Source organism: Lampetra planeri, chromosome 77 (assembly GCF_965212315.1).
Source record: "Lampetra planeri chromosome 77, kcLamPlan1.2.h2, whole genome shotgun sequence".
Classification (NCBI taxonomy): domain Eukaryota; kingdom Metazoa; phylum Chordata; class Hyperoartia; order Petromyzontiformes; family Petromyzontidae; genus Lampetra; species Lampetra planeri.
In genome coordinates this window covers 3,421,279-3,562,364 of record NC_136182.1, presented here as the reverse complement: position 1 = coordinate 3,562,364, position 141,086 = coordinate 3,421,279, and the positions used below count along the sequence as shown (strand labels likewise).

The following is a 141,086-nucleotide window of genomic DNA, read 5'->3' as shown; positions in this document are numbered from 1 at the left end:
CAAGTTCGACCGAGCCTTTTGTTTCGGGAGGTTGGTGGTGTGGACGGCCATCTCTGGCATGGCAGGAGGTCGCGAACGCCACTGTTGAAAACATTGCACAAGTATTTGTAATGTACAGCACGACAACAAGTATCTTTCCCTCTCTTTAGTTCAGCCTTGACTAACAGCTGGATTCTCGGCAATAAACAAAAGTCATTGGTCACGTGCCATGGCCCTGCGTAGTTTGATCCTCTGGTTTTCCCTCCACATTTAGAAACATTTATTTTGATAATTTAGATTATTTTGCTGCTATGAATGTCCAAATGATGTCACTTTGTTGATCTATCATTTGTGACCAGGTTCCGTCTGAAAAATAAGTTAGTACCTCAGTGGGCTTTGTATGATGGGCGTGGTTTAGTTTTATTTGTTTGTGTTTGGGTGATTTGTTAACATTTCATGTACTTTGCACTATTATCATGTTTTTGTAGTATTTGTTGTTGTAATGTTCTTACCAGCCCCTACTGGACATCTGTGAAAAAGAACTTCATAGCTCATCGGATTCCTCAACCATAAATAAATAGTATTATTCTGACTCTACTGGCTGGGGAAATAGTTGTCCGCACCAGGGCAACTCACCAACGCCGCACATGGACAGCTGAGTCCAGCACATGTCCCAAATGCCACGCTGCCAGTAACAAAAACACCCTTAAAGTTGCAGTGGATAATATTTAAGCATAATTGAGCAAGGTGTTTGCGACTTTGTCTAGGATGTGTGTGTGGATGTCATATATACTTGTGTGTGTGGTGTATGTGTAGGGGTGTTACGGGAGGGTGAACAAACACACGAGGGGTGGTTATGCCCGCACGCGGAAGGATGCTTACATTCACGTCCACATCGGTTAGCCCTGGGGGGCTGTAACGGCGCTGTGATCTCCCACGGCCCCACCCCTCGTGGGGGAGTTGCTATATAAGGCGGTGAGCCGGTGGGCACGGGGTTCAGTATTCAGCTTAACTAGTGAAGAGTGAAGACCGGCTAGATAGGCCCTGGGACTCCCCTGGATCGCTGTCCTTCTAAGGACCGACCAGGGCAAGCCAGTGGCGTGGCCCCGAGAGCCCAGAGCCGATGCTCTTGTAAGAGCCGGTCTGGTGGCTAAGGGTGCCGTGATCCTAGCTTGGCCAGAGCTGGATCAGCTAGCCTCCCCTAGCTCTCGAGTGGAGGACCTGGGAGTAGGCTAGCCGGGCTAGAGTTAATGGGGTCTCCCTGTTAGACGGGTGAAGGGGCCGTTACCCCTTCGAGTGTTGTATACATTGGCCTGTGCCGAGTGAAACGTTTAATACGTAAGTGTGCCTCCAACTACGTCGTCTACGTCTCATTGAACCTACTACATATGCGAGTGAGATTCTTAATTCTACGCAAGTGATCTGTACGCGTGATAAGTCTCTGCGTGTGGTGGCTCTGCGTGTGGTGTCTGTTGCGGTGCCACACTATGGTCTGTGTAATCGTGAAACTGGCACTCACCACTGCATTCTTCAGCCACACTCCGAGGCTGAGGAGGGCGATCCCCGCACTCGCCACCTCGTAGGCAATGGCCACCAGCCCGCTGTGCAGCATCTCCATGAAGGTCTTCCACCCTAAGGGAGCTGGGTCGTTATCTTCTCCTCCTCCTCCTTGGGGAACCTCCACGCCATGGCTGGGAGAGGAAGCAACTCGAGGCTCGCTCTTGGCTTCGTGATCTGCGAGCCGGTCGCTGATGTGGACAGCCACGGTCGCTTTGGTGAGAGGTAGAGGCTGCCCAGCCTGTGGCGGTTGGACCTCCCAGGTCCCCCCCAGGTTAACCAGCCAGTTCGGGGAGAAATTCTTCTCCTCCGTGGGCCCAGACGTCAGGAACGCGTAGCTCGTCACGAGCAGCGCCACGAGGGTGCGTGAGGTACTGCGCAGCCCATGAGCCTCCATGGTGACTGCTCCAGGAGAGACTCCAGGAGGCTTCGTGCAGAGAGGCGCTCCTCAGCACGCAGCTCGCAGCGTGGCTCCAGAGGCACACTGGGCGGAAGCGGATATGACGTCAAGGCCCGAGGACGGATGTGTGTTGTGTCTCATCTGTGTGTCTGCATGTCTGTGTGTGTGTGTGTGCGGTACCGGTCCAGCTCCCGACAAAGGAGTGGCAGCCTCTCCTCCGCAGTGAGCGTTCGAACATTCCACGTGGCCATCCGTAGTGGCTTTTCATTGTTTCTGGAGGAGCCCCGAGGGTGAAGATTTAATCTCCTGGCTCCGCCAATTGGGGTTTGGCCAGGAGATGTCATAGACGCCTGTCCCCCCGGGGCCTCCGGCACAAGCTTATTAGTTACATATTTATGTTAAATTCGTAGTTTCGTGGTAATAAATTGAAGGTGGAGGGTGTACCAGCCCCTCGCACCCGTCCAGAGCCCCCGTTTAGCCACTGTGGTGGTCACAGACGCCATGAGGGTAGAGGCCAATGGGCATTGGCCCTCCCCCCACAGCACTGTCCACGACAGTGTTGCCCATCCGGCACCGCGAGGAGGTAGGGGGTTGTTTTGCCGGACAGTGATGGGGCAGTAGTGGAGAGAGTGGAGAGTTTCCCACACCTGGGCAGTGTGCTTATGACCGGCTCCAGTTTAACAGCAGAGGTCTCACTCCGAATCAGTCGAGCGGCAATATCTTTTCATCGGTTGCGTAACACTGTGTGGAAAATACCTGGTCTGTCGCTCTGCGCGAAGCTTCAGGTCTTCTCGGCCACAGTCATTCCCTCCCTTCTCTACACTTGCGAAACGTGGACCCCCCTAATGGATCATCTTCGCCAGTTGGAAACATTTAGGCTGGCCTGCCTACGATCCATCCTGGGTTTAACCAGGCTGGATTGTGTGAGCTCACAAATCCTTGAAAGATCTGGGCAAAGTCCCATCAGTGAGCTCCTCCGGCAGGCAAGGCTGCGTTGGCTGGGTCATGTAGCCCGCATGCCCAGTCACCGCATGCCTAAACAGCTTTTATTCGGCCAGATCGAGGGGGCTAAACGGGCGCGGCACGGGCTAGAGAAGAGATGGAGTGATGTGGTACAGGAGGACGTGGAGCTGAGTGGACTTGCCGATGACTGATACCAGCAGTGTCAAGATCGGCCTCTGTGGAGGAGGCTCGTGAAGGACGCTACTGGGCAGTTGGAGGCAGTCGCCCTCCAACAACAACGGAGGGCGGAGCAGCGACGCTCACAACAACAAGCGGAGCGCCGTGTGGCTAAAGCACAGCAAGTTGGTACAATAGGGGGCACAGGTGGTGCATTAGCCAGTCATCTCGGTCATCTCAGTCAGTCAACCCGTGGCACCTGGGTCTGCCCCGTGACCTCCTGCCAGCGGGCGTTCGACACTTCACGTGGCCTCAAGATGCACATGGCCTGGCACAAGCGTCGTGGTGACATCACCGCCACTTAGTGGCGAATGGCGGTTGTTGTTGTGTGTCTGCACCTGGTCTGTAGTGATTGGAAGGCATGGGCCAGATCAGTTCAATAACAACGGTAGGAGGCTGCTAGATTTTTGTGCAGCCAATGATCTTGTAATTCCCAACATGCAGTTCTGGCATCGGCGCATCCACACAACATCACGGATGCATGCCAGATCCAAACAAGAACATCTGCTGGACTACATAGTGACGGATCAGCGAATGCGAGCCCATGTCCTTGACACCAGTACCTACCGTGGAGCTGATCTGCCCTCTGACCATCAACTAGGCATCTGTAAGATGCGCCTGCCATTCTTCCACTCCGGTGGTGGATGTACACCCAAGACCCCATTCCAACCTAAGGTGGCCTGGTCTCAGTTAGCTGATGAAAGTTGCAAGCGAGAATTTCATCATCGCTTGCGGCTGGGGTTGGCATCGTCCCCCACTCCTCCTGATGTCGAGAGTAAATGGGCGAGGTTTAGGACTGTGACTCATGCAGCTGCAATCGCTGCTTTGGGTACGTGGTCCAGACCTCCCCAGAGACCCTGGCTGACAGAGGAGGTGTTCAGGATGGTTGAGAAAAAGCGACAGGCCCACTCTTATCGTCTACAGCATCCCACATCAGAGAATGAGGAGGCTTACCGCAGCCTTCGCTCGGAGGTTCGGAGAGCCGTGAGGCGCTGCAAGGATGGGTGGTGGTCACGGGTTGCTGAGGAGATGGAGTCTGCCTCAGTGACCCGCAATAACAAATCGCTCTTTAATTCCATGAAAAAAGTAACCTGCAGCGCCACATCTATTACCATCATTAGGGGAAAGAATGGTGATCCAATCTCCGATCCCCAGGAAAAGGTTTGCAGATTTTCTGAGCATTTCTGTGAGGTCCTGGGGGAGGGGAAATCCCTTACCCACGAAAACGTGGGACAAAGTGGGGATGACCCTGCTGAGGCTGCGGTGCCTTAAATATTGGAAGTCACCCCCTGTGAGTGGCTGACTGAGGTGCCATCGGTTGAGGAAATACTGAAGGCGATCCAGAGTCTGAGACCAGGAAAGGCACCGGGCAGAGATGATCTCCCAAGCAAAATGCTGAGGGAGGGTGGCGTTTGTGCACAGACTGCCCTACATGACATCATAACAACAGTCTGGACCACTGGACGGGTTCCGTAGGACTGGAAAGATGCCCTGGTGGCCCCCCTCTTTAAGAAGGGGGACCGCACAGACTGTAACAACTACAGGGGCATCTCACTCCTCAGTGTGCTGGGAAAGGTCCTGGCAAGGATTATTCAACATCGCCTTGCTAGGCACGCTGAGGAGAGGCTTGCGGAGCCCCAATGCGGTTTCATGAAAGGGCGGTCTTTCACAGATGCCATGTTTTCTGATCGTCTGCTACAGCAGAGGTGTAGGGAATTCCAACAAGACCTACATCTCTGCTTTATTGATCTGGTCAAGGCCTATGATACCATCAGTAGGCCTGGGCTCTGGGTTGTTCTTCGTGCTTTCATAGTCCCTGACCCTCTGCTCACGATCATTAAGGACCTTCATGATGGTGAGTGGGCCCGGGTAACACTACGTGGCTAGGAGTCAGAGCCATTCCCTGTACACCTTGGGGTGCGACAGGGATGTCCTCTGGCTCCCACATTATTTAACATCTATTTTGACCACGTAGTTCGTGAAGCCTTCAATAGCTGTACCGGGGGAATTTCCATTTGGTACAGATATAATGGGAGGCTGATCGATTCCCGGGTGCGGTCAAGGGATTGCTCCCTAATGGTCAACCCCGTTATGTATGCCGATGATTTGGTAATTGCTGCTCATTCAGAGGAGGAGTTAGAGATGCTTCTGCTGAAACTGGAGTGTGCCACTAAGAGGTGGGGCCTTACCATTAGCCCCACCAAAACTAAGCACCTGCCTGGGTATTTTGTACCATCGGACACTCCACCCCCACAACTCTCAATCGGTGATGGGGCAGTTGTGGAGAGAGTGGAAAGTTTCCCATACCTGGGCAGTGTGCTCATGACCGGCTCCGGTTTGCAGCGGAGGTCTCACTCCGAATCAGTCGAGCGGCAATATCTTTTCATCGGTTGCGTAACGCTGCGTGGAAGCTGCCTGGTCTGTCACTCCGCACGAATTTTCATGTCTTATCGGCCAGTCATTCCCTCCCTTCCCTACGCTTGCGAAACGTGGACCACCACCACTAACACCCCCACCACCACTAACACCCCCACCACCACTAACACCACCACCACCACTAACACCACCACCACCACTAACACCACCACCACTAACACCACCACCACTAACACCACCACCACCACTAACACCCCCACCACCACTAACACCCCCACCACCACTAACACCACTACCACACCACCACTAATACACAGCTCGGATCCACTCCTGTCGGCTGATCTCCACACGCGATGCTGCTGCTTCTGCTGTTCTCTCCACGCCTTTCGTCCAAACTTCCAGAGGCAAGTGGGGGGCGGGGCCAGGGGACCACGCGCTTCGTGACGTCACCGCCTATCAACTCCTCCCCCCCATACCCCCTCCCCCCCCATACCCTCTCCCCCCCCATACCCCCTCCCCCCCCCATAACCCCTCCCCCCCCATACCCTGCCCCCCCCCATACCCCCTCCCCCCCCATACCCCCTCCCCCCCATACCCCCTCCCCCCCATACCCCCTCCCCCGCTGCTACTTCCGCTTCCGCCGGGGCGAGTGGCGCCAACTTCTGAAACGGTTCGCTGTCTGGGCCTCCTCGAGGTCGACTCAGCCTGAAGGTGAGAACCTCGCAGGGCGTGGACGCGTCAGCAGTGGCGGGGGAGAGACAAAGGCGGCCCACAGCCGTGGGCTTCTTCACAGCTGCTGGGCTCATGGCATCGGTTCAAGCAGAGCCCGGCTCTGCTGCTGCTGCTGAGGCACTGAAGGTGGAAACTGGCCCAGAGTGGCGCTCGAGTTGAGCCATTGCTGCTGATGAGAGGCTGATGGGATGAGTCAAAGAGACTTTGTTTTATCTTTGCAAGGAAGGGGTTATCTTCTTGGTTCTTTCGGTAAAGTCACGTAGAAGGGAAGTAATAAAATAATACAAATAAAACATAATAAAATAATTCTCACGACGTTTCGGCCACAACGCAAGCATCCGTCCTCAGGTGAAAACCAGGTCAGACGCTGTCGCCCCGACAGACCTGGTTTTCACCTGAGGACGGCTGCTTGCGTTATGGCCGAAACGTCGTGAGAATTATTTTATTATGTTTTATTATTTTATTACTTCCCTTCTACGTGACTTTACCGAAAGAACCAAGAAGATGAATCCCTGCAGTCACGAAAGCTTTAAATAAAAATGTAAGGAAGGGTTTATTGTGAAGGAGGCGAATCGCCTGCTGGCGGAGGAGGCCTCCCCTAGACGCCGCTAATTAGGGTATTTGGTCTACTCTTCCACGCTGATCTACACGTGTTAGAGCAAGGTGGGCGTACCCACACTTTACCCCCACGTTGCGGGTGGTTAGCTCGCTGTATTTGCACTCCAGAGGTGTAGGTTCGATTCCATCGCCCGCACATCCACCCACTCGCTTGCCCATTCACCAACTCACCCACTAACCCATCTATTCACCCACCCACAGGGACACGTGGAGACACATGAACACACGGGGACATAGAGCCTTGATATAGTGGTTGTGTAGTTGGTGTTTGAGTATCAACATCAAGGTGGTTGTTGTGGTTATGTTGCTTGTTATGGTTGTGGTGGTTGAGGTGGTTTTGGTTGTGGTGGCTGCGGTTATAGTTGTGGTTGTATCGGTGGTTGTAGTGGAGGTTTTAGTTGTGGTGTAGGTGGTTATGTTGGTTGTTATTGTGCTTTTGGTTGTGATTATAATTGCGGTTGTGGGGGTTATATTTTTTGTTGCTATAGTTGTGTACGTGGAGGTTGCGGTGGTTATGTTATGGTTGTTGTGGTTATAGTTGAGGTTGTGATGGTTGTAGTTATAGCTGTGGTGGTTATGTTCTTGTTGTTATTCTTGGGTTTGTGGTTATATTTGTGATTGTGGTCAAAGTTGTGATGGTTATGTTATGTTTTTGTGGTTATATTTGTGATGAAGGTGGTTATGTTGGCTGTCATGGTCGTTTATGTATGTGTAGGGAGCGGTAGAGTCGCGGTCAACACGCCGCGCTACAAACCCGTGGACACAAGTTCGATTCCCGCTCACGGCCAACACCAGTGACGATCATCTGAACCAGTCCAGGGCCTCCCCTACGTCGACTCTGCCTCAAATGAGTACCTGTTGCTGTGTGTAATAAACATCGCCACTCGGGAGACAAAGACGGTCGGGTATGGGGCTTTCCAACCACCCGCTTGTATGCCACACTGCCGGCCTCCATAGGTGCTCGCTAACAGCACTTGCCCCGACAGTCTGTTAAATGCTGTACGGGAGATCTTTTTATTTTGTCTTTGTAGGTGTGTTTAACTTATTTCGCACCGTACGTAGCCACTTGTGCTAACTGGAGGTGTGGTTATAGTTGTAGTGGTTATTTTATGGTTATAGTTGTAGTGGTTATTTTATGGTTATAGTTGTGATTATATTATGGTTGTGGTTATAGTTGTGTCCATAGTTTTAGTGCTTAGAATTGTGGTTATATATTATGGTGATAGTTGTGGGTGTGGTTATAATTGTAGTTGTTGGTTTTGGTTACAGTTGTGGTTATATCTATGGTTCTAGTTGTGGATGAATTTGTGGTTCTAGTTGTGGTTATGTTCGTGGTTGAATTTGTGGTTCTAGTTGTGGTTTTAGTTATGGTTGTTGGTTGTGGTGGTTCTACTGGTGCAGATGATGGGATGGAGGACACCTTCTGGGTCTCCTGCCCATGCGGTTACAACAGCGATGGCTCCAGCCGGCACTGTCGCCCCTGTGCTATGTGGGTCACAAAACCTTGCCTTGCAGTCATTTTAGGAGCCCTCGCCTTCTCCAACTTCATTTGCAGCGTACATAGCCAACCGTGCTAACTGGGGGTACATTAAAACCTCGCCACAAAAGCCCTGTTGCTCGTGAGCTTAGCGACTCAAATAAATCGGGGTCCAGAATTATGAATATGGCAGAAGGTCGAGTTCTATCCATTTAAAACCAAATGTGTTTCTTACTAACCAGATTACAGGCAGTGCGTTCGACACCATATGGAATGCGCTGTTGCGATGTGCTGTTCCTTTGAAACCATTATCAACACTGATAAACCCACACAGTGATTTCCTGGATTGAAACAATGCAATGTTTGTTATCCAAACCACTATTGGCTCCCATAACACGTTTTTTACACGCAGCATCCAATAGTGGTCACTGTTGGACCAGAACCAGAAACATTACCATCTGCACATGGAGGCAACTTTCAATCATACATTTTTCACAGTTGGGAAAACATGTACGACATTAAGGAGATATTTGCCAGCATATTCTACTTAATCACTGTACGCGATGATGACAAATGTTGCATTTCTCAATCGTCAATAATTGTTGCACCAAGCTCAAAGGAACCCATTCTGGATGTGTCATGACGTTCACTGTATGCACAGGCATTGTCGGAAACTGTTGCCATACTTCAGACAAGACAGCAAAACCTGCACCATCTGAAGAACCAAAGTATGACGGTGTTCTTCTGGAGCAATATTTAAAGCAAGTCGGTTGTTACTGCCGCTAACCCTGAGCCCAAGTCCTTGTGGCCTGGCTTCTGGGTGAGTTTGCAGTCTCCAGCAGCCACAGATTTTCGAATAAAACCTTGTTTCGGTTTGATCCACCGAACAATATCCATTGACCACACCACAAGTAAAGCAATAATGTAACTACACTATGGGAACCTCATTTGCCAGTAAAAATATGATAATTGGTTCTTTACCCTTCTATCTGGCAACAAAACTGACACTTTTTTACAAGGAGTCATGTTTGCATAGACCGCAATACCTGCAGTCATAATACAAACAAAAGAACATAACTCTGATAATGTGCACTGTCCTTAAAGTTGATTGATCCACACCCGAGACAGCTTTCCTTAGAGCCTAGTCTCATATGGGTTGGACCAGATGACGCCAAAAGGCGCACAACTCAAAGACAATGCACCATCAGAGTATGAGAGCTCGGGGCAAGCATCTACACTATGGGAACCTCATTTGCCAGTAAAAATATGATAATTGGTTCTTTACCCTTCTATCTGGCAACAAAACTGACACCTTTTTACAAGGAGTCATGTTTGCATAGACCACAATACCTGCAGTCATAATACAAACAAAAGAACATAACTCTGATAATGTGCACTGTCCTTAAAGTTGATTGATCCACACCCGAGACAGCTTTCCTTAGAGCCTAGTCTCATATGGGTTGGACCAGATGACGCCAAAAGGCGCACAACTCAAAGACAATGCACCATCAGAGTATGAGAGCTCGGGGCAAGCATCTACACTATGGGAACCTCATTTGCCAGTAAAAATATGATAATTGGTTCTTTACCCTTCTATCTGGCAACAAAACTGACAATCAACTTTAAGGACAGTGCACATTATCAGAGTTATGTTCTTTTGTTTGTATTATGACTGCAGGTATTGCGGTCTATGCAAACATGACTCCTTGTAAAAAGGTGTCAGTTTTGTTGCCAGATAGAAGGGTAAAGAACCAATTATCATATTTTTACTGGCAAATGAGGTTCCCATAGTGTAGATGCTTGCCCCGAGCTCTCATACTCTGATGGTGCATTGTCTTTGAGTTGTGCGCCTTTTGGCGTCATCTGGTCCAACCCATATGAGACTAGGCTCTAAGGAAAGCTGTCTCGGGTGTGGATCAATCAACTTTAAGGACAGTGCACATTATCAGAGTTATGTTCTTTTGTTTGTATTATGACTGCAGGTATTGCGGTCTATGCAAACATGACTCCTTGTAAAAAGGTGTCAGTTTTGTTGCCAGATAGAAGGGTAAAGAACCAATTATCAATAATGTAACTCTGAACAAAAATGTGAATAAATTAGGACGGTTTATTAAATGCATTGTATCCAAGGAAATATGTACAGCAATAGACAAAATATATACAGAAATAGACTAAAAATATTTACACTAATAGACTAAAAATGTGTATCACGGGGGGAGGGTGGGTGGTGTGGTGATAGCATTCGTGGTTTACACAAATGTACGACCACCACCACTACCACCCCTACTGTGGGGTGGACCGGCCACCGCACAGTAGCACGCGGCGGAGAAGTGAGCGTATTGCTCTCCCCACACGAGCCATGCACCCTCGCTTCTTATTCATTTCCTTCATCTCCTTTTCCTCCTCCAACTTCTCAAACACCTGCACCATCATCTCCTCCACTACCATATTTCCCCCCTTATCCGGCTCCTCCGTCTCCTCCGGCTCCTCCTCCTCCGGCTCCTCCTCCTCCGGCTCCTCTTCCGCCGTCTCCTCCGTCTCCTCTTCCTCCTCCACGTCCGTCACCTCATTCTCTAACTTCTCAACCTCCTGCACCATCATCTCCTCCACCACCATCTTCTCTTCCTCCACCATATTTCCCCCCTTATCCATCTCCTCCTCTGTCTCCTCCTCTGTCTCCTGATCCTGTTCCTCCGTTTTCTCTTCCTCCTCCACCTCAGTCTTTTGGTCTCCCTCATTTTCCACCACAACCTCTGTTTCCTCTTCAGAGGTCTGGGCAAGTGAGGTGGGCTGCACCGGTTTCACTCTGTGAAGACACACGCACGACACGACTCCACCTTTTGCTATGACAGAGATTGCAGTCACCTCCCCATCTCCCGTTGGTGTGGCAGATTAAACCGAGCTTAATAACAATGAAAAAAATTGAGTACGTTTCATGTCAGAGCTGTCATTCTGATGGGACAAGATTATCACGAAGGAATGTGCCACTGTGTCTCATACAGTCTGCTGTAGTGTCACAGTAGCAGGCAGCGTTGCTTTATAAATACAACTAAGTCATTTGTCATGATTTCTTTTTGTTTTCATGATATATTCTAATTGGGGAAAATATGACCCCTGGCACACAATGGCCTACTCGTTTTGAACGAACTTAGGGGAGATCTTCAACATCCACTGCAAAGGAGAGGGTGCATCATGTATTGACATCCTGTCATGGCAGTAATAACCATCAAGAGTGCTGCGGCTAGGGCCGCATCACCCATGCACGATTGTTGTAAAAATATCTGATGGTGATTCGTGTTAGATAAAGCTGCCCATCTTGACTTCGATGGCATCTCAGAGTGCTTTACAACGCAATGAGGCACTTACATATCACATCTTGCACCTCAACGCATTTTACGGTGAATGAAGGGTTAGATGGTGAAGATTTGGCCGCATGGTTATGTGGGCTCACCCACAAACCAATTATGGAAAATAAATCGGTCTACAGATGAATGTACACGTGGGGTAGGCTGGAATGCACTTGGGTTCTCCCCCCGTTCTGCATGGGTTTCCTCTGGGTTCAGCAGCTTCTTCCCCGAAACTGAACCCACAAATACAATACCACTGGTCTTGGATCAAAATCGACCTCTAAAGCACTCAATTGGGATCACACACAGCAACTTTGTTCCCTACTGCGAACAAAACTTGGCAGGGCCCTCTTGAATATTTTGTCTTGAGACTCAATGATGTTCATTCTGGGTAAACAAGCATAGTAATAATGATAAAAAAAATAATAAACACATACACAGGACACATGCAGAGTTGCTTACCGTGGCTCAGCGGCTCCAGACTTTGCATCGTATTCTACGGAGCCCTCTTCTCTGGATCTCAGCCCTATCAGGCCCTGCACACTGCTAGCAGCGGTGGTGGTAGCGGTGGTAATGGTGGTGCTGGTTGTGGCCGTGGCTGCCCCTTGATCATGGACCTCGGCCATGCCCTGAAGCCAACTGTGTGCGAGCGCCTGAGTGGGAGTCATCCGAAGATTTGGATCCCATCTGTTGAGAGGCACGCGGGGGCACACGTGGTGAGAGGCACGTTTCAAGGATTTACGTTTCTTCCCTTCTTCCACGAGGTCCAGGAATTTTCACCAGCAGCGGGGAGTACTCCACTGCCCAGTAGCCTAAAAATGCACTTAGCCTGCCACTGCCCATCTTTCATGGGCCTCCACAGACACCGATCTTGACACTGCTGGTACAGGTCATCGGCAGGTTCACTCAGTTCCACATCCTCCTGTACCACATCAGCTCCACCTCTTGTGATATGGCTCAGCGGTGACGACGTGACCCAGACGTACCATATTCTCCACATGTAGAGTTTTGTGATTCAAATTTTGGACTTTCGGATCAGACGAAGAAAAAAATGGGGGCCTATGGGTGTCTCTAACGATTACTTGAAGGAGAGTGACTGTTTTGAGAATCCTTGTGGGGAGGCGTGGGAGAGGGGAATGGGCAGGCAGGAGGTTGTCTTACTGTATCTACTGTAGGCAACAATGGACACAGTCCACCAACTCTGGGCCCAGGAGATGAGTAAGAATGAGAGGGTGGAGCTGGTGATCGATGGAGAGTGATCACCAATAATTTGGAGGAGATTGAGTGATGGGGAATCCTCGTGGGGGGCAGCAGGGGGAAGAGGGAGAGGAGGCAGTTCTTACTGGAGGCAGCGGCTGATAAAGTCCACAAACTCCGTGTCCTGGCTGTTGAGCACAGAGTGTAGTGGGAAGCTCCCCGGTAGGCTGTATGGTTTCTTCCAACCACCTGCAGGGGCCATGCACAGCGCAAGAGAGAGATATACATAGTTACAAACCACATCACTCACTCACTCACCCACCTATCCACCCACCCACTCGCCAACCCACTCACCTAACCAACCCCCCACGGCCTACTCAACAACAATAACCGCCATTTGTCACTCAGTGGCAGTGACATCACCATGGCGCTTGTACCAGGCTATGTGCACTTTAAGGCCACCTGAAGTGTCAAAAGCTCACTGGCAGGAGGTCATGGGACAGACTCCGGTACCATGGGTTGACTGATTGAGATGACTGGCTGTGGTAATTAAATTTAAGGTGGAGGGGTTACCAGCCTCTCGCACCCATTGGTCTCAGTGGTGGCTACAAGCCCCATGAGGGGAATTGCATGTTGAAATTGACCTTCCATCCCTTGGCAGTGCTTACCACAGCGTTACCGATCGGCACCACCTTTGAGGTAGGGTGTTGTTTTGCAACTTACCCCCGCCACCCCCTCACAGCCACGCACATGCCTACCCATCCATCTACCCATCCACCTACCAACCCTTCTACTCAGAAAAAAAAACATCACTCCGTTGGAATTACGCAATAACAGCCCCAAGCCACCCCTTTTAACTTACCAAAGTATATCAATCCGTAAGGAGCGGCACGTATGAAGTTTCTTGGGGGCACACCCAGCCTCTGCACACGGTTCAGACAAAGACAGAGGTCAATCATAAAGCCTCAGTAGACTGTTGGGGCAAGTGCTGTAAGCAGGTAGCAGCATGTATTGAGGCTGGAACTGTGGCACACGAGGGCATGGTTGATCACATCGCCCCAGGTACGTCACACACCAAACTAGGTACTTATTTGAAGCGGAGTTGATCTAGGAGAGGCCTCGGGACCAGTTCTGATAATTGAACCTCAGGGCGGTACCCCAGGGTACCATAGTTCCCCGGCTCTCGCATAATGTCCATGATGCAGTCATTTTTAGTCTGGTGATGGTCGGCGATGCGGTAATCGACTCATCTCAACGAGCTGTACACAATGCACTCTTAAAAGTTTAATTTTTCGAAAACGGATTTTTTAATGCTAATATTTGGTGTTTCGACATCGCGGAGTAGCACTGATTTCGCATTGATTGGTACCCCAGTCGCGGAGTTAAGTACACCCCTGGAAAAAAAGTGCCCCAGAAATAAAATATTTAATTGCCTCGGCCATTTTGTATTATTTGCTACCCTGGTGTACCACCATGAGGATCAATTGCTGCCACCGATGCTGGTGGTGGCAGTGGCCATGAGTGGGAATCAAACTCGGGTCTCTGCTGGGGTTTGTAGCACAGCGCGGTGCACTAACTACTGCACCACACATTCTATACACAAAGGCAAAGACAAATATCCCCCATATAGCTTTAACATACTTTTGGTCACACACATAGACAAGACAAACACGTGTACACACATGTACAAGACAGATCCCCGGTATAACCTAAACAGACTTGGGGCAAGTGATGTTAGCGAGGAGCACCTCTGAAGGCTGACACGCCACACGAGGGGGGTGGGTGGCCAACACCACTCCTGGCCGCCTTTTTCTCCCTAGTGGTGATGTTTACACTGCACCAAGTACTCATTGGAGTCTGAGTCGACCTAGGGGAGGCCCACGACCGGTTCAGATAATCGTCACGTGTTGGCTGAGAGCCAGAATAGAACTTGGGTCTCCAGGTTCGTAGCGCACCGTGTTAACCGCTACACTACCGTGTACACACATGTACAAGATACACATGTACACACACACGCACGTGTAAACACGCACACAGCACAAACAGCTATAATTCGCCAAATCACCATACGGCCCCCCCTAACCCACGAGCGGACATTGTGCGAAATACCTCCATGCAGGACAGAAGAAAATCGTCTTCGTTGTTGGGCTGGAATAATTGCTTTCCAGTGGCCATCTCTGCTACCATGCAGCCCAGTGACCAAATGTCGGCAGTGCAGGTTAAATCATAGCCCAGCAACATCTCCGGAGCTATGTATGGCAGGGCATCACCGTGTCTGGCTGCACAATCACAACAACAAAAAATACATGCACTGTGCTCGCTTAGCCTTTAACAGCATCGTCATCACACATGCAGTCACATAGATACGCACACACAGATGCTCACACACAGATGCCCACACACAGACACTCGCACAAAGACAGACATAGACCCCATACACAACGGACACACGCAGGACACTCAAACACATACACAGACAGACATAGGTATGCACATTTACAACAACCGCTATTCACCACGAAGTGGTGGTGACGTCAACATGGTGCTTGTGCCATGCTAGGTGTACTTGTAAGACGTGAAGTGTCGAAGGCCCACTGGTAGGTGGTCACCGGACAGACCCAGGTCCCATGGGTTGACTGAGATAACTGGCAGATGCACCAACTGTGTTCTCCACTGTGCCACCTCATTACATTTAAGCCGCCCGGTGCTCCGCTCAATGCTGTGAGGGAAACTGCCTCCAACTACCCAGCAGGGTCCCTCACAAGCCTCCTCCATAGAGGCTGATCTTGACACTGCTGGTACCAGTCATTGGCAAGTTCAATCAGCTCCACATCCTTCTGTACCACATCAGTCAATATGTTCTCTAGCCCGTGCAATGCCCGTTTAGCCCTATCTATCTGGCTGATCAAAAGCTGCTTGGGGATGCGGTGGCTGGGCACACGCAAATGAGGTCACTCACGTTGACTTCCCACAGTAAAGCTGGTCTTAAAATCCATGACCCTAATGGTGCCAGCCACGGTGTCTTTGACCATGATGTTGTTCTAGAAGAGAGGCAGAAGGGATTCACACACAGAGGTTATGTTGATAGAATTCAACCAGCAGTGGATCGATCATGTACCACAATACAGATTAAACAGGGGAATCAGAAGAGGTGGCGCGCTCTTTCCAAGCGTCAGTCACAGCGACAATCGCTGTTTTCTGACAGCTATCACTGGGGGTGCCCCTTTCAAGTTCGTTAAGATGAGAGATGCGAGTGGCTTACGCGTGTTAATAACTGAGATATTGTCGAAGTAAAAGGGGATGGTGCTATCGACAACTGATCACCATTGCTCCAACAGTAGAGCTGAATGAAGTGCACAGCTGTATGAGAGCCTGCTTATGAATCCCGAAAAATCATCGACAACGTGCATGGATTCTGTGATGCTTTCCACCATGCATTTGCCTTTCATAGTTTTCCATTCGCAAAATCGAAGCTGACGGGCAACCAACAGGTCAAAATACGCATTAGGTATATTTTTTGAAAATTGTCGTTTTAGCTCCGGTTCATGTCTCCCAAGTTTTGGCCAACGCCGTGATCAATGTGGCCAGTTTTCTCTGTGGTGAGACCCAATAGAGACATGCCTCTTCACCAAAGTCATAATTTATACGGATCATCTTCACCAGTTTTACTGTGACCCTGCCTCCTTCCAAATAGACACAGGCCTAACACATGAACCTTGTGAGGTACAACACGACTCTTCTCCAAAGACGCATTGAACACCATGTTCACTTACTGGCCTGATGGCTGCGTGGACGGCCTCCTTTAACTCCATATGCTTCAGGAATGTGAGGATTTCCCTGGTGTATGCTTTAATTAATGCCATGTCCAAGCCCCGGAGCCCTGCTTCTTCAATCACTTGCTGGAGACTCTCCCTGTGAGAGAGGCAGCGGCAGCAGCAACAACAACGACGTTTGTAGCATCAGTACCATCCTGCAATGCTATGCTCATTCTGATAAGAACAATAATACTATTGTCCATGCACGTTCATGACCGATATTATTATTCATCATTAATCCTGTTTGGGTTTAGGTCTATTTGCTGATAAACCAAATCAGATGGCACATCTGCCCACTTATATTTTGTATATTATATCGATTTATATTGCACCTTATTCCAGCATTTGTAAAAATTGTACATGCCATGATTGTGGTTTAGATAAAGAGTGGGGTTGTAAAAAGCAGAGGTGTGGACTCGAGTCATGTGACTTGGACTCGAGTCAGACTCGAGTCATGAATTTGATGACTTGCGACTCGACTTGGACTTGCATAACAATGACTTTGTCCCACCTCTGGTAAAAAGTGGTGGTGTGGTTATGGTGACAGGACAACATGCGACAGGTTAAGGAGGGGTTGTGGTACGCCTGCTTGTAGCTGTAGGGGTAGTGATAGAGATAATGATATTGATAGTTGTTGGAGACAGCCTGGTCCTAGCAGAAAGGGTAAGTGATAGGGGTAGTGATAGTGATTGGGGTAGACCTGATCTTAGCTGGGGAATGGGAGGAGGGTGCGTGCATCTTGCACATCCCTACTTATTTGAGGCTGAGACCTAGGGAAGGCCCAGGACCGGTTCAGATAATTGTCACTGGTGTTGGCCGTGAGTGGAAATTGAACCTGGGTCACTCGGTTTCTAGTGCAGCGTGCTAATTGTTACACTACCGCTCCCTTACTCATATTCTCCAGAACAGGGGGGGAGACACAAACTAAACACAGAAAAGCACCCGAGTTGAGAATCGAACCAAGGCCCTTCTCGCCGAGAGGCATGAGCGTCACCACTGCGCTGTCACCACCCTGCTGATGGAATGGGGTGTGGCTAGGTGAACAGGGGAAGGGTTGATAGAGAAAAGAGGAGGGGCCTCCAGTGCAACCACGTGTGTGTCCTGGTTGAGCCTCACAGACACAGGGCAGCGCCACGGTATTACAATGTGTCGATGGCACAAGTGTCAAAAGTAACCACGCTATGGAGGAACATGTGGTACCTACTTCAACCGCTCCAGCACGATGCAGTAGTGCCCTCTGAAAGTGAAATCATCCAGGACTTTGACGACATTGGAGTCCTGGTTATAGTCCTTGCGTTGACGTTCCATAGCCCTCTTGAGCCCCATCTCCAATATTTCATCCGTGGAGCTGCACAGAGGAAGTCCACAAGTTAATCACTTAGACTTGTGTAAAGGATGCCCCGAAGTAACGCCTATTCGGAAATAAATAAATACATATACATTCACTGGGTCTAACGGCTTTGTGAGTTTGAAGTGCTCCACTTTCATTACCGAGGAGCTATCACGGGAAAAGTGGCCGACATATGGCACACAATCGGATTTGAAGGTAGAGAGCCATTCAAATAGGATTGTACATATGTATGCTGAACTTCATTTGCACTGTACATAGCCAACCATGGTAATCGGAGATGCGTGGGAAGGACAACAAACTTAAGACGAACAGCAGTTCTAAAGAAATTTGTTTTCAATTTAGATTTAAAAGTACATAGTTTCAGTGACTTTCTAATATCGGAAGGAAGAGCGTTCCAGACGGCCACATAAGTGCATCTGAAAGCGTGAGATGCAGTGACCCTCTTTGTTCAAAGGCTAGCCAAAAGCCGCTGCAAAGATTGGTCGTCAGAGGAAACTTAATGCAAATAAGGGGATTAAATTGGGAGAGACTGAACAAATTAAGAGGGATTGGTGGTAGAGAACCATGGACAGTTCCAGAAAGGTTTGGGAAGAAGATAAAATTAGCTAGGGAGCAAAGGGGGTTTGGGGTGCTGCCTGAATAGAGTAATTCCCTGATGTGTGACTGTGATTAACTTGAGCCAGCTCCGAGCGTGGTCCAAGGAATGCTCAGGATTTTGTAGGAGCTGAACCTGTGCCGAGCTATGGCTGAGCTGCTCAAGCATATTTAATAGCAGCCAAGTGACTCAAGCCAGAGCCTAAGACTGAGAGTTCGAGGCTGAGCTAGAGCTGAGCCAAGGCTCTGAATGTGGGTCTCATTTTGCAAGGCGAGCACAACTCAGGAAGGCGCTATGTTTCACTGACAGAGTCTGCAGTAGTTGCACAGTTGGCGCCAATGTTATTTATAATCACAGTAGTTGAATCATGTGGAGGTGATTTTTCAGTATTGGGATGTTTGGTCCAATACCAGTTACACTGTATGTGTTTTTTAAGCTTGAGGAAGAAACTGAAACCATTAAACAAAACTATTTTAAATTTTACTAGGTAAGGCCCACTGACCTATATAGCTATTTTCTAGAGGCGACATGGCCATAGATGATAGCTTCACCAAGTGGCTGATCACGTTATAGCAGCCAAATACTCTAAACGCCTGTTTCTAAATGTAGAGTAAAAAACTGGAGGACCCGAAGAAAATCCATGCTGCCACGGGGAGATCACTACAAATATATAGGTGTCATTGAACCCACGACCTCCTGCATACCAGGCGAGGGAGTTAAAATCTCGCCATGAGAAACTGGAGAACGTGGAGGGAACCAATACAGAAGAGATGGCGAACATACTAATTCTACACGGGAGGGCGCCCAATTCAGGAGTCGAACCCAGGCCCACTTCTCGCTGTGAGGCACGAGTTTCACTTCCACATGGCCTCATTGCGGTGCCTCTGTGGAGTCTTACCTTAAGGGTGTGACCAACATCTTCACGACCACGATGTTATTTGTCTTGTGGTCACGACACTCGATGACCTGGCCTTGATCTCCCACCACAATTGTCTTGAGCACCTCATAACGGTAGTTGAGGTGCACATGTGGGTCCTGAGCGACAATCAAACAGAGGTCAGGGGTGAGGGCACCAACTCCATCATCAACACTCATTCACCCCCCCTGTTAATTCAGTGCTCGGTTGGACAGGAATGTCGCGGTACAATTTAATAACCTGATTCACAGTTGTGACGAACTGAAGCATGATACATTTTCATTGTGTGTGTGTGTTGGTAGGAGAGAGAGCTCTGTCATGCTGTCTGATAATTGTGTGCAAGGACACTGCACGTCATCACGCAGTGAGTGATTATACTGTGTGAAGATACTGCGTGTGATGATGCTGTGCATGATGAAGATGATAATGAGGCCTGAAGTAGCAATCAGGGCAGCTGCCCTAGTTGCTACTTCAGGTGTAATAACAAGAAACCACGAACCCTGCTACTGCTGGGTTATGTGACCACCCCAATTAGGTGTTTTGTTGTGAGTCTCACCAGAATGTAATTATGCTCTTCGTCGTCGTAGCCATAGTTATTGGTGCCCCGGGAATCGTTGTGGAACGTATAGTACCAGATGTCTTTCATGGCGGCAAGTTCTGCCTTCTCTCGGCGAGTTAGTTGAGGGCCAATAAGACCCAGGATTTCTGCGGACATGAGAAAAACAATAACTGTAAGTGATTTCGATTTAAAGCTTTCGTGACTGCAGGGATTCATCTTCTTGGTTCTTTCGGTAAAGTCACGTAGAAGGGAAATAATAAAATAATAAAAAGACAGCGTCTTTCCGACAGACCTGTTCTTCACCTGAGGACGGCTGCTTGCGTTGTGCCCGAAACGTCGTGAGAATTGTATTTTATTATGTTGTATTTTTATTATTTCCCTTCTACGTGACTTTACCGAAATAACCTAGAAGAAGAACTGTACGTAATATTTTATCATCGAAGCGCGTTTTATATAGGACAGCCTCACTCAGTCTCAAGACTCCTTTTCAGGAGGTTCCTGCAGATCTTTTGCAGAATGGGAGCAGTGCTGGTGCTGATATGTGTGATCCTAAGTTGAGGAATTTGTCAGGTAAATATTTCAGGATTGGAATGTTTTGGCCAATACATTGTGTGGTTATTTTTGTAGCGATGGGATGAAACTGGGATACCCATATGCCCACACACACACTCACACACACTCTCACTCCCTCACGTTCTTCAGAACTGGGGAAGAATATAGAAACTACACACAGGAAGGTGCTCGAATCAGGAATCAAACCCAGGACCTTCCTGGTGTGAGACACGAGTGTTGCCGTTATGCTTACACCCTGCCACGTAAAGTTGTGATGCCACACTGGCTAATGTGGCTATTGATGTGTTTTTGTTGTTACAGTACTGAGGCCAGTGCATAGATAATCATCAGTTTGTAGAAAGTCTGGCAGACTAGGATTGAACAATTATTGTAACCATCATGTGAGAAAAGAGATCAAAGTAAATATTGGAGTTCTAGTTAACTCCAAACTCTAGCTTCCAAAAGAACGACTGCTAGGCTCTACATTATCACTCTCACTGTACCAGTCATTCAGCTGCTAATCAGAAGAAAAATACATATCCCCCCCATGCAACATGGCCACCTTGACATCATCCATGCAACATAGTCGACATGACATCACCCCTGCAACATGGCCACTGTTACGTCTCACATGACTATTATTACCTTTGGGTGATCTTCTCCGGATGGAGGCAGTAACCACAGTGTCGCAAGACCCGCCATTGCTTCCACCTTCAGCGTTGCTCATCTACACAAAGACAAAGGTTCCCCACATAGGATTCAACAAGGTGTTGAGTTAAGTGCAGTAGGTGAGTACTGAGCAAGCACCGATGATATCTGGGCTCCACATTCAGGAGGGTCCTGCTGATAGTTCAAAGTTAATGTGCAAGTTTATTGATGGGCTACGTGATTTATTGGTGTGGCTGAGGACTGCTTTGTTGTTGTTTTTGCTGCCTTTCCCAATATTAAATCTTGACTTAAAACTTTCGTGACTGCAGGAATTCATAATCTTTGGGTCTTTCCGTAAAGTCACGTAGATAGGCTCAAATTAAAAGAAAAAACGTGACGTTTCGATCACAACACAAGCGATCGTCATCAGGAAGAAAACAGAGGGGGAAAGCTGCTAAAAACAGACTTCTTTAAAAGTTCAAATGGGTGCAAGCCCAAGGGTCATAAACGAAGTGGGCGGGGCTAGTGATGTTAATGAGAAATTAGCATGTTAATGTAAGATCGGAGAGTGGCCTCCACGGCGAGCACGCTGAGGTGGCTATGTTAATGTGAGAGATTAGCATGTTAATGTAAGATCGCAGAGCCGACGGTACGTGGCTACACCCATTTTAAACCTTTAAAACAGTCTGGTTTGAGCAGTTTTCCCCCTCTGTTTTCCTCCTAATGACGATCGCTTGTGTTATGATTAAAACGTCGTCATTTTTTGTTAATTTATTTTTAATTTGAACCTATCTACGTGACTTTACCGAAAGACCTAAAGAATATGGTTTCCCAATATTGATAAATAAGACTTGTATAATTAATTATTGATTGAAAGTTACTGACTTGCTTTCCATTTTTCTACTTTGCACTCCTATTTTATATTGTTTGCTGTTGTAACTTGCTGACCCTCCCATACTGGACATCTGTGAAAACAAGCTTCGTAGGTCATTGGATTCTTACAGTCTAAATAAAGATTCTGATGTCAAATCTCAGCATTGGGATGTTTGTCTGATATCAAGATGCTACACCTGGATTTGCATTGAGACAGAAAGAGGAACACGTGGATTGGAAGACACACAGGTTAATGGGATCATTCAAAATGTTAACAAAACTGAGTGGGGCTGGGCCAGGACACGCCACGGCCAGAAGGGGGATGGTGATGGTTGATTGGTTGATCGTTAAGAATAATAACGAAGTGACAGCCAATAACGGAGTGGCAGGAACGCATCTGAGAAAACGTCCGCCATCGAGATGGAGCTATGAAATAGTATCATAGAATGCAGAGCATGCGCTGGCCAGATTATTCCATCGCTAGATTGTGAGAGGTGCCAGTGGCTCGATGAGGGAGGCCTTCATCCAACAGTGGATAGATAAGACTGCTCTAAATGTTTATACATAAACAGGCAGGTACACAGACAGGATCTCAGAAATACATTCTGATAGAAACACACACATACACACGGGTAGGCAAGCAGATGCACACCCAGGTAGACAGCTAGGCAACAGGCACATGGATGGAGAGTGGAGAACACACGTTCACCTCATACTTCACCGCGCGAGTCGAGGGACCCACACTTACTTCCATGGCAGCGACTTGCAGAGCAGCGTTGTGTACAGAGCTCACGTCGTTCCTCGCGTCGTCCGGGTCTGCGTGGAGAGCGGGGGAGAGAGGAGAGGGTCACGCAGAGTCGAGGGTGTGTGACGTAACTGGTTCCCATGTCACAACACGAATCAGGTCACAGCACGGACTCACATCATCAACACCGACTCTGATCAGCACGGTTGGCTATGTACTGTGCGAAAGAAGTTCAACATACATACATATATCACCATGAACCCACATGAATAACATGGGTTGCCTCATCAATACGGACTGACATCAACACGAACTCATATCATCAGCACGGACTCAGAACATCGCCACGAATCCACAGAAACAACATGGACTCACTTCATGACCATGAACCTACGTAAATATCATGGACTCGTATCATCAATACGGACTCATACACTCAACATGAAACCACATCATCAGCAATAACCCACAATCGGCACGAATCCACGTCACCAACACAGGCTCACATCTTCACCATGAACCCACATCATCAACACTGACTCACATCTTCGCCATGAACCCACATCAACACAGACTGACACCCTCACCGCGAACCCACGACACGGACTCACACCCTCACCGCGAACCCACGACACGGACTCACACCCTCACGGCGAACCCACGACACGGACTCACACCCTCACATAATCCTCACCTCGTCGAGTCTCGCTCCGATGGCTTAAGCTGCTGGACGATGTCGTCTCTCCGCGCCTCTCGATCGCCGCCTTTCGTCCAAACTGCCAGAGGCACGTGGGGGGCGGGCCCAGGAAACCACGCCCTCCGTGACGTAGCAGTCCGGAGCTCCTCCCCCTCAGCACCTTCCCCCCCCCGATGCCCCCCTCCCTCCACTAATACCTCCACGAAAACAGACCACTACTAACACCACCACTAACAACCCCACCACCAATAACAACCCCACCACTACTAACAACCCCACCACTAACAACAACACCACGAACACCAGTACTAACAACAACCCCACGACCACACCACCACGAACACACCACCACCACGAACACACCACCACCACGAACACACCACCACTAACCCACAGCGGGGATCCACTCCTCAGCTGATCTCCACTCGCGGCTGCTGCTGCTGCTCTCCGCACCTCTCTACCGCCGCCTTTTGCACAAACTGCCAGAGGCAAGTGGGGGCGGGGCCAGGAAACCACGCCCTACATGACGTCACTATCCCTCAACTTCTCCCCCCTCCAGCCCCCTCCCCCCATACCCCCTCCCCCGCTTCTACTTCCGCTTCCGCCGGGGCGAGTGGCGCCAACTTCTGAAACGGTTCGCTGTCTGGGCCTCCTCAGGGTCGACTCAGCCTGAAGGTGAGAACCTCGCATGGTGTGGACACCTCAGCAGTGGTGGGGGAGAGACAAAGGCGGTCCACAGCCGCAAGCTTCTAAACAGCTGCTGGGCTCGCGGCATCGGTTCAAGCAGAGCCCGGCTCTGCTGCTGCTGATGAGGCACTGAAGGTGGAAACCGGCCCAGAGTGGCGCTCGAGTTGAGCCATTGCTGCTGATGAGAGGCACTCCCAGACGGCCGTACGGCTGATGGGATGAGTCAAGGAGACTTTGCTTCATCTCTGCACGGAATGATTTATTGTGGAGGCCAATCGCCTGCTGGCGGAATGGGCCTCCACTAGAGGCCGCTAAGTAGGGTATTTGGTCTATTCTTCCACGCTGATCTACACGTGTTGGAGCAAGGTGAGCGTACCCGCCCTTTACCCCACCACGTGCGGCAGAGGTGCAGGTTCCATTCCATCGCCCACACACCCACCCACCCACCACTCTCACCCATCGACTCACCCACACAGTGACACGCGGAGACACACAGGGACATAGAGCCTTGACACAGTGGTTGTGTCGGTGGTGTGGGAGTAGCAGGATCAATGTGGTTGTTGTGGTGGTTTTGTTGCTTGTTATGGTTGTGGTGGTTGAGGTTTTAGTTGTGGTTTAGGTGGTTATGTTGGTTATAGTGCTTTTGGTTATGGTTACGTGTGGTTGTGTAGGTGGTGGATATTATAGTTGTGGGGGTTATATTTTTTGTGGCAATAGTTGTGTACGTGGTGGTTGCGGTGGTCATGGATATAGTTGTTATAGTTGAGGTCGTGGTGGTTGTAGTTATAGCTATGGTGGTCATGTTATGGTTTTTGTGGTTATGGTTGTGGTTATAATTGTGATTGTTGTTGGTGGTTGTTGTGGTCAAAGTTGTGATGGTTATGTTATGTTTTTGTGGTTATATTTGTGATGAAGGTGGTTATGTTGGCTGTCATGGTCGTTTATGTATGTGAAGTATTGGAAAATGACGGCAGGAAACTCCTTGACGGGAACACACTTCTTTTATTAAATCTTGACTTGTAACAATACAACGCGTGGCCTCTCTTCTTCACAATGCGGTCACCATACAATGGTACAACTCGTGACCTCTTCTTCTTCACCCTACGCTTCTCTTGACTCTCTTAGATTCTGTGCTGCTGGCTCTCTGTGCCTCGTGTAGACTCCGCGCCTCGGCTACACTCCTCTCTCGCCTCGTGTAGACTCTGCGCCTCTGCTACACTCTCCACTCGCCTCGTGTAGACTTTGCATCTCTCTCTCTGGCTACACCGTATGCATACTCGGCTCGTGTAGACCTTCCTCTCTCTCTGGCTACACCGTATGCATACTCGGCTCGTGTAGACCTTTCTCTCTCTCTGGCTACACACTATACATCACTCAGCTCGTGTAGACCGTTCTCTCTCTCTGGCTACACACTATACATTACTCAGCTCGTGTAGACCGTTCTCTCTCTCTGGCTACACACTATACAGTACTCAGCTCGTGTAGACCGTTCTCTCTCTCTGGCTACACACTATACAGTACTCAGCTCGTGTAGACCGTTCTCTCTCTCTGGCTACACACTTATACCTTACTCTCCTCTACTCTCCATTACTCTCCTCTCCGGGCTCTATCTCTGCACCTTCGTCTTCATTCTTAGATGGTTCCACTTCTCCCCCCTGCTCCTCTGTGCATCACCTTATATACCTCTTCTTCCCGGGAGACGGAGCGGATGCGGACCTCAACGTCGGCACCGCTCCTCAGTTACCCAATCCCCACGCGCTATCTCTACGATCCGGTTCCGCTCAGCGCGTGTTTCCACTCCCCGACCAATCACACCGCGCTGCTACCCGATCACTCCCTCTGGGCGCGTCACCGGCACACAGCCAATCAGCAGCACTACCCCCACCCGCGCACTGACGCCTGCTCCTCCCCGTCAGCGCGCGTCACCACACACACACCCGTACATACGCGCTGGCACACGACGTATACACCCAGCGCGTATCACCACTACATCACCCCCTCCCACATAGCTCGCAGCCGGCCCGGCTGCTAACAACAACCAACCGCGACGATAAAACGACAACCAACAAAAAAAACCCGTAACCCCCCCGAGTGTGCCCCGTAACATAACAACAACAACAACAAGAATAACTATGTACAGATTGACAATGAACACGAAAAGTCAACAATAACACGATACGAGCAAATTCCAAAAAACGAACGCGCCCCACGTCCCTGCGACTACACGCAGTGACGAGGCGCTCCAACTGCCCCGACTCCTCACGAGGCAGGTCATGCAAAGTAGCACGACCTGGCGCGAGTCCGTCTGGCTGGTCCGTCGTATGGGGCGGGACACTGACGACCGTCCGGCGGTTCCGGCTGCTCCAGACGGCGCGGAACGGGCCTGAAAGGGCCGGCCCCGCCGCGGAGATCCGGCCGCCGGTGATCGGCAGCTGTCAGTTCCGAGACACCTGGGAGCAGATCAGGCGAAAATACGTGTGGATCAGGCAGAGACATTTCCCCCTCTGGGTCGCCGGTCACGTCACACGCCCGGCCATCACGACACAAGGGGAGGCCATATGGAGGCGAGAACGGTTTCAGTCGGGAGGGGTGAACGTACCAACGGCGCTTTCCCCACTTTATCTGAACGCACTGGGGCCGTGCAACGCGCACGACCTCCACGGGTCCCCTCCACGGTCTCAACAATTTAGGCGACGTAGCCAAGGGTGCCTGAGGGCAATGCAGCCAGGCCCTGTCACCTGGTTTCCATTCGTGCATGGACACCTTCCTTGCCCGCAACCGTTCATTAGCAATTTGGCGAGCCCGCGAATGAAGCCGTGCGGCCTCCCTCGCCTCTGTCAGCTTGTGAATATTAAACTTAATATGTTCTGCCAAATTAGAATTAGTTCGTGGAGCGGACAGGCCAAGTTGCGTTTCCATTGGCGGGTCAGCTTCCCGACCGTACATCAAATAGAATGGGGAAAACCCCGTAGCTGCATGGGGGGCCATTCTATACGCGGCAAGGACTCCCGGGACCTGCAGGTCCCAATCTACATGTGCCTCGCACACCTGCTGGCACAGCATGGAAGTCAAAGTTTTGTGGAGTCTCTCCACCATCCCGTCTGTCTGCGGGTGGTACGGGGTGGTACGCACCTTCTTGGTACCCAACAGATCGCACACCTCTTGCAACAATTTACTCGAAAATTTTTTACCTTGGTCGGTCAGCAGGCGTTCGGGAGCCCCCTTGTCCAGGACATAGCCCTGGACGAAGGCATCCGTCACAGCCGCTGCCGACTGGTTAGCGAGAGGCCACGCCATAGGCCATCGGGTAAAGTATTCGACCCCCACTAACAAATATTTATTCCCTCTCGGCGTGACTGGGAAGGGCCCCAAAATATCGAGTGCAACGAGCTCGTTGGTACGCGAGACCTGAATAGATTGCAGCGGTGGATTGGCTGCCACGGGCGGTGGTTTACGCCTGGCGCACTCAACGCACCCCTTCAGAATATGTACCACATCACTTCCCATTCCCGGCCAGTAATAGTCACGCTGAAGCAGGGCAAGCGTCTTGTTAACTCCCAAGTGCAAGAGGCGTTCGTGTGCCGCCAAGACAACCCTCCCCCTCACAGCGGAAGGCACCACGAGTGCGTTCCGCCGGGACAAACTGTCCCATCTCAATAACACGCCCTGCTCAAGTACATAGGAGCCGGTACGCTCCTGGTCCCCCTCGGGACCCCCAACCTTGCGGCGCAATGCTAGCAGCGAGCTGTCCGCCATCTGGAGGCGGCCCCATTCGCTGAGCGACAGCGAGAGCAGCGAGTCCCGACCCTGAGAGGCAGTGGAATCATCCACGATCGGTGCGCCCGCTGTCGCAGCCAGTGCCCCCATCTCCCCCGCAAGCGTCGGTTTACAGCGCGCCGATCCCGACAAACACGCGCATTCATCACAAGGCAACAAGCGCGACAAGCAATCGGCATTTGTGTGTCGCAACCCCTTACGGTACGTAGTCGTAAACTGATAGTCCTGGAGGACTTCCAACCAACGCGACAACTGGCCCGAGGGCTGGGCGACCCTCAATGAATACTGTAGCGCCGCGTGGTCCGTTCGGACTGTAAAGTGACGACCATAGAGATATGGCCTAAACTGCTGCACAAAAAAAACAATGGCAAGCAGCTCGCGACGGGTGACACAGTAGCGCTGCTCCGCCGGAGACAACACCCTACTACCGTAGGCGACAACTCTTTCGACACCCCCAACGACTTGGGATAGCACCCCCCCAATGCCCGTGTTGCTAGCATCCGTGTCCAGCAAAAAGGGACTGGCAAAATCGGGATAACACAAGGGTGGGGCACCCACCAAGGCGTCCCGGAGGGAGCGAAACGCGGCCTCCTCCTCCGGTCCCTATTTGAACTTCACTCCCTTCGCCGTTAGAGCGTGCAAGGGTTTTGCAATAGTGGCGAAGTGCTCAACGAACCGCCGATAATAAGAAGCAAACCCGATGAAACTACGCACGTCGGAAACGGACGTAGGTGTCGGCCACGAACCGACACAATCCGTCTTCGCGGGATCGGTGGAGATCCCCGAAGAATCGACAATGTGACCCAAGTATCTAACCGACCTACGAAGGAGGTGACATTTGGCCGGTTTAAATTTCAACTTAGCCGATCGCATTCGCAAGAACACCCCTCTCAATCGCCGGAGGTGTTCTTCAAACGTTTTACTGAAAACAATGACATCGTCCATATAAATCAAGCATGTATCCCACTGCAAGCCCGACAAAACCAGCTCCATAAGTCGCTGAAACGTCGCTGGAGAGGAGTGAAGTCCCATGGGTAACCGGTTAAACTGGAACAGCCCCCCTGGAGTCCGAAATGCTGTCTTAGGTTTCGACTCTTCGTCGAGCGGCAACTGCCAAAACTCCGATAACAAATCAAGAGTCGAAAAATATCGCGCACCAGACAATGCATCGAGGGACTCATCCATCCTGGGGAGCGGATACGCGTCAGCCACAGAGATCTTATTCAGGCGACGGAAATCAACGCAGAATCGCAGGGACCCGTCCTGCTTCTTAACCAGCACAATAGGCGCTCCCCACGGGCTAGAGGAGGGCGAAATAATATCGGCTTCTAGCATATCGTTAACAGCCGACTGAACATGTTCCTTCTCCACGGGACTCAGTCGGAAGGGATTTAGCCTGACCGGCGCCGCATCGCCCGTTTCAATGTGATGGTGCAACAAATCCGTGCACCCAATGTCATACTTATGTTTACTGAATACATCAGAGAATTCAATGAGCAACTCGCGCAGCGCACCCAACTGCGCCGCCGACAAATCGTCCGAGGCGGCACATAGCGAATGGACCCACTCAAGGTCTTCCCTTGGCTCAACGTTCCGCGCGGGGCTCGAGCCCACCTGCGCAACCAACCCATCATCCACAGGGACCTGCGCCGCGTGAGCCAGCACGGTGCCCTGCGGAATGACAGCTGGTCGCGACCCCGCGTTCAAAACCATCACAAACGGATCCCTGTCAGCCCGCACCAAAGTGTGAGCCACCGATAAATCAAGACCCCCGACAGCCTTGTTAGAAGGACCCAAAAGCATACTTTGTCCCGAAGCCTCCCTCACCCATGGTTTCCGCAACCGGAGGGGAATCAACATCTGTGAACCCGGGGGCACTTGCACTGTCTGCGTCGCCACCGCTTGTATCGTAGCGCACGCCGTCCGAATGTCAGTAGGGCCCGTCAAAAATGAAATCCGGCGACCCGATGGCAGTTCAATGCATCGTTGATCGATAAGAATTTTAATAGGCATTTTAGCCAAAAAATCAGTGCCCAAAAGACACGGAACTGCCAAAGAAGACGAAACGAAAACGGGTCCCGACAATTTGATATCTCCAATGCAAATGGACGCCCTAACCTGACCGATAATGCCCAACGATCCCCCATTAGCGGCGTAAAATGGCACATCCACTGGAAGCAGCGGACGACATTGGACTGGAAGAATATTATAAATGAGGTCCGATATAATAGTTGCCGATGCCCCCGTGTCCACTAACACCCTAATCTCAACCCCATCAATAGATCCCGTAACAACGGACGAACCCGCCGAAGCAGCCACAATTCTATGCCCCAATTCCGCCCATTCAATGTCTCCCTGGTCCCGGCCGAACCCCCCTCGCCGAACCGAATCCCCGAACCTTAACCGGCCCTCCTCCGCCGCAACGCGGCGTCCCATGTGTGCCGAATAAACAGGCCGAGCGTGTGAGGTGCCGCGACTTGCCGGGGATTGTAGAGATGACTTGGGCTCTCGGTCGTCGTCCAGCCGAGCTCCCATGGCGCGCTGCCGCGGAGCGCGGCACCCGGACGCCACGTGGCCCCGGAGGCCGCAGTTATAGCACGTGACGAGGGTCGGAGTAGATCTTGGTTGCTCCGACTTTCGGCCCGATCGCAGAGGCGACCGGGCCCCCGGCCTCCAGTCCCCTGGTCGTCCCGTGGCGAACGCCTCCTCTCGTGGGCTGACGACTTGGGGTTCGGCGACCACCAAACCCGGGGCTGCGACGACAGCAGCGTTGCAACCAACGCCTTGCTTCCGTTGTAGGGCCTCGTGCGCTTGAATACTCGTGGCGACTCTCAAAGAAGAAATATCAATCTCGTCAGCTGTGTTGATAGGGACCCCCAGGTCCTGTGCCAACTTGAGCAGCTGCTCCAAAACCATCGCGTCTTGGCCCTCCTCGTCCATCCGAGGGAACGCAGCATCAGCAAGAGCCAGCAACGCCGTGCGATAGGCCAGCGCGGTCTCCGTGGCCGCTTTCCGTCTTGCGTAGAACTGATGGCGGCACGTAGAGGGAGGTCCGTAGACCCTGGCCAACAAACCCAGCGCATCCTTCAGCGTGGAGCGGTCCGACTTCCGTGCAGCCCTGAAGGCCGCGAGCGCATCGTCGTCCAGCATGGCGGGCAATGCCCGCAGCGCCGTAGCATCGGACCACGCTGACATCTCTTGATGCGCCAAAAACCTTCGCTGAAATTGGCCCCAGTCTCCGCCTTCCGCCTTGAAGGCTGACAACGTGGGCAGGCGCTGCTGAAAAATGAAGTCATCCGCCTCGTGGTTCCTCTCCGCCTCTCCGTCGGTGTGTAAGATGGCGGCTCCAGCAGCAGACGTAAAATGGCGGACCCCCTCGCGCGCTGATGACGTCGATGCGCGCGCTTGGGAACCCACCACCACGTGGCGCTCGCCGTTCCCGCCAAAAGTAGGCCCAGGCGCAATGGCGGGAATCCCCCATTCGTTTTGGCGGGAATCTGCGGGGCGACCTTGTAAAATGTCCCCCACCGTCCCCGCTCCTCCCGACGAGCTGATCTCCGCCAAGATAGACGCGGCGGCGAGCAGCAGCTCCGCCAGTCGGGAGTGCGCCTCACGAAGCCCGGCGTCGGTCCCCGGTCGCTCGGCCGGCGCCGTCGACGGATCCTGTAGCGTGGGCAAGTCCTCCTCCTCACCCCCCGCCACCAGCGGCCCCGAGTCGTCCAGGTTTTCCTCGCGGTCAATCCCGTGGGTCCTACGGGTCTTCCTTGTCTCCATGCTTGGAAGCCCGTTTCACTTCTGACGCCAGATGAAGTATTGGAAAATGACGGCAGGAAACTCCTTGACGGGAACACACTTCTTTTATTAAATCTTGACTTGTAACAATACAACGCGTGGCCTCTCTTCTTCACAATGCGGTCACCATACAACGGTACAACTCGTGACCTCTTCTTCTTCACCCTACGCTTCTCTTGACTCTCTTAGATTCTGTGCTGCTGGCTCTCTGTGCCTCGTGTAGACTCCGCGCCTCGGCTACACTCCTCTCTCGCCTCGTGTAGACTCTGCGCCTCTGCTACACTCTCCACTCGCCTCGTGTAGACTTTGCATCTCTCTCTCTGGCTACACCGTATGCATACTCGGCTCGTGTAGACCTTCCTCTCTCTCTGGCTACACCGTATGCATACTCGGCTCGTGTAGACCTTTCTCTCTCTCTGGCTACACACTATACATCACTCAGCTCGTGTAGACCGTTCTCTCTCTCTGGCTACACACTATACATTACTCAGCTCGTGTAGACCGTTCTCTCTCTCTGGCTACACACTATACAGTACTCAGCTCGTGTAGACCGTTCTCTCTCTCTGGCTACACACTATACAGTACTCAGCTCGTGTAGACCGTTCTCTCTCTCTGGCTACACACTTATACCTTACTCTCCTCTACTCTCCATTACTCTCCTCTCCGGGCTCTATCTCTGCACCTTCGTCTTCATTCTTAGATGGTTCCACTTCTCCCCCCTGCTCCTCTGTGCATCACCTTATATACCTCTTCTTCCCGGGAGACGGAGCGGATGCGGACCTCAACGTCGGCACCGCTCCTCAGTTACCCAATCCCCACGCGCTATCTCTACGATCCGGTTCCGCTCAGCGCGTGTTTCCACTCCCCGACCAATCACACCGCGCTGCTACCCGATCACTCCCTCTGGGCGCGTCACCGGCACACAGCCAATCAGCAGCACTACCCCCACCCGCGCACTGACGCCTGTTCCTCCCCGTCAGCGCGCGTCACCACACACACACCCGTACATACGCGCTGGCACACGACGTATACACCCAGCGCGTATCACCACTACATATGTGTAGGGAGCGGGAGTTGCGGTCAACACGCCGCGCTACAAACCCGTGGACACATGTTCGATTCCCGCTCACGGCCAACACCAGTGACGATCATCTGAACCAGTCCAGGGCCTCCCCTACGTCGACTCTGCCTCAAATGAGTACCTGTTGCTGTGTGTAATAAACATCGCCACTCGGGGTGAGTTTGCAGTCTCCAGCCAGCCAGAGAATCAGCAGCCACAGATTTTCGAATAAAACCTTGTTTCGGTTTGATCCACCGAACAATATCCATTGACCACACCACAAGTAAAGCAATAATGTAACTCTGAACAAAAATGTGAATAAATTAGGACGGTTTATAAAATGCATTGTATCCAAGGAAATATGTACAGCAATAGACAAAATATATACAGAAATAGACTAAAAATTTCGATTTAAAGCTTTCGTGACTGCAGGGATTCATCTTCTTGGTTTTTTCGGTAAAGTCACGTAGAAGGGAAGTAATAAAATAATGTAAATAAAACATAATAAAATTAAACAATTCTCACGACGTTTCGGCCACAACGCAAGCAGCCGTCCTCAGGTGAAGAATGAGACACTTCAAGCTAGGAACTTACATATAAGCTGGGTTGGGGGTGGTAGAAGAGCGCCTTAACAAAAAGAATGTGCATATCAAGATGAGTTTAGCATATACATGGGAAATGCGCAGGGGGCGGGGGGGCTTCAAAGTGCGTGGGCATGGTATGACTTTGAAGCCCCCCCGCCCCCTGCGCATTTCCCATGTATATGCTAAACTCATCTTGATATGCACATTCTTTTTGTTAAGGCGCTCTTCTACCACCCCCAACCCAGCTTATATGTAAGTTCCTAGCTTGAAGTGTCTCATTCTTCACCTGAGGACGGCTGCTTGCGTTGTGGCCGAAACGTCGTGAGAATTGTTTAATTTGATTATGTTTTATTTTTATTATTTTATTACTTCCCTTCTACGTGACTTTACCGAAAAAACCAAGAAGATAGACTAAAAATATTTACACTAATAGACTAAAAATGTGTATCACGGGGGGAGGGTGGGTGGTGTGGTGATAGCATTCGTGGTTTACACAAATGTACGACCACTACCACCCCTACTGTGGGGTGGACCGGCCACCGCACAATAGCACGCGGCGGAGGAGTGAGCGTATTGCTCTCCCCACACGAGCCATGCACCCTCGCTTCTTATTCATTTCCTTCATCTCCTTTTCCTCCTCCAACTTCTCAAAAACCTGCACCATCATCTCCTCCACTACCATATTTCCCCCCTTATCCGGCTCCTCCGTCTCCTCCGGCTCCTCCTCCTCCGGCTCCTCCTCCTCCGGCTCCTCTTCCTCCTCCACGTCCGTCACCTCATTCTCTAACTTCTCAACCTCCTGCACCATCATCTCCTCCACCACCATCTTCTCTTCCTCCACCATATTTGCCCCCTTATCCATCTCCTCCTCTGTCTCCTGATCCTGTTCCTCCGTTTTCTCTTCCTCCTCCACCTCAGTCTTTTGGTCTCCCTCATTTTCCACCACAACCTCTGTTTCCTCTTCAGAGGTCTGGGCAAGTGAGGTGGGCTGCACCGGTTTCACTCTGAAGACACACGCACGACACGACTCCACCTTTTGCTATGACAGAGATTGCAGTCACCTCCCCATCTCCCGTTGGTGTGGCAGATTAAACCGAGCTTAATAACAATGAAAAAAATTGAGTACATTTCATGTCAGAGCTGTCATTCTGATGGGACAAGATTATCACGAAGGAATGTGCCACTGTGTCTCATAGTCTGCTGTAGTGTCACAGTAGCAGGCAGCGTTGCTTTGTAAATACAACTAAGTCATTTGTCATGATTTCTTTTTGTTTTCATGATATATTCTAATTGGGGCAAATATGACCCCTGGCACACAATGGCCTACTCGTTTTGAACGAACTTAGGGGAGCTCTTCAACATCCACTGCAAAGGAGAGGGTGCATCATGTATTGACATCCTGTCATGGCAGTAATAACCATCAAGAGTGCTGCCGCTGGGCCGTATCACCCATGCACGATTGTTGTAAAAATATCTGATGGTGATTCGTGTTAGATAAAGCTGCCCATCTTGACTTCGATGGCATCTCAGAGTGCTTTACAACGCAATGAGGCACTTACATATCACATCTCGCACCTCAACACATTTTACGGTGAATGAAGGGTTAGATGGTGAAGATTTGGCCGCATGGTTATGTGGGCTCACCCACAAACCATTTATGGAAAATAAATCGGTCTACAGATGAATGTACACGTGGGGTAGGCTGGAATGCACTTGTGTTCTCCCCCCGTTTTGCATGGGTTTCCTCTGGGTTCAGCAGCTTCTTCCCCGAAACTGAACCCACAAATACAATACCACTGGTCTTGGATCAAAATCGACCTCTAAAGCACTCAATTGGGATCACACACAGCAACTTTGTTCCCTACTGCGAACAAAACTTGGCAGGGCCCTCTTGAATATTTTGTCTTGAGACTCAATGATGTTCATTCTGGGTAAACAAGCATAGTAATAATGATAAAAAATAATAAACACATACACAGGACACATGCAGAGTTGCTTACCGTGGCTCAGCGGCTCCAGACTTTGCATCGTATTCTCCGAAGCCCTCTTCTCTGGATCTCAGCGCTATCAGGCCCTGCACACTGCTAGCAGCGGTGGTGGTAGCGGTGGTGGTAGCGGTGTTAATGGTGGTGCTGGTTGTGGCCGTGGCTGCCCCTTGATCATGGACCTCGGCCATGCCCTGAAGCCAACTGTGTGCGAGCGCCTGAGTGGGAGTCATCCGAAGATTTGGATCCCATCTGTTGAGAGGCACGCGGGGGCACACGTGGTGAGAGGCACGTTTCAAGGATTTACGTTTCTTCCCTTCTTCCACGAGGTCCAGGAATTTTCACCAGCAGCGGGGAGTACTCCACTGCCCAGTAGCCTAAAAATGCACTTAGCCTGCCACTGCCCATCTTTCATGGGCCTCCACAGACACCAATCTTGACACTGCTGGTACAGGTCATCGGCAGGTTCACTCAGTTCCACATCCTCCTGTACCACATCAGCTCCACCTCTTGTGATATGGCTCAGCGGTGACGACGTGACCCAGACGTACCACATTCTCCACATGTAGAGTTTTGTGATTCAAATTTTGGACTTTCGGATCAGACGAAGAGGAAGAAAAAAATGGGGGCCTATGGGTGTCTAACGATTACTTGAAGGAGAGTGACTGTTTTGAGAATCCTTGTGGGGAGGCGTGGGAGAGGGGAATGGGCAGGCGGGAGGTTGTCTTACTGTATCTACTGTAGGCAACAATGGACACAGTCCACCAACTCTGGGCCCAGGAGATGAGTAAGAATGAGAGGGTGGAGCTGGTGATCGATGGAGAGTGATCACCAATAATTTGGAGGAGATTGAGTGATGGGGAATCCTCGTGGGGGGCAGCAGGGGGAAGAGGGAGAGGAGGCAGTTCTTACTGGAGGCAGCGGCTGATAAAGTCCACAAACTCCGTGTCCTGGCTCTTGAGCACAGAGTGTAGTGGGAAGCTCCCCGGTAGGCTGTATGGTTTCTTCCAACCACCTGCAGGGGCCATGCACAGCGCAAGAGAGAGATATACATAGTTACAAACCACATCACCCACCCACTCACCCACCTATCCACCCACCCACTCGCCAACCCACTCACCTAACCATCCCCTCACCGCCTACTCAACAACAATAACCGTCATTTGCCACTAAGTGGCAGTGACATCACCATGGCGCTTGTACCAGGCTATGTGCACTTTAAGGCCACCTGAAGTGTCAAAAGCTCACTGGCAGGAGGTCATGGGACAGACTCCGGTACCATGGGTTGACTGATTGAGATGACTGGCTGTGGTAATTAAATTTAAGGTGGAGGGGTTACCAGCCTCTCGCACCCATTGGTCTCAGTGGTGGCTACAAGCCCCATGAGGGGAATTGCATGTTGAAATTGACCTTCCCTCCCTTGGCATTGCTTACCACAGCGTTACCGACCGGCACCACCTTTGAGGTAGGGTGTTGTTTTGCAACTTATCCCCGCCAACCCCTCACACCCACGCACACGCCTACCCACCCACCTACCAACCCTTCTACTCAGAAAAAAAAACATCACTCCGTTGGAATTACGCAATCACAGCCCCAAGCCACCCCTTTTAACTTACCAAAGTATATCAATCCGTAAGGAGCGGCATGTATGAAGTTTTTTGGGGGCACACCCAGCCTCTGCACACGGTTCAGACAAAGACAGAGGTCAATCATAAAGCCTCAGTAGACTGTTGGGGCAAGTGCTGTAAGCAAGTAGCAGCATGTATTGAGGCTGGAACTGTGGCACACGAGGGCATGGTTGATCACATCGCCCCAGGTACGTCACACCAAACTAGGTACTTATTTGAAGCGGAGTTGATCTAGGAGAGGCCTCGGGACCAGTTCTGATAATTGAACCTCAGGGCGGTACCCCAGGGTACCATAGTTCCCTGGCTCTCGCATAATGTCCGTGATGCAGTCATTTTTAGTCTGGTGATGGTCGGCGATGCGGTAATCGACTCATCTCAACGAGCTGTACACAATGCACTCTTAAAAGTTTAATTTTTCGAAAACGGATTTTTTAATGCTAATATTTGGTGTTTCGACATCGCGGAGTAGCACTGATTTCGCATTGATTGGTACCCCAGTCGCGGAGTTGAGTACACCCCTGGAAAAAAAAGTGTCCCAGAAATAAAATATTTAATTGCCTCGGCCATTTTGTATTATTTGGTACCCTGGTGTACCACCATGAGGATCAATTGCTGCCACCGGTGCTGGTGGTGGCAGTGGCCATGAGTGGGAATCAAACTCGGGTCTCTGCTGGGGTTTGTAGCACAGCGCGGTGCACTAACTACTGCACCACACAATCTATACACAAAGGCGAAGACAAATATCCCCCATATAGCTTTAACATACTTTTGGTCACACACATAGACAAGACAAACACGTGTACACACATGTACAAGACAGATCCCCGGTATAACCTAAACAGACTTGGGGCAAGTGATGTTAGCGAGGAGCACCTCTGAAGGCTGACACACCACACGAGGGGGGTGGGTGGCCAACACCACTCCTGGCCGCCTTTTTCTCCCTAGTGGTGATGTTTACACTGCACCAGGTACTCATTGGAGTCCGAGTCGACCTAGGGGAGGCCCACGACCGGTTCAGATAATCGTCACGTGTTGGCTGAGAGCCAGAATAGAACTTGGGTCTCCAGGTTCGTAGCGCACCGTGTTAACCGCTACACTACCTTGTACACACATGTACAAGATACACATGTACACACACACGCACGTGTAAACACGCACACAGCACAAACAGCTATAATTCGCCAAATCACCATACGGCCCCCCCTAACCCACGAGCGGACATTGTGCGAAATACCTCCATGCAGGACAGAAGAAAATCGTCTTCGTTGTTGGGCTGGAATAATTGCTTTCCAGTGGCCATCTCTGCTACCATGCAGCCCAGTGACCAAATGTCGGCAGTGCAGGTTAGATCATAGCCCAGCAACATCTCCGGAGCTATGTATGGCAGGGCATCACCGTGTCTGGCTGCACAATCACAACAACAAAAAATACATGGACTGTGCTCGCTTAGCCTTTAACAGCATCGTCATCACACATGCAGTCACATAGATACGCACACAGATGCTCACACACAGATGCCCACACACAGACACTCACACAAAGACAGACATAGACCCCATACACAACGGACACACGCAGACACTCAAACACATACACAGACAGACATAGGTATGCACATTTACAACAACCGCCATTCACCACGAAGTGGTGGTGACGTCAACATGGTGCTTGTGCCATGCTAGGTGTACTTGTAAGACGTGAAGTGTCGAAGGCCCACTGATAGGTGGTCCCTGAACAGACCCAGGTGCCATGGGTTGACTGAGATAACTGGCAGATGCACCAACTGTGTTCTCCACTGTGCCACCTCATTACATTTAAGCCGCCCGGTGCTCCGCTCAATGCTGTGAGGGAAACTGCCTCCAACTACCCAGCAGGGTCCCTCACAAGCCTCCTCCATAGAGGCTGATCTTGACACTGCTGGTACCAGTCATTGGCAAGTTCAATCAGCTCCACATCCTTCTGTACCACTTCAGTCAATATGTTCTCTAGCCCGTGCAATGCCGTTTAGCCCTATCTATCTCGCTGATCAAAAGCTGCTTGGGGATGCGGTGGCTGGGCACACGCAGATGAGGTCACTCACGTTGACTTCCCACAGTAAAGCTGGTCTTAAAATCCATGACCCTAATGGTGCCAGCCACGGTGTCTTTGACCATGATGTTGTTCTAGAAGAGAGGCAGAAGGGATTCACACACAGAGGTTATGTTGATAGAATTCAACCAGCAGTGGATCGATCATGTACCACAATACAGATTAAACAGGGGAATCAGAAGAGGTGGCGTGCTCTTGCCAAGCGTCAGTCACAGCGACAATCGCTGTTTTATGACAGCTATCACTGGGGGTGCCCCTTTCAAGTTCGTTAAGATGAGAGATGCGAGTGGCTTACGCGTGTTAATAACTGAGATATTGTCGAAGTAAAAGGGGATGGTGCTATCGACAACTGATCACCGTTGCTCCAACAGTAGAGTTGAATGAAGTGCACAGCTGTATGAGAGCCTGCTTATGAATCCCGAAAAATCATCGACAACGTGCATGGATTATGTGATGCTTTCCACCATGCATTTGCCTTTCATAGTTTTCCATTCGCAAAATCGAAGCTGACGGGCAACCAACAGGTCAAAATACGCATTAGGTATAATTCTTTGGTTCTTTCGGTAAAGTCACGTATAAAGATAAAATAATAAATTAAATAATAGCATACGACGTTTCGATTGCAACACAAGCAATCATCATCAGGTATAATGAAATAGCGACATAAAATCTAACCAGAAAACTATAGACAGACATATAAGCAGACAGATATCACCAAGATGCAGAGAGGGGTGATCGTCTCTGTGGGGTGGCCTTAAATAGACAGAGGGGGGTGGAGGCAGAATAATTCCTGCAGTCACGAAAGCTCCAAAATTAAGATTGAACCACTTCTACGGGGAAGTTCCAAGTTTACCTTTTTTCTCTCTCTCTGGGTTTTTTGTTCTCTCTCTCTGCCTGTATATTTAGTGTCATTTTTTCTGTCTACACTCGTTTTTTGTCGTTCTTAGGTTCTGCTCTGTCTGTGTGTCTCCGTTCCTCTTGTTTTTATCTTTTGTCTTTCTTTGGAATTTTCACACTTAAATTCTAACTTAGCAATCTTTGAAATACGTAATCGACCAGGCTATGCGTTAATTGTGTGTTGACCGACTCTGTGTCGTTTTACATAACATTTAGATACTTTGCTAGGTTATTTAATTTTAGTGTGTTTTTTTCTCCCTCTAAGCCTGCGTACTTCTCTACGCGTCTCCTCGTACTCATTGACATGTAAATTTTGTCTCTAACCCCTCCCTCTCGCTGCCTCCGCCCCCCTCTGTCTATTTAAGGCCACCCCACAGAGACGATCACCCCTCTCTGTACCTGTGTTGCTCGCTCTATGTATCTTGGTGATATCTGTCTGCTTATATGTCTGTCTATAGTTTTCTGGTTAGATTTTATGTCGCTATTTCATTATACCTGATGATGATTGCTTGTGTTGCAATCGAAACGTCGTATGCTATTATTTAATTTATTATTTTATCTTTATACGTGACTTTACCGAAAGAACCAAAGAATAATTCCTGCAGTCACGAAAGCTCCAAAATTAAGCATTAGGTATATTTTTGAAAATTGTCGTTTTAGCTCCGGTTCATGTCTCCCAAGTTTTGGCCAACGCCGTGATCAATGTGGCCAGTTTTCTCTGTGGTGAGTCCCCAATAGAGACATGCCTCTTCACCAAAGTCATAATTTATACCGGATCATCTTCACCAGTTTTACTGTGACCCTGCCTCCTTCCAAATAGACACAGGCCTAACACATGAACCTTGTGAGGTACAACACGACTCTTCTCCAAAGACGCATTGAACACCATGTTCACTTACTGGCCTGATGGCTGCGTGGACGGCCTCCTTTAACTCCATATGCTTCAGGAATGTGAGGATTTCCCTGGTGTATGCTTTAATTAACGCCATGTCCAAGCCCCGGAGCCCTGCTTCTTCAATCACTTGCTGGAGACTCTCCCTGTGAGAGAGGCAGCGGCAGCAGCAACAACAACGACGTTTGTAGCGTCAGTACCATCCTGCAATGCTATGCTCATTCTGATAAGGACAATAATACTATTGTCCATGCACGTTCATGACCGATATTATTATTCATCATTAATCCTGTTTGGGTTTAGGTCTATTTGCTGATGAACCAAATCAGATGGCACATCTGCCCACTTATATTTTGTATATTATATCGATTTATATTGCACCTTATTCCAGCATTTGTAAAAATTGTACATGCCATGATTGTGGTTTAGATAAAGAGTGGGGTTGTAAAAAGTGTTGGTGTGGTTATGGTGACAGGACAACATGCGACAGGATAAGGAGGGGTTGTGGTACGCCTGCTTGTAGCTGTAGGGGTAGTGATAGAGATAATGATATTGATAGGGGTTGGAGACAGCCTGGTCCTAGCAGAAAGGGTAAGTGATAGGGGTAGTGATAGTGATTGGGGTAGACCTGATCTTAGCTGGGGAATGGGAGGAGGGTGCGTGCATCTTGCACATCCCTACTTTTTGAGGCTGAGACCTCGGGAAGGCCCAGGACCGGTTCAGATAATTGTCACTGGTGTTGGCCGTGAGTGGAAATTGAACCTGGGTCACTCGGTTTCTAGTGCAGCGTGCTAATTGTTACACTACCGCTCCCTTACTCATTCTCCAGAACAGGGGGGGAGACACAAACTAAACACAGAAAAGCACCCGAGTTGAGAATCGAACCCAAGGCCCTTCTCGCCGAGAGGCATGAGCTTCACCACTGCGCTGTCACCACCCTGCTGATGGAATGGGGTGTGGCTAGGTGAACAGGGGAAGGGTTGATAGAGAAAAGACGAGGGGCCTCCAGTGCAACCACGTGTGTGTCCTGGTTGAGCCTCGCAGACACAGGGCAGCGCCACGGTATTACAATGTGTCGATGGCACAAGTGTCAAAAGTAACCACGCTATGGAGGAACATGTGGTACCTACTTCAACAGCTCCAGCACGATGCAGTAGTGCCCTCTGAAAGTGAAATCATCCAGGACTTTGACGACATTGGAGTCCTGGTTATAGTCCTTGCGTTGATGTTCCATAGCCCTCTTGAGCCCCATCTCCAATATTTAATCTGTGGAGCTGCACAGAGGAAGTCCACAAGTTAATCACTTAGCCTTGTGTAAAGGATGCACCGAAGTAACGCCTATTCGGAAATAAATAAATAAATACATATACATTCACTGGGTCTAATGGCTTTGTGAGTTTGAAGTGCTCCACTTTCATTACTGAGGAGCTATCACGGGAAAAGTGGCCGACATATGGCACACAATCGGATTTGAAGGTAGAGAGCCATTCAAATAGGATTGTACATATGTATGCTGAACTTCATTTGCACTGTACATAGCCAACCATGGTAATCGGAGATGCGTGGGAAGGACAACAAACTCAAGACGAACAGCAGTTCTAAAGAAATTTGTTTTCAATTTAGATTTAAAAGTACATAGTTTCAATGACTTTCTAATATCGGAAGGAAGAGCGTTCCAGACGGCCACAGAAGTGCATCAGAAAGCGTGAGATGCAGTGACCCTCTTTGTTCAAAGGCTAGCCAAAAGCCGCTGCAAAGATTGGTCGTCAGAGGAAACTTAATGCAAATAAGGGGATTAAATTGGGAGAGACTGAACAAATTAAGAGGGATTGGTGGTAGAGAACCATGGAAAGTTCCAGAAAGGTTTGGGAAGAGGATAAAATTAGCTTGGGAGAAAAGGGGGTTTGGGGTGCTGCCTGAATAGAGTAATTCCCTGATGTGTGACTGTGATTAACTTGAGCCAGCTCCGAGCGTGGTCCAAGGAATGCTCAGGATTTTGTAGGAGCTGAGCCTGTGCCGAGCTATGGCTGAGCTGCTCAAGCATATTTAATAGCAGCCAAGTGACTCAAGCCAGAGCCTAAGACTGAGAGTTCGAGGCTGAGCTAGAGCTGAGCCAAGGCTCTGAATGTGGGTCTCATTTTGCAAGGCGAGCACAACTCAGGAAGGCGCTACGTTTCACTGACAGAGTCTGCAGTAGTTGCACAGTTGGCGCCAATGTTATTTATAATCACAGTAGTTGAATCATGTGGAGGTGATTTTTCAGTATTGGGATGTTTGGTCCAATACCAGTTACACTGTATGTGTTTTTTAAGCTTGAGGAAGAAACTGAAACCATTAAACAAAACTATTTTAAATTTTACTAGGTAAGGCCCACTGACCTATATAGCTATTTTCTAGAGGCGACATGGCCATAGATGATAGCTTCACCAAGTGGCTTATCACGTTATAGCAGCCAAATACTCTAAACGCATGTTTCTAAATGTAGAGTAAAAAACTGGAGGACCCGAAGAAAATCCATGCTGCCACGGGGAGATCACTACAAATATATAGGTGTCATTGAACCCACGACCTCCTGCATACCAGGCGAGGGAGTTAAAATCTCGCCATGAGAAACTGGAGAACGTGGAGGGAACCAATGCAGAAGGGATGGCGAACATACTAATTCTACACGGGAGGGCGCCCAATTCAGGAGTCGAACCCAGGCCCACTTCTCGAGTTTCACTTCCACATGGCCTCATTGCGGTGCCTCTGTGGAGTCTTACCTTAAGGGTGTGACCAACATCTTCACGACCACGATGTTATTTGTCTTGTGGTCACGACACTCGATGACCTGGCCTTGATCTCCCACCACAATTGTCCTGAGCACCTCATAACGGTAGTTGAGGTGCACATGTGGGTCCTGAGCGACAATAAAACAGAGGTCAGAGGTGAGGGCACCAACTCCATCATCAACACTCATTCACCCCCCCTGTTAATTCAGTGCTCGGTTGGACAGGAATGTTGCGGGTACAATTTAATAACTTGATTCACAGTTGTGACGAACTGAAGCATGATACATTTTCATTGTGTGTGTGTGTTGGTAGGAGAGAGAGCTCTGTCATGCTGGGAATTTTCATGCTTGGTTGGAAGACCATACTGTGTCTGATAATGCTGTATGCAAGGACACTGCACGTCATCACGCAGTGAGTGATTATACTGTGTCAAGATACTGCGTGTGATGATGCTGTGCATGATGAAGATGATAATGAGGCCTGAAGTAGCAATCAGGGCAGCTGCCCTGGTTGCTACTTCAGGTGTAATAACAAGAAACCACGAACCCTGCTACTGCTGGGTTATGTGACCACCCCAATTAGGTGTTTTGTTGTGAGTCTCACCAGAATGTAATTATGCTCTTCGTCGTCGTAGCCATAGTTATTGGTGCCCCGGGAATCGTTGTGGAACGTATAGTACCAGATGTCTTTCATGGCGGCAAGTTCTACCTTCTCTCGGCGAGTTAGTTGAGGGCCAATAAGACCCAGGATTTCTGCGGACATGAGAAAAACAATAACTGTAAGTGATTTCGATTTAAAGCTTTCGTGACTGCAGGGATTCATCTTCTTGGTTCTTTCGGTAAAGTCACGTAGAAGGGAAATAATAAAATAATAAAAAGACAGCGTCTTTCCGACAGACCTGTTCTTCACCTGAGGATGGCTGCTTGCGTTGTGGCCGAAACGTCGTGAGAATTGTATTTTATCATGTTGTATTTTTATTATTTCCCTTCTACGTGACTTTACCGAAAGAACCAAGAAGAACTGTACGTAATATTTTATCATCGAAGCGCTTTTTATATAGGACAGCCTCACTCAGTCTCAAGACTCCTTTTCAGGAGGTTCCTGCAGATCTTTTGCAGAATGGGAGCAGTGCTGGTGCTGATGTGTGATCCTGAGTTGAGGAATTTGTCAGGTAAATATTTCAGGAGTGGAATGTTTTGGCCAATACATTGTGTGGTTATTTTTGTAGCGATGGGATGAAACTGGGATACCCATATGCCCACACACACACTCACACACACTCTCACTCCCTCACGTTCTTCAGAACTGGGGAAGAATATAGAAACTACACACAGGAAGGTGCTCGAATCAGGAATCAAACCCAGGACCTTCCTGCTGTGAGACACGAGTGTTGCCGTTATGCTTCCACCCTGCCACGTAAAGTTGTGATGCCACACTGGCTAATGTGGCTATTGATGTGTTTTTGTTGTTACAGTACTGAGGCCAGTGCATAGATAATCATCAGTTTGTAGAAAGTCTGGCAGACTAGGATTGAACAATTATTGTAACCATCATGTGAGAAAAGAGATCAAAGTAAATATTGGAGTTCTAGTTAACTCCAAACTCTAGCTTCCAAAAGAGCGACTGCTAGGCTCTACATTATCACTCTCACTATACCAGTCATTCAGCTGCTAATCAGAAGAAAAATACATATCCCCCCCATGCAACATGGCCACCTTGACATCATCCATGCAACATAGTCGACATGACATCACCCCTGCAACATGGCCAATGTTACGTCTCACATGACTATTATTACCTTTGGGTGATCTTCTCCGGATGGAGGCAGTAACCACAGTGTCGCAAGACCCACCATTGCTTCCACCTTCAGCGTTGCTCATCTACACAAAGACAAAGGTTCCCCACATAGGATTCAACAAGGTGTCAAAGAGACTTTGCTTCATCTCTGCACGGAATGATTTATTGTGGAGGCCAATCGCCTGCTGGCGGAATGGGCCTCCACTAGAGGCCGCTAAGTAGGGTATTTGGTCTATTCTTCCACGCTGATCTACACGTGTTGGAAGGTGAGCGTACCCACCCTTTACCCCACCACGTGCGGCAGAGGTGCAGGTTCCATTCCATCGCCCACACACCCACCCACCCACCAACTCACCACTCTCACCCCTCTCACCCCTCTCACCCATCGACTCACCCACACAGTGACACGCGGAGACACACGGAGACACACAGGGACATAAAGCCTTGACACAGTGGTTGTGTCGGTGGTGTGGGAGTAGCAGGATCAATGTGGTTGTTGTGGTGGTTTTGTTGCTTGTTATGGTTGTGGTGGTTGAGGTTTTAGTTGTGGTTTAGGTGGTTATGTTGGTTATAGTGCTTTTGGTTATGGTTACGTTGTTGTTGTGTAGGTGGTGGATATTATAGTTGTGGGGGTTATATTTTTTGTGGCAATAGTTGTGTACGTGGTGGTTGCGGTGGTCATGGATATAGTTGTTATAGTTGAGGTCGTGGTGGTTGTAGTTATAGCTATGGTGGTTATGTTATGGTTTTTGTGGTTATGGTTGTGGTTATACTTGTGATTGTTGTTGGTGGTTGTTGTGGTCAAAGTTGTGATGGCTATGTTATGTTTTTGTGGTTATATTTGTGATGAAGGTGGTTATGTTATGGTTTTTGTGGTTATGGTTGTGGTTATAATTGTGATTGTTGTTGGTGGTTGTTGTGGTCAAAGTTGTGATGGTTATGTTATGTTTTTGTGGTTATATTTGTGATGAAGGTGGTTATGTTGGCTGTCATGGTCGTTTATGTATGTGTAGGGAGCGGTAGAGTCGCGGTCAACACGCCGCACTACAAACCCGTGGACACAAGTTCGATTCTCGCTCACGGCCAACACCAGTGACGATCATCTGAACCAGTCCAGGGCCTCCCCTACGTCGACTCTGCCTCAAATGAGTACCTGTTGCTGTGTGTAATAAACATCGCCACTCGGGAGACAAAGACGGTCGGGTATGGGGCTTTCCAACCACCCGCTTGTGTGCCACACTGCCGGCCTCCATAGGTGTTCGCTAACAGCACTTGCCCCGACAGTCTGTTAAATGCTGTACGGGAGATCTTTTTATTTTGTCTTTGTAGGTGTGTTTAACTTATTTCGCACCGTACGTAGCCACTTGTGCTAACCGGAGGTGTGGTTATAGTTGTAGTGGTTATTTTATGGTTATAGTTGTGATTATATTATGGTTGTGGTTATAGTTGTGTCCATAGTTTTAGTGCTTAGAATTGTGGTTATATATTATGGTGATAGTTGTGGGTGTGGTTATAATTGTAGTTGTTGGTTTTGGTTACAGTTGTGGTTATATCTGTGGTTCTAGTTGTGGATGAATTTGTGGTTCTAGTTGTGGTTATAGTTGTGGTTCTAGTTGTGGTTATGTTCGTGGTTGAATTTGTGGTTCTAGTTGTGGTTTTAGTTATGTTTGTTGGTTGTGGTGGTTCTACTGGCGCAGATGGTGGGATGGAGGACACCTTCTGGGTCCCCTGCCCATGTGGTTCCAACAGCGATGGCTCCAGCCGGCACTGTCGCCCCTGTGCTATGTGGGTCACAAAACCTTGCCTTGCAGTCATTTTAGGAGCCCTCGCCTTCTCCAACTTCATTTGCAGCGTACATAGCCAACCGTGCTAACCGGGTGTACATTAAAACCTCGCCACAAAAGCCCTGTTGCTCGTGAGCTTAGCGACTCAAATAAATCAGGTGCTAGGTTTGTGTGATTAATGCTTACAAATCGGGGTCCATAATGATGAATATGGCAGAAGGTCGAGTTCTATCCATTTAAAACCAAACGTGTTTCTTACTAACCAGATTACAGGCAGTCCGTTCGACACCATTTGGAATGCGCTGTTGCGATGTGCTGTTCCTTTGAAACCATTATCAACACTGAGAAACCCACACAGTGATTTCCTGGATTGAAACAATGCAATGTTTGTTATCCAAACCACTATTGGCTCCCATAACACGTTTTTTACACGCAGCATCCAATAGTGGTCACTGTTGGACCAGAACCAGAAACATTACCATCTGCACATGGAGGCAACTTTCAATCATACATTTTTCACAGTTGGGAAAACATGTACGACATTAAGGAGATATTTGCCAGCATATTCTACTTAATCAATGTACGCGATGATGACAAATGTTGCATTTCTCAATCGTCAATAATTGTTGCACCAAGCTCAAAGGAACCCATTCTGGATGTGTCATGACGTTCACTGTATGCACAGGCATTGTGTTGCCATACTTCAGACAAGACAGCACACATTGAGTTGTCTTTTTAAAACCTGCACCATCTGAAGAACCAAAGTATGACGGTGTTCTTCTGGAGCAATATTTAAAGCAAGTCGGTTGTTACTGCCGCTAACCCTGAGCCCAAGTCCTTGTGGCCTGGCTTCTGGGTGAGTTTGCAGTCTCCAGCCAGCCAGAGAATCAGCAGCCACAGATTTTCGAATAAAACCTTGTTTCGGTTTGATCCACCGAACAATATCCATTGACCACACCACAAGTAAAGCAATAATGTAACTGAACAAAAATGTGAATAAATTAGGACGGTTTATTAAATGCTTTGTATCCAAGGAAATATGTACAGCAATAGACAAAATATATACAGAAATAGACTAAAAATATTTACACTAATAGACTAAAAATGTGTATCATGGGGGGAGGGTGGGTGGTGTGGTGATAGCATTCGTGGTTTACACAAATGTACGACCACCACCACTACCACCCCTACTGTGGGGTGGACCGGCCACCGCACAGTAGCACGCGGCGGAGGAGTGAGCGTATTGCTCTCCCCACACGAGCCATGCACCCTCGCTTCTTATTTATTTCCTTCATCTCCTTTTCCTCCTCCAACTTCTCAAACACCTGCACCATCATCTCCTCCACTACCATATTTCCCCCCTTATCCGGCTCCTCCGTCTCCTCCGGCTTCTCCTCCTCCGGCTCCTCCTCCTCCGGCTCCTCCTCCTCCGGCTCCTCTTCCGCCGTCTCCTCCGTCTCCTCTTCCTCCTCCACGTCCGTCACCTCATTCTCTAACTTCTCAACCTCCTGCACCATCATCTCCACCACCATCTTCTCTTCCTCCACCATATTTGCCCCCTTATCCATCTCCTCCTCTGTCTCCTCCTCTGTCTCCTGATCCTGTTCCTCCGTTTTCTCTTCCTCCTCCACCTCAGTCTTTTGGTCTCCCTCATTTTCCACCACAACCTCTGTTTCCTCTTCAGAGGTCTGGGCAAGTGAGGTGGGCTGCACCGGTTTCACTCTGTGAAGACACACGCACGACACGACTCCACCTTTTGCTATGACAGAGATTGCAGTCACCTCCCCATCTCCCATTGGTGTGGCAGATTAAACCGAGCTTAATAACAATGAAAAAAATTGAGTACGTTTCATGTCAGAGCTGTCATTCTGATGGGACAAGATTATCACGAAGGAATGTGCCACTGTGTCTCATACAGTCTGCTGTAGTGTCACAGTAGCAGGCAGCGTTGCTTTGTAAATACAACTAAGTCATTTGTCATGATTTCTTTTTGTTTTCATGATATATTCTAATTGGGGCAAATATGACCCCTGGCACACAATGGCCTACTCGTTTTGAACGAACTTAGGGGAGATCTTCAACATCTACTGCAAAGGAGAGGGTGCATCATGTATTGACATCCTGTCATGGCAGTAATAACCATCAAGAGTGCTGCCGCTGGGCCGCATCACCCATGCATGATTGTTGTAAAAATATCTGATGGTGATTCGTGTTAGATAAAGCTGCCCATCTTGACTTCGATGGCATCTCAGAGTGCTTTACAACGCAATGAGGCACTTACATATCACATCTCGCACCTCAACGCATTTTACGGTGAATGAAGGGTTAGATGGTGAAGATTTGGCCGCATGGTTATGTGGGCTCACCCACAAACCAATTATGGAAAATAAATCGGTCTACAGATGAATGTACACGTGGGGTAGGCTGGAATGCACTTGGGTTCTCCCCCCGTTCTGCATGGGTTTCCTCTGGGTTCAGCAGCTTCTTCCCCGAAACTGAACCCACAAATACAATACCACTGGTCTTGGATCAAAATCGACCTCTAAAGCACTCAATTGGGATCACACACAGCAACTTTGTTCCCTACTGCGAACAAAACTTGGCAGGGCCCTCTTGAATATTTTGTCTTGAGACTCAATGATGTTCATTCTGGATAAACAAGCATAGTAATAATGATAAAAAATAATAAACACATACACAGGACACATGCAGAGTTGCTTACCGTGGCTCAGCGGCTCCAGACTTTGCATCGTATTCTCCGGAGCCCTCTTCTCTGGATCTCAGCGCTATCAGGCCCTGCACACTGCTAGCAGCGGTGGTGGTAGCGGTGGTGGTAGCGGTGGTAATGGTGGTGCTGGTTGTGGCCGTGGCTGCCCCTTGATCATGGACCTCGGCCATGCCCTGAAGCCAACTGTGTGCGAGCGCCTGAGTGGGAGTCATCCGAAGATTTGGATCCCATCTGTTGAGAGGCACGCGGGGGCACACGTGGTGAGAGGCACGTTTCAAGGATTTACGTTTCTTCCCTTCTTCCACGAGGTCCAGGAATTTTCACCAGCAGCGGGGAGTACTCCACTGCCCAGTAGCCTAAAAATGCACTTAGCCTGCCACTGCCCATCTTTCATGGGCCTCCACAGACACCGATCTTGACACTGCTGGTACAGGTCATCGGCAGGTTCACTCAGTTCCACATCCTCCTGTACCACATCAGCTCCACCTCTTGTGATATGGCTCAGCGGTGACGACGTGACCCAGACGTACCACATTCTCCACATGTAGAATTTTGTGATTCAAATTTTGGACTTTCGGATCAGACGCAGAAAAAAATGGGGGCCTATGGTTGTCTCTAACGATTACTTGAAGGAGAGTGACTGTTTTGAGAATCCTTGTGGGGAGGCGTGGAAGAGGGGAATGGGCAGGCAGGAGGTTGTCTTACTGTATCTACTGTAGGCAACAATGGACACAGTCCACCAACTCTGGGCCCAGGAGATGAGTAAGAATGAGAGGGTGGAGCTGGTGATCGATGGAGAGTGATCACCAATAATTTGGAGGAGATTGAGTGATGGGGAATCCTCGTGGGGGGCAGCAGGGGGAAGAGGGAGAGGAGGCAGTTCTTACTGGAGGCAGCGGCTGATAAAGTCCACAAACTCCGTGTCCTGGCTGTTGAGCACAGAGTGTAGTGGGAAGCTCCCCGGTAGGCTGTATGGTTTCTTCCAACCACCTGTAGGGGCCATGCACAGCGGAAGAGAGAGATATACATAGTTACAAACCACATCACTCACCCACCTATCCACCCACCTATCCACCCACCCACTCGCCAACCCACTCACCTAACCATCCCCCCACGGCCTACTCAACAACAATAACCGCCATTTGCCACTAAGTGGCAGTGACATCACCATGGCGCTTGTACCAGGCTATGTGCACTTTAAGGCCACCTGAAGTGTCAAAAGCTCACTGGCAGGAGGTCATGGGACAGACTCCGGTACCATGGGTTGACTGATTGAGATGACTGGCTGTGGTAATTAAATTTAAGGTGGAGGGGTTACCAGCCTCTCGCACCCATTGGTCTCAGTGGTGGCTACAAGCCCCATGAGGGGAATTGCATGTTGAAATTGACCTTCCCTCCCTTGGCATTGCTTACCACAGCGTTACCGACCGGCACCACCTTTGAGGTAGGGTGTTGTTTTGCAACTTATCCCCGCCACCCCCTCACAGCCACGCACATGCCTACCCATCCATCTACCCATCCACCTACCAACCCTTTTACTCAGAAAAAAAAACATCACTCCGTTGGAATTACGCAATAACAGCCCCAAGCCACCCCTTTTAACTTACCAAAGTATATCAATCCGTAAGGAGCGGCACGTATGAAGTTTCTTGGGGGCACACCCAGCCTCTGCACACGGTTCAGACAAAGACAGAGGTCAATCATAAAGCCTCAGTAGACTGTTGGGGCAAGTGCTGAAAGCAGGTAGCAGCATGTATTGAGGCTGGAACTGTGGCACACGAGGGCATGGTTGATCACATCGCCCCAGGTACGTCACACACCAAAATAGGTACTTATTTGAAGCAGAGTTGATCTAGGAGAGGCCTCGGGACCAGTTATGATAATTGAACCTCAGGGCGGTACCCCAGGGTACCATAGTTCCCCGGCTCTCGCATAATGTCCGTGATGCAGTCATTTTTAGTCTGGTGATGGTAGGCGATGCGGTAATCGACTCATCTCAACGAGCTGTACACAATGCACTCTTAAAAGTTTACTTTTTCGAAAACGGATTTTTTAATGCTAATATTTGGTGTTTCGACATCGCGGAGTAACACTGATTTCACATTGATTGGTACCCCAGTCGCGGAGTTAAGTACACCCCTGGAAAAAAAGTGTCCCAGAAATAAAATATTTAATTGCCTCGGCCATTTTGTATTATTTGATACCCTGGTGTACCACCATGAGGATCAATTGCTGCCACCGGTGCTGGTGGTGGCAGTGGCCATGAGTGGGAATCAAACTCGGGTCTCTGCTGGGGTTTGTAGCACAGCGCGGTGCACTAACTACTGCACCACACAATCTATACACAAAGGCAAAGACAAATATCCCCCATATAGCTTTAACATACTTTTGGTCACACACATAGACAAGACAAACACGTGTACACACATGTACAAGACAAAGATCCCCGGTATAACCTAAACAGACTTGGGGCAAGTGATGTTAGCGAGGAGCACCTCTGAAGGCTGACATGCCACACGAGGGGGGTGGGTGGCCAACACCACTCCTGGCCGCCTTTTTCTCCCTAGTGGTGATGTTTACACTGCACCAGGTACTCATTGGAGTCCGAGTCGACCTAGGGGAGGCCCACGACCGGTTCAGATAATCGTCACGTGTTGGCCGAGAGCCAGAATAGAACTTGGGTCTCCAGGTTCGTAGCGCACCGTGTTAACCGCTACACTACCGTGTACACACATGTACAAGATACACATGTACACACACACGCACGTGTAAACACGCACACAGCACAAACAGCTATAATTCGCCAAATCACCATACGGCCCCCCCTAACCCACGAGCGGACATTGTGCGAAATACCTCCATGCAGGACAGAAGAAAATCGTCTTCGTTGTTGGGCTGGAATAATTGCTTTCCAGTGGCCATCTCTGCTACCATGCAGCCCAGTGACCAAATGTCGGCAGTGCAGGTTAAATCATAGCCCAGCAACATCTCCGGAGCTATGTATGGCAGGGCATCACCGTGTCTGGCTGCACAATCACAACAACAAAAAATACATGCACTGTGCTCGCTTAGCCTTTAACAGCATCGTCATCACACATGCAGTCACATAGATACGCACACACAGATGCTCATACACAGATGCCCACACACAGACACTCACACAAAGACAGACATAGACCCCATACACAACGGACACACGCAGACACTCAAACACATACACAGACAGACATAGGTATGCACATTTACAACAACCGCCATTCACCACGAAGTGGTGGTGACGTCAACATGGTGCTTGTGCCATGCTAGGTGTACTTGTAAGACGTGAAGTGTCGAAGGCCCACTGGTAGGTGGTCACCGAACAGACCCAGGTCCCATGGGTTGACTGAGATAACTGGCAGATGCACCAACTGTGTTCTCCACTGTGCCACCTCATTACATTTAAGCCGCCCGGTGCTCCGCTCAATGCTGTGAGGGAAACTGCCTCCAACTACCCAGCAGGGTCCCTCACAAGCCTCCTCCATAGAGGCTGATCTTGACACTGCTGGTACCAGTCATTGGCAAGTTCAATCAGCTCCACATCCTTCTGTACCACATCAGTCAATATGTTCTCTAGCCCGTGCAATGCCCGTTTAGCCCTATCTATCTGGCTGATCAAAAGCTGCTTGGGGATGCGGTGGCTGGGCACACGCAGATGAGGTCACTCACGTTGACTTCCCACAGTAAAGCTGGTCTTAAAATCCATGACCCTAATGGTGCCAGCCACGGTGTCTTTGACCATGATGTTGTTCTAGAAGAGAGGCAGAAGGGATTCACACACAGAGGTTATGTTGATAGAATTCAACCAGCAGTGGATCGATCATGTACCACAATACAGATTAAACAGGGGAATCAGAAGAGGTGGCGCGCTCTTGCCAAGCGTCAGTCACAGCGACAATCGCTGTTTTCTGAAAGCTATCACTAGGGGTGCCCCTTTCAAGTTCGTTAAGATGAGAGATGCGAGTGGCTTACGCGTGTTAATAACTGAGATATTGTCGAAGTAAAAGGGGATGGTGCTATCGACAACTGATCACCGTTGCTCCAACAGTAGAGCTGAATGAAGTGCACAGCTGTATGAGAGCCTGCTTATGAATCCCGAAAAATCATCGACAACGTGCATGGATTCTGTGATGCTTTCCACCATGCATTTGCCTTTCATAGTTTTCCATTCGCAAAATCGAAGCTGACGGGCAACCAACAGGTCAAAATACGCATTAGGTATATTTTTTGAAAATTGTCGTTTTAGCTCCGGTTCATGTCTCCCAAGTTTTGGCCAACGCCGTGATCAATGTGGCCAGTTTTCTCTGTGGTGAGTCCCCAATAGAGACATGCCTCTTCACCAAAGTCATAATTTATACCGGATCATCTTCACCAGTTTTACTGTGACCCTGCCTCCTTCCAAATAGACACAGGCCTAACACATGAACCTTGTGAGGTACAACACGACTCTTCTCCAAAGACGCATTGAACACCATGTTCACTTACTGGCCTGATGGCTGCGTGGACGGCCTCCTTTAACTCCATATGCTTCAGGAATGTGAGGATTTCCCTGGTGTATGCTTTAATTAACGCCATGTCCAAGCCCCGGAGCCCTGCTTCTTCAATCACTTGCTGGAGACTCTCCCTGTGAGAGAGGCAGCGGCAGCAGCAACAACAACGACGTTTGTAGCGTCAGTACCATCCTGCAATGCTATGCTCATTCTGATAAGGAAAATAATACTATTGTCCATGCACGTTCATGACCGATATTATTATTCATCATTAATCCTGTTTGGGTTTAGGTCTATTTGCTGATAAACCAAATCAGATGGCACATCTGCCCACTTATATTTTGTATATTATATCGATTTATATTGCACCTTATTCCAGCATTTGTAAAAATTGTACATGCCATGATTGTGGTTTAGATAAAGAGTGGGGTTGTAAAAAGTGGTGGTGTGGTTATGGTGACAGGACAACATGCGACAGGTTAAGGAGGGGTTGTGGTACGCCTGCTTGTAGCTGTAGGGGTAGTGATAGAGATAATGATATTGATAGTTGTTGGAGACAGCCTGGTCCTAGCAGAAAGGGTAAGTGATAGGGGTAGTGATAGTGATTGGGGTAGACCTGATCTTAGCTGGGGAATGGGAGGAGGGTGTGTGCATCTTGCACATCCCTACTTATTTGAGGCTGAGACCTAGGGAAGGCCCAGGACCGGTTCAGATAATTGTCACTGGTGTTGGCCGTGAGTGGAAATTGAACCTGGGTCACTCGGTTTCTAGTGCAGCGTGCTAATTGTTACACTACCGCTCCCTTACTCATATTCTCCAGAACAGGGGGGGAGACACAAACTAAACACAGAAAAGCACCCGAGTTGAGAATCGAACAAAGGCCCTTCTCGCCGAAAGGCATGAGCGTCACCACTGCGCTGTCACCATCCTGCTGATGGAATGGGGTGTGGCTAGGTGAACAGGGGAAGGGTTGATAGAGAAAAGAGGAGGGGCCTCCAGTGCAACCACGTGTGTGTCCTGGTTGAGCCTCGCAGACACAGGGCAGCGCCACGGTATTACAATGTGTCGATGGCACAAGTGTCAAAAGTAACCACGCTATGGAGGAACATGTGGTACCTACTTCAACCGCTCCAGCACGATGCAGTAGTGCCCTCTGAAAGTGAAATCATCCAGGACTTTGACGACATTGGAGTCCGGGTTATAGTCCTTGCGTTGACGTTCCATAGCCCTCTTGAGCCCCATCTCCAATATTTCATCCGTGGAGCTGCACAGAGGAAGTCCACAAGTTAATCACTTAGACTTGTGTAAAGGATGCCCCGAAGTAACGCCTATTCGGAAATAAATAAATACATATACATTCACTGGGTCTAACGGCTTTGTGAGTTTGAAGTGCTCCACTTTCATTACCGAGGAGCTATCACGGGAAAAGTGGCCGACATATGGCACACAATCGGATTTGAAGGTAGAGAGCCATTCAAATAGGATTGTACATATGTATGCTGAACTTCATTTGCACTGTACATAGCCAACCATGGTAATCGGAGATGCGTGGGAAGGACAACAAACTTAAGACGAACAGCAGTTCTAAAGAAATTTGTTTTCAATTTAGATTTAAAAGTACATAGTTTCAGTGACTTTCTAATATCGGAAGGAAGAGCGTTCCAGACGGCCACATAAGTGCATCTGAAAGCGTGAGATGCAGTGACCCTCTTTGTTCAAAGGCTAGCCAAAAGCCGCTGCAAAGATTGGTCGTCAGAGGAAACTTAATGCAAATAAGGGGATTAAATTGGGAGAGACTGAACAAATTAAGAGGGATTGGTGGTAGAGAACCATGGACAGTTCCATAAAGGTTTGGGAAGAGGATAAAATTAGCTAGGGAGCAAAGGGGGTTTGGGGTGCTGCCTGAATAGAGTAATTCCCTGATGTGTGACTGTGATTAACTTGAGCCAGCTCCGAGCGTGGTCCAAGGAATGCTCAGGATTTTGTAGGAGCTGAACCTGTGCCGAGCTATGGCTGAGCTGCTCAAGCATATTTAATAGCAGCCAAGTGACTCAAGCCAGAGCCTAAGACTGAGAGTTCGAGGCTGAGCTAGAGCTGAGCCATGGCTCTGAATGTGGGTCTCATATTGCAAGGCGAGCACAACTCAGGAAGGCGCTATGTTTCACTGACAGAGTCTGCAGTAGTTGCACAGTTGGCACCAATGTTATTTATAATCACAGTAGTTGAGTCATGTGGAGGTGATTTTTCAGTATTGGGATGTTTGGTCCAATACCAGTTACACTGTATGTGTTTTTTAAGCTTGAGGAAGAAACTGAAACCATTAAACAAAACTATTTTAAATTTTACTAGGTAAGGCCCACTGACCTATATAGCTATTTTCTAGAGGCGACATGGCCATAGATGATAGCTTCACCAAGTGGCTTATCACGTTATAGCAGCCAAATACTCTAAACGCATGTTTCTAAATGTAGAGTAAAAAACTGGAGGACCCGAAGAAAATCCATGCTGCCACGGGGAGATCACTACAAATATATAGGTGTTATTGAACCCACGACCTCCTGCATACCAGGCGAGGGAGTTAAAATCTCGCCACGAGAAACTGGAGAACGCGGAGGGAACCAATGCAGAAGAGATGGCGAACATACTAACTCTACACGGGAGGGCGCCCAATTCAGGAGTCGAACCCAGGCCCACTTCTCGCTGTGAGGCACGAGTTTCACTTCCACATGGCCTCATTACGGTGCCTCTGTGGAGTCTTACCTTAAGGGTTTGACCAACATCTTCACGACCACGATGTTATTTGTCTTGTGGTCACGACACTCGATGACCTGGCCTTGATCTCCCACCACAATTGTCTTGAGCACCTCATAACGGTAGTTGAGGTGCACATGTGGGTCCTGAGCGACAATCAAACAGAGGTCAGGGGTGAGGGCACCAACTCCATCATCAACACTCATTCACCCCCCCTGTTAATTCAGTGCTCGGTTGGACAGGAATGTCGCGGGTACAATTTAATAACCTGATTCACAGTTGTGACGAACTGAAGCATGATACATTTTCATTGTGTGTGTGTGTTGGTAGGAGGGAGAGCACTGTCATGCTGTCTGATAATGCTGTGTGCAAGGACACTGCACGTCATCACGCAGTGAGTGATTATACTGTGTGAAGATACTGCGTGTGATGATGCTGTGCATGATGAAGATGATAATGAGGCCTGAAGTAGCAATCAGGGCAGCTGCCCTAGTTGCTACTTCAGGTGTAATAACAAGAAACCACGAACCCTGCTACTGCTGGGTTATGTGACCACCCCAATTAGGTGTTTTGTTGTGAGTCTCACCAGAATGTAATTATGCTCTTCGTCGTCGTAGCCATAGTTATTGGTGCCCCGGGAATCGTTGTGGAATGTATAGTACCAGATGTCTTTCATGGCGGCAAGTTCTACCTTCTCTCGGCGAGTTAGTTGAGGGCCAATAAGACCCAGGATTTCTGCGGACATGAGAAAAACAATAACTGTAAGTGATTTCGATTTAAAGCTTTCGTGACTGCAGGGATTCATCTTCTTGGTTCTTTCGGTAAAGTCACGTAGAAGGGAAATAATAAAATAATAAAAAGACAGCGTCTTTCCGACAGACCTGTTCTTCACCTGAGGACGGCTGCTTGCGTTGTGGCCGAAACGTCGTGAGAATTGTATTTTATCATGTTGTATTTTTATTATTTCCCTTCTACGTGACTTTACCGAAAGAACCAAGAAGAACTGTACGTAATATTTTATCATCGAAGCGCTTTTTATATAGGACAGCCTCACTCAGTCTCAAGACTCCTTTTCAGGAGGTTCCTGCAGATCTTTTGCAGAATGGGAGCAGTGCTGGTGCTGATATGTGTGATCCTGAGTTGAGGAATTTGTCAGGTAAATATTTCAGGATTGGAATGTTTTGGCCAATACATTGTGTGGTTATTTTTGTAGCGATGGGATGAAACTGGGATACCCATATGCCCACACACACACTCACACACACTCTCACTCCCTCACGTTCTTCAGAACTGGGGAAGAATATAGAAACTACACACAGGAAGGTGCTCGAATCAGGAATCAAACCCAGGACCTTCCTGCTGTGAGACACGAGTGTTGCCGTTATGCTTCCACCCTGCCACGTAAAGTTGTGATGCCACACTGGCTTATGTGGCTATTGATGTGTTTTTGTTGTTACAGTACTGAGGCCAGTGCATAGATAATCATCAGTTTGTAGAAAGTCTGGCAGACTAGGATTGAACAATTATTGTAACCATCATGTGAGAAAAGAGATCAAAGTAAATATTGGAGTTCTAGTTAACTCCAAACTCTAGCTTCCAAAAGAGCGACTGCTAGGCTCTACATTATCACTCTCACTATACCAGTCATTCAGTTGCTAATCAGAAGAAAAATACATATCCCCCCCATGCAACATGGCCACCTTGACATCATCCATGCAACATAGTCGACATGACATCACCCCTGCAACATGGCCAATGTTACGTCTCACATGACTATTATTACCTTTGGGTGATCTTCTCCGGATGGAGGCAGTAACCACAGTGTCGCAAGACCCACCATTGCTTCCACCTTCAGCGTTGCTCATCTACACAAAGACAAAGGTTCCCCACATAGGATTCAACAAGGTGTTGAGTTAAGTGCAGTAGGTGAGTACTGAGCAAGCACCGATGATATCTGGGCTCCACATTCAGGAGGGTCCTGCTGATAGTTGAAAGTTAATGTGCAAGTTCATTGATGGGCTATGTGATATATTGGTGTGGCTGAGGACTGCTTTCTTGTTGTTTTTGCTGCCTTTCCCAATATTAAATCTTGACTTAAAGCTTTCGTGACTGCAGGAATTCATAATCTTTGGGTCTTTCCGTAAAGTCACGTAGATAGGTTCAAATTAAAAGAAAAAACGTGACGTTTCGATCACAACACAAGCGATCGTCATCAGGAAGAAAACAGAGGGGGAAAGCTGCTAAAAGCCGACTTCTTTAAAAGTTCAAAATGGGTGCAAGCCCAAGGGTCATACACGAAATGGGCGGGGCTAGTGATGTTAATGAGAAATTAGCATGTTAATGTAAGATCGGAGAGTGGCCTCCACGGCGAGCACGCTGAGGTGGCTATGTTAATGTGAGCGATTAGCATGTTAATGTAAGATCGCAGAGCCGACGGTACGTGACACCCATTTTAAACCTTTAAAACAGTCTGGTTTGAGCAGTTTTCCCCCTCTGTTTTCCTCCTGATGACGATCGCTTGTGTTATGATTAAAACGTCGTCATTTTTTGTTAATTTATTTTTAATTTGAACCTATCTACGTGACTTTACCGAATGACCTAAAGAATATGGTTTCCCAATATTGATAAATAAGACTTGTATAATTAATTATTGATTGAAAGTTATTGACTTGCTTTCCATTTTTCTACTTTGCACTCCTATTTTATATTGTTTGCTGTTGTAACTTGCTGACCCTCCCATACTGGACATCTGTGAAAACAAGCTTCGTAGGTCATTGGATTCTTACAGTCTAAATAAAGATTCTGATTCTGATGTCAAATCTCAGCATTGGGATGTTTGTCTGATATCAAAATGCTACACCTGGATTTACATTGAGACAGAAAGAGAAACACGTGGATTGGAAGACACACAGGTTAATGGGATCATTCAAAATGTTAAGAAAACTGAGTGGGGCTGGGCCAGGACACGCCACGGCCAGAAGGGGGATGGTGATGGTTGATTGGTTGATCGTTAAGAATAATAACGAAGTGACAGCCAATAACGGAGTGGCAGGAACGCATCTGAGAAAACGTCCGCCATCGAGATGGAGCTATGAAATAGTATCATAGAATGCAGAGCATGCGCTGGCCAGATTATTCCATCGCTAGATTGTGAGAGGTGCCAGTGGCTCGATGAGGGAGGCCTTCATCCAACAGTGGATAGATAAGACTGCTCTAAATGTTTATACATAGACAGGCAGGTACACAGACAGGATCTCAGAAATACATTCTGATAGAAACACACACAAACACACGGGTAGGCAAGCAGATGCACACCCAGGTAGACAGCTAGGCAACAGGCACATGGATGGAGAGTGGAGAAACACACGTTCACCTCATGCTTCACCGCGCGAGTCGAGGGACCCACACTTACTTCCATGGCAGCGACTTGCAGAGCAGCGTTGTGTACAGAGCTCACGTCGTTCCTCGCGTCGTCCGGGTCTGCGTGGAGAGCGGGGGAGAGAGGAGAGGGTCACGCAGAGTCGAGGGTGTGTGACGTAACTGGTTCCCATGTCACAACACGAATCAGGTCACAGCACGGACTCACATCATCAACACCGACTCTGATCAGCACGGTTGGCTATGTACTGTGGGAAAGAAGTTCAACATACATACATCACCATAAACCCACATGAATAACATGGGCTTGCCTCATCAATACGGACTCACATCAACACGAACTCACATCATCAGCACGGACTCAGAACATCACCACGAATCCACAGAAACAACATGGACTCACTTCATGACCATGAACCTACGTAAATATCATAGACTCGTATCATCAATACGGACTCATACACTCAACATGAAACCACATCATCAGCAATAACCCACAATCGGCACGAATCCACGTCACCAACACAGACTCACATCTTCACCATGAACCCACATCATCAACACTGACTCACATCTTCGCCATGAACCCACATCAACACAGACTGACACCCTCACCGCGAACCCACGACATGGACTCACATCCTCGCCGCGAACCCACGACACAGACTCACACCCTCACATAATCCTCACCTCGTCGAGTCTCGCTCCGATGGCTTAAGCTGCTGGACGATGTCGTCTCTCCGCGCCTCTCGATCGCCGCCTTTCGCCCAAACTGCCAGAGGCACGTGGGGGGCGGGGCCAGCAAACCACGCCCTCCGTGACGTCTCAGTCCGGAGCTCCTCCCCCTCAGCACCTTCCCCCCCCCGATGCCCCCCTCCCTCCACTAATACCTCCACTAATACCTCCACGAAAACAGACCACTACTAACACCACCACTAACACCACCACTAACAACCCCACCACCAATAACAACCCCACCACTACTAACAACCCCACCACTAACAACAACACCACGAACACCAGTACTAACAACAACCCCACGACCACACCACCACGAACACACCACCACGAATACACCACCACCACGAACACACCACCACCACGAACACACCACCACCACGAACACACCACCACTAACCCACAGCGGGGATCCACTCCTCAGCTGATCTCCACTCGCGGCTGCTGCTGCTGCTCTCCGCACCTCTCTACCGCCGCCTTTCGCACAAACTGCCAGAGGCAAGTGGGGGCGGGGCCAGGAAACCACGCCCTACATGACGTCACTATCTCTCAACTCCTCCCCCCTCCAGCCCCCTCCCCCCATACCCCCTCCCCCGCTTCTACTTCCGCTTCCGCCGGGGCGAGTGGCGCCAACTTCTGAAACGGTTCGCTGTCTGGGCCTCCTCAGGGTCGACTCAGCCTGAAGGTGAGAACCTCGCATGGTGTGGACACCTCAGCAGTGGTGGGGGAGAGACAAAGGCGGTCCACAGCCGCAAGCTTCTAAACAGCTGCTGGGCTCGCGGCATCGGTTCAAGCAGAGCCCGGCTCTGCTGCTGCTGATGAGGCACTGAAGGTGGAAACCGGCCCAGAGTGGCGCTCGAGTTGAGCCATTGCTGCTGATGAGAGGCACTCCCAGACGGCCGTACGGCTGATGGGATGAGTCAAAGAGACTTTGCTTCATCTCTGCACGGAATGATTTATTGTGGAGGCCAATCGCCTGCTGGCGGAATGGGCCTCCACTAGAGGCCGCTAAGTAGGGTATTTGGTCTATTCTTCCACGCTGATCTACACGTGTTGGAGCAAGGTGAGCGTACCCACCCTTTACCCCACCACGTGCGGCAGAGGTGCAGGTTCCATTCCATCGCCCACACACCCACCCACCAACTCACCACTCTCACCCATCGACTCACCCACACAGTGACACGCGGAGACACACGGAGACACACAGGGACATAGAGCCTTGACACAGTGGTTGTGTCGGTGGTGTGGGAGTAGCAGGATCAATGTGGTTGTTGTGGTGGTTTTGTTGCTTGTTATGGTTGTGGTGGTTGAGGTTTTAGTTGTGGTTTAGGTGGTTATGTTGGTTATAGTGCTTTTGGTTATGGTTAAGTGTGGTTGTGTAGGTGGTGGATATTATAGTTGTGGGGGTTATATTTTTTGTGGCAATAGTTGTGTACGTGGTGGTTGCGGTGGTCATGGATATAGTTGTTATAGTTGAGGTCGTGGTGGTTGTAATTATAGCTATGGTGGTTATGTTATGGTTTTTGTGGTTGTGGTTATAATTGTGATTGTTGTTGGTGGTTGTTGTGGTCAAAGTTGTGATGGTTATGTTATGTTTTTGTGCTTATATTTGTGATGAAGGTGGTTATGTTGGCTGTCATGGTCGTTTATGTATGTGTAGGGAGCGGTAGAGTCGCGGTCAACACGCCGCGCTACAAACCCGTGGACACAAGTTCGATTCCCGCTCACGGCCAACACCAGTGACGATCATCTGAACCAGTCCAGGGCCTCCCCTACGTCGACTTTGCCTCAAATGAGTACCTGTTGCTGTGCGTAATAAACATCGCCACTCGGGGTGAGTTTGCAGTCTCCAGCCAGCCAGAGAATCAGCAGCCACAGATTTTCGAATAAAACCTTGTTTCGGTTTGATCCACCGAACAATATCCATTGACCACACCACAAGTAAAGCAATAATGTAACTCTGAACAAAAATGTGAATAAATTAGGACGGTTTATTAAATGCATTGTATCCAAGGAAATATGTACAGCAATAGACAAAATATATACAGAAATAGACTAAAAATATTTACACTAATAGACTAAAAATGTGTATCACGGGGGGAGGGTGGGTGGTGTGGTGATAGCATTCGTGGTTTCCACAAATGTACGACCACCACCACTACCACCCCTACTGTGGGGTGGACCGGCCACCGCACAGTAGCACGCGGCGGAGGAGTGAGCGTATTGCTCTCCCCACACGAGCCATGCACCCTCGCTTCTTATTCATTTCCTTCATCTCCTTTTCCTCCTCCAACTTCTCAAACACCTGCACCATCATCTCCTCCACTACCATATTTCCCCCCTTATCTGTCTCCTCCGTCTCCTCCGGCTCCTCCTCCTCCGGCTCCTCCTTCTCCGGCTCCTCTTCCGCCGTCTCCTCCGTCTCCTCTTCCTCCTCCACGTCCGTCACCTCATTCTCTAACTTCTCAACCTCCTGCACCATCATCTCCTCCACCACCATCTTCTCTTCCTCCACCATATTTGCCCCCGTATCCATCTCCTCCTCTGTCTCCTCCTCTGTCTCCTGATCCTGTTCCTCCGTTTTCTCTTCCTCCTCCACCTCAGTCTTTTGGTCTCCCTCATTTTCCACCACAACCTCTGTTTCCTCTTCAGAGGTCTGGGCAAGTGAGGTGGGCTGCACCGGTTTCACTCTGTGAAGACACACGCACGACACGACTCCACCTTTTGCTATGACAGAGATTGCAGTCACCTCCCCATCTCCCGTTGGTGTGGCAGATTAAACCGAGCTTAATAACAATGAAAAAAATTGAGTACGTTTCATGTCAGAGCTGTCATTCTGATGGGACAAGATTATCACGAAGGAATGTGCCACTGTGTCTCATACAGTCTGCTGTAGTGTCACAGTAGCAGGCAGCGTTGCTTTGTAAATACAACTAAGTCATTTGTCATGATTTCTTTTTGTTTTCATGATATATTCTAATTGGGGCAAATATGACCCCTGGCACACAATGGCCTACTCGTTTTGAACGAACTTAGGGGAGATCTTCAACATCCACTGCAAAGGAGAGGGTGCATCATGTATTGACATCCTGTCATGGCAGTAATAACCATCAAGAGTGCTGCCGCTGGGCCGCATCACCCATGCACGATTGTTGTAAAAATATCTGATGGTGATTTGTGTTAGATAAAGCTGCCCATCCTGACTTCGATGGCATCTCAGAGTGCTTTACAACGCAATGAGGCACTTACATATCACATCTCGCACCTCAACGCATTTTACGGTGAATGAAGGGTTAGATGGTGAAGATTTGGCCGCATGGTTATGTGGGCTCACCCACAAACCAATTATGGAAAATAAATCGGTCTACAGATGAATGTACACGTGGGGTAGGCTGGAATGCACTTGTGTTCTCCCCCCGTTCTGCATGGGTTTCCTCTGGGTTCAGCAGCTTCTTCCCCGAAACTGAACCCACAAATACAATACCACTGGTCTTGGATCAAAATCGACCTCTAAAGCACTCAATTGGGATCATACACAGCAACTTTGTTCCCTACTGTGAACAAAACTTGGCAGGGCCCTCTTGAATATTTTGTCTTGAGACTCAATGATGTTCATTCTGGATAAACAAGCATAGTAATAATGATAAAAAATAATAAACACATACACAGGACACATGCAGAGTTGCTTACCGTGGCTCAGCGGCTCCAGACTTTGCATCGTATTCTCCGGAGCCCTCTTCTCTGGATCTCAGCGCTATCAGGCCCTGCACACTGCTAGCAGCGGTGGTGGTAGCGGTGGTAATGGTGGTGCTGGTTGTGGCTGTGGCTGCCCCTTGATCATGGACCTCGGCCATGCCCTGAAGCCAACTGTGTGCGAGCGCCTGAGTGGGAGTCATCCGAAGATTTGGATCCCATCTGTTGAGAGGCACGCGGGGGCACACGTGGTGAGAGGCACGTTTCAAGGATTTACGTTTCTTCCCTTCTTCCACGAGGTCCAGGAATTTTCACCAGCAGCGGGGAGTACTCCACTGCCCAGTAGCCTAAAAATGCACTTAGCCTGCCACTGCCCATCTTTCATGGGCCTCCACAGACACCGATCTTGACACTGCTGGTACAGGTCATCGGCAGGTTCACTCAGTTCCACATCCTCCTGTACCACATCAGCTCCACCTCTTGTGATATGGCTCAGCGGTGACGACGTGACCCAGACGTACCACATTCTCCACATGTAGAATTTTGTGATTCAAATTTTGGACTTTCGGATCAGACGAAGAAAAAAATGGGGGCCTATGGTTGTCTCTAACGATTACTTGAAGGAGAGTGACTGTTTTGAGAATCCTTGTGGGGAGGCGTGGGAGAGGGGAATGGGCAGGCGGGAGGTTGTCTTACTGTATCTACTGTAGGCAACAATGGACACAGTCCACCAACTCTGGGCCCAGGAGATGAGTAAGAATGAGAGGGTGGAGCTGGTGATCGATGGAGAGTGATCACCAATAATTTGGAGGAGATTGAGTGATGGGGAATCCTCGTGGGGGGCAGCAGGGGGAAGAGGGAGAGGAGGCAGTTCTTACTGGAGGCAGCGGCTGATAAAGTCCACAAACTCCGTGTCCTGGCTCTTGAGCACAGAGTGTAGTGGGAAGCTCCCCGGTAGGCTGTATGGTTTCTTCCAACCACCTGCAGGGGCCATGCACAGCGGAAGAGAGAGATATACATAGTTACAAACCACATCACCCACCCACTCACCCACCTATCCACCCACCCACTCGCCAACCCACTCACCTAAGCATCCCCCCACGGCCTACTCAACAACAATAACCGCCATTTGCCACTAAGTGGCAGTGACATCACCATGGCGCTTGTACCAGGCTATGTGCACTTTAAGGCCACCTGAAGTGTCAAAAGCTCACTGGCAGGAGGTCATGGGACAGACTCCGGTACCATGGGTTGACTGATTGAGATGACTGGCTGTGGTAATTAAATTTAAGGTGGAGGGGTTACCAGCCTCTCGCACCCATTGGTCTCAGTGGTGGCTACAAGCCCCATGAGGGGAATTGCATGTTGAAATTGACCTTCCCTCCCTTGGCATTGCTTTACCACAGCGTTACCGACCGGCACCACCTTTGAGGTAGGGTGTTGTTTTGCAACTTATCCCCGCCACTCCCTCACACCCACGCACACGCCTACCCATCCATCTACCCATCCACCTACCAACCCTTCTACTCAGAAAAAAAAGCATCACTCCGTTGGAATTACGCAATAACAGCCCCAAGCAACCCCTTTTAACTTACCAAAGTATATCAATCCGTAAGGAGCGGCATGTATGAAGTTTCTTGGGGGCACACCCAGCCTCTGCACACGGTTCAGACAAAGACAGAGGTCAATCATAAAGCCTCAGTAGACTGTTGGGGCAAGTGCTGTAAGCAAGTAGCAGCATGTATTGAGGCTGGAACTGTGGCACACGAGGGCATGGTTGATCACATCGCCCCAGGTACGTCACACCAAACTAGGTACTTATTTGAAGCGGAGTTGATCTAGGAGAGGCCTCGGGACCAGTTCTGATAATTGAACCTCAGGGCGGTACCCCAGGGTACCATAGTTCCCTGGCTCTCGCATAATGTCCGTGATGCAGTCATTTTTAGTCTGGTGATGGTCGGCGATGCGGTAATCGACTCATCTCAACGAGCTGTACACAATGCACTCTTAAAAGTTTAATTTTTCGAAAACGGATTTTTTAATGCTAATATTTGGTGTTTCGACATCGCGGAGTAGCACTGATTTCGCATTGATTGGTACCCCAGTCGCGGAGTTAAGTACACCCCTGGAAAAAAAAGTGTCCCAGAAATAAAATATTTAATTGCCTCGGCCATTTCGTATTATTTGGTACCCTGGTGTACCACCATGAGGATCAATTGCTGCTACCAGTGCTGGTGGTGGCAGTGGCCATGAGTGGGAATCAAACTCGGGTCTCTGCTGGGGTTTGTAGCACAGCGCGGTGCACTAACTACTGCACCACACATTCTATACAGAAAGGCAAAGACAAATATCCCCCATATAGCTTTAACATACTTTTGGTCACACACATAGACAAGACAAACACGTGTACACACATGTACAAGACAAAGATCCCCGCTATAACCTAAACAGACATGGGGCAAGTGATGTTAGCGAGGAGCACCTCTGAAGGCTGACACGCCACACGAGGGGGGTGGGTGGCCAACACCACTCCTGGCTGCCTTTTTCTCCCTAGTGGTGATGTTTACACTGCACCAGGTACTCATTGGAGTCTGAGTCGATCTAGGGGAGGCCCACGACCGGTTCAGATAATCGTCACGTGTTGGCTGAGAGCCAGAATAGAACTTGGGTCTCCAGGTTCGTAGCGCACCGTGTTAACCGCTACACTACCGTGTACACACATGTTCAAGATACACATGTACACACACACGCACGTGTAAACACGCACACAGCACACACAGCTATAATTCGCCAAATCACCATACGGCCCCCCTAACCCACGAGCGGACATTGTGCGAAATACCTCCATGCAGGACAGAAGAAAATCGTCTTCGTTGTTGGGCTGGAATAATTGCTTTCCAGTGGCCATCTCTGCTACCATGCAGCCCAGTGACCAAATGTCGGCAGTGCAGGTTAAATCATAGCCCAGCAACATCTCCGGAGCTAGGTATGGCAGGGCATCACCGTGTCTGGCTGCACAATCACAACAACAAAAAATACATGCACTGTGCTCGCTTAGCCTTTAACAGCATCGTCATCACACATACAGTCACATAGATACGCACACACAGATGCTCACACACAGATGCCCACACACAGACACTCACACAAAGACAGACATAGACCCCATCCACAACGGACACACGCAGACACTCAAACACATACACAGACAGACATAGGTATGCACATTTACAACAACTGCCATTCACCACGAAGTGGTGGTGACGTCAACATGGTGCTTGTGCCATGCTAGGTGTACTTGTAAGACGTGAAGTGTCGAAGGCCCACTGGTAGGTGGTCACCGAACAGACCCAGGTGCCATGGGTTGACTGAGATAACTGGCAGATGCACCAACTGTGTTCTCCACTGTGCCACCTCATTACATTTAAGCCGCCCGGTGCTCCGCTCAATGCTGTGAGGGAAACTGCCTCCAACTACCCAGCAAGGTCCCTCACAAGCCTCCTCCATAGAGGCTGATCTTAACACTGCTGGTACCAGTCATTGGCAAGTTCAATCAGCTCCACATCCTTCTGTACCACATCAGTCAATATGTTCTCTAGCCCGTGCAATGCCGTTTAGCCCTATCTATCTGGCTGATCAAAAGCTGCTTGGGGATGCGGTGGCTGGGCACACGCAGATGAGGTCACTCACGTTGTCTTCCCACAGTAAAGCTGGTCTTAAAATCCACGGTGTCTTTGACCATGATGTTGTTCTAGAAGAGAGGCAGAAGGGATTCACACACAGAGGTTATGTTGATAGAATTCAACCAGCAGTGGATCGATCATGTACCACAATACAGATTAAACAGGGGAATCAGAAGAGGTGGCGCGCTCTTGCCAAGCGTCAGTCACAGCGACAATCGCTGTTTTCTGACAGCTATCACTGGGGGTGCCCCTTTCAAGTTCGTTAAGATGAGAGATGCGAGTGGCTTACGTGTGTTAATAACTGAGATATTGTCGAAGTAAAAGGGGATGGTGCTATCGACAACTGATCACCGTTGCTCCAACAGTAGAGCTGAATGAAGTGCACAGCTGTATGAGAGCCTGCTTATGAATCCCGAAAAATCATCGACAACGTGCATGGATTCTGTGATGCTTTCCACCATGCATTTGCCTTTCATAGTTTTCCATTCGCAAAATCGAAGCTGACGGGCAACCAACAGGTCAAAATACGCATTAGGTATATTTTTTTTAAATTGTCGTTTTAGCTCCGGTTCATGTCTCCCAAGTTTTGGCCAACGCCGTGATCAATGTGGCCAGTTTTCTCTGTGGTGAGTCCCCAATAGAGACATGCCTCTTCACCAAAGTCATAATTTATACCGGATCATCTTCACCAGTTTTACTGTGACCCTGCCTCCTTCCAAATAGACACAGGCCTAACACATGAACCTTGTGAGGTACAACACGACTCTTCTCCAAAGACGCATTGAACACCATGTTCACTTACTGGCCTGATGGCTGCGTGGACGGCCTCCTTTAACTCCATATGCTTTAGGTATGTGAGGATTTCCCTGGTGTATGCTTTAATTAACGCCATGTCCAAGCCCCGGAGCCCTGCTTCTTCAATCACTTGCTGGAGACTCTCCCTGTGAGAGAGGCAGCGACAGCAGCAACAACAACGACGTTTGTAGCGTCAGTACCATCCTGCAATGCTATGCTCATTCTGATAAGGACAATAATACTATTGTCCATGCACGTTCATGACCGATATTATTATTCATCATTAATCCTGTTTGGGTTTAGGTCTATTTGTTGATAAACCAAATCAGATGGCACATCTGCCCACTTATATTTTGTATATTATATCGATTTATATTGCACCTTATTCCAGCATTTGTAAAAATTGTACATGCCATGATTTTGGTTTAGATAAAGAGTGGGGTTGTAAAAAGTGGTGGTGTGGTTATGGTGACAGGACAACATGCGACAGGTTAAGGAGGGGTTGTGGTATGCCTGCTTGTAGCTGTAGGGGTAGTGATAGAGATAATGATATTGATAGGGGTTGGAGACAGCCTGGTCCTAGCAGAAAGGGTAAGTGATAGGGGTAGTGATAGTGATTGGGGTAGACCTGATCTTAGCTGGGGAATGGGAGGAGGGTGCGTGCATCTTGCACATCCCTACTTATTTGAGGCTGAGACCTAGGGAAGGCCCAGGACCGGTTCAGATAATTGTCACTGGTGTTGGCCGTGAGTGGAAATTGAACCTGGGTCACTCGGTTTCTAGTGCAGCGTGCTAATTGTTACACTACCGCTCCCTTACTCATATTCTCCAGAACAGGGGGGGAGACACAAACTAAACACAGAAAAGCACCCGAGTTTAGAATCGAACCAAGGCCCTTCTCGCCGAGAGGCATGAGCGTCACCACTGCGCTGTCACCACCCTGCTGATGGAATGGGGTGTGGCTAGGTGAACAGGGGAAGGGTTGATAGAGAAAAGAGGAGGGGCCTCCAGTGCAACCACGTGTGTGTCCTGGTTGAGCCTCGCAGACACAGGGCAGCGCCACGGTATTACAATGTGTCGATGGCACAAGTGTCAAAAGTAACCACGCTATGGAGGAACATGTGGTACCTACTTCAACAGCTCCAGCACGATGCAGTAGTGCCCTCTGAAAGTGAAATCATCCAGGACTTTGACGACATTGGAGTCCTGGTTATAGTCCTTGCGTTGACGTTCCATAGCCCTCTTGAGCCCCATCTCCAATATTTCATCTGTGGAGCTGCACAGAGGAAGTCCACAAGTTAATCACTTAGACTTGTGTAAAGGATGCACCGAGGTAACGCCTATTCGGAAATAAATAAATACATATACATTCACTGGGTCTAATGGCTTTGTGAGTTTGAAGTGCTCCACTTTCATTACCGAGGAGCTATCACGGGAAAAGTGGCCGACATATGGCACACAATCGGATTTGAAGGTAGAGAGCCATTCAAATAGGATTGTACATATGTATGCTGAACTTCATTTGCACTGTACATAGCCAACCATGGTAATCGGAGATGCGTGGGAAGGACAACAAACTTAAGACGAACAGCAGTTCTAAAGAAATTTGTTTTCAATTTAGATTTAAAAGTACATAGTTTCAGTGACTTTCTAATATCGGAAGGAAGAGCGTTCCAGACGGCCACAGAAGTGCATCTGAAAGCGTGAGATGCAGTGACCCTCTTTGTTCAAAGGCTAGCCAAAAGCCGCTGCAAAGATTGGTCGTCAGAGGAAACTTAATGCAAATAAGGGGATTAAATTGGGAGAGACTGAACAAATTAAGAGGGATTGGTGGTAGAGAACCATGGAAAGTTCCAGAAAGGTTTGGGAAGAGGATAAAATTAGCTAGGGAGAAAAGGGGGTTTGGGGTGCTGCCTGAATAGAGTAATTCCCTGATGTGTGACTGTGATTAACTTGAGCCAGCTCCGAGCGTGGTCCAAGGAATGCTCAGGATTTTGTAGTAGCTGAGCCTGTGCCGAGCTATGGCTGAGCTGCTCAAGCATATTTAATAGCAGCCAAGTGACTCAAGCCAGAGCCTAAGACTGAGAGTTCGAGGCTGAGCTAGAGCTGAGCCATGGCTCTGAATGTGGGTCTCATATTGCAAGGCGAGCACAACTCAGGAAGGCGCTATGTTTCACTGACAGAGTCTGCAGTAGTTGCACAGTTGGCACCAATGTTATTTATAATCACAGTAGTTGAGTCATGTGGAGGTGATTTTTCAGTATTGGGATGTTTGGTCCAATACCAGTTACACTGTATGTGTTTTTTAAGCTTGAGGAAGAAACTGAAACCATTAAACAAAACTATTTTAAATTTTACTAGGTAAGGCCCACTGACCTATATAGCTATTTTCTCGAGGCGACATGGCCATAGATGATAGCTTCACCAAGTGGCTTATCACGTTATAGCAGCCAAATACTCTAAACGCATGTTTCTAAATGTAGAGTAAAAAACTGGAGGACCCGAAGAAAATCCATGCTGCCACGGGGAGATCACTACAAATATATAGGTGTTATTGAACCCACGACCTCCTGCATACCAGGCGAGGGAGTTAAAATCTCGCCACGAGAAACTGGAGAACGCGGAGGGAACCAATGCAGAAGAGATGGCGAACATACTAACTCTACACGGGAGGGCGCCCAATTCAGGAGTCGAACCCAGGCCCACTTCTCGCTGTGAGGCACGAGTTTCACTTCCACATGGCCTCATTACGGTGCCTCTGTGGAGTCTTACCTTAAGGGTGTGACCAACATCTTCACGACCACGATGTTATTTGTCTTGTGGTCACGACACTCGATGACCTGGCCTTGATCTCCCACCACAATTGTCTTGAGCACCTCATAACGGTAGTTGAGGTGCACATGTGGGTCCTGAGCGACAATCAAACAGAGGTCAGGGGTGAGGGCACCAACTCCATCATCAACACTCATTCACCCCCCCTGTTAATTCAGTGCTCGGTTGGACAGGAATGTCGCGGGTACAATTTAATAACCTGATTCACAGTTGTGACGAACTGAAGCATGATACATTTTCATTGTGTGTGTGTGTTGGTAGGAGAGAGAGCTCTGTCATGCTGTCTGATAATGCTGTGTGCAAGGACACTGCACGTCATCACGCAGTGAGTGATTATACTGTGTGAAGATACTGCGTGTGATGATGCTGTGCATGATGAAGATGATAATGAGGCCTGAAGTAGCAATCAGGGCAGCTGCCCTAGTTGCTACTTCAGGTGTAATAACAAGAAACCACGAACCCTGCTACTGCTGGGTTAGGTGACCACCCCAATTAGGTGTTTTGTTGTGAGTCTCACCAGAATGTAATTATGCTCTTCGTCGTCGTAGCCATAGTTATTGGTGCCCCGGGAATCGTTGTGGAACGTATAGTACCAGATGTCTTTCATGGCGGCAAGTTCTGCCTTCTCTCGGCGAGTTAGTTGAGGGCCAATAAGACCCAGGATTTCTGCGGACATGAGAAAAACAATAACTGTAAGTGATTTCGATTTAAAGCTTTCGTGACTGCAGGGATTCATCTTCTTGGTTCTTTCGGTAAAGTCACGTAGAAGGGAAATAATAAAATAATAAAAAGACAGCGTCTTTCCGACAGACCTGTTCTTCACCTGAGGACGGCTGCTTGCGTTGTGCCCGAAACGTCGTGAGAATTGTATTTTATTATGTTGTATTTTTATTATTTCCCTTCTACATGACTTTACTGAAAGAACCTAGAAGAAGAACTGTACGTAATATTTTATCATCGAAGCGCGTTTTATATAGGACAGCCTCACTCAGTCTCAAGACTCCTTTTCAGGAGGTTCCTGCAGATCTTTTGCAGAATGGGAGCAGTGCTGGTGCTGATATGTGTGATCCTAAGTTGAGGAATTTGTCAGGTAAATATTTCAGGATTGGAATGTTTTGGCCAATACATTGTGTGGTTATTTTTGTAGCGATGGGATGAAACTGGGATACCCATATGCCCACACACACACTCACACACACTCTCACTCCCTCACGTTCTTCAGAACTGGGGAAGAATATAGAAACTACACACAGGAAGGTGCTCGAATCAGGAATCAAACCCAGGACCTTCCTGCTGTGAGACACGAGTGTTGCCGTTATGCTTACACCCTGCCACGTAAAGTTGTGATGCCACACTGGCTTATGTGGCTATTGATGTGTTTTTGTTGTTACAGTACTGAGGCCAGTGCATAGATAATCATCAGTTTGTAGAAAGTCTGGCAGACTAGGATTGAACAATTATTGTAACCATCATGTGAGAAAAGAGATCAAAGTAAATATTGGAGTTCTAGTTAACTCCAAACTCTAGCTTCCAAAAGAGCGACTGCTAGGCTCTACATTATCACTCTCACTGTACCAGTCATTCAGCTGCTAATCAGAAGAAAAATACATATCCCCCCCATGCAACATGGCCACCTTGACATCATCCATGCAACATAGTCGACATGACATCACCCCTGCAACATGGCCACTGTTACGTCTCACATGACTATTATTACCTTTGGGTGATCTTCTCCGGATGGAGGCAGTAACCACAGTGTCGCAAGACCCGCCATTGCTTCCACCTTCAGCGTTGCTCATCTACACAAAGACAAAGGTTCCCCACATAGGATTCAACAAGGTGTTGAGTTAAGTGCAGTAGGTGAGTACTGAGCAAGCACCGATGATATCTGGGCTCCACATTCAGGAGGGTCATGCTGATAGTTCAAAGTTAATGTGCAAGTTTATTGATGGGCTATGTGATATATTGGTGTGGCTGAGGACTGCTTTGTTGTTGTTTTTGCTGCCTTTCCCAATATTAAATCTTGACTTAAAGCTTTCATGACTGCAGGAATTCATAATATTTGGGTCTTTCCGTAAAGTCACGTAGATAGGTTCAAATTAAAAGAAAAAACGTGACGTTTCGATCACAACACAAGCGATCGTCATCAGGAAGAAAACAGAGGGGGAAAGCTGCTAAAAGCAGACTTCTTTAAAAGTTCAAAATGGGTGCAAGCCCAAGGGTCATAAACGAAGTGGGCGGGGCTAGTGATGTTAATGAGAAATTAGCATGTTAATGTAAGATCGGAGAGTGGCCTCCACGGCGAGCACGCTGAGGTGGCTATGTTAATGTGAGAGATTAGCATGTTAAGGTAAGATCGCAGAGCCGACGGTACGTGGCTACACCCATTTTAAACCTTTAAAACAGTCTGGTTTGAGCAGTTTTCCCCCTCTGTTTTCCTCCTGATGACGATCGCTTGTGTTATGATTAAAACGTCGTCATTTTTTGTTAATTAATTTTTAATTTGAACCTATCTACGTGACTTTACCGAAAGACCTAAAGAATATGGTTTCCCAATATTGATAAATAAGACTTGTATAATTAATTATTTATTGAAAGTTACTGACTTGCTTTCCATTTTTCTACTTTGCACTCCTATTTTATATTGTTTGCTGTTGTAACTTGCTGACCCTCCCATACTGGACATCTGTGAAAACAAGCTTCGTAGGTCATTGGATTCTTACAGTCTAAATAAAGATTCTGATTCTGATGTCAAATCTCAGCATTGGGATGTTTGTCTGATATCAAGATGCTACACCTGGATTTACATTGAGACAGAAAGAGGAACACGTGGATTGGAAGACACAGGTTAATGGGATCATTCAAAATGTTAAGAAAACTGAGTGGGGCTGGGCCAGGACACGCCACGGCCAGAAGGGGGATGGTGATGGTTGATTGGTTGATCGTTAAGAATAATAACGAAGTGACAGCCAATAACGGAGTGGCAGGAACGCATCTGAGAAAACGTCCGCCATCGAGATGGAGCTATGAAATAGTATCATAGAATGCAGAGCATGCGCTGGCCAGATGATTCCATCGCTAGATTGTGAGAGGTGCCAGTGGCTCGATGAGGGAGGCCTTCATCCAACAGTGGATAGATAAGACTGCTCTAAATGTTTATACATAGACAGGCAGGTACACAGACAGGATCTCAGAAATACATTCTGATAGAAACACACACATACACACGGGTAGGCAAGCAGATGCACACCCAGGTAGACAGCTAGGCAACAGGCACATGGATGGAGAGTGGAGAACACACGTTCACCTCATACTTCACCGCGCGAGTCGAGGGACTCGCACTTACTTCCATGGCAGCGACTTGCAGAGCAGCGTTGTGTACAGAGCTCACGTCGTTCCTCGCGTCGTCCGGGTCTGCGTGGAGAGCGGGGGAGAGAGGAGAGGGTCACGCAGAGTCGAGGGTGTGTGACGTAACTGGTTCCCATGTCACAACACGAATCAGGTCACAGCACGGACTCACATCATCAACACCGACTCTGATCAGCACGGTTGGCTATGTACTGTGCGAAAGAAGTTCAACATACATACATATATCACCATAAACCCACATGAATAACATGGGCTTGCCTCATCAATACGGACTCACATCATCAGCACGGACTCAGAACATCACCACGAATCCACAGAAACAACATGGACTCACTTCATGACCATGAACCTACGTAAATATCATGGACTCGTATCATCAATACGGACTCATACACTCAACATGAAACCACATCATCAGCAATAACCCACAATCGGCACGAATCCACGTCACCAACACAGACTCACATCTTCACCATGAACCCACATCATCAACACTGACATCTTCGCCATGAACCCACATCAACACGGACTCACACCCTCACCGCGAACCCACGACACAGACTCACACCCTCACATAATCCTCACCTCGTCGAGTCTCGCTCCGATGGCTTAAGCTGCTGGACGATGTCGTCTCTCGGCGCCTCTCGATCGCCGCCTTTCGCCCAAACTGCCAGAGGCACGTGGGGGGCGGGGCCAGGAAACCACGCCCTCCGTGACGTAGCAGTCCGGAGCTCCTCCCCCTCAGCACCTTCCCCCCCCCCTGATGCCCCTCCCCCCTCATACCCCCTCTTTCCCCATACCCCCTCCCCCCCCATACCCCCCCCCTCTCCCATACCCCCCCCCATACCCCCTCCCCCGCTGCTACTTCCGCTTCCGCCGGGGCGAGTGGCGCCAACTTCTGAAACGGTTCGCTGTCTGGGCCTCCTCGAGGTCGACTCAGCCTGAAGGTGAGAACCTCGCAGGGCGTGGACACCTCAGCAGTGGCGGGGGAGAGACAAAGGCGGCCCACAGCCGTGGGCTTCTACACAGCTGCTGGGCTCGCGGCATCGGTTCAAGCAGAGCCCGGCTCTGCTGCTGCTGCTGAGGCACTGAAGGTGGAAACCGGCCCAGAGTGGCGCTCGAGTTGAGCCATTGCTGCTGATGAGAGGCTGATGGGATGAGTCAAAGAGACTTTGTTTTATCTTTGCAAGGAAGGGGTTTTCTTCTTGGTTCTTTCGGTAAAGTCACGTAGAAGGGAAGTAATAAAATAATACAAATAAAACATAATAAAATAATTCTCACGACGTTTCGGCCACAACGCAAGCATCCGTCCTCAGGTGAAAACCAGGTCAGACGCTGTCGCCCCGACAGACCTGGTTTTCACCTGAGGACGGCTGCTTGCGTTATGGCCGAAACGTCGTGAGAATTATTTTATTATGTTTTATTTTTATTATTTTATTACTTCCCTTCTACGTGACTTTACCGAAAGAACCAAGAAGATGAATCCCTGCAGTCACGAAAGCTTTAAATAAAAATGTAAGGAAGGGTTTATTGTGAAGGAGGCGAATCGCCTGCTGGCGGAGGAGGCCTCCCCTAGACGCCGCTAATTAGGGTATTTGGTCTACTCTTCCACGCTGATCTACACGTGTTAGAGCAAGGTGGGCGTACCCACACTTTACCCCCACGTTGCGGGTGGTTAGCTCGCTGTGTTTGCACTCCAGAGGTGTATGTTCGATTCCATCGCCCGCACATCCACCCACTCGCTTGCCCATTCACCAACTCACCCACTAACCCATCTATTCACCCACCCACAGGGACACGTGGAGACAGATGAACACACGGGGACATAGAGCCTTGATACAGTGGTTGTGTAGGTGGTGTTTGAGTATCAACATCAAGGTGGTTGTTGTGGTTATGTTGCTTGTTATGGTTGTGGTGGTTGTGGTGGTTTTGGTTGTGGTGGCTGCGGTTATAGTTGTGGTTGTATCGGTGGTTGTAGTGGAGGTTTTAGTTGTGGTGTAGGTGGTTATGTTGGTTGTTATTGTGCTTTTGGTTGTGATTATAATTGCGGTTGTGGGGGTTATATTTTTTGTTGCTATGGTTGTGTACGTGGAGGTTGCGGTGGTTATGTTATGGTTGTTGTGGTTATAGTTGAGGTTGTGATGGTTGTAGTTATAGCTGTGGTGGTTATGTTCTTGTTGTTATACTTGGGTTTGTGATTATATTTGTGATTGTGGTCAAAGTTGTGATGGTTATGTTATGTTTTTTGGGGTTATAGTTGTGGTGAAGATGGTTATGTTGGCTTTCATGGTTGTTGTATATGTAGAGTAGCGGTTCGCACGCCACGCCACGGACCCGAGGAAGTTCGATTCCCGCTCACGGCCAACACCAGTGACGATCATCTGAACCAGTCCAGAGCTTCCCCTAGCCAACTGTGCTAACCGGAGATGTGGTTATAGTTGTGGTTATATTATGGTTGTGGTTATAGTTGCTGTCCATAGTTTTAGTGCTGAGAGTTGTGGTTGTAAATATGGTTATAATTGTGGTTATAGTTGTGGGTGTGGTTATAATTGTAGTTGTTGGTTTTTGTTACAGTTGTGGTTATAGTTGTGGTTATGGTTGTGGTTTTATTTGTGGTTGTGGTTGTGGCTGTGGTTACATTTGTGATTGAATTTGTGGTTATAGTTGTGGTTGTTGGTTGTGGTGGTGATGCTGGTGCAGGTGGTGGGTTGGAGGCCACGTTCTGTGTCCCCTGCCCATGCGGTTCCAACAGCGATGGCTCCAGCCGGCACTGTCGCCCCTGTGCTATGTGGGTCACATGAACTTGTCACCCAGCATGCCTTGAAGTCATCATTATAGGAGCCCTCGCCTCCTCCACGCACTCCTCCTATCTCTCCTCTCTCACCTCCACGCACTCTCCTCCTCCACAGACTCCTCCTGCCTTTCACCTCCTCCCCGTGTCTCCCCCTCTCTCTCTCTCTCCCTGTGTCTCCCTTCTCTCTCTCCCTGTGTCTCCCTCCCCTCTCTCCCCGTGTCTCCCTCCCCTCTCTCCCCGTGTCTCCCTCCCCTCTCTCCCCGTGTCTCCCTCCCCTCTCTCCCCGTGTCTCCTTCTCTCTCCCCGTGTCTCACCCACTCAGCCACTCACTCAGCCACTCAATCACTCAGCCAACTGACTCAATCAGCCACTCACTCAACCACTCAGTCACTCAGCCACTGACTCATTTAGCCGCTCACTCAACCTCTCACTCACTCAACCACTCACTCACGCAGCCACTCATCCACTAACTCAGATATTCGCTCACTCAGCCACTTACTCACTCAGCCAGTCACTCACTCAGCCACCCACTCAGCCACTCACTCACTCAACCACTCACTCAGCCACTCACTCAGCCATTCACTCACTCAGCCAGTCACTCACTCAGCCACCCACTCAGCCACCCACTCAGCCACCCACTCAGCCACTCACTCAGCCACTCACTCAGCCACTCACTCAGCCACTCATTCAACCACTCACTCACTCAACCACTCACTCAGCCATTTAGTCACTCACTCAGCCACCCACTCAGCCACTCACTCACTCAACCACTCACTCAGCTGCTTAGTCACTCTGCTACCCACTCACTCAACCACTCACTCATTCAACTACTCACTAACTCAGCCACTCACTCCCTCAACCACTGACTCAATCACTCACTCAGCCACACTCTCATTCAATCACTCACCTAGCCACCTGCTTATTTGTTTATTTTACCAGGTAAGGCCCATAAGATATATATCTATTTTTCAGACGTGACCTGGCCACATATTATTGCCAAATTAAGTGGCTTTATACGTGTAAATTTATATCAGCAACTATAAATGTGGAGGGACAAATAGAAGAGCCAGACATAAATTCACACGACAAAGGGGAGAGTGAGAGAAACATGTAAACTCCAAATATACAACAGGCATCAGGGTCGGGATTGTTGTATATATTGTCTTGAAAAATAATAAAAATCAAATGAAAAATGTAAAAGGTGTAATTTTACAAAATTAGGTAATTATGTCAATGTATGCAATGATGCTAATTAGGTGCGGCTTTGTTGTCTAGGGGTATTACTAATCGTGATAATTGTCAGTGATGTGTAGGGTCTGGGTTCATATTTGTCGTGTCACTGGAGTCTAAAATAGGCTGGTAGGGTGGGGTTATAATGGCCAGGTAGGGTGGGGTTATAATAGCCAGGTAGGGTGGGGTAAAATGGCCTTGTCAGGAGTCCACCTCCTCCACCACCAGTTCCATCTCAACCTCCTCCACCTCCCACCTCCTCCTCGCAGGAACCCACCCACTCATCCAACCATTCAATCACCCATCCACCTACCCACTCATTCATTCACCCATCCACCCACCAAGTAACTCTACCACCCAACCACCAACTCACTCTAGCACCCACCAAATCACTCTCCCACCAATGACCCATTCGCCTACCCACTCATTCAGGACGTCATGGGACAGACCTAACAGGTGCCATTTGGGTTGACTGCTGTGCCACGCTGCATGCAGGAGGAGGAGCTCACCACTTGAATGTGACATGCAGTGATCTCATCACTTGAATGCGACATGCAGTGAACTCATCACTTGAATGCGACATGCAGTGAACTCACCACTTGAATGCGACATGCAGTGATCTCATCACTTTTTTTCACTAAAACACTCACTAACTCTCACACTCACTCACTCTCTCATGCACTCACTTTCACTCATTCTCACTCTCTCCTCACTCTTTCACTAGAATACTCACTCTCACTCAATGTCACTCTTTCACTAAAACACTCACTAACTCTTACACTCACTCTCACTCATACTCACTCTCCCATTTACTCTGACGCTTACTCAAATTCACGAACTTTTTCACTCAAGTCTCACCAGTCACACCACAAATCGTTGGGGGGTCACGTGGCCACTCGTTGAGCGGGAGGGGTCTGAGGGTCTGACGCAACAGAGATAGGGGCGTGGCCATAGCCGTGGAGGTGTGACGTCACTGCACGCGTGTAGTGAGAAGGTGCAGAGGAGGTAACTGCAGTAGCAGCACAAAGAGCCGAGCTCTTGTTGCGATTATTTACGGGGATTGGAAAAGAGCAGGAGGCACGGTGAGACTCCATATCACACTCACCTTCTCACTAACTCACTCACACACTCTTAAAGGCACTCTCACATTCACTGTCTCTTTCACTCACACTCACTCTTTCACTAAAACACTCACCAACTCTCACACTCAATCACTCTAACTCATACTCACTCTCACTCATACTCTCATACTGACTCTGACACTGACATTCACAAACTTTTTTGCTCAAGTCTGACACGCACAGCACGAACCGTTGAGCGGTCACGTGGTCACTCGTTGAGTGGGAGGAGTTTGAGTGTCTGACGTAACAGAGATAAGGGCGTGGCCATAGCCGTGGAGGTGAGTGACGTGCAGAGAAATTGGCAGCAGTAGCAGCAAAAAATTAACCCGTAAAAACAAAGTTTTTCACTATAAATCCTTTATATGCGTGGCATCGGTTTTATTTTATTATTCATTTCTGTTTTTCTTGAGTAAGAGTTTCATTTTTATTACATTGGTATTTTAAATGAAATATAAGGAAAGTCGTATATAAGGATTATAAGGTTTTCAGTTTTTGTATGATTGTTTATATTGTACATTTTTGTTGTTTTCTTGAATAATTTTCTGTGTTTAGGGAAAATATATGATTGTGTTAGTGAAATATTTTTTTTCCTAAAAAGTGGAAAATTTTGGAAAAAATTTTTCACAAAAATAAATTGTCACGCACAACGAGTCTGTGCAAAATGTCAGCTCGATTGGATCACGGGAAGTGGGTTAAAAAACGACCGAAAGATTTGCACGGTCGTAAGCGCACAAGCAAGCAAGTGAACTTAATATAAAGGATTTAAAAAGAGCCGAGCTCTTGTAATAATAGGTTTTTACCCTTTCAACTGGTACAAAAACTGAAACCTTTATACAAGTCATCATGTTTGCAATAACCACAACACAAGCAGTCAAAATGCAAGCAAAAAGAAACAACTCTGATGATAATGATATGCACTGTCCTTGAAGTTGATTGGTCCACACCCGAGACAGTTGAAAGGGTAAAAACCTATTACTATATTTTGCCACTGGTAAAGAGGTCTCATAGTGTAAATGCTTACCCCGAGCTCTCAATACTCTGATAGTGCACTGTCTTTGAGTTGTACGCCTTTTGGCGTCATCTGGTCCAACACCAATGGAGACTAGGCTCTAAGAAAAGCTGTCTCGGGTGTGGACCAATCAACTTCAAGGACAGTGCATATCATTATCATCAGAGTTGTTTCTTTTTGTTTGCATTTTGACTGCTTGTGTTGTGGTTATTGCAAACATGATGCCTTGTATAAAGGTGCCAGTTTTTGTACCATTTGAAAGGGTAAAAACCTATTACTATATTTTGCCACTGGTAAAGGAGGTCTCATTCTTTACGGGGAGTGGAGACGAGGAGGAGGGAGCACAGTGAGACTCACGCTCACTCACTCCCACACTGTCAGACTCGCTGTTTCACTCTCAAACTCTGTCTCACCCTCACTGTAATCACTCTCACATACTCTCTCATTCACTCACTCATTCTCTGTCACATGCACTCTCTCACGCTCACTCACTCTCACACTAACTCACTATCACACTGACTCTCTTACACTCCTGCTCAATAACTCACGAGTATTTACTCTCACGCTCACATTCACTATCTTACTCATACTCATTGTCTCACTCGCTCACTCACATGCACTCTCACACACACTCTTACTCTCCCGATCAATAACTCTTACATGCATTCACATTCACACTCACTAACTCACACTCACTCTCTCACTCACTTTATCATGCTCCCACTCACTCTCATTAACTCCCCCACTCACTCATTCTCACATTCTTTCATGCTCACTCACTCTCTCACTCACTCTGTCTCACTCGCACTTACTTACCATCACACTTACTGTAACTCTCTCATTCACGTTCACACACATTCACTCTAACACTAACTCTCTCACTCTCCCATGCACTCTTACAACATCAATCTCACACTAACTTTCACACTCATTCTCACTTTCACACTCCCTCACACACTGAATCTCACACTCACTAACTCTCAAATTCACTCACATTTACTCTCAATCACTCATGCTCACTCACTAACTCTGACACTCATCTTCACACTATCTCACTCTCAAACTCATGCACTCTCACACTCACTCTCACTATCTCACTAACTCTAAAACTCATGCAGTCTTACACTCACTCTAATACTTACAAACTCTCACACTCACGCTCACTCACTCTCTCATAATCACTTTATACTTTCATGCAATCAGTCACACAGGGTTGGCATCGTACCCACAACTTCCTGCATCCAGGCGAGGGAGATAACATCTTAGTCTACATTATTGGAGGACTAGTCAACTGGTAGACTAATAGTCAACTGGTAGACTAACAGTCCACTGGTAGACTAATAGTCCACTGGTAGACTAACAGCCCACTGGTAGACTAATGCACAGGGACAAATGCCACTGGGAGTTCCCAATGGCTGGACCACGTAGCAACTTCGCCCCATATTGCCAGAGCCTGGTCTTCCTCACTATGGAACCCAGGGCCCTCAGCGATGTTGCCCCATTGCTCACTTGCTGCACTTTCCCCAAAAGATTGCTGAAGGTTATACCGGGTGACCTGCATCTTTGTCTGTGTGTAGATGGCCAAGGCTGAAGAGAAGGTGGGCTCCAGGAGCAGCATGCAATGGAGTGCGTTGCCCACATCGGACAGCATTGCCATCGCCAGTAGTAAAACCCCACGAGGTGATAGATATGATCAGAGAAGTCATGGTGGTCACAGTTGAAAACAAAAACAAGCATGTGAATGGCTATGGAATAAAAATGTCGCGAGGCAGGGTGGCACAGCAGGAACACTCCTCGTGCATTTCTCTTTGGAGTCGGGATGATTTCCCCCTGCTCTGCATGGGATTCCTCCGGGTTCGCCATTTTCCTCCCACAGCTAAAGAAAATTATTCAAACATCCCAATGCAAAAAAAAATTAGTGTTAGTGATTATATGCAGTCCAGGGACTCAGTGGAGCTTTCTTTGGTAAACAAGCATCGTATATTTTATTATCATTTCAGCAGGAAGAGCCCAATAAGTGGCTAGGCTATGTTTCTTGGGTGTCCTACGATCGTATGGATGTTAAACAAGTCTTCATGACAAAAGCGCGGTTTCATACAGTGAGGGAAATAGTATTTGATCACCTGCTGATTTTGTACGTTTGCCCACTGACAAAGAAATGATCAGTCTATAATTTTAATGGTAGGTTTATTTGAATAGTGAGAGAGAGAATAACAACAACAAAATCCAGAAAAACGCATGTCAAAAATGTTACAAATTGATTTGCATTATTTGACCCTCTCTCGATAAGAACGATTTCTGGCTCCCAGGTGTCTTTTATACAGGTGTAATAAAAGACTTGACCACGATCTCTGGCTCAGTGTCCTTTATTTGGTCCGTACTGTATTACCCACACGGCTGTCTCCTCTTTGCTCAGTCCCCACCGTGCTGACTCCGATGTCTCTCTCTTCTCCACCAGCAGCCCCTCTGTTGGCCTCTGTCGCTCCTGTAGCCCCCACAGCAGTTCCGCTGCTGTTACTCACTCTCAGCCCCCTTGGCTGTAATCGCTGCTCTTCTCGCTCTTGATTACTCCGCAGCGCTCTGACAGACTCGTGCTGTCTCTCTCTCTTCGTCGCTCCTGCGACTCTCTGCAGCCACACCGCTGCCTCTAACACACAGCCTTCCTGGCTGTACTCTGGGGTTGGCCCCCGCTGGCCGGCGGTGCCTCCCTCCTCTCGTTCGCCCTCGTGGCCTCACCCTTTTCCATTCACAACCCGACTGCCTTCTCTTTCCGGTTTACCCGCTTAAGGACCCCAACCTTTCACCCACGTCACCTGGCTCCGCCTCCTCGTGACGTCACATCCGGAAGGTCGCTCACGCCCGCATTACACCACCCTCCCCCATAGAAAAAAACCCAGCCGACCTCGGCTGAACAATACCAAAGCGTAATGCGGTGAACCGACCTTCCCCCTTAAAGGACACTAAGCATGCAATATAACAACAAGAACAACAACACAAGTAACATCGACGAACGTACGAAAGCATGCGATAAATACGACGGCAAGAACAAGAACAATAACAACATACAATCAACGAAACGTAAGCGATTTGGAATGAGTGCGGGTCGCCGGCCCGTCCCGGACGGTCGGCGGCCCACTTGTAGAACGGGGACGCGATGGAACACGAGGAATGACGGGGTAATTCCCCTGCTGCGATTGGAAGTCCACCGACGTCTCGTGTCCCTGACGAATCAGTCTTGGTCGTGTTCCGCGAATGCGCCTGCAGCGGGGTCGGAAGGGTCGCAGGGCTCGAAGGTCCCGCAGCCCTGGCAGGCGCCCTCCGAACAGGCCCACTCCTCCCCCGCGGTGTCACGGTCGGCCTGTCTGGAACAGGTACGACAGGCGCTCTAGCAAGATCAATGGACGCAGGCGGGGAAGAGTCAGAGTCAGCAGCAACAGACCCCGGCAAGGCAACATTGGGAGATGACGCATCACGTAGGGGAGCAACATATGGTTTCAACCGCGACGTATGAACAAACCAACGGCGAGACCCAATCTGAACGCGCGCCGACTGTAGATTGGGAACCTCAATGAGGCGCACAGGACCATGCCAAGGTTTGTGCAATTTAGGAGAGGTCCCCGGCCGCACCTGCGGGCAATGGAGCCAGGCCAGGTCTCCCACCTTCCAGGGGCACTCCCCCTCAGACCGCCGAGCATACCGCTCGTTCCGGGCCTGGGCTTTGGCCGTAGCCACGCGAGCGTTTTCCCGCGCCTCCGTAACCCGGCGAACCGTGTCCTGAATGTATTCAGGGAGTGGTTTACGAGGTCCCTTCACCCCAGTACCCAATTGCACATCCACCGGAGGCACGTTTTCCCGACCATACATAAGGTAAAACGGCGAATACCCTGTAGCCGCATGGGGCGTCATCCTGTACGCCGAAAGCACTCCGGGGATGTGCAGATCCCAATCTGATTGCTGTTCACTCACAGTATGGCAAAGCATGGCAGACAATGTCCTGTTCAGCCGCTCAACCATACCATCCGTCTGCGGATGGTATGGAGATGTCCGTATTTTCTTAGTCCCAAGGCCCGCGCACACTTCAGCCAATAATTTAGAAGAAAAATTTCGGCCCTGGTCCGTGAGGAGTCTCTCAGGCGCCCCCTTGTCCATAATGTACCCAAACAAAAAGGCGTCGGTGATGGCCGCGGCCGACTGATTGGGCAACGGCCAGGCCATCGGCCAACGGGAGAGATACTCAACCCCTACCAGCAAATATTTATTTCCCCTCGCCGATGGTGGGAAGGGTCCCAATATGTCCAGTGCCACCAATTCATTGACTCGAGACACCTGAATCGACTGGAGAGGCGGCACGTAAGGATGTTTAGGCGGCTTACGCCGGGCGCATTCAGGGCACGCGCGCACGTGCCCTACGACATCTGTCGCCATGCCGTGCCAAAAATAATGACGTTGTAACGTCAACAAAGTCTTCTGCACCCCTAAATGCAATAGTGTGTCACAATGGAGAGTTCTAATCAACTCAAATCGCAAGGACGTTGGTACCACCACACGCCAGCTTTCCTGGAACCTTTCTCGCCACATAAGCAGACCATCTCGGAGAGCGGTTCGCGGCCCCACAGCCGAACTCGGACTCCCATTGTCCCTCATAGACCGCTTCCGCATGGACAACAACGACTCGTCCATCATCTGTTCCCGAATCCAGACAGACCGCGGCAGATTCAAAACCCCGTCAGTCGGTCCCGGTTCCATCGGAGTATCCGACTTCCCGACGGCCAACGTAAACGGCTGAGGGGGGTTCAGAATCGGCGAACACCTAATGCGTCCCCGACGCACATTTACAAGGGGCGCGCCCTGGTAATCTGGAAAGTGCGTCAGCGTTCGCATGGCGCACTCCCTTCCGATGTTGAATTTGGAAGGAAAATTCCTGCAGCGTGTCCAACCAACGTGCCCACTGTCCCGATGGCTGGTCCATTTTAAGTGCATATTGCAAGGCCGCATGATCCGTACGCACAATAAAAGAACGACCGTAAAGGTACGGTCGAAATTGGCGTAGGAAAAAAACAACCGCCAAAAGTTCTCTACGAGTGACACAGTAGCGTGTTTCCGCAGGCGACAAGACTCGGCTACCATACGCCACGACGCGCTCTACGCCCCCTTTAGACTGTGATAATACCGCCCCAATACCTGTGTCACTCGCGTCCGTATCAAGAATGAAAGGGCGATCAAAATCGGGATAATCCAATGTCGGGGCCGTAGCCAATAGATCACGCAGACTCCGAAAGGCCGCCTCTTCCGGCTCTCCCCAAACAAATTTCCGTCCTTTACCCGTAAGGAGATGCAAGGGCCTCGCAATCGTCGCAAACCCCGGCACAAATCTTCGGTAATACGAGGCAAATCCCAAAAACCGCCGAACATCCTCCACGGAGGCCGGAGTCGGCCAATCCCGGACGCACGCCGTCTTTTCCGGATCCGTGGACACCCCCTCTGCACTCACAATGTGCCCCAAATAACGGACGGACCGTTGCAGTAGGTGGCATTTCTTTGGTTTGAATTTCAGATTGGCAGAGCGCATCCTCGTGAACACTGTCTCCAGCCGCGTTAAATGTTCCTCAAATGTGCGGCTGAACACAATAATATCGTCCAAATATATAAGACACGTCTCCCACTGCAACCCCGTCAAAACGAGCTCCATCAACCTTTGAAACGTAGCAGGGGCCGCATTCAATCCCATCGGGAGGCAGTTGAATTGAAATAACCCCTGCGGCGTACGGAATGCGGTTTTCTCCCGTGAGGACTCGTCAAGGGGAAGCTGCCAAAATCCCGAAGAGAGGTCCAGTGTGGAAAAGAACTTAGCCCCCGACAATGCGTCAAGGGAGTCGTCCATACGCGGCAGGGGGTACGCATCTGCCACCGATATCTTATTCAATTTCCGGAAATCAACACAAAATCGCAAGTTGCCATCCTTTTTCTTAACCAAGACCACAGGAGCGCCCCATGGGCTGTTAGATGGCGATATAATGTCCGCAGCCAACATGTCTTCCACCGCCCCCCGAACGTGTTCTCGCTCCGCTGGACTCATCCGATGCGAATTTAACCGAATAGGGGCAGCGTCGCCCGTCTCAATGTGATGGGAAAGCAACGATGTGCGTCCCAAATCCAAATCGTCGGAGCTGAACACATCCGAATACGTCAGCAACAATTTACGCAGCGCATCACGTTGCCCCACGGACAGGGAAGAATTTTCGTCACATAAGGTAGCGATCCAACGATTATCCGAACCCCTTGGCTCGGAAACACCAGCGACCACTCCCCGGCGATGCGGACAATCGTGCGTCGCAAACGCCGTAGTGGCATGTGCCACAACCGTACCGGCCGGAACACGGATGTTTTCCACCCCCGCATTAAGCACCTGTAAAAACGGTAATTGATCCGGCCGGACGATGGTCTGTGCCCCAACTAACGCCAACCCTGTTGTTATCGTGGCGGATGGCGACAACAAGACCCCTACTGCTCCTAGCCGATTGGGCAGGGGCTTCCGATACCGCAAGGGTATAAGCATCTGTGAACCAGGTGGGATGTCCACAGATGCGACGGACAGCGCCTGCACCTGTACGGCCGAAGCAGGTCGCCCCCAGGGCGACGGCAGAAACGAGATTCGACGGCCCCCCGGCAATTCAATACAATTCTCATTGATTTTAATCAAAATGGGCATCTTAGCCAAAAAATCCGTGCCTAGTAAGCAAGGAACCGCCAAAGATCTCGATATTAACACAACGCCCGAAGCCGACACATCCCCTATAGATATCTTAGCATCCACCTGGCCCACGATACCCATACTACCCCCGTTCGCAGCGACGCACGACCCATAAACCGGACGCACAGCCCCCGGCGGAATGCCCAACAGATGGAAAATGACATCCGATATAATAGTCGCAGACGCTCCCGAGTCGACCAAAATGCGCACGTCCACACCTTGTATAGACCCCGGTACAGTGGACGAACCCGTAGCGGCCGCGACAACTCTCCGTGCCAATTTGCGCCACTGCGTAACTGAACGACAAGGCCCCGTCGATGGCCTTTCTTTAACAACAACAATAGGATCGCGCAACCAAGGTGGTGGGTGAGGTGTAAAGCCTTGCCGGGTGTCTGGTGCGTGCCGACATGCCTGTTTCGGAGGTTCCTTGGTCGGCTTGTCCGGTGTTGTGGGCTCCTGCTGCGGCGGACCCGGGAAGCGGGCCCAGCAATCCTTGGCGTAATGGCCCCTACGGCCGCAGCGGAAGCAATCGGCATCGTTGCGCCGAAGCGCAGGTCTTGCATCCCGACGGCCCCGTTCCGATGGCGTAGCGCGCGGCCCCGGCCTTCCGCGTCCCGACCATGGAGAGGAGGCGGCCGTCAGCTCCCGAGGACCCCGCTCATCCGGCACATAGATCGCCCTTGTGGGGTCCCACCCCATCGCGCCTCCTTCCTTGACGGGCCCACCCGTCCATGCCGCCACTTGCTTCCAGCGACGGAGATTAAACTGCGCATCCAGACACTTTGCTGCCGCCCGGGACGTGAGCTTCTCATGCCCACACACAGGCATGGGGATCCCCAGATCCCGAGACAGCTCCAGCATTTTTCCCAATATGAGAGGCTCGAGCAGATCCTGTGGCGTGTCAGGATATGCTGCCATGGCCAGCTCCAACACCGCACCCCTGAACGCCACGGGCGATTCTTCGGGTGCTCGTTGTCGTTGAGCGAATCGCCGATTCGCGTCGTCAGGTGGCTCATAGGCGTCAGCCATTTCCTCAAAAACTCCACATAAAGTCTTCTTCTTATCGGCCGTTATGGAACGGAAAAATCGAACAGATTCGTCGTCCAGTAGAGTCGGCAACACTTCCAAAGCCTCCGCATCGGTCCATCTTGCTGAACGAACCGCCGCCAAAAATCGGCAGGCGAAAGCGCTCCAATCGCCCCCGATAGAGAATTCCTTAACTGTAGTAAGGTGGCGACTCCGACTCCTCTTTACGCCGTCTTCCAATGATGGTTGTTCTGGAGGCAAATTCAAAATGGCGTCGGCCCGCGGCGTGGCCAAGATGGCGGTTTGGCGCCGCGGAGCGCGCAAGATGGCGTCTTCTTGCCGCGTGGCCAATGGCGGCGGCAGGGCAGGCAACGTGGCGGCTCGTGGAGCACCTCCTTCCGCCGTCGTCCTTGGCGTAACGAGGTGACATAGATGCGCCAGGACGTCCTTGAGTGTCTCCAGTTGTTCTGCCACCTGTTGCCATCTTTGATCAGCGTCCGATGTTGTTGACGGACCCGCCATCGCGCCGACATCTTCCACGCCCGTCCCCGTGCTCGCCTCAGCAGGGCTCTCCTCCACCACCCCAGCAGAATCCGTGGTCGGAGGGAATTCGTCGTCGTCGGACGAAGAAGCCGATGCTGGCGCCGGAGGAATTTTCTTCCTTACTTGCTTAGACATGCCGTTTCACTTCTGACACCAGTGTAATAAAAGACTTGACCACGATCTCTGGCTCAGTGTCCTTTATTTGGTCCGTACTGTATTACCCACACGGCTGTCTCCTCTTTGCTCAGTCCCCACCGTGCTGACTCCGATGTCTCTCTCTTCTCCACCAGCAGCCCCTCTGTTGGCCTCTGTCGCTCCTGTAGCCCCCACAGCAGTTCCGCTGCTGTTACTCACTCTCAGCCCCCTTGGCTGTAATCGCTGCTCTTCTCGCTCTTGCTTACTCCGCAGCGCTCTGACAGACTCGTGCTGTCTCTCTCTCTTCGTCGCTCCTGCGACTCTGCAGCCACACCGCTGCCTCTAACACACAGCCTTCCTGGCTGTACTCTGGGGTTGGCCCCCGCTGGCCGGCGGTGCCTCCCTCCTCTCGTTCGCCCTCGTGGCCTCACCCTTTTCCATTCACAACCCGACTGCCTTCTCTTTCCGGTTTACCCGCTTAAGGACCCCAACCTTTCACCCACGTCACCTGGCTCCGCCTCCTCGTGACGTCACATCCGGAAGGTCGCTTACGCCCGCATTACACAGGTTACGAGCTGAGATTAGGAGCACACTCTTAAAGGGAGTGCTCCTAATCTCTCAGCTTGTTACCTGTATAAAAGACACCTGTTCACAGAAGCAATCAATCAATCAGATTCCAAACTCTCCACCATGGCCAAGACCAAAGAGCTCTCCAAGGATGTCAGGGACAAGATTGTAGACCTTCACAAGGCTGGAATGGGCTACAAGACCATCGCCAAGCAGCTTGGTGAGAAGGTGACAACAGTTGGTGCGATTATTCGCAAATCGAAGAAACACAAAAGAACTGTCAATCTCCCTCGGCCTGGGGCTCCATGCAAGATCTCACCTCGTGGAGTTGCAATGATCATGAGAACGGTGAGGAATCAGCCCAGAACTACACGGGAGGATCTTGTCAATGATCTCAAGGCAGCTGGGACCATAGTCACCAAGAAAACAGTTGGTAACACACTACGCAGTGAAGGAATGAAATCCTGCAGCGCTCGCAAGGTCCCCCTGCTCAAGAAAGCACATACACATGCCCGTCTGAAGTTTGCCGATGAACATCTGAATGATTCAGAGGACAACTGGGTGAAAGTGTTGTGGTCAGATGAGACCAAAATGGAGCTCTTAGGCATCAACTCAACTCGCCGTGTTTGGAGGAGGAGGAATGCTGCCTATGACCCCAATAACATCTCCACCGTCAAATATGGAGGTGGAAACATTATGCTTTGGGGGTGTTTTTCTGCTAAGGTGACAGGACAACTTCACCGCATCAAAGGGATGATGGACGGGGCCATGTACCGTCAAATATTGGGTGAGAACCTCCTTCCCTCAGCCAGGGAATTGAAAATAGGTCGTGGATGGGTATTCCAGCATGACAATGACCCAAAACACGGCCAAGGCAACAAAGGAGTGGCTCAAGAAGAAGCACATTAAGATCCTGGAGTGGCCTAGCCAGTCTCCAGACCTTAATCCCATAGAAAATTTGTGGAGGGAGCTGAAGGTTCGAGTTGCCAAACGTAAGCCTCGAAACCTTAATGACTTGGAGAAGATCTGCAAAGAGGAGTGGGACAAAATCCCTCCTGAGATGTGTGCAAACCTGGTGGCCAACTACAAGAAACGTCTGACCTCTGTGATTGCCAACAAGGGGTTTGCCACCAAGTACTAAGTCATGTTTTGCAGAGGGGTCATATACTTATTTCCCTCATTAAAATGCAAATCAATTTATAACATTTTTGACATGCGTTTTTCTGGATTTTGTTGTCATTCTGTCTTTCACTGTTCAAATAAACCTACCATTAAAATTATAGACTGATCATTTCTTTGTCAGTGGGCAAACGTACATAATCAGCAGGGGATCAAATACTTTTTTTCCCTCACTGTAGGTGGTGATACCAAATTCGTTATCAGTCTGTTCTTCACATGTTACAGGAATATGGAACTGGTTAAAAATGCAATCAAAAAAAAACACGACCACATTGCTTAGTGAACAAATTAAAGAAACGAAAATGTTTTATTTGACAAAGCAATATTATAATAGGACAATATTAATCATCATTGTTCTTATGTTTGCAGAAATCTTGAAGCTCTTTGGGGATTTCCTGACCCCCACCGAGAGAAGCGAGGTCCTCAACGTGAATAACGTCTGGTATTTCGGAGGCCATAACAAAGGCTTTGGCACTCAAAACCATGGCTATGATGATGTCTACAACCATTATGTCTCGGTACGACTCTCCTCAGGTCAAGTAACACGTGGAGAACACACAAAGTCTGCACACTGACAAACACCATAATAATCTGCAGAACAGGCGGACAACATACCCTACACATTCACACTAACTCTTACACATGCCACACATATATTGCATCCATACTCAGTGACTGAATGAGCAGTGATTGGATCAGTATACTTAGTTGATGTGATTGCACCGCAGGTCGAGCATGAGCATCTCCATTTCCGATATGAGGTGCTGAAAAAGGTGGTCGTCGGACCTTACAGCCAGATCTTCAAATGCTGTGACCACAAGACCAACACCCGAGTGGCTGTGAAGATGTGGAGACAGTCATTCAGGTAAGACTTCACAATGGCTTGCATGGAGAAGGCAGAACAGTAAATCAATTCCATATTTACGTGGGTAGTGTTATGGTGCTCATATGTGTGGGTTTTCTCTGGATTTATGTTTAACTTCTTTCGCGCCGTACGTAGCCCACTGTTAATCGCAGATGCGGTGAAGGACAACTGTCTTTGAGAGCGAGCGACAAACTGTTACAAGGGTCAATTATTGTAATTAATATGAAGCTGTGGATTTCCGCTGTTTAGTGCCGAGGAAGACCACAGCCAGTGGATGGAGTACCACATCTTGCTCCAACTTCAGGGCTGGGCCAATGATGATGTCAACGTTGTCAGAATTCTCGACTTTTTCACCTTCAGGGGTCACAACTGCCTCGTCATGCAGCTCATACCGAAGTACGTACCCTGCTGTCTGAGCAGAGACATGTAAAGCTGGCTGCTCCACTCCATTTTCTTCTCCAGCCTTGCTAATTTTTCGATAGCCACACCGACAACCGTCAGTGTGACGGCAGTGGTAACACTCGTGCATCATTCCAAGAACTTGGGTTCGATTGCTGACTCGGATAAGTGTCTGTGTGGAGTTTGTTCTCCACTTGTTCTGCATGGAATTTATCCCCATTCTCCGCATTCCTCCAATAGCGAAACACTCGCACATAATTTAATTGGCATCGGCCAAATTTGCCAGTGCTGAGAAAATACCTTAAAAATAACTCAGTTGGGATTACACATCGGAACAATGTCACCCCGACAGGAGAAACTTGGCAGGACCCTCAGGAAAAAAGTGTTTACATTTAGTGAGGCTTCCATGGATAAACGAGTATAATAATTGTTGATAATTTTTATTGCTTACTCAGCCCTTTAAAGGATGGCACTGACTTTGTGTTGTTGTATCCTTAACAGAAGACGTCTGTTAAGTGCCATTGATTGCACGGCACCCCAGCACATTGAGATGACAATGGTGAAACTCTTCACCAAGTTCATCCTCAAATTCCTCATTCATCTCCATGCAAAGGGAATCGTGCATGGGGATATCCAGCCGGTGAGTGGACACCAGGTTCCGCACAACTGCAGCATTAATTTGAGTTCCCGTTCGGGGCTCGTCTTCGTAGAACCTATACCCATTGATCAAAGCGTTAATGCATCTGCTCTGTCCAACTGTCAGTAGCTGCGGGTCATGATAACTGTCGTAGAGAGGGTTATATATGGGTGAAACTTGAGTTTAAAGTTTTGTTGCTATTAGGGACTCGCACTAGAGAAAAGCAGACATGTCGAAACAAAGCATTGCCCAAATCATGGAGACACAAACCAGTGCAAGTAAAAGGACGCTTTGAAATTAAGCAACTGTGCTTTAACCTGACAGCTGCCCACCTGTTTCCATGCTGCTCATGCGCATGAGAATGCGTTACCAACTTCATGCATGTGCATGCTTCTGCCTAACTAACACTCACAGCTACAAGCTCCGTTCGGCCCTCTTGTAACAATCGTCATACAGGTATGATAAGAGCGCCCTCCTTTACGCCGGGCACCCCAGAGTGCTCTATATGAGATTAGAGATTGGAATAATCTCATCTAAATACATTTGAAAGGGCACCCCAGTGGCATCTGTCAGAAAACATTCTCTTGAGTTGCGATGAATAACCTTGGCAAAAGCGTGTCATCTCAGATTCCCCTTTTAATATTTATTGTGGTATTTTGCTACATGACCAATCTGCTGCAGGCTGAATAGTTGTGCATGCCTGTAATCCAGCACTGTAGAGCCGCAGGTTGGTGGATCACACCAATGGTGTGAAACATCATCTGTGGCCCCTCCTCGTGCCTCGGAGTGGTTCTCTCTCTTCCAGATAGAGTGAATACTGCATGGCATTGGCGTATTACAAGTTGACATTATTTATCATGACCTCTGAATGTGAATATCTTCTGCTGCCTATCGTCTAGAGGAACATGTTGTTTAAAGAGCCTGGGGCAGGGACCATCCGGATGATGAGTTTTGAAAACAGCTTTTTGGTGGGACGCCAACGTGAGTCGTGAGTGTGTGGCTGAGTATGAGAATGTGTGTGTATGCAGTTCATGGAGCGGTAGTGTAGTGGTTAGCACACTGCATTACGAAACTGGTGACCTAGGTGAGAGTGGCGATTTTCTGAACTGGTTGTGAGCCTCCCCTAGGTAGACTCAGTCTCAAATGAGTACCTGGTGTGGTGTGTAAACAATGCCACTCAGGAGACAAAGGCATGGTGCAGGGCACCCACCCCCCTCAAGTGTCGTTTTGGACTTCATAGGTGGTCACTAATTGCACCTGCCCCAACAATGTCTAAGGCTACACGGGGGAACTTTTCTTTGTTTATGCAGTGAGGAACCGTAGTGTTGGGGTTAGTCGACAGCACTACAATCCTGGTGACTGTAGTAAAATTTGCGTTCATGAATATCTGAACCAGTCCTGGGCCTCCCCTAGATCGACTCAGCCATAAATGAGTACCATGTGCGGTGTCTAGGCACCACCAGTTTAGAAGACAAAGGTGGCTGGGCGTGGTGCTGGCCACCCATCTTCGTGTGTGTTGTTCAGGCCTTCATTAGGTGCTCGCTAAAAGCAAATGCCAGATAAATTTGTTAAAGGCTATATGGGGACGTTTTGTGTGTGTGCACATGTGTTTGCGTCTCTTCACCTGTGTGTGCATGTGTCTAGACCTATGGGTGAGTACATGTGTTTGTATACATGTTTTTTCGTGCCTGTGTGTTGCTGTTAAAGGCTATATTGGTTATGTTTGTATTTTGTAATTCACAGGTTCACAGATTTTTGGTTCCCCCGCGTACCTTGCCCCAGAGGCATACCTGGGCCACATGTCATCTTTCCCGGTTGACATGTGGGGGCTGGGGTGTACAGTGGCCGAGTTGGCTACCGGGCACATCCTCTTTCAGGCCATCAACAAACACGACCAGCTCCCGTGTTATATGGAGGTATTGCCCACACAGCAGTAACACTGACAATTCCGTTATTGAGTGATAAATGTCATGACCAATTTGCTCTTGAAATCGCGCAACTCAGTCATTGCTTCTAACCATGTTTTTCACTTCTCATCGAGTATTTCCGCATCAAGGGTATTAAAATAATATTCAGAATTGGTATGACCAATTGAACATGCGACAGGAAATACTTCCTTACAATTCCCTGAGCAGACCACTTGAGTCGTCTCTTCTGTGAGAAAGAGGCGTACGACTGCTCGCGACTGGTTGCATGGTTGTTCACACACAAGCTACTGAGTTGCATACAACCGCATGACAGAACCAATTACTCAGGCGTAGACCTGTCAAGGTAACTGTGAGCGGAACGCATAGATTTTTAGAGCTGGTGTTATGACTCGTGATAGATTATTGCATGAGGCCACGGATTGGCCAAATGTAACCCTACACCACCTGCAAATAATTTGAATTGTCAGATGAACGAGCATTTATCGCGCCAATTATTGTTGTTTCATCTCAACTGCTTGTAATGAAGAAAATTCTCACAACCATATAAGCAATTTCAAATGACGCCACGGGACCCATTACCTCCGCTGTGAATGAGGCAGATGGTGCATATTATTTTGTGGTTTAATACCGCAGTAAAGACCAGGGCAGTCACTGGGATTGATCCGTGAACTTCTGCAACGTGCGGCGTTCGCGGTTTTGCTGGGCCATGCCAATAACACTGCCCCGTGCCTGCATGCGAGAACCATCGGGAGCGGTAGCCGAGTGGTTAGCACCCTGACCGTGTGGTGTTGAATGTTGGACCAGTCCTTGGCCTCTCAAATATCGACTCAGCATTAAATCAATACCTGGAGTGATTTGTAAAATAGTTGCTGTGGTGTGGCCTTGGGTGCTGTGCCATCATCAGTAGGTGCTCACAAACAGAACTTTCCACACAAGTGTGTCAATACTGTATGGGTGATCATTGTCTCTGTGTGAATTGTGTGTAGATCCTCGGGATGCCTCCTCAGAATTTGATTGATGACACGCCTGAGAGAAACAAGTACTTTGGTGAGTGAAGGGGCGTGCGGGGGAATCGCGTTAAGTTTGAGGGGGAGCTGGGTCCGTTAAGAGTTTAGTGGGGCATTACTTTGTATATTCAACTACTTCCACATGTGTTTTGGCAGTCAATATGATTCGTAATGCATTTTTGGGGAAGGGTTAGGCCTCATGGTGATCTGCCAAAATTTGTGTCATTAAGGTTCTCCAACCACCCGACAAAGGCAAGCAAATTAAAGTACCACGAGTGCAAGCGATTAAAGAGACGCCAGTTGTGATTATAATCATAATTATTTTTGTTGAATCACCTGTAATGTGAAGGGTAATGTTCAAAACCACGTTTAACAATGAGATCAGACGTTTTTGGGATGCTGCAGAGGCGAGGAAACGTTACCTCCCTCACCTGCAATGCAGAAGATCGTAGCGTAGATCCCCACCCTGGTTGCTGTACATTGCGGGAACTTATCTTCTCCCTTTTGCCTGGTCACCTCTTAAAAAGAGGCAATAGTTCAGTGGGCTTTACCTGGTAAAAAACTATGTTTTGCTTGAAAGAGGTTAAATCAAAGTTAAAAGAGCTTTTCTTTTTTACCTCTAGGATCTATCATAGTTAATACTTATTGAATGCACTTGGTATTTGCACTATCATTCTTAGAACGCAAAGCTATCACAAAGGATGGTGCCTGCTGTGTTTCACAGACACCGTCTGCAGTCATTTTTCAGTAGCGGGCGTAACACCAGCATGATAATCTTATGACTTCACAAGGTCTGTAACGTTCCACTTTAAACCAAACAGCGCAAAGCATCGTATGGTTATTACTGAAGTAATTACTGAAGTAATGACCATGGCGGCTTGCAGAATTTGAACCATGAACTTCTGCAACAAGCGGTCAAAGTACTCCCACTGGTCTATGTCATAGCACTATAAGATTGTGTTTCTGCGCTGTGGGTGTACAAGGGTGCTGTGGTTTGTAATGATGTTTTACCTGGTCTGCATCATCCCTGCAGATGGTTCGGGGATGCCTTTGATGTCCGGACAAAGCAGGGTCCCAGGCAGTCACTCCCTCTACCTGGCACTCGGGAGCCAGGACTCGGAGTTCCACGACTTCATTAGCCGCTGCCTGGAGTAAGAACCCCCCCCCCCCACAGAGTGGTTTTTCCCAGTCAGTCACCTGGTAAAAAGAAAAGAGTTTAATAGTTTAGCATCACTGGCGAATGCTCCTCTTTGATCACTAGCTCCACTCTCTATTCTGATTATTCTTTATCTTCCAAGCCATATATCCCATTAGACAACCTTGTCAATAGACTTGCATGTAAAACATGCACTTGCATAGAGACCCACAGACTCACATACACTTACATGGTCCATACACGTGTAGTGACTCAGTCGGAGACAGGGTTATTAAGGGACCTTCCTTATTCCACACGTCAGGAAACCACATGTGCCCCGCGTGTCTACGCGCTAGTCACACATCCATGTCCTTGACGGCACTACCTAGCTGGAGCAGTCTGCAGGCTGTCTAGTTAGCGGCGTCAAAGGTGGTCGGAGACTGCGGCGACGAAGGTGACGAATGGCGACAGAGCATGGGGATCCACTTCCAGCAACAACCCCGAGCTCCCGTCCCGGGCCCCCTTTTATTCCCCTGGCGTGGCCTCGCCCCGCCTCGCTACGCCCTCTTTCTCGAACCTACTAGTGGGTTCTCAGGCTTCCAGATCGATTTCTTCCTGGGCTTCTTTTTAGATCTCCCGCTGCTGACGTGTGCACTGCCCCCTGCTGCCAGTACCGCTTTCTTGTCAGCAGCCCGCATTATTACACTACACGTGTATAGAGAGACCTATAGACTCTTATACACTCACATGGTCCATACCAATACCGCCATTTGCCCCTAAGTGATGGTGATGTGACCATGGCGCTTGTGCCAGGCTAGGTGCACTTTGAGACGTGGAGTGCCGAAGGCTCGCTGACTGTAGGTCATGGGACATACCCAGCGGGTGCCATGGTTTGGCTGATTGAAATGACTGACACATGCACCACTGTACCTCCTACTGTGCCAACTTACTGAATTTTAGCCGCCTGGCGCTCCACTAAGTGTTGTGAGCATCACTCCTCTGCCCTCCGAGGGCGGCTGTCTCCACCTGCCCAGTAGCGTCCTTCATGAGCCTCCTCCAGAGGCCGATCTTGACACTGCAGGTAGCAGTCTTCGGCAAGTCAACTCAGCTCCACATCCTCCCGTACCGCATCAGTCCATCTCTTCTCCAGCCCGTGTCGTGCCAATTTATCCCCCTCGATGCAACCAAACAGAAGCTGCTTGGGTATGCGGTGGCTGGGCATGCGGGCTACATGACCCAGCCAATGCAGCCTTACCTGTCGGAAGAGCTCACTGATGGGAATGTGTCCAAATCTTTCAAGAATTTGTGAGCTCCTCACACAATCCAGCCTGGATAAACCTAGGATGGATCGAAGGAAGGCCAGCCTAAACGTTTATAACAGGCACAGATATTCCTTTAGAGGGGTCCACGTTTCACAAGCATAGCGAAGAGAGGGCATGACTGTGCCCGAGAAGATCTGAAGCTTCGTGTGGAGTGACAAACCAGATAGCTTCCACACAGCATTGCTCAGCCGATAAAAAAACGACGCCCAACTGCTGATTCAGTAAGACCTCTGCTGTCGAACCGGAGCTGGTCATAAGCACACTGGCCAGGTATGGGAAACTCTCCACTCTCTCCACAACTGCTCCATGACCAACGGGGAGCTGAGGGGGTGGAGTGTTTGATGGTACAAAATACCCATGCAGGTGCTTAGTGTTGGTGGGGCTGATGGTGAGGCCCCACCTCTGAGTGGCAATCTCCAGGTTCAGCAGTAGTGCTTCCAACTCCTCCTTTGAGTGAGCAGCAATCACCAGATCAGCATACATTACATGGTTGACCAATAGCGAGCCATTACTCGACCCCACCCAGTCTCCCATTATCTCTGTACCAGATGGAAATTTCTCTGGTACAGCCATCAAAGGCTCTACAAACTACATGGACGAAAAGATGTTAAATAATGTGGGATGCAGAGGACATCCCTTTCGCGCACCCCAAGGTAAACAGGGAATGGCTCTGACTTCTGGCCACGTAGCTTTACCTGAGGTTGGCCACCATCATGAAGGCCCTTAATGTCCACACACTTACATAGAGACCCACAAACTTGCATACACTTACATCAGCCATACATTTACAAATAGACCAATAGACTCACGTGTACTGACATGGTCCTTACACATATAAAGACCCAGACTCATACACTCATATGGTCTCTACACTTATAGAGACCCATAGACTCACATACCCTTACAGAAAAGCCCTTAAAAGGAACATATATCGATATATGTATATCATCTATGTGGAGGGGGCTCGTGAAGGATGCCACTGGGCAATGCCAGGCTACTGGGCAGTTGGAAGCATTGGCCCTCCATAACAATTGAGGGTGGTGGAGCGATGTTCACAATGAGTGGAGCACCAGGGGGACAAATACATCAAGGTGGCACAGTGGGGAGAACAGAAGGTTCATCTGACAGTCATCACCAATAGTGGAGGATTTCTGCTTCTCTTTTTTTTTATATATATAGTCAGGTCCTGCAATTTTTTAAAATCAGCGCTCTATGACACAATCAGCCACTATTGAGTCATGACATAGCCAACATCGTGGTGTATTCGATTATTGCAACTCACTAGTCTACGGGACGTCTGGAAAAAGCATTAGGAAGCTGCAGCATGTACAACTTTTTTGCAAGATTCAACCATGTCCGTCCAGTGTTCACGGAGCTGCATTAGATTACATTTGCTGAACGAATACATTTTAAGGTCGCACTCATTACACACAAAGTGCTTACCACAAATGAGTCACAATATCACTGGGAAATTAACTTTTAACTCTAGATTGAAAATTACATCTTTTTATAACTCAGTATTGAATGTAGTTTGTTGTCCTTCACCCGCACCTGCAATTGGCTATGTACGGTGCAAAAGAAGTTTAACATACACACTTAAGTTAATGGATACAGTGAGAGAAAGAAATGCACATAAATCCTTACATTATTATCACCCTTACCACGTGTGCCACATATTTCTGTGTCTCAACAGATGGGATCCAGCTCTGCGGATGACACCAGCAGAGGCACTGGCGCACAGCTGGCTGAGGGATGAGGAGGAAATGCCGAGGGATGAGGAAGTGCCGAGGGATGAGGAAATGCCGAGGGATGAGGAAATGCCGAGGGATGAGGAAGTGCCGAGTCCGTGTGTGCCTCTTGTGGACACATCAATCCACTCAGAGGCATCCGCCAAGGAGGAGACGAGACAGTGGCGTGAGCCCCTGCAGAAAGAGAAGAAGCAGTCACATCTGGTTCGTGCGTACAGGGCCGTATGCTCATTCTTCCGTGGCTTTAAGAAATGCACCGCATGCGACCGTAATGCTCATCCTGGGCGTGTACACATTCCACACACCATATACACACACGCTCTTCTAAACGAATACATGAGCAACTTCCGGATCCTATCTACTGAGTTTTTTAACCCCACATAAATACAATAAAACCGCTCTTAACGACGGTAATTGGTTCCATGAATACGGTCATTAAGTAATTTGGTAATAAAGCAAGTACAGTCGACCCTTACACATCGCGGGGATTAGGGGTGCAGGCCCCCCGCGATCTGGAAAACCCGCATAAAATGTTTGGTCCCCTTGGCGAGCGAAGCGAGCACCTCCAGTTACTAAACTTTTTAAGTTATCTCTACATGTTCAGCCTTTGCGTGTCGTCTGATGGCTTTTGCGTTCTTTTAGAAAACTTTAACTTTTTACAAAATGTAACGTAAAAAAAATTATTGTGTATATTTATGGTATTAAAAGATACAATAGATTAATGTTATACAGTACTGTACATATATTTTATGCATTTATGAGTTACTAAACTTTTTGTGTCGTCTGCTGAGCTTCGCATGTCATCTGTGGCTTTCGCAAAACTCCCAAAAACTCCCTAAAAATTCCCATTTAATTTCTTATGCCGACCCCGCGATATATTGAAACCGCGATGGGGAATGCCGTGATGCAGAAGGGTTGACTGTAATTTAGTTATTAAGCAAGCATAGGAAAGACATGTTAAAGGCTTAATTTGTTTCCATAGCATCAAAAGTTACACCTTTTTCACCCAAAAAACGTACTTTATAATGTTTAAAATGTTTATATTAGCAAATAAAGTTACTAACAACATGATAAACACAGAATATTTGAAAGAAACTTGGTTAATTAATTCATTAATATTGCATCGTAATAAAAAAATCAACAAAGTTGCATGATAAAGCGAGACAAATACAGCAATACTGTATAGAGTAAAACACAGTCTGCGATGACACGCGAGATGCGTATGTAGGCTGAACAAAGACTGAGGTGCATGGGTAGCATCTAGAAGCGCCTTGCATCGTCATGTTATGCCGAGGCAGCCATACAACTGCTTATTTCTACTCGCACGTCGTAGTTCTGTTCACTCAATCGCGTTATAAAAAGAATGTGTTCCTTAATACATTATTAGCGTGATCAAAACACACGTTATAGCAGAACTGACTATACACACTATACACTACACACGCCATACACATGGGACTAGCTCATTAGTGTAGTTAGCCCTACGCTGGGCCCTGCCATCCTGGTTTTCATCCGGGCAGTCCTCAGAGGATGACCTCGCCACGGTTTCCAGGACATGGAAGGGCATAGCTGAACCAGCATTTGAGAGCTGAGGTGGCCTGGTGATATAACAGATGAAGCCAAAAAGGGCAAGTACCAAGGCCACCTGTTAACAGTTAAGATTAATCTTATTCATAGTTGTATAATTATCATTGTTGGTTTAAAAGACGTAATAAAAAATCTAATATTGGTAACGTCGACTCAAACTCGTCTGTATGTCATGCAACTCGGAGTTCACATGAGCGGGGGGAGGGGGGTTTGGGTCTGGGCTTCACCGACTCCCCGTTGAGACCCACGGTGGGACTTGTGCCTCCTCGTCATGCATATGTAGTGGTGGTATTGACGTGCGCCGACTGTGACAGTGATGGATCACAAGGACGGCGCGGGGTGCGGGGTTGGGCACGCGTTGTGGGCGTGGTGTGGACGCGCGCGCCGGGAGTGACAGAGGACGGGGCGGCGCGGCGTGGGTGGTGAGGCACGATGAGATGTGGGAAAACAGGATCGTAGCCAGCGCCCAGCGATTGGTCGAATAAGTGGGTGCTCGCAGCGACGTCCGCAGGTGGGGTATAAAGGGGGACGCGCGAGAGCACTCGGGGAGAGTTACCCAGTTGAAGACCCGAAGACGGAGCTGAAGACCTAGTGCCCCGAGACCCCTAGTCCCGCCGTCCTTGTGGGGACCGGGGCCCTGTGTGGCTCGGAGGCGAGGCTGTGGGACCCGGGGTCCGACGCCCCCGTGGGTCGGGCTGGGGACCCACAGTCGAGACGGATACCCCGGGCAGGGAGTGTCCCGAGTAGCTCAGTGGCGTTAGTCGCCGAGTAGCTAAGTGGATGTTGGTCATCCGAGTAGCTCAGTGGCGTTAGTCGCCGAGTAGCTAAGTGGGTGTTTGTCACCCGAGATACTAAGTGGATGTTGGTCATCCGAGTAGCTCAGTGGGCGTTAGTCGCCAAGTAGCTAAGTGGGTGTTTGTCACCCGAGATACGAAGTGGGTGTTTGTCACCCGAGATACTAAGTGGGTGTTTGTCACCCGAGATACAAAGTAGGTGTTAGTCACCTGTGAACAAGTTTGATAAAATAAAGAGTGTGTTACCCGTGAAGTCGTCTCCCGCCGAGTTACTACATTACAACTGGCGTCAGAAGTAAACCTGTCTTCAAGAAGTATGGACACGAGGAAGACTACCCGTACCCACGAGCGAGGTCGGGACGACGACGGCGTACCGGGGACACCAACCTCGGGAGGAGAGGACGAGGAGTTGCCGCCGATGCAGCACTTCGCGGTGATGGCCGACGCTCCGCTTGCCTCCGACACCAGCCTCCAAGACGCGCACTCCCGGTTGGCGGAGTTGCTACTCGCCGCCGCCGCTGTCTTGGCCGAGATCTCCGTTCCGGCGAGCGGAAAAACGGCTGCGGGGTTGGTGGAGGAAGCGACGTTGGAGGAATCCCGCCAAAAGGCGCTTCGCGCCAAAAGTCTGGAAGTTGCCGCCGTTTTTGGGGGGCCGCCACCGATTGGCGGGAAAGACGGACGCCACGTGGCCGGACACCTCCGCTCAGCGCAGCCCACGTCATCAGCGAGCGCCGGAGCTCTCCATTTTGCGCCTGACAACCGAGCCGACATTTTACACAACTACAGCGGAGCGCGGGAAAATCTCTCCGACGTCGACGACGATCGGGTCCTCCAGCAAAGATTGCCCGCGCTGTCGGCGTTCAAGGCGGATGGGGGCGACTGGGGAGCCTTCCAACGAAGGTTCCTCGCTCATCAGGAGATGTCGGGGTGGTCCGACACCACTGCCCTGCGTGCGTTGCCAGCGATGCTTGACGACGACGCGCTTGCAGCCTTCACATCTGCTGCAAGGTCGTCCCGCTCTACGCTCCAGGCCGCACTACACCTGATGGCGAAGGTGTTCGGGCCGCCCTCCACGTGTCGCCACCAGTTCTACGATCGGCGGAAGGTGGCTGGAGAAACGACGCTCGCCTATCGCACGGCACTACTCGCCTTGGCGGACGCAGCTTTTCCCCGCATGGATAAGGAGGGGAAGGACGCCATGGTGACGGAGCAGCTGCTGGCGTTGGCCCACGAGTTGGGGGTCCCCATCAATGTGGCGGACGAGATGGATATCTGCTCCCTGGCGATCGCCACGAGCATTCACGCGTACGAGGTCCTCAAACGCAAGCCGGGGGTCGTCTGCAAATGGGCGGGGAACGCGGCACTGGCCGCCACGATCGCCGAACCTCAGCCAGCTGCGGATCAGGAGCAGGCCTTCGCTGCATCGCGTCCGGGGGAGTGGAGAACGGGAGGTCGTTCGCCCACACGTTCACCCCGCAAGCTGGAGCAACCGAAGCCTACGACGTCCGTCATCTGCTACAACTGCGGCCTTCGGGGTCACGTCGCAGCCGGGTGCCGGGCCCCGCGTCAGCGCGCCACAGGACCACGTCGGGACGACGACCAGGGCCACAAGTCATCCCAACAAAACCCGGCAAGTCGCGGCACCTCACACGTTCGGTCCACAAACACGGCACATTCGGGTCGCCGCTTGGCGGTGGGGGGTTCGCGGCTGGGTGCCGGGGGTTCATTTCGGCGAGGGGGGTCCGTACGCGGCCCGCAAGCAGTCGAGTGGTCCGAATTGGCCCACAGGATCGTGGCTGCGTCGGCCGGGTCGTCCGTGGTAACGGGGTTCATTGACGGGGTTGAGGTCCGGGTGCTTGTTGACACGGGTGCGTCGGCCACCATCATCTCGGACCTTATTTATAACATTCTTCCCGTCCAAAGTAGACCCCTTCTGCCAGTAGACGTGCCATTTTATGCGGCGAATGGGGGATCCCTGGGGATCATCGGCCAGATTCGGGCGACTATTTGCATTGGTGACATCAAATTGGCGGGCCCTATTTTTGTATCATCATCGCTGGCCGTTCCCTGTTTGCTAGGTACGGACTTTTTGTCCAAAATGCCCATCAAAATTCTTATAGATCAGGCCTGCATAGAGCTTCCGTCAGGTCGGCGGGTTGCGTTCTTGACGGGCCCTACAAAAATGCGCACGGTTTGTGCGACGGTGCAGGCGCTGGCAACTCACACTGTACGGGTGCCCCCGGGATCGCAAATGTTAGTACCCCTTCGGTTCAGGAAGCCACTCGAGGTGGGTGCGGAGGCACAGGGGGTGCTGTTGGGGCCGTCTAACAGGGCCAGAAGGGGCCTCGACTTAGCGGTTGCTCAAACCATGGTGAGAGGGGACAGTGAGCCGTTCGTAATGGTCCTGAATACGGGGTCGCGGCCGGCCGTAATTGCGCAGAAAACGGTGCTGGCTCACGCCGCGCCGCTACCCGTTGAGGAACGGCTCGTGGCTCAAGCAGATTTCACTGTCAAGTCGCATCCTCCAAGTGATGAGGGGACTGAGTGGTTGGACTCGTTGTGTGCCGGTTCTGCTAACTTGTCCGAGGTGCAATTGGGAGCATTGAGGGGTTTGCTACTCGAGTTTGCTGATGTGTTCAGCAAACATAAGTACGATATCGGCTGCACTGACCTGTTGCGCCACCACATAGCTACAGGGGACGCGGCCCCTATTCGTCAGAATCCCTTCCGGCTCAGCCCAGCCGAGAAGGAACATGTGCAATCGGCGGTTAATGATATGTTGGCGGCCGATATCATTTCGCCCTCTTCTAGTCCGTGGGGTGCTCCTATTGTTCTAGTAAAGAAACAGGACGGGTCCTTGCGGTTTTGTGTCGATTTCCGCCGCTTAAACAAAATCTCGATGGCGGATGCGTATCCGCTCCCCAGGATGGATGAGTCGCTGGATGCCTTGGCGGGAGCACAGTTTTTTTCCACACTCGATCTGCTTTCTGGATTTTGGCAATTGCCACTCGATAACGAGTCTAAACCTAAAACTGCTTTCCGGACACCTGGTGGCCTATTTGAATTCAACCGTTTGCCCATGGGCTTACATTCCGCTCCCGCCACGTTCCAGAGACTCATGGAATTGGTTTTGTCGGGCCTCCAATGGGATACCTGTTTGATTTATCTCGACGATATCATCGTCTTTAGTCGGACTTTCGAGGAGCACCTCCAGCGACTGAGAGCGGTGTTCCTCAGGATGCGTTCCGCTAAGCTTAAATTTAAACCGGCTAAATGTTTTCTGCTTCGGGAATCGGTCAGGTATTTGGGCCATATCGTGAGTCGTTCAGGGATCTCGACGGACCCTGCTAAGACGCATTGCGTCAGCTCATGGCCAACGCCAACCTCGGTCACGGAGGTTCGCAGTTTCATTGGTTTCGCCTCCTATTACCGTCGTTTTGTCAAGCAATTTGCCACCATAGCCAGGCCCCTGCACGCTTTGACGGCTAAGGGTGTGAGGTTTCACTGGGGGGCGGAAGAGGAGGCTGCGTTCTGCTCCCTTCGTGACGCCTTGGTGCAGGCTCCCCCCTTGTGTTACCCCGATTTCACACAACCGTTTTTGCTTGACACAGACGCCAGCAACACGGGTATCGGGGGGGTGCTCTCACAGGTGGTCGGGGGGGTTGAACAGGTGGTCGCCTACGGTAGTAGAGTTCTTTCCCCCGCCGAACAACGCTATTGCGTAACTCGTCGTGAATTGTTAGCGATTGTGTTTTTTACACAGCAATTCAGGCCGTATCTTTACGGCCGTCATTTTACGGTCCGTACGGACCATGCGGCTCTACAATACGCTATGCGCGTGGCACAGCCATCGGGCCAATTGTCCCGATGGTTGGAAGTCCTTCAGGACTACCAATTCACGACGATTTACCGCAAGGGATTGCGACACTCAAATGCGGACGCCTTGTCGCGGTTGCCTCCGTGCACGGACTGCACATGTTTGTTGGGATCGGCGCGGTGCAAACCCCCGGTCGCCGGCACCCCGGGAGTTGCGCTCGCCGCCACTGACACCCCGGGAGAGGACGCCCCCACGGGGAGGGATTCGCTGTTGTCGTTGCCCCTCGTTGAGTGGGGCCGTCTCCAGATGTCCGACAGCTCCCTACTTACGCTACGTCGGAAAGTTGGCGCTCCCGAGGTAGGGGAGGCGCGGGTCGGTTCCTGGGTGTGCAGACAGGGCCTTTTGATGAAGTGGGACAACATGTCCCGGCGTCACGTGCTCGTTGTGCCTGTTGCTATGCGGGGTAGGGTTGTTCTGGCAGCTCATGAACGGCTCATGCATCTGGGTTTTCACAAAACGCTCGCCCTAATCCAGCGAGACTATTATCGGCCGGGGATGGGTAACGACGTGGCGAATATTCTTAAGGGATGCGTAGGGTGCGCCAAAAGGAAACCGCCACCATTGGCAGCTAATCCACCGCTGCAATCCATTCAGGTTTCGCGTATAAACGAATTGGTAGCGTTGGACATCTTGGGGCCCTTTCCGGCTACACCAAGGGGAAATAGGTTCCTGCTGGTTGGCGTGGAATACTTCACCCGATGGCCTATGGCATGGCCGCTCGCCAACCAGTCGGCTGCGGCGGTGGCGGACGCCTTTGTCCAGGGTTATGTTTTGGACAAGGGCGCCCCCGAACGCTTGCTGACGGATCAAGGAAAGAATTTTTCGAGCGTTTTGTTGCGCGAGGTGTGCGACCTGTTGGGTACAAAGAAAGTGCGTACTTCCCCCTACCACCCGCAGACTGACGGGATGGTTGAGCGTCTGAACAGGACGATTACGTCTATGTTGTGCCAACAGGTCTGCGACGATCAGGTTGATTGGGACTTACAGGTGCCGGGGGTACTCGCGGCCTATCGAATGGCCCCTCATGCGGCGACGGGGTTTTCCCCATTTTTTCTTATGTATGGGCGGGAGGCCGATCCGGCCATGGACGTCCAACTGGGGATTTCCCAGCCACGTGCAAAATCTAAATTGGCAGACCACATCAAATTTAATATCGCCAAATTGACTGAAGCGCGGGAGGCGGCGAGGTTGAATTCGCGGTCGCGGCAAATTGCGAACGAGAGATTGCATGAGCGGAGGGTGCATACGCATGATTGGAAACCGGGCGATAAGGCCTGGCTGCATTGTCCACATGCACCGTTGGCTACGTCCCCCAAGTTGTTGAGACCTTGGAGGGGACCGGTGGAAATTGTGCGGGTTGCACGACCCCAGAGTATACAGATTAAATGGGGGAAACGCCGTTGGTATGTGCACCCCTCCCGACTGAAGCCCTATGCGGCACCGTGTGACCCCGTTCTGTGCCGTGACGACCGGGCGTGTGATGTGACCGTCGACTCGGGGAGGGAGGTGTCGCAGGCTGATCCTCACGTGTCTCCACCTGACCCACCCCCAGGTGCCTCGGGCTTGACGGCTGCTGACCGTCGGGAGCCTGAACCCCGGGGCACGCACGGGTCCTCGATGCCTGGCCGATGTCTTCCTGAACCGCCGGCACCACCGGACGTTCAACCGCGTCTGGTGCCGTACGACGGACCGGCAAGGCGGACTCGGGCTAGGGCTCAACAATTTTCATGAAGACGTTTTTTCTCTACACCGAGCTCGCCCGGTGTTCCCCTCTGCCGGGGTAATGTCCCGTTGTAGGGACGCTCGGAAAGAAGGGGACACCGCACGAGTCGAAAGAAAAAAAAAAAATTTTTGTCCATTTATTTTCCTTTCTGCATACACATTGCTATTGTCACTCGCCGGTTTGTATATATTCTATTGTCGCGGTGGCATTGGTTGATGGTTGCGGATGGTAGTGTTCGCGTCGTGTTGTGTTGTTACGTTAGTTGTTGTTCTTGTTGTTGTGTTGTGTTACGGGGCACACAGGGCGGTTTGTATATTTTTATAGCAGCCGGGTCGGCTGCGAGCTATGTGGTAGGGGGTGATGTAGTGGTGGTATTGACGTGCGCCGACTGTGACAGTGATGGATCACAAGGACGGCGCGGGGTGCGGGGTTGGGCACGCTTTGTGGGCGTGGTGTGGACGCGCGCGCCGGGAGTGACAGAGGACGGGGCGGCGCGGCGTGGGTGGTGAGGCACGATGAGATGTGGGAAAACAGGATCGTAGCCAGCGCCCAGCGATTGGTCGAATAAGTGGGTGCTCGCAGCGACGTCCGCAGGTGGGGTATAAAGGGGGACGCGCGAGAGCACTCGGGGAGAGTTACCCAGTTGAAGACCCGAAGACGGAGCTGAAGACCTAGTGCCCCGAGACCCCTAGTCCCACCGTCCTTGTGGGGACCGGGGCCCTGTGTGGCTCGGAGGCGAGGCTGTGGGACCCGGGGTCCGACGCCCCCGTGGGTCGGGCTGGGGACCCACAGTCGAGACGGATACCCCGGGCAGGGAGTGTCCCGAGTAGCTCAGTGGCGTTAGTCGCCGAGTAGCTAAGTGGATGTTGGTCATCCGAGTAGCTCAGTGGCGTTAGTCGCCGAGTAGCTAAGTGGGTGTTTGTCACCCGAGATACTAAGTGGATGTTGGTCATCCGAGTAGCTCAGTGGGCGTTAGTCGCCAAGTAGCTAAGTGGGTGTTTGTCACCCGAGATACGAAGTGGGTGTTTGTCACCCGAGATACTAAGTGGGTGTTTGTCACCCGAGATACAAAGTAGGTGTTAGTCACCTGTGAACAAGTTTGATAAAATAAAGAGTGTGTTACCCGTGAAGTCGTCTCCCGCCGAGTTACTACATTACACATAGAACAGTTCCACTCGATGTGGACGCTGATGCGCAGTGGCCCCGATGAGTCACTATCGGCATGGTCTGATTAAGGGCCCTTGCAATTAATCAACTCAGCCTCCCAACATGACTACCACTATGACGTGTTTACACACCACGAGGTGCAGTTTTCTCCTCTGGTCCAAGTGTCCATTCCCTCTACCGCACCTTTAGGCCCCAGGTGCCTCTCAAGAACCTCTATCAGCTACACAATGCAATCATGAAGCCTAGAAGCCTCACGCAACGCCATGAACGTGTGGTTAAGATGGTGATGGCTTTTATGTCCACACGTGGACCTCCAATTAGTACGGTTGGCTACGTATGCTTCAAAAGAAGTTCAACATACATACGTGGGCAGAATCAAACAGCCCTTTATGTTCATGCAGGGCGATGGATACTCACTTTAGTTTGGTAAATTTAGCATTCCACCCACTCCGAAAATGCAAATACGCACACTCCCACCTCCTCTGATACTCTGTAACACTCAGCTTGCTATCAAGGCCGATGAAGACAAAGCATCAGAGGGCCTCTGGCTCACTTTAACCATTTGTTCTTACAAGTGTTGTGTGGTTAATCTTGACACCCAGAGAATCTTGTAGAACCACACAGAGACAGAGCTTCTGGTAAGGGCTTGCGCCAGTTGTTTTATTAAGGACTTTTCTTCACACACGACTCCGTGTACTGCACGCTCTCTGCCTACAGTCCACACCCCAGGGGAAGGGTACAGGGGCTAGCACTCACACAGGCTACCCTAGCCTGGTGCTAATTTCCCCATATCCTCGGTCCCAACTTCAACTTCCCACGTTCCTGGCTCCCCGTAACACGTCACGGGTCCGACCCTAAATATCCCCGGGGAACATGACGTCACCGTCCCACCCGCAGTGCACGACGTCACTCTCTGAGGTCACTGCACCGGAGGGCGAGCGTGACGTAACGTCATTATTTACTACTCTACACAAGTAAAACTCTGGACCGGTTTTAACATTCAGTGTCTCACCAAGAGTCAGGCTTGCTTGAACCATTTTTTCAGTTCCAGCAATACTCGGGACCGGTTTTGACTTTCATTGTCTCATCAGCAGCAGATTCACCTTCATCAGGCTCAATCGAGCCTGACTCTGCCGCTGATGAGAACCTGAACGTTCAAACTCGTGTGAAATGTGATTCTCATCGGGCCCCAGGCCCATGGTGTAAACCAATGCAGCCTCCAGCTCTTAGCATCCAATCTGCCTCTCTCCTGGTTTCTCTGTGCATGTGCTATGAAAAGAAGGGAAGTCCATTTCCAAAAACGTCGCCTATTGTGCCTATTGTATATTTGAATCCAGTCTAAGCCTCACATGCTACGCTATTATGTATGACATGCTGAGTTAATTGGATGATGACGTTTTCAGATGGAGAGGGGGTAGCTTCCCTCACGTGAAAAGATTGCAGAACACTCAGTGCAAGAGAGAGACACAGACACAGAAACACGAAGACACAAACAATAACACAGTGACACAGAGACAAAGACAGAAACACAAAGGTGCAGAAACACATACAGTCAAAGAAACACCGCAAAAAAATACGAAGAAACAAAGATACAAACGCTTAAACAGAGACACGAAAACTGACAGAGAGAATCACAAAGACAGAAATACAGACAGATGCACAGAGACACAGATGTAGTGGAGGTGTATGTCTCCCCCTTTTGTTCTACTAACATGGTCCATCCGGCACTCAACCTGGATGCAATAACCCCTTTTTATTAACTCCAACACCACCACCACTCAGTCTGATAGTTGGGGCATCCCTAATCCTGAATGGCCAGGCGCATCGGAGTAACAAGGGGAAATAACACAACTAACGATTTACCACAACACGCCCGCACGGTTGTACGCACCTGCCATGCCAGTCCCACAGAGGTCCAGTCTGTGGTGTCTCGCTCTGAAGAACACGAGTAGCCAGGGCACAGCGTGAGCAGAACAGGCCCAGGGTGGAAAGTCATGGATGCGTGTGAGCAGGGGGTGTATGGAATCTGCCAAGGGGAGTCACGATGTCTCAACGCATACGACTGGAAGCACGCAGTGGCTACGAACGCCTGACAACCTGATATATTCAGCCAAGTGTCTATCGTTATGCTGACAATGCAGCAACGTGATAAGCTGCTTTGTATCTATATTACTGGGATTCCCCGCTCCATGTCCCATAGGATCATGGTTCCGAGGTTAACAGAGTTAGCCTAATAAACCTAATAAACATTGTACACAGTTACTACGGTTCGTTTTCACACTGGGACTCACTGTCACAAGTTCGAGTTCGATTTGATATCCTGGACCTTGCTGATCACTGTCCTCTGTTGCTCCTATATATCCTGTTACTGGCATCACTATCACTCTGTCTCTCCCCATATCCCTGTTAGTCTCTCTGTGTATCCTGGTGCTTCCCTGTGTCTGTTTCTCCATGTCTTCCTGTGCTCTGCGTATCTACCTGGGTCTCTCCATGTCTTCCTGCGTGGCTCTGTCTCCCTGTTTGCTGTCTCTCTGTCTTTGTGTATCTGTATCACAAAGTTGATGTGCCTTTCTGTCTTGCTATCTCAGTGTCTCCCTGTATCACTTTTTCTCTGTGTCTGATTCTATCTCGGTGTTTGTCTAACTCTGTATCTGCGTCTTTGTCACTGTCTCTGGGAGGAAGACAGCAACCTTCAACTGGTCCTCCTGTTAAATGAAATTTCTCAATGGGAAAGCTAATGCGAGGGAAGCTGATCATCACACATTTTTACAAGCCACCAAATGACCTCTGGCCCGATATGCAATGCAGCCTTCAGTGCACCCAACCGTCAACATTGACGACTTCAACAGCCAACACTACATGTGGGGGTATTCTAACAACAACACTGCACAAGGACAACTGTCAGATTGGTTCTCCATGCACGACCTAAACATGGTGTACAATGCAAAGCAGTCCGGCACATTCAGTTTCATCAGCTAGAAAGACTACTCGCCTCATCTTTCATTCACGAACCACAATAGCAATGGCCGACTGCTGATGCGCTCCCGACAAGTGCTGCCCATCTTCTCCCAATCCCAATATCGCCCAAGTTGTCACCCAGTTCTGCAGAAGGTGAGTGAGTGGAGTTTGTATGATCTTCCCCTGTGCTGCAGAGTGAGATTGAATGAGTAGAGTTTGTATCTTCTCTGTCTGTTATAAAGATTTAGAGTGGAGATTGTATGATCTTCCCTAGTTCTACAGAGTGAGTGGAGTTTATTTTCTCTCCCCATTCTGCAGAATATGATTGAGTGAATGGAGCTTGTATGATTTCCCCCTGTTCTGTAGTAAGAGTGTGTGAGTTGAGTTTGTATGATCTACCCCTGTTCTACATAGTAAGAGGAAGTGAGTGGAGTTTGTATATTCTACCCGTACGGGGTAGATCCGTGTGATGTAAGGACAAAGTTTAGCTGGAGGCATATTATATTTTTTGCGACATAGAATTGTAATATATGACTTACTGTTAGTAGCTCAGCATATTGGAGAGTATATTTAGTATACTGATATTGATGTAGTTTATATTTTAGTTTTTTTACGTGGTGGTCTGGCTGCTGCAGCACCTTACTTATAAAAATTCCTTCCCTTTATTACTGCTACTTCCTCCCTTTGTTGCTGCTTATCCTACATAATGCACGGGCATAATATGACTTTGAGACCCCCCCCACCTCCCACGCATTCCACAAGTAGTGACTAATCCCATATCTGCATTTTCCATAAATATGCTAAATTCCTCTTCATATGCAAATTCATTTGTCAAGGCGCCCTTCCCCCTCTAACCCAGCTTAAATATACGCTGCCAAGATTGGTGGTGCTCATTCAGACGCTGTCTTTCCGACAGACCTGTTCTTCACCTGAGGACGGCTGCTTGCGTTGTGGCCAAAACGTCGTGAGAATTGTATTTTATTATGTTTTATTTTTATTTTTTTATTATTTCCCTTCTACGTGACTACCGAAAGAACCAAGAAGATATTCTACCCCTGTTCTACAGTGAGTGTAGTTTGTATGATCTCCCCTTGTTCTACAGTGAGAGTAAGTTAGTGGAGTTTGTTTGATGTCTCCCTGTTCTGTAGTGTGAGTGGAGTTTGCAAGTTCTACCCCTGTTCTGCACAATGTGAGTGAAATTTGCATGATCTCCCCCTGTTCTGTACTGCGAGTGAGTGGATTTTGTACATTTCCCCCCATTCTGAATAGCGTGAGTGGAGTTTGCATGCCTCTCTGTTCTGTAGTATGAGTGTGTGAGTTGAGTTTGTATGATCTACCCCTGTTCTACATAGTAAGAGGAAGTGAGTGGAGTTTGTATATTCTCTCCCTGTTCTACAGTGAGTGTAGTTTGTATGATCTCCCCTTGTTTTTCAGTGAGAGTCAGTGAGTGGGGTTTGTATGATGTCTCCCTGTTCTGTAATGTGAATGGACTTTGCAAGTTCTACCCCAGTAATGCAGAATATGATTTAGTGAGAGGAGTTTGTATGATCTCCCCCTGTTCTGTAGTGTGTGAGTGGAATTTGTATGATCGTCCCTTGTTCTACAGTGAGTGGAGTGTATATGATCTCCCCCTATGCTAAAGAGTGAGTCAGTGAGTGGAGTGTGTATGTTCTCCTCCTGTTATAAAGAGTTAGTGAATGGGGTTTGCATGATCTCCCCGTGTTCGACCCTGTTCTGCAAACTGTTAGTGAGTGGATTTTGTACATTCCCCCCCCCGCCACGGGCCGGGGCACAACGCCAATATCCCTGCTTGCCACGGGGCTGGGCACAACACCAATATCCCTGCTTGCCACGGGGCTGGGCACAACACCAATACCCCCCCCCCCCTTGCCACGGATCTGGGAATAACGCCAATATCCTCCCTTGCCACAGGGTCTGGTTTTAGCTCACACGCCAGGGTGTAGTTTCGGAAGCAGGATCTGCAGGAGCGCGAGTTCATCCCCGCGGCGCCTGTGTTCAGGGACGACGACGACATTCTCACCACATGCTCGCCACGTGCTCTGCTCCAGGCGCGGGCCGGTTTAGGCCAGCAGCGAGTGGTGACGCAACTCTGGGATGTGGGGGGGAAGGGCAGGGTTAAGGTACCACGATAGTAATTACAATATTCATATTACTACTATAATAGCCCAGAAATGTGTGTAACGCGCGTGACGTCACTCCAGATGCCGCACCTCCCCCCTTCATTAATAATAAAATAATCATGAGCGGGTAGAGTTTTACACTCACGCGGAAGAAGGTCTAGTGGCAAAGTCGCTTCAAATATGACGTTTCTTTACAGAAAGTGACGGTCAAAAATAAATGTACGCAGCACCGTGCTACATCCGTACATGATGTAACTTCAAAAGAGCCCCCCCCCTCATTAATAATCACGAGCGGGTGGATTTTAACACTCCCGTAGGTCGAGCAGAAAAAAATATTTTAATGCAAATTTGCTTCCTTATTGAAAGTTAATCAAATAAATATATATACGCATAAAAGTGTATTTGGTGTCAATCTTTATTTGAAGTTTTGGTGACTGCAGGAATCCATACTCTGGTTCTTTCGGTAAAGTCATGTAGATAGAAAATTATCAATAGATCACGACGTCTTGATCGCAACACCAGCGACCGTCTTCAGGTATGGGAGACAAAGCTACTGAAACAATGTCTTAAACTGTATAGTCCTGAGATGGGTGCAGCCTTAGGGTAAGAGGGCGGGGCTAGAGATAGTCTGCCTGAGGCTGTGTTGTATTGTGAGCAATGGAAATCTTTTTGGTAACCCCTGCTATGTATGGCAAGGTGATGGTTTTGATTTGGTCCTCAGATGGTTGTCTCCCCATGGCTGGGGAGACAGCTTTGCGGATTGTACGGTCAGAATATCCATTCATCCTGAGGGCTTGGTGTACGTGCTCCAGCTCACTGGCTAGGTGGTGCTGGTCGGAGATGCAATGGGCCCTATGGTGTAGTGTTTTTATGAAGGAATTCTTCTGGGCTGGATGGCGGTGGGAGTCAGGCTTTAGATAGGCATCCGTGTGGGTGGCTTTCCTGTAGACAGAATGTTCCAACGAACCATCAATCTCTTCTCGATGAAAACATCCAGGAATGGTAACTTGCAATCCCTTTGACGGAGCGGTGTACCTTCTTTGTGAATTTTTGGAAGGCCATAAAATCTGGGTGGTCTAGCAGCAGAAGGTTTTAGAGAGAGCAGCTTGCTTGGTTCGATTAGAGAAGTCGAGTTAGTCATGACATTGTTGGTTTTCGTAACAAAGCAGTTGGTAGGATCTCTATTGATTTTGGCATACAGTGAGGGAAAAAAATATTTTATCCCCTGCTGATTTTGTACGTTTGCCCACTGACAAAGGAATGATCAGTCTATCATTTTAATGGTAGGTTTATTTGAACAGTGAGAGACAGAATAACAACAACAAAAATCTAGAAAAACGCATGTCAAAAATGTAAAAAAATTATTTGCATTTTAATGAGGGAAATAAGTATTTGACCCCTCTGCAAAACATGACTTAGTACTTGGTGGCAAAACCCTTGTTGGCAATCGCAGAGGTCAGACTTTTCTTGTAGTTGGCCACCAGGTTTGCACACATCTCAGGAGGGATTTTGTCCCACTGCTCTTTGCAGATCTTCTCCAAGTCATTAAGGTTTCGAGGCTGACGTTTGGCAACTCGAACCTTCAGCTCCCTACACAGATGTTCTATGGGATTAAGGTCGGGAGACTGGCTAGGCCACTCCAGGACCTTAATGTGCTTCTTCTTGAGCCACTCCTTTGTTGCCTTGGCCGTGTGTTTTGAGTTATTGTCATGCTGGAATACCCATCCACGACCCATTTTCAATGCCCTGGCTGAGGGAAGGAGGTTCTCACCCAAGATTTGACGGTACATAGCCCCGTTCATTGTCCCTTTGATGCGGTGAAGTTGTCCTGTCCCCTTCGCAGAAAAACACCCCCAAAGCATAATGTTTCCACCTCCATGTTTGACGGTGGAGATGGTGTTCTTGGGGTCATAGGCAGCATTCCTCCTCCTCCAAACACGGCGAGTTGAGTTGATGCCAAAGAGCTCCATTTTGGTCTCATCTGACCACAACACTTTCACCCAGTTGTCCTCTGAATCATTCAGATGTTCATTGACAAACTTCAGACGGGCATGTATATGTGCCTTCTTGAGCAGGGGGACCTTGCGGGCGCTGCAGGATTTCAGTCCTTCACTGCGTAGTGTGTTACCAACGGTTTTCTTGGTGACTATGGTCCCAGCTGCCTTGAGATCATTGACAATATCCTCCCGTGTAGTTCTGGGCTGATTCCTCACCGTTCACATGATCATTGCAACTCCACGAGGTGAGATCTTGCATGGAGCCCCAGGCCAAGGGGAGAATGATAGTTCTTTTGTGTTTCTTCCATTTGCGAATAATCGCACCAACTGTTGTCACCTTCTCACCAAGCTGCTTGGCGATGATCTTGTAGCCCGTTCCAGCCTTGTGTAGGTCTACAATCTTGTCCCTGACATCCTTGGAGAGCTCTTTGGTCTTGGCCATGGTGGAGAGTTTGGAATATGATTGATTGCTTCTGTAAACAGGTGTCTTTTATACAGGTAACAAGCTGAGATTAGAAGCACTCCCTTTAAGAGTGTGCTCCTAATCTCAGCCCGTTACCTGTATAAAATACACCTGGGAGCCAGAAATCTTTCTGATTGAGAGGGGGTCAAATATTTATTTCCCTCATTAAGATGCAAATCAATTTATAACATTTTTGACATGCATTTTTGGGATTTTGTTGTTGTTATTCTGTCTCTTACTGTTCAAATAAACCTACCATTAAAATTATAGACTGATCATTTCTTTGTCAGTGGGCAAACGTACAAAATTAGCAGGGGATCAAATACCTTTTTCCCTCACTGTAGCTACCATCCATACGAAGGTACTGAATTTTGTTGTTGTATATGGTATTATCCATGATGACAGTGACATTGCCCTTGTCGGCTGAGATGATGACATTATCATCTCTTCATAATAAACGTTTTTGGGTTAGATCACGTTATTTATAAATGTGTCGTAACCCTCCACCACCCGACAAGGCCAATCAGCAAATAAAGTGTCACGTTGACAAAAGACAAATAGTTCACTACTTTAGCCCACCGGTGTGTTGAAGAGTGAAACCACAACATTTACAATTTTTGAGAACGACGTTTCGCTAGTAATTGCATCCAGCAAATGATGATGCATCCAGCATCATTGGGCAATTCGCCAGCGAAACGTCGTACTCAAAAATTGTCATAAAGGTGTCGTTGTGAAAAATTGGGTGACTTTGCGTGACTTTGTTTTCTCAATGGGGAGTCTGCATGTTTCTCTTTGACTCCTTATCGTATATATGTTGAAATTATATCGCACCATACGTAGCCAGTCATGCTCGAACTTCGTGAACATAATTGAGAAACCACTTCAGCCGTGATTTGTTTCGATTACATTCATTATCGTTTATTAAATCAAAAGTGACAATCACTGAAATGCGCACTTCGCGGTGCACAGCTTCAAAAGTCTCACAAGGGGATGTATGTTGTATGGAGTGCGGACGTTGGAGCGGTGGCCCATTTGTTAGCGCATTGCACTATGAACCCAGCGACACAAGATCAATTCCCGGCTGTAGCTGAGATCGGCGGTGAGTGATCGTTTTAATCGACCCAGGGCTCTGCGCCTTCCCCTAACAACTGCCGCTACTCACCAATAAATGGTGGTATCGTCACCACGGCACTTGTGCCAGGCTAGGTGCACTACGAGGCAGCCATGTGAAGTGACTGCTGACAGGAGAAGGTCATGGAATAGACCCAGGTGCCATGCGCTGACCGGGCACTTTCCTATACTGAGTGGAGAACAGTTTACTCCTCATGGTGACTGGAGCCAGAACCAGTCCACCAGACATCCCGTATGCCCCAGAGGTCCAAGCAGTACTGGGACAGCTTCTGATACAGGAATGGAAGCCTCCCTATATTCACCAAAACCAGTCCACTAAACCTCCTGTATTCTACAGAGGTCCAAGCGGTATTGGTCCAGCTACCAAAAGAGTAGTGGCAGCCTCTCTTCCACACTGTGGAAGTGAGCAACCTCGGTGTTTTTTTTTAGAAACCATTCCTCCACCACACCACTAACACGTCAAACAACCTCCTATGAAAGATCTTCCGGCAGCTGCGGATTGAAAATACAATTGTAAAAACGATTGTAAATTCGAATTCCCGTCATGTATACGAAAATTTACCAAACATTTATTTATTTATAATCGAACTACTCCTGGTGCAATGTCACGTAATGAACTGCCCTGTGGCCAATCAACCGCCCAGCGCCAGTATACTGCGAATCGCCGATTAATACGCAGTGTTATCACACCATCACGTGTTTTTGCTACAATGCAGTTCTTCCATTCGGGAATATTTTACGCACCATTGTTATAATGCAGAACGTGCCTGCCGTTATAACGCATGCACCATTACAATGCGGAAATGCGTGCACCGTGATAACGTGGTTTTTGAGTGGTCGACGACAATCTACTTTCTTTAGCTGCGTGGATTCTGAACGGTGCAGTGATAGAGTACACGGAGCCTAATGAACCTCTCCCCTTTGCCTCACCAGGATGGCATCATGTATGTATCTATATTGAGCTTCTTTCACACCATACATAGCCAACTAATCGTAGGTACGGAGGAAGGACAAGAAACGAAACACACAAAGCAGTTCTAAAGAAATGCATTTTCAAAGCGCAGAGCTCTAGTGGACTTCGTAATATCAGAAGGAGAGCGTTCTAGACGGCCACATAAGCACATCTGAAAGCGCGCAATGTGGTGACCATATTTTTGTTCGATGGCTAGTCAAAAGCTGCTGCTGCAAGGATGACCGGATATATCATAATAATAATACCCCCAATTGACCACAACACCCTTGCTGCCTATGCTGTCACACCGTCTGTATGTGTTGAACATTTTTGGCACCGTACGTAGCCGACCGTGCTATACGGAGGTGCAGAAGGACAACAAGGCTCTTCTGGAGCCGTACGTTTAACCTTCAACAATGCGAGCGCAACCTCTTCTCGTGAGGAAGCTTAGAGAGCTGAATGGCGTTCAAAAGAACTATACTTTCAGTTCTTTCGGTAAAGTCACGTAGGTAAAAAATGAAATTAAAATTAATAAAAAATAAAACAATAAGATCACGACGTTTCGGAGGCAACACAAGTCTCCGTCATCAGGTGGGACCGTCACAGCCAGATTTGCTGCATCAAGTGAGGCAGCGATACAAGATGCAAGCTCTTAAATACAAGTAAAGGGGGGAGGAGAGGGGGAGAGGAGCTTATCAGAATGTGGTAGCCAATGAATGGAACGTATCGGGAGGGGAGGGGGGGCTAAAACAGGGCACGGGTTACTCGTCCTCGACTTGGACGTGTTTGTGCGCAAGTCACTGTGGATGCACATGATAGAAACGAAACGAAAATGCTCATGTTTATACCAGTGTTGGCTGACAATAAAGAGAGTACTGTTAAACGCTGGGGATTTTAACACCCGGTGAAGTAAAATAGTGCCCGTCAGATAAGAACTCACAAACAAACAAACACCTCGTGAAAAATCCAACGCAGAAAATCTCCACTGCTACCCACCTGGGCCAAACTGTTTTTGTCTTTTTCCTGTATGTGCCGGTTGCATAACAGACAGAGAGAGAGAGAGAACAAGCTCATTTCTTTAGAACTGCTTTTTGTGTTAAGTTTGTTGTCATTTCACTGCACCTCATATTAACACAGTTAGCTCCGTATTGTGCCAAATAAGTTTAACACACCAACATACAGTTATTTTTATTATAATATAGTTAGAGGCAGAAATAGTTTTCGCCTAACCAATGGATACTTTTCTACTGCTGCTGCTCCCCTAGCACATTAGCTGAGGTCTCGCCGTACAAGGGACAAGGCCTGAAGCCAAGCATCACGGGAAGTTTAACCGCAAGGCAGTGGTGCGTCAGCTGAGACGCGGATCTCAGACACCTGCATGCCCTCGAACACGCCTCCCACTTGGTCGATGTTTGAACTCCCGTCCTCGAACGTCGTCGTCATTGTGGCCTTCCAGGGGATGCTTCCAATGTAGCGCCGGCCGGTCACCACGTACGACACTGATTTCCCGGCTTGGACGTCGATTGTTGCCTCCAACGAATCTGTCACCGACTTGGATTCGGTGATGGTCTTCTCCCATTGCCTCGTTAAGGTTGTGGCCACCTTCACCTGGTTCTTAGCGATAAGCGGGATGCCCGCCTCAAAGGTCACCTCCACGCCAACCGCCAGCGATGTTGACACACTCCAAGATGAAGTCATCGTGACCGTCACGTCGATCTTCCGTTTCACGTTGAGTGGAGGACTGCCCGGGGGAGCACGACAATTCTCGGCGATGGTGCGTGTCGTGAGCTCCAGTGGATCGACATTGCTTACCACCTGCGATTCGAAGTCATAGATGAAGTTCACGAGCCGTACCCTGGCCACGGGAGCTCCAGTCTGCACCGACACGAACCGCGGGTTGAGGATGAATGACGGCGTGTCCATTGCGCCGTGCCGCGTCACAGCCTTGAAGGTGTTGGCCGTCTGACCGCTGCCGACGGCTTTCCATATCGTGACGTCCTGCGCCGATCCCGTCTTGGTGTCGTCGTAGACCCACTGCCAGTCACCCCGCACGACGTGTGAGGTGTTCACGCAGCGCACTGTGTCCACCGAGGGGACGTGGCCGTAGCTCCCTTCGGCGACGAAGCCGAGAGCGTGGTACGATGGTGGGCAGATCGGCTTCCAGATGGAGACATCCCGGTCCGCTCCTGAGCCCCGGTCAGTCCAGACGCGCTCAAAGGACAGCGGCTTTCTCAGCGTTCCGGGGATGATCTCTCTCAAGAGGATACCTTTAGGCCGGTTATAGTTGGGCATGGCAATGTCGCCCAGAGAGCAGCAGCCTTCCGCCTTCCAGATTGAAACGTCGTACTTCCCTCTGCTGCCTGCGATGACAGTCATGAACCCGATGAGAATTGTCAGCGTGTGAGTTTCTGTGTTGTGAGTCTATGGGTCTTTGTGTATCTATCTGTGTGTCTATGAATTTCTCTGTATGTCTATGGGTATCCGTGTTTCTTTCTGTGTGGCTATGGGCATCTCTCTGTGTGTCTGTCTCTCTGTGTGTATCTGTGTGTCTATAGGGAGGCGGGGGGTGTGCCCCTACCATAGCCATATCATGCCAGATCTCCATCACGCATTCATTGTTGTACAGGATATCTCCCTGTATCTATCTCTATGTGTATATTTCCATGTGTCTCTCTATGTGTGTCTATTGGTGTCTATCTGCATGTGTCTATCTGTGTGTACACCCCGTACCCCTATCGTTCCAGATGTCTGTCACACTCTCAGTGTTGTACAGGATCTATCCTTGTGTGTCTATCCATGCGTGTCTATCCATGTGTGTCTGTATATGTCTATGGGTGTCTATCTATGTGTTTGCATCTTATGGTGTCAATCTGTGTGTGTGTCTATCTCTATGTGTCTAACCATGATTGTCTCTGTGTGTGTCTCTGGGTGCCTATCTCTGTGTGCCTATCCATGCGTGTTTGTGTGTGTGTCTGTGGGTGTCTATTTGTGTGAGTGTCTATCTGTGTGAGTCTATCTCTCTGTGTGTGTCTGTGGGTGTCTATCCATGCGTGTCTATCTCTATGTGTCTATCCCTCTGTGTCTGTCTCTGTGTGTTTGTTTGTGTGTCTTTAGGTGTCTATCTGTGCGTGTCTATTTTTGCGTGTCTAACTCTGTGTTTCTGTGTGTGTCAATGGGTGTCCATCTGTATATGTCTATCTATCTATGTATACACCCCGTACCTTTATCATTCCACATCTCCGTCATTCTGTCCGTGTTGTACAGGACGAGCGCCACCTCTGACGAGGTCGGCAGGAACGCGGAGAGAATGGCTTTGTTCGCGTCCAGCACGGCGGGCACGATGCGCAGGTCGCTGTGGCTCGCGTGGGACATGAAGGTCCCCGCCGTGATGCCTGCCGCCGTGAAGCCAAGCACCGAGGAAACAGGGAGCGGTGATTGGACGAACAACAAAAAGTGAAATCAGTTTTTTGACAATTACTAAACGAATTATAGTGGCTCTGTGAAGTGGCTGATCGCGTGGAATTTACAGAATCAGCCAAACACTCTAAATGCCTGATGTTGATTTTACATGTGCAGGGAGAAAAACCGGAGGAACAGGCATCATCAGGGTCAGGGATTGAACCCACGCCCTCCAGCATCCCAGACAGGGCAGTTAACTAACAGGAGGGAGCCAGTGACTCTCTCCGCCCCAGGCCTCACCAGTCAACATCGGATCGTTCTCCACACTCCAGAAGCTGACGTCGTGCTCTGCCCCCGAGCCTCTGTCGTTCCACACGAAGCTGAGGCGTCCCTGGGTCACGTGGCTCGAATTGACGCACCTTGGGGAGAGCGGAAGGGGAGGGAATGCCACGGCAGCCAGGTTAAGTTATCTCCGTTGTCTGGTAGGCAAGAGGTTGTGGCTTTGTTCCCAGACCCTGCTGATGTATGCATGCGCGTGCATTCAACTTCTTTCACACCATACGTAGCCAACCGTCCTAATCGGAAGTGCGGAAAGGACAACAAACTAAACATAAAAATCGGTTCTAAAGAAGTGAGTTTCAATTTAGATGTAAAATCAGAATCATTGAAAAAAAATAAAAATTTTACTGGAGCAATATGATGATCTATAAAGCTCCCTTTCACGGATGTCTGATGGTCACAAAAGTCCAATATTCGCAGATGCCCAGTAGTGCATAGGTCCAGTGGCTTCCTAATATCGGAAGGAAGTGCATTCCAGACGATATCAAAAGTGCATCTGCAGGTGTGCGATGCATTAACCATTTTTGTTCGATGGTTAGCCAGAAGCCTCTGCTGCGAGAATGACCAGATGTATAAAACCCCCAAGTCAACCCCAACACCTTGGCTGGCCGTGCTGTCACCACATCTTTACCCCCCCATCCTCCACAATGCTGCAACCCTCTGGGAAATCGTGTGAATCGAAGAAAACAATAGCCTTTCCATTCACCAGGACCTCAATAACTTCCCTCATCGTCGTTTGAAGTCACGCACGCCCCTTTTGGGACCTGGAGTTTAACCTGAAACAATGTGAGCGAGTTCAAGCCTCAATGAAGCTTGTAGAGCTAAACGGAGTTCAAATGTACTCGCAAAGAAACACCTTGTGAAAGACCTAACGCATACATCCCCTGGGTTTGATCTTCTACGAAGCTCATGGTCCACCCTAAACTACATTCACTGCACAGCAATTTATAGTAGATGTGGATTCCTGATGCACAAATGGAAAATTAAAAACTCTCACGGAGATGAAAGTGGTCATCCAGAACAGACCATACAGCATGGAAAGACACAATTTTCTGATCCACAAATGCGAAGTAGATATCACCGTGATGATGACCCACTCATCCGCTACTCCTGAAGCTGTTGTTTGGGCTTGACCACCTGAATGTCAGATTCTAGTTGTTACTCTGCATTAACATCAGTCGCACAAACAAAGAAGAAGAGTCAATATATCTATATACCTTGCATTGTTGAAGAAGAATACTCAATAAATCGATATAATCATCATAATAACATACTTACCAACACTTACTTCACCTGGAATGGTACTTTCAACAAACAAAATAAAGGTACCCCCATGGGATCTCCCTTATCACCAGTGATAGCGAACTTTTCATGGATAAATTTGAAACAGATGCCATCCAGACATCCACCCTACGTCCTTCCTTGCGGAACAGATATGTAGATGACACTTTCGTCATTTTGCCACATGGCCTGCCAGCTTTGAACCAATTTTTCAACCACATCAATTCCATACACCCATCCATCAAATTTACCACGGAAGTGGAGAAGGATGGTAAGCTACCATTCCTGGGTGTTTTGTTTGAGAAGAGACCTGACGGCTCGTTGTGACACTGTCTACAGGAAATCCACCCACACAGATTCCTATCTGAAACCTGATTCCCACCACCATCCGGCACAGAAGAAATCCCTTATCAAAACACTACACCATAGGGCCCACTGAATTTCCAACAAACACCACCTAGCCAGTGAACTGGAACACGTACACCAGGCCCTCAAGATGAATGGCTACTCGGACCGCATTATTCGCAAAGCTATTTCTACAACCATGGAGAAACAACCCCATGAGAAGCCAATCAAAACCATCATGTTACCATACATAGCAGGTGTTACCAAAAAGATTTCCAAAATCTAAAAAATTAACAACATCTAGGTCCGATTCAATACAATACACAACATTTGTGATATAATCTCATCTGTGAAAGATGTCATTCCTGACATGCAATATCCTGGAGTTTAAAAACGGAGTTGTACCTGCGGTAGAAGTTATATTGGGGAAACGAAACGACATGTCTCGGACTGTGTTTGCGAACACAAGAAAGATCTGTAACACGGCAGAACCAATACGTCTGCCGTGGCTGACCATTGTTATAACGATGTGGGCTTGCATGATATTGTTTTTTACGAGACCAAGGTACTCTGCAAACCTTCGGGCTACTATCAAAGGTTTGTTCATGAAGCAATCCAGATATATAAACATAGACATAACTTCAACCGAGAAGATGGATACAAATTGAGCAAACATTGGAAAGATGTTATTAACCAGGTAAAACCTTAACTGCGTTATGGTTGTGTCTATCATATCTGCCGGGTACTAGTCTATTTTTCCGAGTTAATTTCCCCCGCTTCCCACTTCCAGCCCCTCCCACTTCCCCCCCCCAGCCTCACGTCCTCTATCTCCCGAGCGCTCACGCAGCGCTCCCCTCCTCCTACCCCACACCCCCCCCCTCTCTTTCTCTCCCCCCTTGCCCCTCCCCCTTTCTTACCTATATAACCTCTTGCCACGGCAGCTCTCTCTCCCACTTCAGCAATTTTTTCTTGCTGTGGTTTTCCCACCTGATGATGATTGCTTGTGTTGCAATCGAAACGTCTTGATTTGTTTATTTTATTTTTAACTACGTGACTTTCCCGAAAGAACCAAAGAGTAATAACATGCTTGTTCAGTCTGTTTGTAATGCAACCAGCACGGGTGGTTAGGTGGGGGGAACTTCTACATTTGGTATTTTACGTGGTGTTTATTTGTGAGTAATTTTGAACTCTGCTAACTCTCTAAGCTTCATCAGAGGTTAAACTCGCATTGTTTTAGGTTAAGTGCACGGCGCCAAAAGGGCTTGGCGTGACTTTAAATGACGCGGAATGTTATAGTGCTCGTGATGAATGGGAAGGTGACTGCTTTCCTCAATTCGCAGGACTTCCCAGAAGGTTGCAGCGTCGGGAGCGAAGGATGGGGAAGAGATGAAAACTAATTTATTTAGAACTGCTTGTTGTACACTGACAGCAAGGGTCTTGGGTTCAACTTGACGGTATTATTATCACAATATATGCGGTTATATTCGCAGCAGCAAATTTTAGCTAGCCATTGAACAAAGACGGCCACCACATTATGCACTTTCAGATGAAATATACGCTACACACTATATACTACACTATACACTGCACTATACACAACACTACTACTACGATACACTACTTTACATTACACTATACCCTACACATTACACTATATACTGCACTACTATACACCACTATACACGTCACCACTATACACTACACTATATGCTAGACTTTTGGCTAGCTATTGAAAGAAGATGGCCACTGCATTAAGCGCTTCCAGATGCGTTTCTGCAGCTGTCTAGAACGCTCTTCCTTCAGATATTAGGAAGCCACTGGTACTATGCACTTTTAAATTCTCTAAATTGAAAACGAAGTTCTTTAGAGCTTCTTGTTATTGTTGTTATGTTTAGTTTGCTGTCCTTCCCTCGTACCTCCGATTAGCAGGGTTGGCTACGTTTGGTGCAAAACAAGTTCTACAAACATACACACAACATATACGCAACATAGACAAACATACACACAACATCTTGACTAAAAGCTTTCGTGACTGCAGGAATTCATATTCTTTGGGTCTTTTGATAAAGTCACATAGATAGGTTCAAAGAAAATAACAAAAACTACAACGTTTCGATCACAACACAAGCGTTCGTCATCAGGAAGAGGAGGTTAGCTTCTAAAGGCAAACTGTTTATAAAGGTTTGAAAAGGGCGTAGCCCAAATATGCTTCGGTTCTTTCGGTTAAGTCACGTATAAAGATAAAATAATAAATTAAATAATAGCATACTACGACGTTTCGATTGCAACACAAGCAATCATCATCAGGTATAAAAGAAATAGCAACAAAAATCTAACCAGAAAACTATAGACAGACATACAAGCAGACAGACATCACAAAGACACACAGAGAGAGAACACGTATCGGCAGAAAGAGAGAGGTCGTTTCTGTGACGAGGCCTTAAATATAGAGAGGGGGTGGGGGCAGAGAAAAAATTAGCATGTCAATGAGTGGACGACGACGTGGTACGGTAAGCAAGACGACGATGTGGTACGGTACGCAAGCTTAAAAATTAGGAGAAAGACACACTAAAATTAAATAACCTAGTAAAATATCGAAATGTAATGTAATGCAACACAGAGAGTCGGTCAACACACAATTAACGCATAGCCCCGTTGATTACGTATTTTAAAGATTGCTAAGTTAGAATTTAAGTGTGAAAATTCCAAAGAGAGGACACAGGCAGAGAGAGAAAACAGAAAGCCAGAGAGAGAGAAAAAAGATAAGCTTAAAACTTCCCCGTAGAAGTGGTTCAATCCCAATTTTGGAGCTTTCATGACTGCAGGAATTATTCTTGCAGTCACGAAAGCTCCAAAATTGAGATCGTAGCCCAAATGTCAGCAGCCAATGTTAATGTAAGTGGTGAGCAGCGACCGCGACGGTGGTGGGTTTTCTACCAATCAAAGGGCTGCCAAGTAAAAATTTGCATGATAATGTAAGTATCGTTTAGCAGCCTCCAGGGTCAGCGCCCTGAGGTGGCTATGTTAATGTGAGAGATTAGCATGTTAATTGGAGATCGCAGAGCAGCAACCTCGAGCTTGAGAAGCGAGGTGGCTGTGTTAGTGTGAGAAATGTAACCTGCTGACATTTGGGCTAAGCCCATTTAAAACCTTTATAAACAGTTTACATTTAGAAGCCAACCCCCTCTTCCTGATGACGAACGCTTGTGTTGCGATCGAAACGTTGTAGTTTTTTGTTATTTTCTCTGAACCTATCTACGTGACTTTATTGAAAGACCCCAAAAATATGAATTCCTGAAGTCACGAAATCTTTAAATCAAGACACAATATACACACAGCACACATACAATGCACACACAAAGCACACAGCCTACATACACAACACACACAATATACACACACAACACACATACAATGCACACACAAAGCACACAGCCTACATACACAACACACACAATATACACACACAACACACATACACACGAATAGACAGATTGGCGAGCTGCGCCGCTCACCTGTATGCGTTGAGGCTGGGTGTCTGGCTGTAGCTCGCCACGGCCACGTGGCCCAGGCACGTGAAGCCGTTCGACGGGTTGAGCTGGTACACTGTGACATCACGGTCAGCTCCACTGCCTCTGTCATTCCACACCTCACTGCAGGGCAACGTGGGAGGTGAGGGAGAGGAGGATAGCCAACGGCATAGACGATGACTAGATGGTCAGTCAATCGATCGATCAATCGTCAGTCAATCGATAAACCTTGATCAATGAAATCACTTCCACACAGCGTTACACAGCCGATGAAAAGTTAATGCAGTTCGACTGATTCAGAGTGAGAACTCTGCTGTCAAACCGGAGCCTGTAAAAACCACACTGGTCAGGTACGGGAACCTCTCCACTCTCTCCACAACTGCCTCGCCAAAGGGGAGTTTGGCAGGTGGAGTGTTTGGTTGCACAAATTACCGAAGCAGGTGCTTAGTTTTGAAGGGGCTGATAATATGGCTACAACTGTTAATAGCACGCTTCAGGTCAAGCAGCAGTGCTTCAAACGCCTTCTCTGAGTGAGCAGTAATCACTAGATCAGTAGCATACATAACATGGTTAACCAATAGGGAGCCATCCCTCAACCACACCGGGACATCGAGCAGCCTCCCATTGTATCTGTACCAGATGGACAATCCTCTGGTAAATCCGTGGAGGCTTCTAAAAAAAGTGGTTTTAAATAATGTAGGAGCTAAATAACATACCAGTTGCACCCCGACATGAACAGGGAATGGCTTTGACTCCCGGGCGCATAGTTTTACCATAATGGTGATTTGTGAGGCGCTACAAATCTTTTTTTAAAGGAATAAAATCGTGATTGTGATCACGACTCCATCTCCTCAGCAACCCACGACCAACACTCATCCTTGCATTGCCACATAGCTCTCCGAACCTTCGAGTGAAGCTCGCGGTAAGCCTCTTCATTGTCTGATGTCTAGCAGCCTACTGCCATTATTATTGAGCTGATCTCACCCATGGCTTCCACTCACTTCAGCCCAGGTGCCAGCATCATAACCCATTCGGGTATTAAAGTCACCCAACAGGATGACTATCCCGAGGGGCCACTTTAGCTAGCACCTGTGACAGGAGGTCAAAACAGGAATCTCACTCATCGGCCTTGCCTGCATCCCTCCACTGATGTTCATCTTCGTTGGAGGCATAAGCAACCACCACCAACATTTCTCACCTCCGGATGATCGGGAGATGAGCCCACAGTAGTCTGGGGCTTACAGCTTCCTACACTTCACCCCCATGCCCCGTTAATTATTTTGTCAAGAGAAAGAGCCACTCTCTGTTATTTGGCAGTCTCCTGCCAGAGTGAGTCCAACGAGTCTCCTGAATACCGAAGATATCCAGGGGGTACCGGTCTAACTCCCGAGAGAGGAGTGGCAGACTCTCATCTGCAGTGTGCTTTCGAACATTCCATGTGGCCACTCGCGGTAGCTTTTTGCCATTTCTGAAGGAACCCCGAGGGTACAAATTCAGTCTCCTAGTTTTGCCACTGTGATGGCTACGAGCGACAGGAGGGGAAGAGTCGATTGGAATTGACCTTACCCCAATGGCATTGCTCACCACAGCGTTACCGTCTGCCAACCAAAAGATATACACACACAGACACAAACAGACTCACACAGACTCACGTGACGCTGATGGGAGCTCGTACCAGCGAGTTTCCAAAGTCCCTCACTAGAATACTCGCGGACTTCGGTTGCTCGTGCAGAGTAACTGCGACGTCTCCCAGCGGATAGAAGCCTGGGATAGCAAGAGACCCACGGAGTCCCACAGACATTATGATTATTATTACCAAGGCATGTTCATCATGGGACCTTTTTGCCAGTATCAAAGTATGAAAAATAAGAAGAGGTTTTACCCTTTCTGGCAATAAAACCGGAGGTGTTAAGATGTTCAAAAAACGCAAAATTAATGCGAGTACGAAGGGTACATTACTATTATTATCAAGGCGCGTTTGTTCGCATTGTGCTTGTTGTTGTCATCGAGGGATGTTTGTAGTCTTACCGGACTCCAGGCTGGATGGTCTCCAAATCGACACGTCCACTGCAGCACCACTTCCCCTGTCGTTCCAAATCGCTTCATATTCCGTGCTGAACTTGTACACCACCTTATTCACTGTGAGAATGGGAGGCCAAGGAACTATGGGTCTCTGCTTGTGTTTATGGGTTTCTCCGTGGTGAGTCGATTGGTCTCTGTGTGGTGAGTCTACGCACATCTGCGTAGGTAAATGTGTCTTTACATGGTGAGTCTATGGGTCTCTGTGTGGTGATTCTATGGATTTATGTGGTGAGTCAATGGGTCTCTTTGTAGGTTTATGAGTCCCTGTGTAAAGAGTCTGTGGATCTTTGTGATTAGTCTAAGGGTGTCAATGTCGTAGGTCTATGAGTCTTGGTGTGGAGATCCTATGGGCCACTGTGTGGTGAGCCTTTGTATGTGATTCTATGGGTCCAAGCATGGTGGGTCAATGAGTCTCTGTGTCGGTATATGAGTAATTGTGTGAGGAGTCTATGGGTCTGTGTGTGGTGAGTCTATGAATATTGGTGTGGAGAGTCTACGGGTTTTTGTGTTGTGAGATAATAGGTCTCTGTGATGTGAGTCTATGGGGCTCTGTGTGGTGAGTCCAGGGTTTCATCTTCTTGGTTCTACGGTAAAGTCACGTAGAAGGGAAGTAATAAAATAATAAAAAATAAACATAATTAAATAATTCTCACGACGTTTCGGCCACAACGCAAGCAGCCGTCCTCAGGTGAAGAATGAAACACCACCAAGCTTGGAGCGTATATTTAAGCTGGGTTGGAGGGGGGAGGTGGGAAGAAGAGCGCCTAGACAAAATAATTTGCATATCAAGAGGAATTTAGCATATGGAAAATGCGTAGGAGGTGGGCGGGGGGGTTTCAAATTAATATTATGCCCGTGCATTATGCAGGATTAGCAGCATCAAAGGGAGGGGGAAGGGGGGTAGCATTAACAAAGGAAAGGAATGTTAATAGTATGTAGCTGCAGTTGCTAAACAACCACGTAAAAAACTAAAGTATAAACTACATAAACAACTAAAGTATAAACTACATAGCATCATCAGTATACTTACTATACTCTACAATAAGCTGAGTTACTAACAGTAAGTAATACATTAAATTCTACGTCGTAAAAATTATATAATATGCTTCCATCTAAACTTTGTTCTCTTACATCACACGAGTCTACACCGTACTATATACTGCCATAGACAACCCTAACATTAAATTATATACTGTATTGCTATAAACCACAGGAACTTTGGTGAATAAGGAAACCACATCAAAACTGACAAGCAGGTCGTCTGGGGACAGGGCAATCCCCTTGATTGTCGATACCAGGTCAGTAGAGTTTAGTACCGCAGAGGTGGTTTTTCCAGTGAAAGGCCGTAGGATTTCAGACAAAAAACGAGCCAATTTATAGGTGGGGGAGTTGATAGTAGAGACATTGGGACGAAGAGGTGTATCTTCTTTATGTATCTTTGGCAAGCCGTATAATCTTGGTGGCCTGGCTGCAGAAGGTTTCAACGAGAACTGTTTGGTCTGATCAATTAATGCGGTTGAATCAGAAATGATTTGCTTGGTTTTAGAGACGAGGCTGTTGGTGGGGTCTCTTTTTATTTTTGTATAGCTGCCATCGTTGAGTAGTTCTTGGATTTTGTTGTTGTATTCTGTTTTGTCCATGATGACAGTGGCATTGCCTTTGTCGGCTGAGAGGATGACAATGTCATCCCTCTTTTTTAATTGAGCTAATTCAAAACGCTCATCTTTGCTGATGTTGCTAGCTGGCAACATCCTGTACCTGACACCATCGCAATCATTGAAGACTTGGTTCATCAAGGACTGAATGCTGGGGTACCCCCCCTGGTGAGACACTGCTTAACCAATACATACTTCACCTGGAATGGAACTTTCTACAAGCAAACTGAGGGCACCCCAATGGGCTCCCCCCCTATCTCCGGTTGTAGCCAACATCTTCATGGAGAAATTTGAGACTGACGCCATTCAGACTGCCACTCTACGCCCGACCTTATGGAAGATGTACGTAGACGACACTTTTGTCATCTGGCCACATGGCCGGCCTGCTCTAGACAAATTTCTCGACCACATCAATTCCATACACCCAGCCATCAGATTCACCATGGAAGTCGAAAAAGATGGCAAGCTACCCTTTTTGGATGTCCTAATTAAAAGGAGACCTGATGGTTCAATGAGCCACTCTGTCTACAGGAAAGCCACCCATACGGATGCTTACCTAAAACCGGATTCCCACCACCATCCATCCCAGAAGAATTCCCTCATCAAGACTCTATACCATAGAGCCCAATGCATCTCCGACCAGGAACACATTGCCAGTGAACTCAAACACGTACGCCAAGCTATTAAGGCTAATGGTTACTCCGACTACACAATCCGCAAAGCCATCACTCCAACCATCAAGAAGGATCCTGTTGAGGAGCCTTTCAAGACCATCACCTTACCCTACATTGCTGGGGTCACAAAAAAGATCTCCAAAATCCTGATTAAACACAAGATCCAGGTCCGATTCAACACAGTACATAAAATCCGTGATCTGGTCCCGTCTGTAAAAGATGTGGTTCCAGACATACAGTACCCTGGCGTCTACAAACTAAGTTGCCTCTGTGGTAGCAGTTACATTGGAGAAACCAAACGACATGTCTCGGACCGCATCCGTGAACATAAAGCAGACCTGAAACACGGTAGGACAAACACCTCAGCCGTGGCAGATCACTGTTACAACTCAGTGGGCTCACATGACATTGACTTCTCCAAGACAGAGATTCTCTGCAAGCCATCTGGCTATCATGAGAGATTCGTTCATGAGGCGATCCACATATACAAACACAGAGACAATTTCAACCGAGAAGATGGATTCTGGCTTAGCAATCATTGGAAGGACGTAATAAACCATTTCGGATCTTAACTGATTGTGTTCACGTTTACGGTGACTTTCAGACCGCGTTCCACTCACTGGCATTGTATTCTCCGCAGGGATTCGATTCTTTGCTCCGCTGCAAGTTTCCCCCCACGACTCACCCATTGACACGACGGTAAATGGTACAGTGTATAATAACAAATAGTATAACATTAATATGCTTAATACAATGTACAAAGTAATATATAGTATCGTAATTGTATAGTAAACATATAGCAGTGTGATACACATTAGGGTAGGTAGAATAATACATAGTGTTATATTAAAATATATAAGGTATAGGGTGGTTTATAGCAATACAGTATATAATTTAATGTTGGGTTTGTCTATGGCAGTATATAATACGGTGTAGACTCGTGTGATGTAAGAGAACAAAGTTTAGATGGAAGCATATTATATAATTTTTACGACGTAGAATTGTAATGTATTACTTACTGTTAGTAACTCAGCTTATTGTAGAGTATAGTAAGTATACTGATGATGCTATGTAGTTTATACTTTAGTTGTTTATGTAGTTTATACTTTAGTTTTTTACGTGGTTGTTTAGCAACTGCAGCTACATACTATTAACATTCCTTTCCTTTGTTAATGCTACCCCCCCTTCCCCCTCCCTTTGATGCTGCTAATCCTGCATAATGCACGGGCATAATATTAATTTGAAACCCCCCCGCCCACCTCCTACGCATTTTCCATATGCTAAATTCCTCTTGATATGCAAATTATTTTGTCTAGGCGCTCTTCTTCCCACCTCCCCCCCTCCAACCCAGCTTAAATATACGCTCCAAGCTTGGTGGTGTTTCATTCTTCACCTGAGGACGGCTGCTTGCGTTGTGGCCGAAACGTCGTGAGAATTATTTTATTATGTTTTATTTTGATTATTTTATTATTTCCCTTCTACGTGACTTTACCGAAAGAACCAAGAAGATGAATCCCTGCAGTCACGAAAGCTTTAAATCGAAAAGAGTCCAGGGTTCTTTGTGTGGTGAGTCTATTGGTCTCTGTGATGTGAGTCTATGGAGCTCTGTGTGGTGAGTTCATGGTTCTTTGTGTGGTGAGTCTATGGGTCTCTGTGTAGTGAGTCTATGGGCATCTGAGGGTGAGTGTCTGGTCTCTATGTGAGTTTATGGGTATTTGTTTGGTGAGTCTATGGGTCTATGTGTGGTTCTATTGGTCATTGTGTGATGAGTCTATGGGTCTCTGTAGGGTGAGTTTATGCGTGGTAGTCTATGGGTATCTGTGTGGTGAGTCTATATGTGTCTCTGCGTGGTGTGTTTATGGGTCTATGAGAGGTGAGTCAATGGGTCTCTGCACAGGTCTATGAGTCTCTAATGGCTGAGTCTGTGGGTCTCTGTGAAGAGTCTAAGGGTCTATATGTGGTAAGTCTAGAAGTATTGGTGTGGAGAGTCTACGGGTTTCTGTGTTGTGAGATGATAGGTATCTTTGATATGAGTCTATGGGGCTCTGTGTGGTGAGTCCAGGGTTCTTTGTGTGGTGAGTCTATGGGTCTCTGTGATGTAAGTCTATGGAGCTCTGTGTGGTGAGTTCAGGGTTTTTTGTGTGGCGAGTCTATGGGTCTCTGTGTAGTGAGTCTATGGTCATCTGAGGGTGAGTGTCTGGTTTCTATGTGAGTTCATGGGTATTTGCTTGGTGAGTCTATGTGTGGTTCTATTGGTCATTGTGTGACGCGTCTATGGGTCTCTGTAGGGTGAGTTTATGCGTGGTAGTCTATGAGTCTCTGTGTGGTGAGTCTATTGGTCTCTGTGTGAGTCTATGGGTCTCTTCTGATTATTCTATGGGTTTCTGTGTGGTAAGTTACACTTGTGAGTCTATGATTCTCTATATGAAAAGTCGTCGGGTCTTTGTGTGGTGAGAATATGGGCATCTGTGTGGTGAGCCAATGGTTTTGTGTATTGAGCCTATGGGTTTCTTTGAGACGAGTCTATGGGTTTCTGCGTGATGACTTTATGGGTTTCTGTATGGTGAGTCTATGGGTCTCTGTGTGAGTCTATGTGTCTCTGTGTGCTGAGTTTATTCGTCTATGTGTGAATCTATGAGTCTTTTCTGGTTATTTGATGAGTCTCTGTGTGGCGAGTCTATGCGTCTCTGTGTGGTTAGTTCATGTATGCAAGTCTATGAGTCTCTTTGTGCTTAATCTGTGGATCTTTGTGTGAGTCTATGTGTCTCTTGTAGTGATTATATGGATGTCTGTGTGGTGAATCTATGGGTCTCTGTGTGGTGAGTCTCTGGGTCTCTGGGTATGTCTGTGGGTCTCTAAGTGGCGTATCTATGGGTTTCTTTGTGGTGATTCCATGGATCTATGTGTGGTGAGTCAATGGGCCTCTTTGTATGTCTATGGTTCTCTGCGTGGTGAGTCTGTGGGTTTTTGTGATGAGTATAAGGGGGGTTTATGTGGTAAGTCTATGGGTATTGGTGTGGAGAGTCTATGGGTCTCTGTGTAGTGAGCCGATATATATCTGTGTGCTAGTCTATTGGTCTCTGTGTGGTGATTCTCTGAGTGTATGTGGTCGATCTATCTGTGTCTGTGTGGTGAGTCTATGGATCTCTGTGTGATAAGTCTATTGTCTCTGTGCAGTGAGTCTGGGTATCTGTGTGGTGAGTCGATGGCCCTCTGTGTAGTAAGTTTATATGTGTGAGTCTATGGGTATATGTATGGTGAGTCTATGGGTGTGTGTGTGGTAAGTATATCAGTCTCTGTGTAGTGAGTCTCTGTGGTCTCTGTGTGGTTAGTCTATGGGGCTCGGTGAGATACGTTTATGTGGGTGAGTCTATAGGTATCTGTGTGGTGAGTTTATGGGTGTCTGTGCGGTGAGTCATTGGTTCGCTTTGTTTTGAGTGGATGGGTCTTCGTGTTGCGAGTCTATGAGTCCCTTTGAAGTGAGTCTATCGGTCTCTGTTTGGTGAGTCTGTGTTGTGAGGCTAAATGTCTGTGTGGTGAGTGTGTGTGGTGAGTCAATAGGGTTATATCGGTGAGTTTCAGAGTCTCTGTGTGGTGAGTCGATGGGTCTATGTGGTGAGTCTCTGGATCTCTGTTTACTGAGTACAGGGGTCTCAGTTTAGCGTTTTTATTGGTCTCTGTGTTGTGAGTGTATGGGTCTCTGTGTTGTGAGTCTAGGGGACTCTGTTTAGTGAGTCTATGGGTATCTGTTTAGTGAGTCTATGGATCTTTCTGTGGTGAGTCTATGGGTCTGTGTGTAGTGAATCTATGGATCTCTACGCTGTGAGTCTTTGGATCTCTGTGTGGTAAGTCTAGGGATTCTTCTGTGATGAGTCTATGGGTCTCTGTGTGGTTATTCTATGTGTCTCTAAGTGGTGAGTCTATGAGTATTTGTGTGAGTCTATGGTTATCTGTGTGCTCAGTCTATAGGTCTCTGTGTGGTTCTATGGATCTCTGTGTTTTGAGTCTCTGAGTTTTGTATGTGGCCGGTCTATGGGTCAATGGTTCACTTTGTTTTGAGTCGATGAGCCTATGCGTATCTTTGTGGTGAGTCTAAGGTGCTGTTTGTGCTGAGTCTATTAACTTACCAATCGTAGCAAAAACGCAGGGCCAGGAAGTGACCAACAGGAGGCCACAAAGTGTAACGTGATGCATCTTGATATTCACCTGGGGACACAGAGCTCACTCACTTATTCAACAACCAACTCAACCACCCCCTCATCCACTCACTCACTCACTTACTTGTCCACCTAATCACAAACCCACTCACCCACCCACTCACCCACTCACTCGCCCAACTACCCACCCAACAACCAGTGCCGGATTAAGCTAGTGTGTGGCCTGGAGCATATGTTATAAAGGGTCACTAAATTAAATAAAAACACATGAATATTAAAATACAAACTTTTAACTTGCATAGTAAAGTAATTGTATTTTGTCATTTTCTATAACCCTAAACATCCAATCGTTCATAAAAGTTGAAGGCAGTACAGTACTATAGTAATAGAACAAGTGCAGAATCACTCAACCGGAATTTATAACTTGAAAGCAATTAGCACGAGGCCCTTGAAAGTGCGGGGCCCATAGAATATGCTACTTTTGCTACTAGGGTAATCGGCACTGCCAAAAACTCAACCACTTACCTACTCAATTACCCAACCAGTCACCCACTAACTCACCAACCATCGCTCCCACCCACTCACCCATGCACTCACCCATTGACCCAATCACTCATTCACTCAATAACCCCCTCAACCACTGAATCATCCACGCACTCACTGACCTACTCACGCACCAACTCACGCACTCACTCACCAATGCATCCACTCACCAAATAACCCACGCACTCCCTAACTGACCCAGCCAACCACCCACTTACTCATCCATCCACTCACTTACCGACTCACTCACCCACCCACTCACCCAACGCACGCTCCCACACACTCAACAACTCACCCACCCACCCACTCCTCCTACCTAACCATCCACTCACCAACTTACCCACCCAATTACCCACCTGCTCAACCAACTACTCACCTAACCACAATCTCACTCACCCACCCACTCACTCGCCCACGCACTCACCAAATCATTCACTAACCCACTCATCGAGCCACCCACCCACTCACACACTTACCCACCCCACTTACCCACCTACTCAACCACCCAACCACACACTCACTCACTCACATACTCATTCACCCCCTCAATCGCTCACCCACTCACTCGCCCACCCACCCACTCGCTCAACCACTCTCCCACCAACTCACCACTCACCCACTCACTTACCCACCCACTCACTGGTCCACCATCTCCCCCACTCACTCAACCACCCACTCAACCACCCACTCAACCACCCACTCAACCACCCACTCAACCACCCACTCAACCACCCACTCAACCACCCACTCAACCACCCACTCAACCACCCACTCAACCACCCACTCAACCACCCACTCAACCACCCACTCAACCACCCACTCAACCACCCACTCAACCACCCACTCAACCACCCACTCACCTACTAACTTACCGACCCACTCAATCACCCATCCACCCTCTTACCCAACGACTCACTACCCCCACTGACCCACCCTCGTCCGACCCACTCGCTTACGTACCCACTCACCCACGCACTCACCCACGCACTCACCCACAAACTCACCTACTCACTCGCCCACGCACTCACCCACCCATTTACCCACTCACCCACTCACTCGCCAACGCACTCACCAAACCATTAACTCACAAACTCATCGAGCCACCCACACAAAGATCCCCCGTATAGCCTTAACAGACTGTCGGAGCAAGTGCTGTTAGCGAGCACCCACACACACACTCACCCACCCACCCACTCCCCCTAACCAACCACCCACTCACTCACCCACGCACCCACTTATCCATTCACCAACCCACTCACCCACCCTCTTATCCACCGACTCACTTACCCACTGACCCACCCTCTCAATCACACACTTACCCATTCACTCACCCACCCACTTACCGACCCACTCACCCACCGATCTACCTACCCACTCACCCACCCACCAACTCACTCGTCCAATCACCGACCCACCCACTTATCCACCCACTCACCCACCCACCAACTCACTCATTCAGCCACCAATGCAAGCAATCACCCACTCACTTGCCAACGCACTCATCCCTTCACTCATCCAGCCACCCACCTAGCTAGCCACTCACACACTTACACACCCACTCACCCACCTACCAACTCACTTGTCCAATCACCCACTCAGCCACCCACGGTTTCACAAACCCACCCACCAACTCACTCAATCACCCACTCACCTACCCACCTACTCACCCATGAATCAACACTGCCCATAGACGCCCATGGACTCAACACTGTCTATAGACTCAACACTGCCCCATAGACTGAGAACTGCTATAATGAGATCACAGATAGTTAGATAGAAATATACATACAGTGACACGGCCATTACGAACCCTACACGACCATTATGAACCCACCGAGAGAGAGAGGGAGAGAGAGCGAGACACTGAAACACGGAGAGAGAGACCCAGATGTAGGACTCGAATCCAGGCTCTCACAGTTCACTGTGTGGCAGTCACTGTGGATCCAGACGTCTGGTGATGATGATGAATGGAGAATGCGACGATCTATCTTTATAGCCCCGACCATCTCTGTCTCCCCCACCCCCACCCCCGCCTCTCTCTCTCTGATTGGTGTCGATAAAAAGAGATCAAGATGACCCCGAGGTCAAAAAACATCTCTGATGAATGAATGATTGACAGAGCTCGGCTCTTGGACGTCTGAGCAGATAAACCCAATAAACCCGAGAGTCAAAAACTCAACGTATTGTCCACCCAGGTAACCTCTAGCATGATGTTTGTGCAAGTGTTGAGGACCGAGAAGTATGGGTGTCTAAGTGAGTGTATGGGTCTCTTTGTGGAGTCTATGAACTCACCACACCAATACAGGGGACCAGGAAATGACCAATAGGTGCAGGCTACAAAGTGTCACATAATGCATCTTGATAATCACCTGGGCACACAGAGATCACTCACCCACTCGCCCACCGACTCACCCACCGACTCACCCTCCCACTCGCCCACCCTCTCACTCGCCCACTCACCCACTCACTTACATACTCATTCACCCCCTCCATCGCTCGCCCACTCACTTACCCCAATACTCGCCAACTCACTTACCGATTCACTTTCTGACTCACCTACTCACCCGTGACTCAACACTGCCCATAAACTCAGAACTGCCCAACGACTCAACACTGACCATCGACTAAGCAATGAACCATAGACCCAGCACTACCATTATGAAACCACATATAGAAGAGACATACGGTGACACGGCCATTATGAATCCGACACGGCCATTGTGACCCACCGAGAAAGAGGGGCAGAGAGAGAGCGAGACACTGAAACACGGAGAGAGAGAGAACAAGACGTAGGACTCAAACTCAGGCTTTCACAGTTCACTCTGTGAGTCACTATGGGCCCAAACGTCTGGCGATGATGATGGTGGTGATGGATGGACCATCATTGTCTACCTCACCCCTCTCTTTGTTTATTTGTGTGGACAGACAGCTCAGTAGATCAAGATGACCCCGAGGTCAATAAAGCTCTGATATGAATGGACGTCCGTGATTGATTGACAGAGCTCAGCTCTTGGACGTCTGAGCAAATAACCTGAATGGACCCGAGA

The 141,086-nt window shown here is 48.8% G+C and overlaps 6 protein-coding genes and 2 long non-coding RNA genes across 11 annotated transcripts; 1 reads left to right on the top strand and 7 right to left on the bottom strand.

Moving 5' to 3' along the window:
- Positions 1 to 10,601: 10,601 nt before the first annotated feature.
- On the bottom strand, positions 10,602 to 13,452 carry LOC144738087 (uncharacterized). Its single transcript, XM_078620995.1, has 4 exons — positions 13,449 to 13,452; positions 13,009 to 13,111; positions 12,128 to 12,352; positions 10,602 to 11,124 (listed from the first exon to the last, which is right to left on the bottom strand). Exons 1-4 carry the CDS (start codon positions 13,450 to 13,452, stop codon positions 10,602 to 10,604), a joined length of 855 nt encoding a protein of 284 aa, XP_078477121.1.
- Positions 13,453 to 13,744: 292 nt separating this feature from the next.
- On the bottom strand, positions 13,745 to 16,768 carry LOC144738122 (uncharacterized). The gene is made up of 4 exons (XR_013589140.1): positions 16,636 to 16,768; positions 15,822 to 15,903; positions 14,972 to 15,141; positions 13,745 to 13,785 (listed from the first exon to the last, which is right to left on the bottom strand). It is a non-coding gene; the product is annotated as an uncharacterized LOC144738122 (long non-coding RNA).
- Positions 16,769 to 17,877: 1,109 nt separating this feature from the next.
- LOC144738085 (dual specificity tyrosine-phosphorylation-regulated kinase 2-like) lies at positions 17,878 to 34,195 on the bottom strand. Its single transcript, XM_078620994.1, has 7 exons — positions 34,100 to 34,195; positions 23,611 to 23,692; positions 22,920 to 22,987; positions 21,296 to 21,377; positions 20,096 to 20,244; positions 19,522 to 19,658; positions 17,878 to 18,025 (listed from the first exon to the last, which is right to left on the bottom strand). Exons 1-7 carry the CDS (start codon positions 34,193 to 34,195, stop codon positions 17,878 to 17,880), a joined length of 762 nt encoding a protein of 253 aa, XP_078477120.1.
- Positions 34,196 to 48,476: 14,281 nt separating this feature from the next.
- LOC144738084 (uncharacterized) lies at positions 48,477 to 51,418 on the bottom strand. The gene is made up of 4 exons (XM_078620993.1): positions 51,415 to 51,418; positions 50,971 to 51,073; positions 50,078 to 50,314; positions 48,477 to 49,077 (listed from the first exon to the last, which is right to left on the bottom strand). The coding sequence occupies exons 1-4, from the start codon at positions 51,416 to 51,418 to the stop codon at positions 48,543 to 48,545; spliced, it is 879 nt and encodes a 292-aa protein (XP_078477119.1). The 3' UTR covers positions 48,477 to 48,542.
- A 292-nt stretch (positions 51,419 to 51,710) lies between these two features.
- On the bottom strand, positions 51,711 to 54,772 carry LOC144738108 (uncharacterized). Its single transcript, XR_013589135.1, has 4 exons — positions 54,605 to 54,772; positions 53,789 to 53,870; positions 52,940 to 53,109; positions 51,711 to 51,751 (listed from the first exon to the last, which is right to left on the bottom strand). It is a non-coding gene; the product is annotated as an uncharacterized LOC144738108 (long non-coding RNA).
- Positions 54,773 to 72,405: 17,633 nt separating this feature from the next.
- On the bottom strand, positions 72,406 to 75,889 carry LOC144738100 (dual specificity tyrosine-phosphorylation-regulated kinase 2-like). The gene is made up of 4 exons (XM_078621010.1): positions 75,826 to 75,889; positions 74,197 to 74,278; positions 72,997 to 73,145; positions 72,406 to 72,556 (listed from the first exon to the last, which is right to left on the bottom strand). The coding sequence occupies exons 1-4, from the start codon at positions 75,829 to 75,831 to the stop codon at positions 72,416 to 72,418; spliced, it is 378 nt and encodes a 125-aa protein (XP_078477136.1). The 5' UTR covers positions 75,832 to 75,889; the 3' UTR covers positions 72,406 to 72,415.
- An 829-nt stretch (positions 75,890 to 76,718) lies between these two features.
- On the top strand, positions 76,719 to 102,977 carry LOC144738045 (dual specificity tyrosine-phosphorylation-regulated kinase 4-like). 2 transcript variants are annotated; one of them, XM_078620944.1, is made up of 11 exons: positions 76,719 to 76,795; positions 83,580 to 83,628; positions 92,573 to 92,721; positions 92,932 to 93,068; positions 93,318 to 93,464; positions 93,969 to 94,107; positions 95,004 to 95,085; positions 95,848 to 96,020; positions 97,019 to 97,079; positions 98,073 to 98,190; positions 101,190 to 102,977. In XM_078620944.1, exons 2-11 carry the CDS (start codon positions 83,580 to 83,582, stop codon positions 101,626 to 101,628), a joined length of 1,494 nt encoding a protein of 497 aa, XP_078477070.1. In that variant the 5' UTR covers positions 76,719 to 76,795; the 3' UTR covers positions 101,629 to 102,977. The 2 variants fall into 2 exon arrangements, with proteins under 2 accessions (XP_078477070.1, XP_078477069.1); XM_078620943.1 differs by having other exon boundaries at positions 76,722 to 76,795; positions 83,580 to 83,682.
- Positions 102,978 to 118,843: 15,866 nt separating this feature from the next.
- On the bottom strand, positions 118,844 to 140,061 carry LOC144738043 (uncharacterized). Of its 3 annotated transcripts, none has more exons than XM_078620942.1 (8): positions 139,955 to 140,061; positions 137,467 to 137,545; positions 130,957 to 131,067; positions 130,581 to 130,692; positions 128,914 to 129,051; positions 123,734 to 123,852; positions 123,256 to 123,426; positions 118,844 to 122,394 (listed from the first exon to the last, which is right to left on the bottom strand). In XM_078620942.1, the coding sequence occupies exons 2-8, from the start codon at positions 137,531 to 137,533 to the stop codon at positions 121,361 to 121,363; spliced, it is 1,752 nt and encodes a 583-aa protein (XP_078477068.1). In that variant the 5' UTR covers positions 137,534 to 137,545; positions 139,955 to 140,061; the 3' UTR covers positions 118,844 to 121,360. The 3 variants fall into 3 exon arrangements, with proteins under 3 accessions (XP_078477068.1, XP_078477067.1, XP_078477066.1); XM_078620941.1 differs by having other exon boundaries at positions 139,874 to 140,010; XM_078620940.1 differs by lacking the exon at positions 139,955 to 140,061 and adding an exon at positions 139,707 to 139,831.
- Positions 140,062 to 141,086: the final 1,025 nt, after the last annotated feature.

Bases quoted from the DNA above. Each gene is read 5' to 3' on its own strand.
- LOC144738087 (XM_078620995.1), bottom strand. The intron at 12,353-13,008 runs GTAAGAACTGCC...GCCTCTCAACAG, and splicing joins TTTATCAGCCGCTGCCTCCA to ATGGGATCCAAATCTTCGGA. The intron at 11,125-12,127 runs GTAAGCAACTCT...GTGTCTTCACAG, and splicing joins TCTGGAGCCGCTGAGCCACG to AGTGAAACCGGTGCAGCCCA.
- LOC144738085 (XM_078620994.1), bottom strand. From the start codon at position 34,195: ATGGTAGTGGAGGAGATGATGGTGCAGGTTTTTGAGAAGTTGGAGGAG. The intron at 22,988-23,610 runs GTGAGGATTATG...CTCTCCACGCAG, and splicing joins TCGGAGCGAGACTCGACGAG to ACCCGGACGACGCGAGGAAC. The intron at 19,659-20,095 runs GTGAGACTCACA...ATTGTCGCTCAG, and splicing joins AAGAGCATAATTACATTCTG to GACCCACATGTGCACCTCAA.
- LOC144738084 (XM_078620993.1), bottom strand. The intron at 50,315-50,970 runs GTAAGAACTGCC...GCCTCTCAACAG, and splicing joins TTTATCAGCCGCTGCCTCCA to ATGGGATCCAAATCTTCGGA. The intron at 49,078-50,077 runs GTAAGCAACTCT...GTGTCTTCACAG, and splicing joins TCTGGAGCCGCTGAGCCACG to AGTGAAACCGGTGCAGCCCA.
- LOC144738100 (XM_078621010.1), bottom strand. The intron at 73,146-74,196 runs GTAATAATAGTC...TCATGTCCGCAG, and splicing joins CCGGAGAAGATCACCCAAAG to AAATCCTGGGTCTTATTGGC. The intron at 72,557-72,996 runs GTGAGACTCACA...ATTGTCGCTCAG, and splicing joins AAGAGCATAATTACATTCTG to GACCCACATGTGCACCTCAA.
- LOC144738045 (XM_078620943.1), top strand. From the start codon at position 83,580: ATGGCCAAGGCTGAAGAGAAGGTGGGCTCCAGGAGCAGCATGCAATGG. The intron at 96,021-97,018 runs GTATTGCCCACA...AATTGTGTGTAG, and splicing joins AGCTCCCGTGTTATATGGAG to ATCCTCGGGATGCCTCCTCA. The intron at 98,191-101,189 runs GTAAGAACCCCC...GTGTCTCAACAG, and splicing joins TTCATTAGCCGCTGCCTGGA to ATGGGATCCAGCTCTGCGGA.
- LOC144738043 (XM_078620940.1), bottom strand. From the start codon at position 139,727: ATGGGCAGTGTTGATTCATGG. The intron at 130,693-130,956 runs GTAAGACTACAA...TTGCTATCCCAG, and splicing joins ACCATCCAGCCTGGAGTCCG to GCTTCTATCCGCTGGGAGAC. The intron at 129,052-130,580 runs GTGAGTCTGTGT...GTTGCCCTGCAG, and splicing joins CGAGCTCCCATCAGCGTCAC to TGAGGTGTGGAATGACAGAG.